A 144,179-nucleotide genomic window follows, 5' to 3' on the forward strand; every position below is an offset into this window, starting at 1 on the left:
AATCTGGGAGGAAATACAATAGCATTATATTACATGTACATATAATTGTTTTCAAAGAAATAGCTTGTGGAGACATTTCCAGCTTATTTCTGCTATCTACATTTTGAGTTTCATTCAACTCCTTAAACCTCAGTCAGTAAAACCCACATCCCTGTTTCTACAGAAGGATCAGCAGTCAAAAAGTTTGAACATTGTGATCTCTCCTGGTCGTTTGTTGAACTGCATGTTATGAGCACATTGCAAGTGTTTGTGGCCGATACGCCATGTTTAAAGATGTGTCTGCCATCTACTGGTTGGTAAAGACTCTGCCACAGAGTGCAAAAGCTGCAGGGCGAGAAAGAAAAACTACTCAATAATCACCTGTAAAATGCATCACTTTTTGCAAAGGTGGAAAAAAGTACAAAACCACAATGAAAGTATAATACACAAGTACAAGTTCCGCATTTAACTATCTATACTTGTGCTGCCTGTAACAATGTAAAATTCCCTTCTGTCGGACAGATAAAAAAAATGTTGGTTCTTATATCGGCTAAAAATATTCAGTCGTCAGATAAAAAATATAATAAGTCGTAGCTCAGTCAGTATAAGAGTAGTTTTGACTCTATGAAACCTGATGTACTTATATGATTCTGTTTTCTTCAAGTTTGTATCTTCTTGGTCGAATTCACTTATTGTAAGTCGCTTTGGATAAAAGCGTCAGCTAAATGTAATGTAATGTAAAGTAGAAAGTAGCATAAAGTGGAAATCATAATACCTCAAATTTGTAATTAAGTAATTGAACTTCCACCACTGCCTTTTTGTTGTTCAATTAAAACGTCTTAAACAAACTGAATAATAATAATAATAAAGCTTTATAGCACTTTTCATACAGCTCAAAGTGCTTGACACATCACAAGTTAAAAACAAGCAACAAGAAATTCCCCTCAGATTATTTGTTATGAACTTTAAAAGGTACATGCAGCAACATATTACATTTTATCAGGTTATTGGACACAAGGAGGTAAAAGGTATGATGATACAAATGTAATTAAATAAATAATCGTTTCTCACTGACAGGTAAGACACAAGACAACTGAGTCGATACAACAATATAAAATATAAAACCCTATAAAATCGCTAAATGAAAGGAAAAAGTTAAACACGGAAAAAGTTACTTTTAGAATCAGAATCTGCTTTATTACCAAGTTTATATATGAGCAATTTGCTTTGGTATAAGTCACATATGTCATACTCAAATGGAAAAATGTGATCATAAGAAATGACTCGGGAAAATCTGCAGATAGAGCCATAAGAAATGAATGCAGCTGATTATTTAATGTTTAATGTTGTTTTTATAGGCAATCATTTAAGCTTTGTTAGTTCCAGGTTTAAAATGTGCAGTAAGTTCATTTCAATACGTTTTGCAATAAACATTGAACCAGTCCGGCCCTCGACTAGTACCCATTTTTTTTATTTTGGCCCACTGTGTATTTGAGTTTGACCCCCCTGGTATAAGTGGTGCAGACAGAGACACAGAAAGAAGAATACCAACCAGAAAATAACCCAACAAATAATACAATTATAAAAGCTAAGGCTATTGCAAGAATACAAAATGAAGACAATATTTAGACAACATATAATTCCTCTGATATTTTCCCAGACACTCCTCAAATATTTGCAGCCATCGAAGAACAAGGCGCTGATGCCAGCGCTGATACTGCAGCGGTGCTTTTCATGTACATTTATGTGCCCTTTGTCAGCCTGGTATTAGAAAGTAAACAGTGTTTCTGCTGTGAGAATAGCGGCCGCAGACATTCCCAGTCTGGAGTTGTTTTTCTGCTGAATTCTCGACATCTAGAGGAACTGTTGGGTCTGAAGGACACAAAGAGAGCCTGCAGCTGACCTTTACTCTGACCCGGTGTATTCCCACTGCCCCAGACAGGGTCTCCACTATTTTTAATTCTAGGAACTCTTTTTTTAGGATTTTATACAAGGTTTTTTTGCTGCGTCACTGTTCCAGGCTGGAGGCTTTTTTATTTAGGTTTCATTGCTTTTTCAACAAGTGGTACAATACTGTCTGATAGATTTAGTGGGATGTTATGTAGACATAAGGCATGAGACAACCTATACATATAATTACATTTCAAATTATGTAAATGTAAAATACAAGGAAAGTAAGTCTATTTATTTCAAGGCAAAGGAGTGCTTTACAAAAATGTAAAAACCATAAGAGCATATAGGAGAAATACGCATATAACATTTAAATACATTAACAACAACAAGAGTAAGAAAGTATTGGATTGGATTTTGCTCCATTAGAATGCAATTAAACAAACATGTGTATATAAACATTAGAAGTGAAAGTAAAAAATGTGCAAAAAAAAGATCAAATAAAATAGAAATTCACTGTTTATATAAGAAAGTGTTGTAACTATAAATAAAATAGTATTACATATTAAAAATGTACATTGGAATAATAAGTAATACAGTATTTTCTCTCAGGAGTCAGTGTCCCATGTGAATCCAGAACTGAACACAATGAGTTATTTTAAAGGGGAGCTATCATGCAAAATGCACTTTTTGATGTCTGTTATACATAAATAAATATATAAAATAAATATGTGTGTCGGGGAACTCACGCAGCGTCAGAAAATAAAACCCTCTCTTTTCCTCCGTACCCAAGTCTCTAAAAACGGGGCTACAACGGAGCTGATCAGGATTTGCGTCCAATATGACGTAATAGCGAAAATGTGGACCCACGGCCCAATCAGAAACGTTGCTATCAGAAACAATGCCCGACTGTTTTGGACGTAATATGGTCGGTGTTTACATTATCATGGCTAACACTCAGAGCTAACCTGTACTGGAGAGCATGTGTGTGAAGAAGCAGGAAGTAAAAAGGAACTCACCTTGTGGTGTAACCGGCAAGAGAGAAAGCCTTTGAGCTCCAGACTGCTTCAGAGATAATCCTTGATAATCCATGATATAGCGTTTCATCACGGCAGCATTTTTTTTTTTTTAAAGCTTTATACCCAGAATCAGCACTTTTGAAACAGGAAGTGAAATAGAGGGATATGAGGCGTGGCTAGAACGGGTGATCTGTTCGGTATTTTGAGCAAAACACCTCATAGACATGTTTTTTTATATATTTGTATATATCTGAGACCCATGCTATTGCCTAAAAATAGCATGATAGGTGACCTTTAAGTAACGAACATACAGTCATTACATTAGGCGTACTCAGTAACCACATAATGTAAGTATCATATTTACTACTTGTATGTATTTGAACCCAAACCATGTCACAATACTTCAGACGGACCTTACAGTGATATTTCCTGTGGATAAGGTCACAGAAACATGATGTTCTTGAAAATGTTGTCGTGCTTTTCTTCTGTTTTTCCATGAGGCAGACTCACTTTTCATCATGTTTTACATTTGATTATATGATTTCCCTCCTAAAACAGTTCAACAGGGGACTTAAAATCAATGCTGAATGTGCACTATGTTTCCCGATTTACATTTATTATTTCTAGTATATTTATGATATACTTTGGCAGTTGTTTCCTGTAGGATTTCGCAACAGCGGCTCAGATGCATACAAGGCGGGGAGACTGAGGGATGGTTAATTCTTGTCTCATTTGTGAACTGAAAATCAATACATTTATCAAATAATGTACTTTATAACACAGCCGCAATACTTCCTGACTGACCTAACAGTCATATTCCCTGTAGCCACAGATACATGCTGTTTTTGAACATATTGTCCTTTTCTTTCTTGTGTTTTTCCACCAAGCAGACGCAGTTTTCACCACGTATCAAATGCCATTATGGGTATTTTCCAGCTAAAAGAGTTATTTGCCAATCGGCGTTGTGATCTTTCTTGAAACCTCCTCATATTGAGCTCAGAAACTGTGAAACAAACAGAGGAAACCGGCATCACTGAACCCTGAAAAGGCTGACTATAAATACGTTTGAATCTGCACAATGCATGTGCCGTTTGATTAGCTACACCCACGTCTGCAAATCTATAATTAGTCATCAGCATTATAAATAATACTTTTGTTGTGTCTCTATTTAAGATACTAATTTCCTGAGACAAATTTGATCTGAACATTACTTTGGGTTAATAAGTCGGAAAATGTGCTGATATTTATCTGTTTAACTTCAGAACTTTACAGAAAAATAGATATCTGAGTTGATGCTGCTTTAGGTAAAACTAGTAGAAGAATACCCTTTATTTATCAGGGGAAATCCTTTTATTGTTATATTAGAATATATCTTTATTGTCATCATACAAAGTACAACAACATTTCCTTGGTAACTCTCACTGTAGTAAAAAATAGAGACAATAAATAAATAAGAGTGGTAAAAGCAGAGGTAGTAGCGATGATAGTGCAACGAGATAAAATACGGTGTCAATATGCATATTTACACTTACAGTCTAAATATATATTAGTAAAATAGCCATAAGTATTTCTAAATAGTAGTGCTTGCCGTCTTTGAGCGGTAGTGTGTGTGTGTGTGTGTGTGTGTGTGTGTGTGTGTGTGTGTGTGTGTGTGTGTGTGTGTGTGTGTGTGTGTGTGTGTGTGTGTGTGTGTGGTGTGTGTGTGTGTGTGTGTGTGTGTGTGTGTGTGTGTGTGTGTGTGTGTGTGTGTGTGTGTGTGTGTGTGTGTGTGTGTGTGTGTGTGTGTGTGTGTGTGTGTGTGTGTGTGTGTGTGTGTGTGTGTGTATTTCCTGGGCTGAATCAACTGCAGTGTCTTTTCCATCTCTCCCAGCAGCGTTTCAGTGTGTGAGTGGTGTGTGTGTGTGTGTGTGTGTGTGTGTGTGTGTGTGTGTGTGTGTGTGTGTGTGTGTGTGTGTGTGTGTGTGTGTGTGTGTGTGTGTGTGTGTGTGTGTGTGTGGTGTGTGTGTGTGTGTGTGTGTGTGTGTGTGTGTGTGTGTGGTGTGTGTGTGTGTGTGTGTGTGTGTGTGTGTGTGTGTGTGTGTGTGTGTGCGTGTGCGTGTGTGTTCACAGTTGTTGTAATGTGCTCTGATGGGGCAAACAATGTCACGTAATTAGTTACAAGTAAAAGTCATGCCTTCAAAGTCTTAATTATGTAAAAGTACACAAGTATTAGTATCAACATGTACTTAAAGTACCAAAAGTAAAAGTACTCATCAAGCAGAATGGCTCAATTTAAGAATAATACATATTATATAAATGCATTAATGTGCTCTTCACTTTGATGTCGCAGGTGATAAAGAGGTGATTTTAGTTATTTTACATACTGCTTGGTAACATTGATATATAATGATTAATTTGTAGATTTATGTTTTGAATCATATTTTATTAGCACCCTAGAAGTAATGGAGTATAAAATAGCATTAATTGTAATTAAGTATAGTATCTGTTTTCCTAAAGTGACCCACCTTTAATGTATTATTAGCTTATAGCAGATAAGTACTTGCCATCAGTATAAAGTTCATACTGTAATACATTAGGGTGGAGTTAATTATACCCCAATCGACTTCTTACAGTATGTGTGTATCGTTATTGGACCTATTACCGTAATTTAGTATGTTAGTACAGTATGTATTTCATTTAATCTTTTATTCCACATTTTTGCTTACTAATCTTCTTCTATGTACATGTACAGTAGTAAAGACGACATCGTTTCCATGGTATTCCTTATTTACAAGAGTCTATTTTTACATAATAACCCTCCCCTCTTAACCCAAAGAAAACGGTGGAAAACGTGAATCAGCAAAAGCAAAGAAATGCAGGTTATATTTGGAAGCAAGGGCGAAACCACTGTCCTGATAAAAGAGCCGCCTACACTTTCCTGTTGTCACCGTGCAGGAAACAGACAGGAAAACAATGCGCTCATCACCGTGCACACAGATGCCGATTGAACACTGCCTATCACGGTTTCACTCAAACATTAGATAAGCCAATGCCAAGCAATCCTGAAAAACAGATTATGTGTGATTCATGATTATAACCCTCTTTACTGACCTTTAGAAAACCTGAACGGCAACATGTCGATCACTCTCCACTTTACAATTAGTCCTTACCAACTAATTATACAATTATCCAAGCGGAATTACAAATCTATTCATTATTTCAGTGCAAATTAAACCTTGCTATATTCCTAATGTCACTGCCTTAATGGGATGTTCGGTCAAATACCTTTTAAAAAAGCTGAAATTCATAATATTGAATTCAAAGCTTGAATTTTCCCAACAGCATAATTAGGTTTTTGCTGCAGTATTTTAGGAAGGAATTGGGATGATCTTGTTAAATATGATACATTTCTATGGATTGACAGTAAATAAGTTATCGTTAGCCCAACATTGATCTACTACACAGGTCTGTGGCTTAAGTGTTATACCTAATAAAGTCATTTAAATATATGCAATTCAACTTAAAGGTGGGGTAGGTAAGTTTCAGAAACCGGCTCGAGATACACTTTTTGTTATATTCCATGGAATGCTCTTAACATCCCGATAGCAATGAATATCTGAAGTGCTTTGACAAAAAATCCATAAAAAAATGTCATCTGTGGAAGCCGTAATACTGTAAAAAGTACCTACCTGCCTGTCAGCCTCCCATCGGGGCACAAACTTATCTCGTGCCCTCATTGGTCATGTGCGCGTTCGTGTGTGTTGGAGGAGGGGCTCTATAAGGAAGTGGCAGATTTTCTCCGGTTGTGTATTTTCAAATTCTAGCGATCTCGAGCCGGTTTCTCAAACTTACCTACCCCACCTTTAAGTAACTAGAATGAACTTTTACATTGTTATGAAATGCTCCCAGTTTAATACGAATGTCTCTAAATGACGTACCAACGCAGTCTCACGGCATTTCGTGTTATAGTCACGAAATTAATCTATTGATTCGTGTTCAACAACACGATTTCGCCATTTTTTTCGTGCCACACAGAACGATTTTAAAAGCAATGTAAATAATAACAAATTAGAAGGAAAAAAAGATGACAACAAAAAAAATGTTTTCGTGACTATAACACCAAATGCCGTGAGACATGGACGTACATGAGCTAACAACATTTTGATTAGCTATTTTGAGTTGAGAACTAATGCCTATTCCTGCGAAATTAGAGACAAAACATTACAGAGGCTTTGTTTAACAACAAACAAATTCGTTTTTAACTATATTTTGTGGTTAACTAGCTTATTCTTGTCAGCTAGCTTACTCTTGTCTCACATGTGGTCTGATTATCAATAAATAATTTTAACTATTTATTCCCCCGTATGATTGTCTGTCCTATTGACGTGTGTTTTAGTGTTATGTATTTGTTTGTATTTTTTGCACACCGGGACAGAGTTGCACTCTGAATCTCGTTATACTCTGTGTATAATGACAATAAAAGGCTTTAACTTTAACTAAATGCATAAAGTCAGTGCCACAAATTGCTGTTTTTCAGAGCTACCATAAAGTACCATACTGTCCTGCTAGGGCATTGCGTTCCAAGAATGCAGGGTTGTTGGTTGTTCCAGAGCCTTTTCTTATCAAGCTCCACTTTTGTGGAATCAGCTTCCAGTTAGTGTTCGGGCGGCAGACACCCTATCCGTTTTTAAGAGTGCGCTTAAGACCTTCCTTTTTGATAAAGCTTATAGTTAGGGCTGATTAGATTCAGCCCCTAGTTTTGCTGATATAGGCTTAGTTTGTCGGGGGACATCTTACTTCTTCCTTCTCTCTGTCTGTACCTGTGTACTCTCATGTTCCGATTAACCCAGCTTCCCCAAATGTCTTTCTTTTTGGTGTCTATATACGCTGGGATCCGGAGTCATGGATGATCCTGCGGTCCTGTGTCCTGGATCGCGAGCCCTGGATCTTGAGTCGTGGCTGTGGTCCTGGATCATCGGTCCTGGATGGATATCCTCGTGGATTCATCTTCCTATTATACACACATGCATTTCCAAACATTTGGACTACCTATGTTGCAAATGTATTATCTTTTCAATTTACACACGGCATCTATTGCACGTCTGTCCGTCCTGGGAGAGGGATCCCTCCTCTGTTGCTCTCCCTGAGGATTCTCCCATGTTCCCTTTAAACTGTGGGTTTTCTCCGGAAGTTTTTCCTTGTACGATGTGAGGGTCTAAGGACAGAGGGTGTCGTATTGTCATACTGATAATCTGTACACACTGTGAAGTCACAGACAAATGTAACATTTGTGATATTGGGCTATATAAATAAACATTGATTGATTGAGTAGCCGTCATATTTCTTGGCCACTGCTGCATAATGCTAAGACTGATCTATGAATTTATGACGGTGGCTAAATCAAAGCTAGTTAATGATTTGGTTGTCGAGTGTAGCTAACGTTAGCTGTATTTAACTAGCAAAGCGTTCTGCAATTGTGATAGAGATGACCAACATACACCAGGCAATCAATAGTACAGTAGTTTGTATTAAGTTAAGAGACCTATTTATGATTATAAGGTGTGTCTTTGTTTCACTTTTCAATCATTTGACTTTGAGCAGTGGAGGATAAAATGCACCTAAAGTCATGTGTACGCTTTCGTTGGATATGATCTCTGCAGAAACCTTACACTGAGGCTTTTTTTTTTATTTGTATCCAATCCAGCTAAAAATAAATACGAACTTTAGTGCCAAATTGGTTCCCAGCTGACAAACCGAAACACCCCGAAGAGCTCCGATAAGATGCAGCTTAAACAATGATGTTTGAAAAGACAAGAAGATAAAAAGCACTGTGTTAGTTTTGATGTTTGAAAATCTTTAAAGTATCAAACGAAGGATGCAATCTCACCGAAAATGTGATTCATCTACCCGGTTACTCTCAGTTTTATCTGTTATCTAGTTAGAAGATAGTCACAGTTAAATGGTTGTTTGACAGTGATTGACAATGTAGTGACCGACAGGATCATTTGGAAACCATAGAAGTATTATTCTTTATCAAGAGGAGCGTCTGATGGAGCAATGATTAAAACCTCGGAGCACTCTCCTAAATATCACGTTTCCATTAGGGCTGTCAGTCGATTCAAATAGTTAATCGCGATTAATCGCAAATTAATCGCACATTTTTTATCTGTTCTAAATGTACCTTAGAGGAATATTTTTCAAGTTTTTAATACTCTTATCAACATATGAGTGGACAAATATGCTTTATGCAAATGTTTATTATCATTTCAACAATGACAAATATTCTCATGAATATTAAACACAACAACCTGGACATTACACATATTCGCCTCAATTCAACCTGGAACCTCTCTCATACAATACAAATGTGTGTGTGTGGAACAACAAAGTCACTTGAATTTAAGTGTTTTACCCCGGGTGTAAATAGCATGTGCCTTTAACGAACCAGACTTTACAGCAGCTTGATATAAATCACCAAAATGTTTATCGCTTGACTGTTTTTAAATCTAATACCTGTTCAAATACAAAGCAAAACATATAACCTCAATATTGTAAAGGAGATTTTAAGACAAACAGTGCAGCTACAACTCCAACAACTAATACTACTAACATGTTATGGTTCTATGATCTCATATTTGGCATCTAGGTTTTCATCCGTGTGTTCTGGTTGAAAAAGCTGGCGAAGCTATTGGTTGAAAACAGAAACGTAATAGACTGTATAATTAAAGGCCACATTTAACTGTACACAGCCTCATACTAAAGGCCTGGTCATGGCATCGAGAGTAAATCTGAAAGAACTTTTGTGTTGGTTAAACTCTGGGTGAACTTTGAACTGAAGAATTGAATAATAGCCAGCAGTATTGACAGTGCTGACTGTTGAGGAAGGTATTGTAACTTATTAGCTTGCATAATTCACTTAATTCAACCCTGTATTAACTTGACATTAACGTTGGAATAGTTTGGAGACAGTTATGAGACATGGCAACTTATTGTTCTGGAACATTTATTTTCCCTGTTCAATTACTTTTTTTAACCAAATGGTGCACAATTGTGAACTTAATGCAGCGATGCAATTTAAGAAATGAAGTACACATTTGAGGTCCTTTCTACTACTTCTATTCCATTACATTGTTGTGTATCTAAACACACACAAACACTGGATCAAATAAATGAAACCAGCACTCACACTTTGGAAAAACATGTTTACTTTTTTTTTTTTTTTATCAATATGTTTATTGATTTTCAGCTTACAAAAAAACACATACATAGGACGAAGACATAGAGCCAAAAGCAATACATATATACACAGGAAAACTACTTTACTTTACATTAAAGAAAAATAACAACACTAAATTAAATTGGTACATACTACAAGGGCACTCTAATACATCGGCAACCATCCAGTTTTCCAGCAATAGGACCGTATTTCTACAGAGGATATCACAGTCATTTACATTTTAACATATTATAGCATATTATAGCATTATCGCATTATCCTGCCCCAGGTTTGTTCAGAAATTGAGATAGGTCGTTGTTCTTGGTATACTCTATAAAACGTCCCCAGACCTTCTGGAACAGTTCTTGTTTACTTTGTTTTAGTTTATTTATCAGTACCTCCATTTGCTGAAGTTCTTCTTCTTGCAGTATTTTTTTGTTTGCATCTCTCCAATGCTTCGGCATGTGCCAGAACATTTGCACACGGAAGGTCTCTTATACTGTGTCTCAATTCGGATACTTCCCATTATGAACACTTGCTGCAAGGTGTGAATTTCAACCGTGTAGCGCTGTCGGAAGATATGATAACCAATGTAAGCTAGCTACGTAAATCATCACATATTTCTCAGTTAAGCATAGAGATACCTGTATTAAATATAGAACACATGTTTCATTCGTATGGGAAGGGTTTACCGGTTATGCAGCCAAGATGGCGGTCTTTGAGTGTGAGAAGTTGTTGTGTCCCGTCAATTATGTTAAGTTTTGTCATGTTAGTTTAGTTTATGTTCCACTTCCTGTTTTATTTTGTACTCACCTTGTCTCATTCCAGGTACTTCCTGCTCTGGTTCCTTTTCCCGCCATCATCAGTGTCTGCCCCGCCCCTGATTGTTTCCACCTGTGCCCACTTACCTCATGTATATATTGTCCTGTCTCCCCTTGTTAGTTGTCGGTTCGTCTTGTTCATTGCTCCAAGAAGTAAGATCTAAGCCATTGTTTAATGAAAGTCAGTGTTTTGCCTTTTACCCTCCACGAGAGCGCTTTACGTTTGTCAGTTTGTTCATTCCTCTAAAAGAGTGATTTTGTTTTTTGCAAGTAAAGACTATTTTTTCTTCAAAACCTTTTTGTCTCTGGGTCGTGCATTTGAGTCCTCCAAGCTATTGAGTCAAGGTTCCTAACAGAAGTGTCCCACGTTCGACAACCAACCTTTTGAAAGTTGCATCATCCCATTACACAATTCATTTTGCCATTTTACACATTCGAACACAGTGATGCACTCAAAATAGCAAAGGTATTTACAAAAGTACGCAAATTAAGGCAGAGCCATGGTGTTTATGTGACCTATGCTAATAATAAACAAAATCAACCATAGCCACCAATGTATGATCAAGTATGGTTTTATTATATAGCACACATGCAGAGCAGATTTGGATGGTGCATCTGAATGAGACGTTCCTTATTTCATCTCTTAACAGAAAACTAAGAGGAAACATAGGAAACATTTCAGACATTGTTGCTGCTTGAAGCCCATTGTGTGGCACAGTGATTGTCATCCCATCCCCATGTCTCCCCCTCTCCTGTCACCACGAAGAAAGACGACCGTCATGCTGGGCGTCCCCGCTGATAAAAGCTAAGAATGGGAATACACCCAGGGGAGAGGGAGCATCACGGAAACTTGATAAAAAAAGGTTTGCATGAGGAAAGGTTCTTTGTTTTTAAAGGGAGATTCCTCAGACTATAATTAGTTACCGAAAGATCTGCAGAGTGTCAGATATATTTAGGCTAGAAAATAAAACAAAGGTGTCCGAAGTGAAGGAATGTGTGAGCGCGCCGTAGATTGATAAGATCGAGGTTTGGAGCGAGTGTCTGCCGTGTTTATAAGAGGATAAACATTCCCCATTGGATCAGTTTTTCCCTCACATGTACAACAATGTCATGTTATTATATAGTGTCTCGTACTGAGGTGGAATTTACCCGCATTCCTTCGTGAACCTTGTTAATGGTCTTACCTCCCACATTACTGGATCAACAACACGTCGAACCAGAAAAAAAGAAAGAATGCCGGACACATTAGAACATGTTTGGGTAGAAACGTGAATGTTAAATGATTAGCTGCTTAATTGTGTTCACTGCGGTTTGGCTCCACAAAAGAAAGGTGTCGATAAACCTCAAATCACGCCCATCCGATGCGCCGCTGCACGTTAGCTTAAACACGTCGGCCTGAGGCAGACGTGATGGTTTTGGTTAGTTGAGTTTTGTTATGGTTCACGGTGTCCTGCAACAAAAATAGGTGTGGTGAAAGTGATTTATGGGAAAACAAGCCGTAGATCAAAGAAGAGGAATTATTAACCTTTTTAATCCAGTAAAAGTGAATGCCTGGTTCACATTAAGGGAGTGTGCTTGGTGAACGTGCAGCTAAATGAACCAGGAAAGGGGTTGCTAAGTTTTTTGTTTAAAGGTCACCTATCATGCTATTTTTAGGCAATAGCATATCTCAGATATAAAAAAAATATATATAAAACATGTCTATGAAGTGTTTTGCTCAAAATACCAAACAGATCACCCGTTCTAGCCATGCCTCATATCCCTCTATTTCACTTCCTGTTTCAAAAGTGCTGATTTGGGTAAAAAGCTTTAAAAAAAAGAATTGATACAACAACAACAAAAAGGATGGGTCTGAGCTCATGCGGGACCCGGCAGCTACTGTCTAAATTAAATACTGCGGTAATGAAACGCCATATCATGGATTATCAAGGATTCTCTCTGAAGCAGTCTGGAGCTGAAAGGCTTTCTCTCTTGCCGGTTATACCACAAGGTGAGTTCCTTTTTATTTCCTGCTTCTTCACACACATGCTCTCCAGTACAGGTTAGCTCTGAGTGTTAGCGATGCTAATGTAAACACCGACCATATTACGTCCAAAACAGTCGGGCATTGTTTCCGATAGCAGCGTTTCTGATAGGGCCGTTGGTGTAAAGCCAGCCTACATTTCCGATATTACGTCATATCGGACATAAATCTGGATCAACCCCGTTTTTAGAGATTTGGGTACGGAGGAAAAGAGAGAGGGTTTTATTGTTCTGACGCTGCGTGAGTTCCCCGACACACCAGGGACACATATTTATGTATAAAAGACATCAAAAAGTGCATTTTGCATGATAGGTCCCCTTTAAATAAGATCAATAGCATGTTTTTGTGGTACTGAGTTAAAGTTAGGACGTGTTTAGTTTAGCTTAGCAGAGGTGGTTAGCTTAGACTATCTCTAAAGTAAAATAACACATCTAAAGCTGTTGTATCAATTTGTATTATTGTTTGTTGCAAACATAAAATGAAATCTGTAAATTAAACTAAAAACGTACTTTTAAGTGCTGACCCTCGGCCATATTTAGCTTTTAGGGGTTTTCCCTTTCCTTTAATGTGTTCTATAGGTTTTAGTGCATGTAAATGGTCGGCAAAGGCTACAATCCCAAAGTTCGCCTCTGAAGGGGTTTCTTTCCCTACACGCCTTAACACTCGCACTTGAATTAGCTAGCGCTCCAACACATTGTACGTGATACATCTCTAAGCGGTTGACCAATCACAACCGAGCCGGCCAGCTAACCAATCAGAGCAGACTGGGCTCTGGTTTCAGACAGAGGGTGAAAAGAGGTGCTGCAGCACAGGCAGTATGAGAACAATAAAGAGCTTTTTGAACATTACAGCATGGAAACACGTCAGAGTAGACAAAAAATACAAATATGAACCTAAATGTTTTTTAATATGTCCTCTTTAAATAACTCCAATAGACTTTATGAGAGCAGACATGTTGACAGGCCTTCAGCAGGGGAAGCCCAGGTGTGTCTGATAACAGTAACGATGGCTGCATGCCTTTCAGCTGAGCCAGTTCCAGGGAGCTGTTGCTGCGCTGCTGATTACCATCATTAATTACACCTGCTCATTCACTGCTATCACAGGAAGTCACATTGTGTGCCGAGATAAAGGACTCTAATCCTCATTAAGATGAAAAAAGTTTTCTTTTAACCCTCCTGTTGTGTTCGTCTTCCCCCCCTTACTTTGGTGTTTGCTGTCAAATTTGACCGGTCCTGTTTTAACTGCTATTACATTAACACAAAAACCATTAATCCTCACCAAATTTAATTTAACACCCTTTCAAATGGTACATATTGTATCAGAGTACTGGTATACATGAACAACTGCAGTGAATATACAAAGAATAGACACTGAACATGTATTGCGTGTGCCAGGTGTGATCCATGTGGGGGGGTGGGCACATAAGAGCGGGACATGTGTGAAATTGTTCTGTGTGTGTGTGTGTGTGTGTGTGTGTGTGTGTGTGTGTGTGTGTGTGTGTGTGTGTGTGTGTGTGTGTGTGTGTGTGTGTGTGTGTGTGTGTGTGTGTGTGTGTGTGTGTGTGTGTGTGTGTGTGTGTGTGTGTGTGTGTGTGTGTGTGTGTGTGTGTGTGTGTGTGTGTGGTCTAGCATTACTATACTTGTGGGGACCTACATCTGTTTACATAGTCACGTGTGGGGACTCACCTCCCTTATGGGGACAAATTGGAGGGGAATCATTAATTTTAGGGTGAAGACTTGGTTAAGTTAAGGGTAAGGGTTAGGCATGTGTTGGTTATGGTTAAGGTTAGGATAAGTCTCCAGGAAATGCATGTAAGTCAATGTAATGTCCCCTGAAGTGATGTATACATGGTGTGTGTGTGTGTGTGTGTGTGCGTGTGTGTGTGTGTGTGTGTGTGTGTGTGTGTGTGTGTGTGTGTGGTGTGTGTGTGTGTGTGTGTGTGTGTGTGTGTGTGTGTGTGTGTGTGTGTGTGTGTGTGTGTGTGTGTGTGTGTGTGTGTGTGTGTGTGTGTGTGTGTGTGTGTGTGTGTGTGTGTGTGTGTGTGTGTGTGTGTTATCTGATCCGGATGGTAACTAATTCCAATACTACAAGGTTGACTAAATCATCCAAAATGCAATGAAAGTGTAGATCAGCAATTGTATATGTTCAGATGTCTCCTGTGAAGGATATCATGAAGCCTTGATGCAATCGAATGTAAAACTAAAAAGTTATGATTGATGAAAGCAGTAAATCGGTCAGATTTGACCCGAAGACAACAGGAGAGTTAAAGAGATCATAAAAAAATCAGAAAGAAGTCGAGAGAACATCCTTCCTCTTTGCCAACGAATCTCAAAAGTTCCTCCTTTTTTGGTTCATCTGCAAAAGCACAAGTCACACATAGTGGTGATAAGTGGCAGGTATGACGAACACAGCAAGTTATATTTTTACCACGTTAACCCCTTAAGGACGATATCAATCAAGATGCAAAACAGTTTACCAGAAATAGAAACAATTCCCGTCAAAGCGTCCATGACAGTCTCGTCTCCTTGACCAAAGGTAACGCTCTGTACTTCAGTATTCGATGACAAAGAGCATATTTCATCAGGAATGGAGAGGTGTTATTCCACTAATCAGACAAACGTTTCAGAGTGATTCATGATCGGATGTGAAGGATGTCATCAATCAAAACTCTGAGGCTGGACGCGGTGGGAGGGGAAGATTTACTGCCCCCATGATGACTAAATAGGTGAAGAAGTACTTAATAAACAACTGAGTGGAGACCCCACGTGGAGAGAAGGGAGGGTCGACATTCTTGTCGCATGACTTCCGCGTGTTACTCAGCATGAGCAGGTAGAAATGCAAAACAAATATGTTCCTTTTTTGGTCATTCTCTGTGAAGATGACTTTACCAATTCTAGGAATGTCCTTTTGTTTGTGACACAAATGCATGACGTTGCTATTGTGGCGTATTAAAAATGCATCCTTCCGGTTCCAGTTCCAGTCCTACATTCAGAGATTTCCCGTCTCTCCTTTGGTCTACTGAGACGTGTTTAAACAATGCTTAAATAGACAGCTGTGACCTTGTGCGACTGTGAAGAGGGTTTAGTTTGTGTTCACATCATGGGAATCATAGGTGTTTGGCAAAGAGAATTGTTATTACCCTCAGTGTGTAGCTATTTCACCATGACCGGCATCTTTACACATTTTCTACTAGTTAAAAAGATACTTTTTTACTTATTTATATTTGTTCAACTCAACACCTTGCTGTACTTTAATTACTTGGCACATGTCCATCAACACACACTCAAAAACATATATATTGACATATAATTCATTTTTTCAAGAAAAACAATACATCCAAACATTTTATAGAAGTTTATGAGAAATGTACCTTTCTTCTCACTTGATTTATTACCTCAGGAAACATTTTCCTAATTAGTGTATGCACTTAATCGCTACTTTGAAGTATTTTTCAATTCTTCATTATGTTCATTTTGTACATTGTGGCACCATTTAGAGCAGGGGTGTCAAACTCAAGGCCCGGGGGCCAAATCCGGCCCGCGACTTCATTTTATGTGGCCCGCAAGAGCTTGCAAAGAATATAATACGTTTATTATACGGTTACATGCTACTTTACAGTATATCTATATATGTTCATTTTAATTAATTTCTTATTTTATAGTTATTTGTTATTTTTATTTTTTATTGATCCTTAATTGTATTAATCTGTGTGAATCTGTGCTGTCCTGTTTTTCAATCTTACCCTGTTGCTGTTAAACTACTGAATTTCCCCACGGGGATTAATAAAGCTCCATTTTATTTTACAGAAGCATGTTGCCCATAAACTGCATGTCCCATAATGCATCTCATTTTGTGACATGCACACTGAAGAGACTTGCAATTATTTGCCCTAGACTTCTGCTTTCAGACATAATTACAAAGTTATTACCCTATCCAATAAAAATCCAATGCAGAGGCAATAATATAATACATTATTTCATATATATTATGTATTTATATATGTATATTTATTAGGGCTGTGCATCTTCACTGGTCTCACGATTCGATTCGATTACGATTATCCTGTCAACGATTCGATTCGGTTCGATATCCCGGTGCATCACGGTGCATCACGATTCATACCAATGCGTTGCATCCTCAATTTTCTATATTACTGCACATGGCTTGTTTTTCATCAACGCATACATGCAGTAAATACATATGAACTCTCTTTTTATTATTTAGAAAGTGCTTCAGAAATCAATAACATAAATGTCTTGACATTAATTTATAAACCATAATAAATGAATTGTATAGGTCTAGCCTCCGTGTGTGAAGTTGTTCCATCCTCAAAAACAAAAAGCTAATGCTTCTGCAGTCTAGCTGCAGCTTCTAGCCACGGTCTTCTGTTAAGAAAGGACACTGAATGTCCTGAATGTGGCCTCACACACAGGACCTGAGTCTGAACACAGCAGACAACAGGAGGATTTACAACAGCATATAACAACTAAAATACTGCATGTGGGTGCACACTCACATTCTCTGTTTTACTGTTGCATAAATCCCATGCATGTATGAGATTAAGTTAGCTTCATTATATCTCAGTGATTAAGTGAATAATAAAGTTTCTTTCGGGTCACTGTCAGCCTGTCAGTCATTATTTTCAGGGAGGGGGCGGGGCTTGGAGGAACGGAGAGGAGACGGTGATCGCGGAAGCTTTTTTCCTCCTGCCTTCACAAACTTTACACACGTATATATCGTCTGAAAATTGCTAGAGGACATTCATACTTTGCAATCCAAGACTTAATTAAATCCACCAAAAACCTGACATGATTGTAACGCGATTCTTTTTGAAAAACATAAATCCCTGTCTGTGTCTCTGAGCCGCAGCGACACGGAGTGATTCGGAGCGGGTCCTTCTGCTTTTGGTTCTGGACTGGTGTTCTTGTGTTGGTGGATAAAGCAGACTGCTCCGTGTTCGGTGTTGCTGTGCCACTGTCACGTCTGTTCCCTGATCTCTGCGTCACCGACCGATTTGATATTAAAGTGACAGAAAAAACGTTATAGTAAAGCCGCGGCCGGAAAATCAGGAAGCAACGTTACTACTCTATAACCGATTATCTTCCGTCACTGCATCGAGACCGAATCGTCCACGTCCGCATCGCAATGCATCGTAAAAACGATTATTTTCAACACCCCTAATATTTATATAGTTACAACCGGCCCTTTGAGTGCAACCATAATGCTAATGTAGCCCACGATGAAATTGAGTTTGACACCCCTGATTTAGAGTAAAATACACAATATAGTTGATGAGTGGTGTTCAAAGTGTGGCTCCTCCTTTGTGATTAACAAGTCGCTATCTAAGTGTTCTTCAGCAGTCAGTTGTTCTAAATTACTAATTGTCTGGTCATTTCACTACCAACAAAGCTCGGTTTTAGCTCGCAAAGTTTGCATCTCAAAATATTATCTCAGTTCACTTGAATTACGGAAGCAAAGTGTGAACCAAGCTAGCATACATTAGCTGCTAATGGCACCAAGACGTCACTCTTTCCCAGCTCGTCAGAACTCAAGTCTTGATCCACATAGCTAAAGTTAAGGTAAAAAAAATGCAAGTATTCTTGTTTTGCTTCTTTGTTATTGTGCTAGGATATCATGTGCTGTCCTACAACCACGATGATGCTAACACTGATCTACTCGCGTGTCCGCCTGGTCTCAGTGGACGTGCACAACAACACTGTATCTCTGCGCCCTGTGTGTTCAGCCACATTTCATCCCGTATTCACCTGCTTTACCTGTCTGATAAAAGATGGACATCATGGTGGGTCTGAATGGCATAATTAAGATTTGGATCATCGGTGTCACACAGAGGACGGCAACTGTTTACTCAGGTTGTTTATACTGTTGCAATGTGAGCGACTATCACCTCCATACATCAGGCGTACGTGTGCCCACACACAGGGGAATGTGATGATAATCTGGATGTGAATACAGTGAAGAATGCCCTCCAGTGCAAACATGCCGCTGAGGTGAGGTGTCTTTTAAAATATATTTTATTCAGATTTTGGATTTTATTACAAAACGATACACTAAGAGTTTCTCCCTCTCTCTGGCCGTTTTGCACAACAGCTACTTATCACGGTTTAAGCAGGAGGAGGAATGTCTGGCAGTCTGTGACCATTACAGCAAGAAAAATGACAAACATGTCATTTGTGTTTCTCCGTAATGAGTCTCACCTTTGAGCCGCTGAGGAAGCATCCAGGAATGCCTGCTATTCAAAACATCTCCGTCACTGTTTATACATGACACTTGCTTGGAAAGTTACCCATTAATGCAGACAGCGTCTCAGAGCGAGCCTGCTTCCTTCCTGCTGGATCTCGCTTAGACTAGACTTTATGTTTTGGTATCAGCGGGCATGTTTCGGGCCGGCGGTGCTGATAGGCTGGTCTGTCCCCAGTCTGTACCCGAGCCACTGTGGTCCCAGCAAACAAAACCAGGAAGAGCAGGAATGTACCGAGGGGGACTTTTACTGTAATCGCAGAACACTAAGCGAAAACACAAAAACATTTGAAGTTTGGTAGTGTGTAGATGATGTCGTAACACATATCCCAATACATCTTTCAGGTTATTTGCACATGACTTTACCAGAGTCAGGGAGTTCCTTCACTTTCTTTTGCATCTTAACGAAAAAGTTAAACATACATTTGAATATATCATAAAGTTGCCCAGTATTACAATTTAGGTGAAGCCTTTCGTTTTATATTACCATCAATTTGGACATAGTTTATTCCTCTTCTAAGGATGATGAAGGTGGTTGGTTAACCACTTGTTATTTTATTACCTCCAAATGACTTCTTCGTTTCCATAGATTTCAATTATCCCCCATTTTGTTCAGGTCATAATTGATTACTGTGGTTTCTGTGACTAAAGACATATCAATCAGCCTCGGCTGTACATTGTGTTCAGACTTTCAACAGACCTTGTGTTGGTACATTGGAAGGGTTGAGTCGGTTTAAAGTCCAGTCAGAATAAGTGGGATAATTTAGTCTAGATCAATGTGGCAAACTCAAGGCCCGGGGGCCAAATCAGGCCCGTGGTGGATTTAATTTCGGCCCGCAGGATAATTTTCAATTACTATTAGGTCTGGCCCGCCGGTAGATTGCACGCACACCTTCACTCCATCCTGAGGGTCTCCTCCGCTCAGAGCCTGAGCCCAAACATTGATGACCTTGACCCCAAGATGAGACGCCAAGTATCTGAACTAGCATCAGAGCAGCAACCTGAGTTTACATGGATGCTTCCTTCTGCACTTTCTCTCTCGACAACAGGGCATGTTTGGTTTTCTCTTTGAGGGAAATAGTTTTGTTGAAGCTGTTGTTGGCCTGTGGGACAATCTGCAGATAGAGCCATAAGAAATAAATGCAACTGATTATTTAATGTTGTTTTTATAGGCAATAATTTAAGCTTTGTTAGTTCCAGGTTTAATATGTGCAATAAGTTCATTTCAATAAGTTCTGCTATAAACATTGAACCAGTCCGGCCCTCGACTAGCACCCATTTTTTTATTTTGGCCCACTGTGTATTTGAGTTTGACCCCCCTGGTCTAGATCATGGTTATTCAAAGCCTTGGAAAGCGTTCCTGGATGGTGATTGGATCGTGATTATGCTGTTTGATCTTTGGATCGACTCCAAATTAGGAAACCTGTCCTCTAGATAATTTCAGGGATGTATTGGGTAAGTTATTCATGGTGGAATATGTTTGCTCTGTATCAGGTATCTCTTGAAAAAGACTACCTGCCCGGATAAAGTTCATGCAGTTTGAGATCTTATCCCTCTCCTCAGCCCAGTACTTTTTTTTCATGCTACTGTAAATTCACAACAAGCACAATGTCCTAACCTGAAATGTTTCCAAGCAAAAACAACACCCCTGATCCCAGTGAGACTTTCACAAACAATCACAGCAACACAATCGGGATTTACCATCAGCCCACATGTCGGGAAAAGAAAAGAAATGAGGGCAACATCATCGAACGAGGACTAAAACAAAGGCAAACAATGCGAGGATTGTTTTGACAACAGCGTGATTAAGGTTGTAATCTCACTCCTCCATCCAGCCCATATCAGTTCCCTGAGCAAACAGCAGACGTGCTCCTGCTTTTCCTTTGTTTCTTTTTCCTCCCGGTTTTCTCCTGCGCTAAAGGAATTCGGTAGGAATGCAGAAAAAGCATCCTGTTTTCATTCCTCGCTCTTAGTCAGCTTTTCACACTCTGTATTCTTTATGGAAATCCTACTGACGTCAGGCTAAATGAAGAGGATGTCGCTATGGCAATGGGGATGCAGGTGCACATTATCAAGGTGTGTTTCCGCATCATTCTCCTCATTTTCTTTCCCCAACAAAAGTTTTCAATGCACACAAAAAAACACATATTAACCTGTGTTTGACTTTGAATGTTGCTAATGCTTCATTTACTGTGTAATCTGTCATTCCTTAAACATTTGTCCTGTGACCTGGAAGCCCTGCAGATAATCAGGAGTCTCCGACATCCTCTATAGTAAACACGTCGCTCTCGGAGGACAGCCTATCTAAAGTAAACATCAGTGCACGGAGCGACAAGGGGACAAACTCAACACTTCTGCAGGCTACATTATACTGGACACAAAGACGTGCTGTGTGCAGAAACGAAATACTACAGCAGGTTCACTGTGGGCCTTTTCTGTAGTTAAATATTGAGTAGACTATTACATATATTCACCTGATCAGTCTGGAGACTTGACCAGGGATTTCATCTTTATTAATAAATACATAAGTTCATACATACAACCTACAACTTAAAACATCTGTTAATACTTCAAGCCATACTGGTTTTTATATTGTCACGGTACAAAATATATATCCACATCATGATTTCATTATATTTCTCTTCCGCAATGTCATCCTACGCTCAAGCTCCAAAGTATTGGATCAGAAGCTAATGAAGTAGAACTGTACAAAGCTATTGGGAATACTTGATTTAAGTTTAGCACTGCTTACATGTATTGTCCCTGTCAATACATCATCCATGTTATACTGTAGTCTTTCAGCAGCATCATGCATTCAGAAAATGAACAATTGTAATGTCCTCATACATTGCTTTGTTTTTAAAACTAGTAAATTGGACAATAATAACTATGGATGATACAGTCATAGTAAATATCTCGGAACTATGACGCCCTTGTTAATGTGCAAATGATTTGTTGCAATCAGCAATAAAGAACATTTACATGAAAGCTTTAAAACCAAAGAAGAACAATAAACAGTTTGCAGTCTGTAGTCTTTTGCAGTTTGCATTGTTCTGCCTTTTTTTGGAAGCCTTTATTGTAAAAGTAGCATTATGTTTTTAATATCTAATTTTGCAAGACGACCACCAAATTATCTGTCCTCAGCTTCTGCATCGCTCCTCCAAAAACACGTTAGCTAACAGGTATTCAAATGTTAATGTTGGAAAGAAGTTGAGGCTATAATTTACAATGCTTGCAGCTACAGTCGGTCAACGTTGAATGTTATCTATAACGTTAACTAACACCGACACGGGTGCTGTCACAACCACAAAGCCCACTTCTCTTTACCTCGGATTGAAAAATTATCAAAAATGCAAAGTTCAGGCACTTTTTCTGAAGACTGTTCCACTCTTTCCCCAAAGTCTCCGTTACTCTGTTATGTAGCCTTTTTGCCTCTTGTATCTGTATGTTTTGAGGATTCAGAAAGCCTCGGGATATACGTGCATGCGTTTCGCTCAAGTTGAAACATTCATGCAATCACAGAGGCATGTCTTTGGGATAATCCGCGTGCCCCCCGGCTTACACACAGAAAGGACTGATTACGTGCATTATTAGTGCAAAATAACCACACGCTATATTGAAAAACAGGTAGAGACAGGAGGAGAAAGTGTTTTGCAGCCAAATTAAACAGGAATGTTTCTGTTTGCTATCCATATTGATTGTGATGGACTTAATGAACTGCCTTAATATGATGACATGTGCATTTTATGTGCATTAAATATATGCTTCATAGGTTTCGTATCTTAAGATGGCTTCCTGAAAGATGTATGACCAATAGTATATCAATAGAATAGCTCTCGAATTCATGCTCAAATCACATTTCTGCTATTACAAAACCCTGTAGTTTAATTTACAAAAACAAGTTAGATATCAATCTTTTATAATGGGAAGCTTTTCTTGTATTAAATTAGACTCGCAGGAATAATGGACATCGTTTTAATTAACCTTTAATCATTTATCAAATGTAGACGGATCTGAGCCATTTCTATTAAATATATACTTTCAAAAAAAGAAAATCTAATTTCTTCAACGTAATGGCATTTTCTAAACGTCTCAACTGGTCAGATTAATAGATCATTGATTGTTTGTTTTAAAAGATTCAATGAAATGATAAAAAAGTTATCATTTATACACTGAAATCACTGCAGCATGTCTATTTGTCCTTTCAAAGTCCATTCTTTTGTTGTGTTTGCTTAATGTATTAGTAAAATGTCTATGAACTGGTGTTACTCCCAAAGACTACAGTTAATTATTTGTTTAAGTCTAGCAAACTTTAGTTTCTTAACAATAAGCGTCCATATCGATTAAACAATGAGACTACATTTGCAGAAATCCATTGTGTAAAGTGAAAGTATCAATATCCCTTGACATAGAGTACATGACATGTATGGATTATTTCCTCCAAAAAGAAAGGGAAAGTTAGCAGTAGATCCAGTGGTGAACTTGTGCTTGTGCTTACTGGCATGTCAGTATTAGGGGCTGTAGGGTCGCCGGTTCAAGTCCCGGAACAGACCTAAAATATGGAGTGTGGACTGCTACTTGGAGAGGTCCCAGTTCACCTCCTGCCCTGCCGTGGTGCCCTTGAGCAAGGCACCAGACACCCCCCTTCCCCCCTCACTCCCATTGCTCCCCGGGCGCTGTACAATAGCTGCCCACTGCTCCTAGTACTAGACTCCTGGTACTAGGATGAGTTAAATGCAGAGAACACATGTCACTGTGTGTGCTCTGCATGTGTGACCATTAAAGAGGGTTTCATCCCTCCCAATTCTATTCAATTCTAATTATATTCTATTTAAAATGATTACAAGTGTTTGCATTGTGTAGCTGGAGAAACGGTGGGAAACAGAAATGTCATTCAAATACAAAAAGTCAAATAAATAACCATTTTGGTACGAGAAGTTTTCTTGCAAATGTTCTTTTCTTTATTTTCTCATACACAATCCAATGCATCATTCATACAAATATAAATACATCTCTGAATAAGTTAGAGAATAAATAAATAGTTCTATATACAACAAAGCATGTAACAGTAAACTTCTAAGCTGGCAAACTATCCATCGTTTGCAGCATTGAGATATTTGAGGATGGAGGTTTATATTTCCATGTGACAACGGATCTGTGCCACGGAGAAAGTGCATTCCTAACATGGTTAACTTTTGCAGTGCATAAACTCAAGTCATCATTTCCCAGTGGGTAATAACGGAGGAATTAAGTTAGCATTTGTCAGGAGAGGAAAAAAACCATTGGTGCATTTTTTGGCTAGCCGCTCGTCATTGAAACTGTTTGGCTTATCTTCAATCAAAACATTAAACAAGCGCTATGCAATAAACACTTGAGCCAACACAATGGACCCACTGTTGTTGTTATGCTAGCAGAAAGCAGACTGCTGTATAGGAGCTGACAATGGGCCTTATGTAGAGCTGTTTATGAGATAAACTCCGAAGAGATGACCTTCATTTCCCTGGGCTATGAGTGAATATGTTTCAAGTACTGCCTGATAATTAAAAAAGCAATTTGCCTTAAACTCAGGCAGGACAGCAGATCGCCGCTCTGATACAGAGGAACATGAAACTGAACCAAAGGTCAGCAATGACTTTTTAGTAAACATTGAAAAACAATTCCCGGTGATCGACATTAACTGATTTTAATAACAGCAGTGGATAAGGTGGTATTAAGATTGTTTCTTAAGTAAAATACCCAGAATCACACTGAAGAGTACTCGGTAAAAATTGTGAAGATGCCAATTATCCAAAGGCCAAATTGATGACTTCACAATGTCGTATGAGAGTAACGGTCCAAATCAAAAAATGTGCTAGACCAGTGAGACCTGTACATTTTACATTTGAGAAGTTTGAACCATGAAATGTTTTATGAATGATTACCTATAAACCTATATTACGGGTAATCTATGCAAACATCTTAATTTGTAAAGTAGTAGTAGTATTCAGCTGTCAGATAAATGTAGTGAAGTCAATAACATTTCCCTTTGAATTGTAGAATAGGAGAAGTACTTTGTTATATTCCTCCTCTGAACAATAGTCATGTCTTGATTGTTGTTTCTTGGTAGTTCCCCAAAGGGCCAGACACCAGTTTCCATGTCCTTGGCTTTAATGGATCCTTTCTTGGTATCTGCTGTTAAAAAGTTCAAAGAGAGTTCAATAAGCGACTCGAAACGTCTCCACCCAGCTTTGTTTCCTGGTGCCAGGCCTCCGAGGCTTGGTTTTTGTTGACCAAGTTCTCGATCCACTGCCTTTTTTCATTTTACCATTCCCCCTCTACATCCCAAGAGTTGGTAAGACTCTTGATGAGTTCTCGAACCGTGGGGTCTCCGGCCCATTGCGGTTGAACTTCTTCTGGTCCTCTACCTCTCTGTTGTGTTGCTCTTCAGCCAGTTTTTACTCCTCTGGGTTTCATAGACAGAAAGTATTTGACGATCACAGTGTTGGTCTCGACTCTAGATCTGCAAGAAGAACAAAAGAAAAAACATAGGTTAGCTTTGATCGCTTTAGAAATGACCGTCAAGCACAGCACTAGGGATGCAACGAAAACCAATAATCGTGTGCAAAGTTGATGTAAAATGTTCTAAAACGTGACCATATTCGAGTACCGGAGATACCGTAGAACCATTAAGGCCTTAAACGGATTTCACAGGACTATAGAAAATTGGTTTTGAAACTTTGTAAGTTCTTTGTAAGTTCGCTATCTACACAATAAAAACATTTCCATGATAATGCTACAAGAGGCAAGCTAGTTTGAGTTAGCCATAAGCAGCAGGATGAGACAACTTGCATCTATTCAGCAAACAATGTGTATTGTGTGACTTTTTAGCGATAAACTATATATAAGATGTTTTCAGAGAAATTCAGAATAGATATTAAAGTAGGAATTATGACCTGATTCACTTCCTAACAAGAACTAGTTTTGCCTACAGTAATGAACAACTGTATGTCGAAGTACATTGGATTTTGTGTTATTGGTGTCAACAAAACGTGGATTTTCACTTGTTTTAGTATTGACCTCTTAATTCCTGATATTATGACATCCCTACACAGCACAGTATGTATTTAAATCAACCTTAAATTATCGTTAATGTACCTGAAAGATGCCAGCAGCTTGTTGCTGTTTGTACTTGTAGAATCCACCAATGGTCCAACGATATTCCTCCTTGGTTTCTCTGAGCTGCGGACAGAAAACACAACAGCATTAGAAACATATCCCTGCCAATTACTTCTTGGAATTAGAGGATTCTTGTCGGGCATTATCACGCTAATAGTTTATTGATCTAGTCGAGTTTTCAGACGAATGTATCCGTAGATACCCAGGAATGCAGAGGTGTGCTTCGTAAACATCGCCTCGGATAACATCTAGAGACAGTGACTAATCTGTAATGGTGGCTTCATGACCGCAATAACTCGGAGACGCAACAAACATTTCCTTGAGTGAAAGCAGAAATTCAAGGACTATCCAGAAATAGCAGCATGGTGGTTTTCTTTCAAGGCCGTCAAAGAAATGCGGGCTATTCTCGATATTACTACTACCCCTATGTGACTTTATCACACGTTGAATCATACTTCAGATATGCTGAAGAAGACATAACCTTCTTTGGTCCTCTAAAAAAACATGTACGTGATGGTGCTTTGCTGTAGGTCTCGATCAGGGGTGTCCAAACTATGGCCCGGGGGCAAAATGCGGCTTGCGAGCCATTTTGAATCGGCCCACAGCAAATTCTAAAAATATAATGCAATATGGCTCTCAAATGAAACTTGTGCTTGTGTTTTACTTCTTAAATATAGATGAAAACAGATATTACACAGTGTTCATGTGTTAAGAAGCCCACTTTTCAAATAAATTCGGTCGGTTAAAGTTGAAACATTTTTCTAACAAATCTAAGTTGATGAGAAAAAAGCCCAATAACTTATTTTCATAACAACCTTGAAATATACCCTTCCTACTGTATATCCTCTTATTATAGGCAACCTGAGGCTTCTGTTGTAAGGAATGAGCTATCAACAAAATAAATGAAACCCCACGGAGATCTGTGATGGAGACTGTTGTTTTTCTTAAAGCATATTCAAGTATTAATCATTTATCTACATTTGATTGATTTTCTAACTTATAACTTATGAGGCAATAAACCTCCTAGTGAGCGGCCCAGCCCTTCGTATACTTTTCTGTATGTGGCCCTCGGTGAAAGAAGTTTGGACACCCCTGGTCTAGGTGAATGGAAGAAGAAGAAAAGGGAAGGGCGCTTACCTTTTTTGACAGAACCCGGAACAGGTTTTATCGGCCGAGTTGAGACATTCGCAACGCTCGGCTGAACGGCGGCGACGCGACAGGGGATTTCCAAGACCATAAGGAAGGAGTTTACTGGAAAACAGAAGAAGAGATATTTTAGGAAGGTGTGTCCGGGAATGGAAAGGTTTTTAAAATCAACCATTACTAAGAAAAATGTTCTTCACACTATCTGTGATTGTGAGTATTTTACATTATTGAAACACTCAGTGGTGGAATTCAACTAAAGACATTTATTCCACCACTTTGCCTAAATACAATTTAGTTTTTTCCATTTTAGGCTACTTTATACTTCTACTCCAGTACATCCATATAACATCTTTAGTCACTTTGCTAATGGCACATTGTCATTAATTACATTTCTAACAAGATAAAGGCCTACAGGTCGGCACAAATAAAAACAATATTGACATTTCATTGATTTGTCATGTAAGAGGACATCATATTTTCACCTTCTGCAATGTGAATATTTTTCTGAATTGAGTACTTCCACTTTATAACAATATTTTACACCTACATCATTTTACTTGGGTAACATTTAAATGCAGGACTTACTTTTAAAATAGTTTAGATTTGTACTATAATAGTTTAAAGTGTGGTATTTGTCCTTAAGTAACACTGCATATTAGCAAAGAAAAGGATAACTAGTTTATCATAAATCAAGAAGACAAGCTTGTATGGAATTTATATTTATACTTCGGATTACTACTTTTACTCAAGTAACAGATCTGAATATTTCCTACTGATTGATAACATACCTCAATAATTTAGTCATTCAATTTGTTTTGTTTGTGACTTAAGTTGTTAAATACATATCATGGAGTGACAAAGAGCATCCGTTCCCTTTGGAATTGAAGTAGAGGAGAAGTAGAAAGTAGCAAGACACTAGTCATGTTATATTTTTAATGTAACTGCAGTAATACATGTTGTACGAGGGTCCTGTGTGCAGCCTCACCTGGGCGTGTTGACCCAGATAATGTCCAGGTGGCAGAAGTAGATGCACTCTTTATCGTCCCAGCTGTTGCAGGAGCAGCGCTTGGTCCTGACGTGATGCTCTGATAGCGGGTGTCCACAACCTGGAACACACACAAAGGAGCCCGAGATTAAAAAAGTGCTGACTAATACTATGCAGGGTGACGGTGCACTTTCTTTAAACACTTTATTTATTGGTTTGTCCCACACATAACACAATAACATACAGTGTACACATGCGGGAACACTGTGCACTTTGACACAAAGACATCCAACAAGCCGGTTAACACCCACTGTTGCAGTTAAACAAATGGGATTGTGATTAATGGAGGAACATGTGTATTATGTTATGAATCAATAACCAAGTCAAACAATCATGCAACGAGTGGTTTGAAGTGGGATTGCTTTTCAATAAAAAGGTGGGTTAATGTTCTCTGGAAGGTTAAACCCAAATCTTAGATTGTGCTTTCTCTGGAGATTTGCAGAGAGTCAAAGTAGCACGTTTTTTTTTTTGTAGCATAGTCTTATACACCATAAAAATGATATCTAGTATTTTAAAATAAATTCTAAGAAATTATGATACGTATTATCGAGCCTTTATCTTAACCAGCCAAGAAAGAACTGATGATTTGTTGCATTAACAACCAAAGACAAAATGATTTCGGGTTTTTTAAACTAAGATTTGAATCAATCATTAAGTATAAAACAAATATCAACTGATTCGTTAAGTAGTACTTAAATAAATACATGTCAAATTAATTATCAAATATTTTAAAAATATATTGCAAAAATAGTTATGTAGTATTACAAAAACACCTTAAAATTCCCCTAAAGTATTAAATCATGAAAAACACTTCCATGATATTTTAAGTAAAAAAAAATCTAATTAAGTAAAATTATTACATTTAAAAGAAAAGTTCCTCACCGTCTTGCAGAGCCATGCAGATGATGAGTAAAGTCAGAGTCCTGCACATGAAGGAAGACATCCTTATCAGTGTGTGATGTCCTGATGCGAAAAAAACAGAAGCAACTAAACTCTTAAGTCTTAAAAGTCTCTGAAGTATATACACTTCTTTAAGTGTTCAGAGTCTTTAGAGCTAGTTGAGTCCGGAGAGCAGGTGCTTTGTGTTCAGGCTCCTCCAGATCATCTACTTATACTAATCACTGCAGCACCTCCTACTGCACTGTGCTCGTCACAACACATCTGTTACACAACACACACACCTGCCCTCCTCACATTCCTCAAGTGACCAGAACATGCAGTATTGTGAGCGCCCCCTACAGGCCAAGAAGGGTGAAGGAGCACATGGAGAGGACTTGCTGATTCAGAGACATGTACTGATGGTGTTCGGTGTGTTTTATGTGGATAGATGTTCACATTCTAAAGAATACTAAAATACTAATATTTAGGGTATACACCAATAGAACATTACATTACATGTCACTTGTTAAATACTTTTATACAAAGTGACTTACATACTCAATACTGTGGGCAATCCCCACCGGAGCAATTTGGGGTGAAGTGTCTCAGGGACACAACGACATGCTGACTGCAGTGGGACTTGAACTTGCTACCCCCTGATTCGAAGTCCAGCACACTACCCACTGAGCCACAGCCTCCCCTGAACATCATTAAACATTATTGTTTGTATGTCTGTGTGATAATGTGTGTCTCTCTGGGGTTGTATATTGTGTTTTTGTGTCTTTTTTATCTCTCGGAGATAATTGTTGCACCTTTTGTGTGATTTTTTTATGATTTGTAGTTATTGTAGTCGCCCAATAGTAAATGTTTTGTCTTATCGGGGATGTTTTGTGTCTGTGTTTTATTTGTGTCTCTTTCGGTCATTTGTATTAACTGTTAATATGTTACAGGAGGAATTCAAAAAACACCATGATGAACACCATTTTGCATCATGCTAACCATGTATTCACTGTAATGTTGCTACTGATTGTTTACTATAGTTGTGTGCTTGCACATATCCCCGCTGTGGGACGAAAAAAGGATTTCCGAGTGAGAAATCAAAAAAGATCCCAAAACTGGGTTTTTTGTTTAATAAAACGATTAGTTGCAACTGCCGTCTTTGGTGCAAGTATTAGTAATAACTAAACACATACGTAAAATACCTCAGTATTGTGACGGAGACAGGAGGTTGTGTGAGGTGACGTGCTTCATGTTTTTCTTTCTGTGTTTTTCCAGAGGCGCTGCAGGATGAGCGGCAGAAACGGAGCGAGGCCTGCATGTGCCGCTGATATGAGGAGGATGAAGTTGGGGTAAGCTGTCAGCACACACACACACACACACACACACACACACACACACACACACACACACACACACACACACACACACACACACACACACACACACACACACACACACACACACACACACACACACACGCACACGCACACACACACACGCCCCTGCAGGAAAGTGAGGTCATGGCACCGTCTTTACTGTCACACAAACAGAATCTCTGCGTGTAACATGCTCTGACCTTCATAAAGAGATACGCAGCCGGCTGCCACATCAGCTCTCTGTTACACGCACACACGCACGCACGCACACACACACACACACACACACACACACACACACACACACACACACACACACACACACACACACACACACACACACACACACACACACAGACACACACACACACACACACACACACACACACACACACACACACACACACACACACACTCCTACACGCACACACACACACTCACTGACATCCTGAATTTGACCACAGCCTGGCCTCCAACACAGTCATAAGTGTATAACATCTGTCATGCAACGTATTCCTCGCTCTTATCGGCTACTTAAGTTATAAGGTTATATGAATCAAATCCACAGATACAAATTAGAATAAATATAATTATAAAAGATAAGATAAAGACACTTTCATTTAAAAGATTTAAAATTCGGATAATTTTTCTAATCGATTTCTTTGTAGATCTGATTTAAAAGCTTCACAGCAATGAGCCATGAAATGCCATTGAGTTAAATATTAGAAATTATCATAAATAAACAGATAAAAATGGCTATGAAATAAATAAATAATAACTTAATACATATATAAATAAATAAATAAATAAGCCTATAAAATAAACAAACAAATATATAAATACACAAATGTAAATATATACATTTGTCAATTTAATAACATTTTTAAAAAAGGTTGGTTTCATCCTAAAAAGGAGTTTTTTTTTTAGTAATGAATAGAAGATGTATATATATATATATGTATATATTTTTTTACCTTAAATGGTTTAAGGTGTAAGACGGAAACTCTCGCAATGGTTGAGCATTTTTTCATCAGAACTCCAGCAGGAATGTAAAACATGGAAAGAAGCACCAACAGCAAAAGGAAATAACACAACTGACAACATTAAGTGTGTGTGAGTGCCTTTGTGTGAGTGTGTGGGTTAAGTGCTGGGGGAAATGCCCGAAGGATGTAACAACAGGATGGTGGCATTGCACCAACCATCTATCAAAGAGGGAAAATAACTAATCTAAAGCAAATATTTGTGTATAAGGAAACCCATTGACCTCCAGCTTTCTCCAGATTAGGCATCGCAGGAGGACTTTGCCGCCGTGATGCAAAAGAACTTTTATCTGTTTCCACTTCCTGCTGAGGGCGGCAGGAATGTGAAGCCGCACCGCGATGATGATCAACACAAAGAGGAACCATTGAGTCCTCTGTTGTTCCTCTGGGCTGAGGTTAGATGTGACACACAATCACACATTCTGGAAACAGTGGAAACAAAGGGTGCTGAGGTCAATGAGAGCACATGATAGCATGAAACAGCAAATGTATTGATTTTTCTAAAATGTTTCTCCAAATGCTATAACCTATACCTCAAAGAGATTGAAGTGAAGTGACTGCTATGTTGTATATATTGATTGTTGTGCTTTTATTTATGTCTTAACAATTATGTTGTGTTCGGGTCTCCCGTGACCCGTTTCAAGTTAAAGTTATATAACCAGGCTTCATGATATCCTCCACAACTTTATAAACACTACAAAACTGATTTGGACCATTTTAGCCAAGTCTGAAGGTCTCTAAAAAAAAAGCAATATTGTTTTGTGTGACTTGGGATCAAATGTGGCCCAATCCAGATTCATCTTTGACTTTAGACACCAAGGAACCTTATCAAAGCTTGCCTCTTTTGTTAATGTGTCATTATATTTATATGGTGTTGATCCTGTTGCTGTGGAGCGTCTCCCAAGCAGAGCGACAGTTTATTGATAAAAGGAGGAATAATCAAAGTGAATCACACCAACTGAAGCTTGCAGTCTCCTGTGTGTGTGCGTGCGTGCGTGCGTGTCATCTCCCGGATGTTATATTTTAGGAGAAAGTTGCAGCGTGAGCTAAAGTGGACTTTAGGTGGATTTCTCCTGCCACCCAGTGGTTACAGGGAGAAGCTTCAGGAGAGGAGGAAAAGGACACATCTTCAAAGCAAATTGAAGGCAGGTAGTTAAAGTATAACGATGTTAAAATGAGTGCTTTCTATTAAGTAGCATATATACATCAAATAAAATGTTACCATAGCCCAATGCTGGAAAGTACCTGATAACAATTGCTCAAATGATACTATGATATTTTTTGACATACTATAATTTTATTTGTTCTAATATTTAATAACATACTATACTATAATTTTTGTATGATTTAAAAGAAAATACTATACATGGCTTTTTTCAGGCATTCTGTACTATGACTTTTTTCGACGTACTATAATATGACTTTTTTATCGACATAATATACTATGACTTTTTTTCCACGTACTATAACGAAACGAAAATACTTGAAGTATTTGAATGGACTTTTACTTGATTTACTTTTTGTATTCATTGGATTTAAAAGTAATTTTTTAACGCTTTGAGCAACATGAAGAAAATGCCATTAATTTAAACTAGTAACGTGATAAAACTGGTTAAAGATGGCTAAATATGTTTTTCCTACCTTTCAAGGAACCATTCATTTTAAAAACATTACAGCACTGAGGCTTTTATCCAAAGCGACTTACAATAAGTGCAAAAACCATGAAGATTCTATCTCCGAACAACAAGGAAAGTGCAGATATATTCACTTCATTAAAAACCTTATAGCCAAACTGAAGAACCACACACACACACGTATCCCAGTTTTCATATAAATCTGTAAAAATGAGAAGTTTAATGGAAAACATGAAAATGACGGAGTGATTGCATCGTTTATAAAAGCAACAACACAAAAATACATGTAATCTGTTTATGAAAAGAAACTGCACCGTAGCTACCATGTACGTGAAAACAGGTTTCCCTTTTGGATATCAAATTATTTTTCAGTGCTTGATCTGATCTGACGTTAGAAAAGGAGGTGATTGTAAACCCTGCTTCTTCAAAACACAAACAAAGACAACAACAAACAAATAAAAACTGACAAATAATAATAATAATCACAGCCTTTAAGAATGACGTTTCAAACCACAATCTCGACATAAATTGCACTTCAAAATACTGGTCGGGTGGATAAATATTTGTAGTACCTTCTTATATCCATTTTGGTAATACAGTACATTTACACAGCAATAATATATCAGAGCTGCTATAAGGGGTTAATAAGAAAAACAGATTAAAACTTCTATTTTCATTCCAGCTGCTTTTGCATATAGTACAGAGTTTGCATAATAGCCTTTAAATAAATTAACACCGATGACATCAAACCAGAGGGTAAAAAAAGATTTACAAAACGTACTGCATATCTAACGTAGTGTCTATATATATTATTCATATAATTACATAACAGCGTCATTCAGAAGCGGTGCTGAAGTGCCTTTTTGTCGTGTTTTTTTACACCAGACTCTGGTTTTTAGTCTTTTTGCACTGTCCCTTTAAGACTCCGCCTCCTATAAGAGTTGTGTCTCGGAGGAAGGAGTCTCTTTTTGGCCTTTGGGGGTGTCGGGTAAACGGGTCTTTCTGCCACATGTTTGTCCACATCCGGATCTTCGTCTTTGACCCGGGTGTCGCTGCTGGCCGACGTCTCTTTAAGAGTTTCCCGTGGCTGCAGGTGAGAAAATGGCATTATTAGTGGCAGTAATATAAAGAAAAGCAATTCAAATGTACCTTGGTTGCTGATTGGCTAATGGTTACGCAAGCCAACAAATCGTTATGACATCATAAAGTGGCCAGAATCTGATCAGCTCATTTTCAGACAGGTTTTTATAGAAATGGATCAGGACAAAAAGAGAATCTCTTTCCACAGAGGGGACACGTGTTCATGTGGAAGAGACATGAAGAAGTGGATTTTACATAATAGGTGACCTTTAACTGAGCAAGTCTGATTGTATAGAGGTCTATGAGAAACTTCTAACTTGATTTATTACCTCAGTAAACATTTTCCTGATCAATGTAAGCCCTCAATCGGTCGTTTCAAGTCTTCTTCAACACAGCACGTCTTTCCGTATTGATACCCGGATGTCTTGCCTCTTCCCCGGGACTCGACGGTTGTTGAACACCTCCGCTGGTGTCTCTCTGTATTCCCACCAACACCTCTGGGTCTCGCTGCGTTTCTTCCAGAGTTTCGTGGCGCTGCAGTGGAGGAAACCCCCCCAGCCTCCAGGACGCCCCCGCCGAGGGTCTGCTCTCCAGGCTGTAGAGGGGCATGGTGGAGCGGGGCGTGATCATGTGGATCCCCCCGATGGGGATCAGGGGGGTGGGGGTCCGGCCGGGCTGCTGGGAGTGCAGGGGGAGGTGACTCAGAAGGTTATGGTTCCCTCGGGGTCGAGGGGGATGTGGGGGGGTGAGGGTCAGACCAGCCTCATCCACATCCTGCAACAAAACAAGAGGAACATTAATCACCTATTATGCAAAATCCTCTTCTCCACGTCTCTTCTACATCAACATGTGTCCCCTCTTCTTCATGTCTCTTCTACATCAACATGTGTCCCCTCTTCCTCATGTCTCTTCTACATCAACATGTGTCCCCTCTTCTTCATGTCTCTTCTACATCAACATGTGTCCCCTCTTCCTCATGTCTCTTCTACATCAACATGTGTCCCCTCTTCTTCATGTCTCTTCTACATCAACATGTGTCCCCTCTTCCTCATGTCTCTTCTACATCAACATGTGTCCCCTCTTCTTCATGTCTCTTCTACATCAACATGTGTCCCCTCTTCCTCATGTCTCTTCTACATCAACATGTGTCCCCTCTTCTTCATGTCTCTTCTACATCAACATGTGTCCCCTCTTCTTCATGTCTCTTCTACATCAACATGTGTCCCCTCTTCCTCATGTCTCTTCTACATCAACATGTGTCCCCTCTTCTTCATGTCTCTTCTACATCAACATGTGTCCCCTCTTCCTCATGTCTCTTCTACATCAACATGTGTCCCCTCTTCTCGATGTCTCTTCTACATCAACATGTGTCCCCTCTTCCTCATGTCTCTTCTACATCAACATGTGTCCCCTCTTCTTCATGTCTCTTCTACATCAACATGTGTCCCCTCTTCTTCATGTCTCTTCTACATCAACATGTGTCCCCTCTTCTTCATGTCTCTTCTACATCAACATGTGTCCCCTCTTCTTCATGTCTCTTCTACATCAACATGTGTCCCCTCTTCTTCACGTCTCTTCTACATCAACATGTGTCCCCTCTTCTTCATGTCTCTTCTACATCAACATGTGTCCCCTCTTCTTCATGTCTCTTCTACATCAACATGTGTCCCCTCTTCTTCATGTCTCTTCTACATCAACATGTGTCCCCTCTTCTTCACGTCTCTTCTACATCAACATGTGTCCCCTCTTCTTCATGTCTCTTCTACATCAACATGTGTCCCCTCTTCTTCATGTCTCTTCTACATCAACATGTGTCCCCTCTTCTTCATGTCTCTTCTACATCAACATGTGTCCCCTCTTCTTCATGTCTCTTCTACATCAACATGTGTCCCCTCTTCTCCATGTCTCTTCTACATCAACATGTGTCCCCTCTTCTCCATGTCTCTTCTACATCAACATGTGTCCCCTCTTCTTCATGTCTCTTCTACATCAACATGTGTCCCCTCTTCTACATCAACATGTGTCCCCTCTTCTCCATGTCTCTTCTACATCAACATGTGTCCCCTCTTCTTCATGTCTCTTCTACATCAACATGTGTCCCCTCTTCTACATGTCTCTTCTACATCAACATGTGTCCCCTCTTCTTCATGTCTCTTCTACATCAACATGTGTCCCCTCTTCTACATGTCTCTTCTACATCAACATGTGTCCCCTCTTCTCCATGTCTCTTCTACATCAACATGTGTCCCCTCTTCTTCATGTCTCTTCTACATCAACATGTGTCCCCTCTTCTTCATGTCTCTTCTACATCAACATGTGTCCCCTCTTCTCCATGTCTCTTCTACATCAACATGTGTCCCCTCTTCTCCACGTCTCTTCTACATCAACACGTGTCCCCTCTTCTACATGTCTCTTCTACATCAACATGTGTCCCCTCTTCTCCATGTCTCTTCTACATCAACATGTGTCCCCTCTTCTCCATGTCTCTTCTACATCAACATGTGTCCCCTCTTCTCCATGTCTCTTCTACATCAACATGTGTCCCCACTTCTTCATGTCTCTTCTACATCAACATGTGTCCCCTCTTCTCCATGTCTCTTCTACATCAACATGTGTCCCCACTTCTTCATGTCTCTTATACATCAACATGTGTCCCCTCTTCTCCATGTCTCTTCTACACAGACCCGGCAGCAGACATACGTCTCTGGGCGGGCATTTGATTTACCAGGGCGGGCCCACCCCGAAACTTACATTTCCCGGGAAATCTGAATTGCTCGAGGGGATTGTCCCACAGGAGATTTTTTTAAATACTAACATAAAATACACATTCTGGTACTCTCTTGAGAAGAAAAATAAATACATCTATTACTACACGACATATTTAAAAAAATGAATGCTATTTTAGTTTGTTGTTACTTTGTTCTGAAAGCTGAACCTGCTGCTCCTCACAGAGAGAAGAGGGAAGAGGCTGTGAATGACTTTACTTTGTGGATAAGGGTGGATAGCCCCCATTGTTCTGTGTGTCAAAATGAAAGACAGCCCACACACCTATCAATCATCAAACCGTGGGATCTTATTTCATTACGTGTTTTCTATCAACACGTAATGTTGTATCGATGTATATAGAGATGTACTACAGCAAAAGTATTCTCCGTCGGGACTTCCTGCAACAACACCACGCCGTTATTCTGATTGGCCAGGAGACATTATCAAAGATGTTCTATTGAGAAGACGATCACTACGTGACAAAAGTTTTCTAGTCTTCGGTATTTCCAGACAAGTGGCTACTGAAATCAATCTTACTAACTGCTGTCTGTGCAATTTACTCCGCGCGAGTTGGCGGGCTTTATTTTGCTTACTTTAACATAATTGTTCATGGTGGGCTAAGCCATTTCTTGGTATGGCTGTACCCAGTATACCCTGGCGCCACCACTGAACATAATAATAAAACAATTAAAATGTTGTATTCAGCCCTGATATAAACAGCGGGCCCAAATCCTGGATGGCCCGCCCATGACACCGGGTCTGCTTCTACATCAACATGTGTCCCCTCTTCTTCATGTCTCTTCTACATCAACATGTGTCCCCTCTTCTTCATGTCTCTTCTACATCAACATGTGTCCCCACTTCTTCATGTCTCTTCTACATCAACATGTGTCCCCACTTCTTCATGTCTCTTCTACATCAACATGTGTCCCCTCTTCTCCATGTCTCTTCTACATCAACATGTGTCCCCTCTTCTTCATGTCTCTTCTACATCAACATGTGTCCCCACTTCTTCATGTCTCTTCTACATCAACATGTGTCCCCACTTCTTCATGTCTCTTCTACATCAACATGTGTCCCCTCTTCTCCATGTCTCTTCTACATCAACATGTGTCCCCTCTTCTTCATGTCTCTTCTACATCAACATGTGTCCCCTCTGTGGAAAGAGACTCTGAAAGTTTCAGGAACAAAGATTCTCTCTCTTTTTGATCCATTTCTATAAAAACCTGTCTGAAAATGAGCTGATCAGATTTTGGTCACTTTGGCTTGTGTAACCATTAGCCAATCAGCAACCAGGGTAACCCCCCCCCCCCCCCCTTATCACCTGAATCTCCTCTAGAGCACCATTGAGTTCTTTGTAACCAAATGTCTCTCAGAGGGGCGTGGGGAGGGGCTCCTTGTTTTCATCTAAAGTAACAGACAGAGAATCAGCACTTTGGAAACAGGGCTGAAACAGAGGGGATTATGGGTAATGCTGCAATGATCTGTTTGGTGTTTGGAGCCAAACACTTCAGAGACATGTTTGTATATATCTGAGAGCTATAATATATGGATGAAAAACAGTATGATAGGGGACATAACACGGGGACATCAGATTATTCAAAGGGAGTTGAGTTGCAGAGACAGAAAAACCACCTGGGCTTTTCTGTTTTTTAGAAATAATGACAGAAAATATAAAGGCTGTTCATCATTCTGAGAAATTAGGATATTGATTTATCTACCGTGATTTTTAAATGAACTGACTGTGAGTAGCAGCATTGAACTAAAACTATTTATTTATTATTTAAACTAACAATTTCAACCTTTTATTTGTTCATTTACAGTAAGCCTAAAATTCCACAACTACGTTTGACAGAAAGTGAACAACCTGTTCGTCATCATTTAAATATAATTCAAAGGTTTTATTTTTCATATGCACAATAAGCACACCGTCGTTTTGGGAATTAAAATCTCAGGATCCTCCAACAATGCAAAATACAATATACTTAAAGCTCACCTATCATGCTATTTGTAGGCAATAGCATAGGTCTCAGATATATATAAATATTAAAAAAAAACATGTCTAACAGATCACCCGTTCTAGCCACGCCTCATATCCCTCTATTTCACTTCCTGTTTCAAAAGTGCTGATTCTGGGTATAAAGCTTTAAAAAACAAAACAATTGATACATAATAAAGGAGGGGTCTGAGTTCATGCGGGACCCGGCAGCTACTGCCTAAACTAAATGCTGCCGTGATGAAACGCCATATCATGGATTATCAAGGATCTGAAACAGTCTGGAGCTCAAAGGCTTTCTCTCTTGCCGGTTATACCACAAGGTGAGTTCCTTTTTACTTCCTGCTTCTTCACACACATGCTCTCCAGTACAGGTTAGCTCTGAGTGTTAGCCATGCTAATGTAAACACCGACCATATTACGTCCAAAACAGTCGGGCATTGTTTCTGATAGCAACGTTTCTGATTGGGCCGTGGGTCCACATTTCAGATATGACGTCATATCGGACACAAATCTGGATCAGCTCCGTTGTTCCCCGTTTTTAGAGATTTGGGTACGGAGGAAAAGAGAGAGGGTTTTATTTTCTGACGCTGCGTGAGTTCCCCGACACACCGGGGACACATCTTGAAACAGTGCATCAGACATAATGGCGAAAGTGAGTTGCAGGAAGAAGAAAATGATATCCATACAAAATATATAGATTAATAAATGTACAGTAGAATAAATACTGTATACTTTGATAATATATAAATATGTGGAATAAACAGATTATGCAAGGTATAAGCATTAAATGACAAACAACAGAAAATGCAACCACATCTTCTGCAGCATTTCCATCAGATTTCAACATAATATCTGCATTTATTTATTGTTTTTCATGTATTCTGAATCTGTTTTAGTCGTGTGTATAATTAACACTTGGTCAGAGCGTGGCTTTTGTTCAAACCGCCGTCTTTTCACTCACCTGCGCCGGTGTTAGTTTAGCCGACAGTTTTTACACACAGCAGCTTTGGGCTCACAAAGATAATCTTGTGTGGCTCAGTGAGTCAACACCTAGAACAAATATAGATAGGCTGGTACATACGAGGGTTATTTTAAAAGCTGCACATTTATTGCAAAAGGAAGGAAAAGGCAAATCTCTTCTTGTTTTATTATCGCTCGAAACCAGCCTGCAGCTCCTTTAAATAAAGCGCAGAGCTCCCAAATAGACGCAACATGTTTTCCCGGGGCAGCCGCTGATAAAACGAGAAGCAGGCCATCGTTAAAAACCAAAGATGGGAACCACATATCAAACAACCAGGGAGAATATCTCACTTCTCCCGAATATAATAATGAAAAAACGACTCTAAAAGTGTGGTTATGTTTCGGTGTAACTTCACCACTTCCTCTCGCACTGATATAGGTCTCAGTGGAGGAGGGGCTTATTCTCTGCAGGGTGTTTCTCACAGCTGCAAACATTTCTACACCTGTTAACTGGGTTTGTGTGGTAAGGGGACACATTTTTATACATCTCAATATTTGATGGGTACATATACAGTATGTGCATACAGTATATGTTTAAATATTAACCAGACTAGATTTCTTAATAACCTTTCAAATATACATTTTAATGCACATTTTTTATGGACTGTTAGCTATTAAAAAACTCGTTTTTTTATATAAATGCATCAGGACAAAAAGTGAGAGAATATTTGTTCCTGAAACTTTCAGAGTCTCTTTCCACAGAGAGGACACATGTTGATGTAGAGACATGAAGAAGAGGGGACATATGTTGATGTAGAAGAGACATGGAGAAGAGGGGACACATGTTGATGTAGAAGAGACATGGAGAAGAGGGGACACATGTTGATGTAGAAGAGACATGGAGAAGAGGGGACACATGTTGATGTAGAAGAGACATGAAGAAGAGGGGACACATGTTGATGTAGAAGAGACATGAAGAAGAGGGGACACATGTTGATGTAGAAGAGACATGAAGAAGAGAGGACACATGTTGATGTAGAAGAGACATGGAGAAGAGGGGACACATGTTGATGTAGAAGAGACATGAAGAAGAGGGGACACATGTTGATGTAGAAGAGACATGAAGAAGAGGGGACACATGTTGATGTAGAGACATGGAGAAGAGGGGACACATGTTGATGTAGAAGAGACATGGAGAAGAGGGGACACATGTTGATGTAGAAGAGACATGAAGAAGAGAGGACACATGTTGATGTAGAGACATGGAGAAGAGGGGACACATGTTGATGTAGAAGAGACATGAAGAAGAGAGGACACATGTTGATGTAGAGACATGGAGAAGAGGGGACACATGTTGATGTAGAGACATGGAGAAGAGGGGACACATGTTGATGTAGAAGAGACAGGAAAAAGTGGATTTTGCATAATAGGTGACCTTTAAGTGACTCACCTGTCTCGCTGTAGTCGGTCTGTCTCTCGGGGGGAGACGGGTGTGACACTGCACTGTTAGAGGAGTTAGGGTGGAGATGGAGACATGACAACTGGATGTGGAGGGGGAGGAGGGGGGAGGAGAAAGGCTCTGAGGGGGAGACGTCTCTTTAGTTCGTGCAGATTCTCCGGAGGACGTTGATGCGTCTAATCGTCTGCGGGCGAAGGCGGCCCTCATGGCGGAGGCCGAGCTCCTCCGGGGGGATTCTTTCTGTTCGAGTTTCATCTCCTGACCTCCTGGGTGAGGTTTATCTCCCTCAGAGGAGGCAGGGTGAGGGATTTCAGGTGCTTTGGAGCTGGTGTCTTCATCACGAGGGCCATCCTTGTTATCCTCATTATGTTGACTTGTATCTGGGGGAAGAGGACGATCTTCACAGCCTCCTGGGGCAAAAAGAAAAAAGTCATATCTAACACATTTTGTTTTAATTCCTCTCCATTTTTCTTGCACTTACTTTTTTAGGGAAAAAACGGAAACGTTTACTTTAATTAAATGTATTATATCAACAGATTTCACATAAATGTGTTAGTTGAAAGCAATAATATTAAGTTTAAATAAAAAAGGATCGGGGTCAATTTATTATTATTGCTTTCAACTAAGCCAATACATTTATGTGAAATCTGTTGATATAAAACATTGAATTAAAGTCAACGGTTCAGGTCTTTCTGATTTTGGATAACTGCTCTGATTCCTATTGTACTTTTACACTAAACAGGGGATCAGAAAAAGGGTAATAGTAGATCAATTAATTTGAAAACATGTGCATATAAATACAGACAAACCTGAACACAATTGGTTAGGGTTAGGGTTGAGCGAATATGTGTGGCCGTCAAGCAGGAAATGAAAACCTCAAAGTAATGGCTGAATGTTTTAGATAGTGAGCTAAGTAACAGAGAGATGGTTAAAAAGTTGAAATGCATAATTCCTGGAGACTCAAGATATATATATGTTTTTCCTCTACAGTAGAAAACCAGATGAATTAACAAAAAAGGCGCCTCGTTTCGAGTGAAAACAGCATTAGAAGTCTGAAAAACAACCTCGTAAAAATGATACCTTTATGTGTGCCGTCCGGAGAGCAAACGGTTTCTTCTCCATGTGCTTCAGACTTCAGGTGTTCGTCGCTGCTTCCTGCAATCACAACAACAACAAAAACAACAACATTTCATTTGTATTTGTTCCGTTCACGGTATGCACAACTTAATGTATAACAATTGTTAACAAAACATGTCTCTGTAAACACACCATTGAGCGAAAAGGAGCAGGGAGAAGAAAATAACCTTATATGACCCGTCCCTTTCTAAAAAAAATAAAATAAATAGAAATAGATGGTCTGTCCTTCATATTTACTCATTCACAGCATCGTAGGAAAATAAGAGAAACACAAAAACGTACTACACAAAATACTTCGTTCCCACTTGACAGTTAACGGAAAGAAACAAACCACCAACACATCACATGTGCACGGAAACGTGTGACACCCTCATCTGCGTCCAACTGGAGAAGAATGGATAATGGACGCACAGGAAATGGAAATCACAAACTAATAAATAATAACTCTTACTTTTGTCTTTGAGACAGGTGTTCGATGGGGATTGTGTGACACCGTGGCTGCATGTTGGCAGGTTGGATCCACTGTCCTCACTTTGGCACTTCTTCCCTCCACCATCACCATGCACGAGTGGATGCTTCTCATGTGATCTGCAGGTGTACGGAGAGGTTTCCCTGTCAGATGTGTATTGATGCTGCTCAATCAATAGGAGTAACAGGATCTGACAGGCCTGTAAGCAGCGTTTCACCGCCTCTGTTTATCCAGCGTACGCTATCTACACACTGAGCTGCCACACATGTACACTGAAGGGGCTCCCACTTCGCTGCAACAGAGGGGCTTTCATACGCCAAAACCAGCACAACCCCCCCACCCATCACAGCTCACACCAGTCCAAACAGCCTGGCCCAAGGTTTCAGGGCCTTTTAGCTGCAAGGAAGCCAACACAAACAGTCGGGAGAGGGAGGGAAACCCTGGCCGTGACCAGCTGCTGCTGCAAATAAGCGTAAAAAAACACCCAAAATAAAAACACATTCCTACGACAAACAATCCTTCTGATTATCATCGGCTGTTTTTGCTTCTATTTTCGGCGCAGGGTGGCTTTTACGGTCTTAATGAAAGAGAAACATTTCATTGAGGGGCGCTTATAGTTCCACTTCATGTCCAGGCTTGGCGAGTAATGGATTACATGTAACGGGATAATCAGGACACAAGAAAGAAGCCATTAAAGTTACATACAAAATCAGATTACTTTTACATTTCTATATGACATTATTCCAAATGAAGACGACGATTCCATTCTGGAATTAAAATTAGAATGTAGAAATGACGCGAGAATTCCGAAATAATTCTTAATGAACTGAAGTAAATGGGTTTTTTATTTTGCATTAATAGGGCCCAATAAGGTGACACTCGTACTCATACTTAAAGGTAAAGGGGTAGGTACATTTCAGAAACCGGCTCGAGATACACTTTTTGTTATATTCCATGGAATGCTCTTAACATCCCGATAGCAATGAATATCTGAAGTGCTTTGACAAAAAATCCATAAAAAAAAGTCATCTGTAGAAGCCGTAGTGCTGTAAAAAGTACAACCAATCCGTTTACCTGCCTGTCAGCCTTCCATCGGGGCACAAACTTATCTCGTGCCCTCATTGGTCATGCGCGCGTTCGTGTGTTGGAGGAGGGGCTCTGTGAGGAAGTGGCAGATTTTCTCCGGTTGTGTATTTTCAAATTCTAGCGATCTCGAGCCGGTTTCTCAAACTTACCTACCCCACCTTTAAGTAAAACATTGATATTTGTTTTCTCTTGTATTTATTTGCATTGCATTTGATATGGAGGTAATCCAAAAGTAACAGAAAGTAGTCAGGTTACTTTACTTTTATATTGTGATACTCAGATTAGGTTACTGATTACATATTTCTACAGATAACTAGTCATTGTAATGGAATACATTTTTTAAGTGACCCTCCCAACATCATCAGCCTTTCATGCAGCACCTTTTCCCACCTGAGATTTGAGTCTAGTTGCCCCTGCTTTTCCCCTTTCCCCAACAACCACTCCTCTGCCTCTGTTGGCTCTCTCCTCCTCAGACAGACTGAGGAGGAGAGAGCGAGGATGACTCACTCCGTGAGGAAGGCAGCGAGGAGCGTCAACATGAGTCCCAACAGGGATTTGTTCACAGACTCCCAAAGCCAGAAGAGAGTCACAGATGGCAGCGCTCTGCGGCGCAGCGTGTTTATCTCAGCCTGTCTACTTTAACCTTGCTGAACATGTATGTGAGAAAAACTGAAAAAAAGGACAGAACAGTGTGCAGATAAACACCCTTTATGTTTACATGCTGAATTGTATTATTATTATATTCATAGTCAGAGGAGGGAAGTAGTGGAGTACAAATACTGCGTTACTGTACCGAGGTACATTGTTCTAGTATCAGTACTTTACTCCACTACTTATTTCTCTGACAACTTTTTGCTTTGACTTCTTACATGTTGAATACAAATACCTGTACTTTCTACTTCTTACATGTTGAACACAAATACCTGTACTTTCTACTTCTTACATTTTGAACACAAATACCTGTACTTTCTACTTCTTACATGTTGAACACAAATACCTGTACTTTCTACTTCTTACATGTTGAACACAAATACCTGTACTTTCTACTTCTTACATGTTGAACACAAATACCTGTACTTTCTACTTCTTACATTTTGAACCCAAATACCTGTACTTTCTACTTCTACATGTTGAACACAAATACCTGTACTTTCTACTTCTTACATGTTGAACCCAAATACCTGTACTTTCTACTTCTTACATGTTGAACACAAATACCTGTACTTTCTACTTCTTACATGTTGAACACAAATACCTGTACTTTCTACTTCTTACATGTTGAACACAAATACCTGTACTTTCTACTTCTTACATGTTGAACACAAATACCTGTACTTTCTACTTCTTACATGTTGAACCCAAATACCTGTACTTTCTACTTCTTACATGTTGAACACAAATACCTGTACTTTCTACTTCTTACATGTTGAACACAAATACCTGTACTTTCTACTTCTTACATGTTGAACACAAATACCTGTACTTTCTACTTCTTACATGTTGAACACAAATACCTGTACTTTCTACTTCTTACATGTTGAACACAAATACCTGTACTTTCTACTTCTTACATGTTGAACCCAAATACCTGTACTTTCTACTTCTTACATGTTGAACACAAATACCTGTACTTTCTACTTCTTACATGTTGAACATAAATACCTGTACTTTCTACTTCTTACATGTTGAACATAAATACCTGTACTTTCTACTTCTTACATGTTGAACCAAATACCTGTACTTTCTACTTCTTACATGTTGAACACAAATACCTGTACTTTCTACTTCTTACATGTTGAACACAAATACCTGTACTTTCTACTTCTTACATGTTGAACACAAATACCTGTACTTTCTACTTCTTACATGTTGAACCAAATACCTGTACTTTCTACTTCTTACATGTTGAACACAAATACCTGTACTTTCTACTTCTTACATGTTGAACCAAATACCTGTACTTTCTACTTCTTACATGTTGAACACAAATACCTGTACTTTCTACTTCTTACATGTTGAACACAAATACCTGTACTTTCTACTTCTTACATGTTGAACACAAATACCTGTACTTTCTACTTCTTACATGTTGAACACAAATACCTGTACTTTCTACTTCTTACATGTTGAACACAAATACCTGTACTTTCTACTTCTTACATGTTGAACCCAAATACCTGTACTTTCTACTTCTTACATGTTGAACACAAATACCTGTACTTTCTACTTCTTACATGTTGAACACAAATACCTGTACTTTCTACTTCTTACATGTTGAACACAAATACCTGTACTTTCTACTTCTTACATGTTGAACCCAAATACCTGTACTTTCTACTTCTTACATGTTGAACACAAATACCTGTACTTTCTACTTCTTACATGTTGAACCCAAATACCTGTACTTTCTACTTCTTACATGTTGAACACAAATACCTGTACTTTCTACTTCTTACATGTTGAACACAAATACCTGTACTTTCTACTTCTTACATGTTGAACACAAATACCTGTACTTTCTACTTCTTACATGTTGAACACAAATACCTGTACTTTCTACTTCTTACATTTTGAACACAAATACCTGTACTTTCTACTTCTTACATGTTGAACACAAATACCTGTACTTTCTACTTCTTACATGTTGAACACAAATACCTGTACTTTCTACTTCTTACATGTTGAACCAAATACCTGTACTTTCTACTTCTTACATGTTGAACACAAATACCTGTACTTTCTACTTCTTACATGTTGAACCAAATACCTGTACTTTCTACTTCTTACATGTTGAACACAAATACCTGTACTTTCTACTTCTTACATGTTGAACACAAATACCTGTACTTTCTACTTCTTACATGTTGAACACAAATACCTGTACTTTCTACTTCTTACATGTTGAACCCAAATACCTGTACTTTCTACTTCTTACATGTTGAACCAAATACCTGTACTTTCTACTTCTTACATGTTGAACACAAATACCTGTACTTTCTACTTCTTACATGTTGAACCAAATACCTGTACTTTCTACTTCTTACATGTTGAACACAAATACCTGTACTTTCTACTTCTTACATTTTGAACACAAATACCTGTACTTTCTACTTCTTACATGTTGAACACAAATACCTGTACTTTCTACTTCTTACATGTTGAACACAAATACCTGTACTTTCTACTTCTTACATGTTGAACACAAATACCTGTACTTTCTACTTCTTACATGTTGAACACAAATACCTGTACTTTCTACTTCTTACATTTTGAACACAAATACCTGTACTTTCTACTTCTTACATGTTGAACACAAATACCTGTACTTTCTACTTCTTACATGTTGAACCCAAATACCTGTACTTTCTACTTCTTACATGTTGAACACAAATACCTGTACTTTCTACTTCTTACATGTTGAACACAAATACCTGTACTTTCTACTTCTTACATGTTGAACACAAATACCTGTACTTTCTACTTCTTACATGTTGAACACAAATACCTGTACTTTCTACTTCTTACATGTTGAACACAAATACCTGTACTTTCTACTTCTTACATGTTGAACACAAATACCTGTACTTTCTACTTCTTACATGTTGAACACAAATACCTGTACTTTCTACTTCTTACATGTTGAACACAAATACCTGTACTTTCTACTTCTTACATGTTGAACACAAATACCTGTACTTTCTACTTCTTACATGTTGAACCCAAATACCTGTACTTTCTACTTCTTACATTTTGAACACAAATACCTGTACTTTCTACTTCTTACATGTTGAACACAAATACCTGTACTTTCTACTTCTTACATGTTGAACCCAAATACCTGTACTTTCTACTTCTTACATGTTGAACACAAATACCTGTACTTTCTACTTCTTACATGTTGAACCCAAATACCTGTACTTTCTACTTCTTACATGTTGAACACAAATACCTGTACTTTCTACTTCTTACATGTTGAACACAAATACCTGTACTTTCTACTTCTTACATGTTGAACACAAATACCTGTACTTTCTACTTCTTACATGTTGAACACAAATACCTGTACTTTCTACTTCTTACATGTTGAACACAAATACCTGTACTTTCTACTTCTTACATGTTGAACACAAATACCTGTACTTTCTACTTCTTACATGTTGAACACAAATACCTGTACTTTCTACTTCTTACATGTTGAACCAAATACCTGTACTTTCTACTTCTTACATGTTAAACCAAATACCTGTACTTTCTACTTCTTACATGTTGAACACAAATACCTGTACTTTCTACTTCTTACATGTTGAACTCAAATACCTGTACTTTCTACTTCTTACATGTTGAACACAAATACCTGTACTTTCTACTTCTTACATGTTGAACACAAATACCTGTACTTTCTACTTCTTACATGTTGAACACAAATACCTGTACTTTCTACTTCTTACATGTTGAACACAAATACCTGTACTTTCTACTTCTTACATGTTGAACACAAATACCTGTACTTTCTACTTCTTACATGTTGAACACAAATACCTGTACTTTCTACTTCTTACATGTTGAACACAAATACCTGTACTTTCTACTTCTTACATGTTGAACACAAATACCTGTACTTTCTACTTCTTACATGTTGAACACAAATACCTGTACTTTCTACTTCTTACATGTTGAACACAAATACCTGTACTTTCTACTTCTTACATGTTGAACACAAATACCTGTACTTTCTACTTCTTACATGTTGAACACAAATACCTGTACTTTCTACTTCTTACATGTTGAACACAAATACCTGTACTTTCTACTTCTTACATGTTGAACACAAATACCTGTACTTTCTACTTCTTACATGTTGAACACAAATACCTGTACTTTCTACTTCTTACATGTTGAACACAAATACCTGTACTTTCTACTTCTTACATGTTGAACACAAATACCTGTACTTTCTACTTCTTACATGTTGAACACAAATACCTGTACTTTCTACTTCTTACATGTTGAACACAAATACCTGTACTTTCTACTTCTTACATGTTGAACACAAATACCTGTACTTTCTACTTCTTACATGTTGAACACAAATACCTGTACTTTCTACTTCTTACATGTTGAACACAAATACCTGTACTTTCTACTTCTTACATGTTGAACACAAATACCTGTACTTTCTACTTCTTACATGTTGAACACAAATACCTGTACTTTCTACTTCTTACATGTTGAACACAAATACCTGTACTTTCTACTTCTTACATGTTGAACACAAATACCTGTACTTTCTACTTCTTACATGTTGAACACAAATACCTGTACTTTCTACTTCTTACATGTTGAACACAAATACCTGTACTTTCTACTTCTTACATGTTGAACACAAATACCTGTACTTTCTACTTCTTACATGTTGAACACAAATACCTGTACTTTCTACTTCTTACATGTTGAACACAAATACCTGTACTTTCTACTTCTTACATGTTGAACACAAATACCTGTACTTTCTACTTCTTACATGTTGAACACAAATACCTGTACTTTCTACTTCTTACATGTTGAACACAAATACCTGTACTTTCTACTTCTTACATGTTGAACACAAATACCTGTACTTTCTACTTCTTACATGTTGAACACAAATACCTGTACTTTCTACTTCTTACATGTTGAACACAAATACCTGTACTTTCTACTTCTTACATGTTGAACACAAATACCTGTACTTTCTACTTCTTACATGTTGAACACAAATACCTGTACTTTCTACTTCTTACATGTTGAACACAAATACCTGTACTTTCTACTTCTTACATGTTGAACACAAATACCTGTACTTTCTACTTCTTACATGTTGAACACAAATACCTGTACTTTCTACTTCTTACATGTTGAACACAAATACCTGTACTTTCTACTTCTTACATGTTGAACACAAATACCTGTACTTTCTACTTCTTACATGTTGAACACAAATACCTGTACTTTCTACTTCTTACATGTTGAACACAAATACCTGTACTTTCTACTTCTTACATGTTGAACCAAATACCTGTACTTTCTACTTCTTACATGTTGAACACAAATACCTGTACTTTCTACTTCTTACATGTTGAACACAAATACCTGTACTTTCTACTTCTTACATGTTGAACACAAATACCTGTACTTTCTACTTCTTACATGTTGAACACAAATACCTGTACTTTCTACTTCTTACATGTTGAACACAAATACCTGTACTTTCTACTTCTTACATGTTGAACACAAATACCTGTACTTTCTACTTCTTACATGTTGAACACAAATACCTGTACTTTCTACTTCTTACATGTTGAACACAAATACCTGTACTTTCTACTTCTTACATGTTGAACCAAATACCTGTACTTTCTACTTCTTACATGTTGAACACAAATACCTGTACTTTCTACTTCTTACATGTTGAACACAAATACCTGTACTTTCTACTTCTTACATGTTGAACACAAATACCTGTACTTTCTACTTCTTACATGTTGAACACAAATACCTGTACTTTCTACTTCTTACATGTTGAACACAAATACCTGTACTTTCTACTTCTTACATGTTGAACACAAATACCTGTACTTTCTACTTCTTACATGTTGAACACAAATACCTGTACTTTCTACTTCTTACATGTTGAACCAAATACCTGTACTTTCTACTTCTTACATGTTGAACACAAATACCTGTACTTTCTACTTCTTACATGTTGAACACAAATACCTGTACTTTCTACTTCTTACATGTTGAACACAAATACCTGTACTTTCTACTTCTTACATGTTGAACACAAATACCTGTACTTTCTACTTCTTACATGTTGAACACAAATACCTGTACTTTCTACTTCTTACATGTTGAACACAAATACCTGTACTTTCTACTTCTTACATGTTGAACACAAATACCTGTACTTTCTACTTCTTACATGTTGAACACAAATACCTGTACTTTCTACTTCTTACATGTTGAACACAAATACCTGTACTTTCTACTTCTTACATGTTGAACACAAATACCTGTACTTTCTACTTCTTACATGTTGAACACAAATACCTGTACTTTCTACTTCTTACATGTTGAACACAAATACCTGTACTTTCTACTTCTTACATGTTGAACACAAATACCTGTACTTTCTACTTCTTACATGTTGAACCAAATACCTGTACTTTCTACTTCTTACATGTTGAACACAAATACCTGTACTTTCTACTTCTTACATGTTGAACACAAATACCTGTACTTTCTACTTCTTACATGTTGAACACAAATACCTGTACTTTCTACTTCTTACATGTTGAACACAAATACCTGTACTTTCTACTTCTTACATGTTGAACACAAATACCTGTACTTTCTACTTCTTACATGTTGAACACAAATACCTGTACTTTCTACTTCTTACATGTTGAACACAAATACCTGTACTTTCTACTTCTTACATGTTGAACACAAATACCTGTACTTTCTACTTCTTACATGTTGAACACAAATACCTGTACTTTCTACTTCTTACATGTTGAACACAAATACCTGTACTTTCTACTTCTTACATGTTGAACACAAATACCTGTACTTTCTACTTCTTACATGTTGAACCAAATACCTGTACTTTCTACTTCTTACATGTTGAACTCAAATACCTGTACTTTCTACTTCTTACATGTTGAACTCAAATACCTGTACTTTCTACTTCTTACATGTTGAACTCAAATACCTGTACTTTCTACTTCTTACATGTTGAACACAAATACCTGTACTTTCTACTTCTTACATGTTGAACACAAATACCTGTACTTTCTACTTCTTACATGTTGAACACAAATACCTGTACTTTCTACTTCTTACATGTTGAACACAAATACCTGTACTTTCTACTTCTTACATGTTGAACACAAATACCTGTACTTTCTACTTCTTACATGTTGAACACAAATACCTGTACTTTCTACTTCTCTACATGTTGAACACAAATACCTGTACTTTCTACTTCTTACATGTTGAACACAAATACCTGTACTTTCTACTTCTTACATGTTGAACACAAATACCTGTACTTTCTACTTCTTACATGTTGAACACAAATACCTGTACTTTCTACTTCTTACATGTTGAACCCAAATACCTGTACTTTCTACTTCTTACATGTTGAACACAAATACCTGTACTTTCTACTTCTTACATGTTGAACACAAATACCTGTACTTTCTACTTCTTACATGTTGAGAACAAATACCTGTACTTTCTACTTCTTACATGTTGAACACAAATACCTGTACTTTCTACTTCTTACATGTTGAACACAAATACCTGTACTTTCTACTTCTTACATGTTGAACACAAATACCTGTACTTTCTACTTCTTACATGTTGAACACAAATACCTGTACTTTCTACTTCTTACATGTTGAACACAAATACCTGTACTTTCTACTTCTTACATGTTGAACTCAAATACCTGTACTTTCTACTTCTTACATGTTGAACACAAATACCTGTACTTTCTACTTCTTACATGTTGAACACAAATACCTGTACTTTCTACTTCTTACATGTTGAACACAAATACCTGTACTTTCTACTTCTTACATGTTGAACACAAATACCTGTACTTTCTACTTCTTACATGTTGAACACAAATACCTGTACTTTCTACTTCTTACATGTTGAACACAAATACCTGTACTTTCTACTTCTTACATGTTGAACCCAAATACCTGTACTTTCTACTTCTTACATGTTGAACACAAATACCTGTACTTTCTACTTCTTACATGTTGAACCAAATACCTGTACTTTCTACTTCTTACATGTTGAACACAAATACCTGTACTTTCTACTTCTTACATGTTGAACCCAAATACCTGTACTTTCTACTTCTTACATGTTGAACACAAATACCTGTACTTTCTACTTCTTACATGTTGAACACAAATACCTGTACTTTCTACTTCTTACATGTTGAACCCAAATACCTGTACTTTCTACTTCTTACATGTTGAACACAAATACCTGTACTTTCTACTTCTTACATGTTGAACACAAATACCTGTACTTTCTACTTCTTACATGTTGAACACAAATACCTGTACTTTCTACTTCTTACATGTTGAACACAAATACCTGTACTTTCTACTTCTTACATGTTGAACACAAATACCTGTACTTTCTACTTCTTACATGTTGAACACAAATACCTGTACTTTCTACTTCTTACATGTTGAACACAAATACCTGTACTTTCTACTTCTTACATGTTGAACACAAATACCTGTACTTTCTACTTCTTACATGTTGAACCCAAATACCTGTACTTTCTACTTCTTACATGTTGAACCCAAATACCTGTACTTTCTACTTCTTACATGTTGAACACAAATACCTGTACTTTCTACTTCTTACATGTTGAACTCAAATACCTGTACTTTCTACTTCTTACATGTTGAACACAAATACCTGTACTTTCTACTTCTTACATGTTGAACACAAATACCTGTACTTTCTACTTCTTACATGTTGAACACAAATACCTGTACTTTCTACTTCTTACATGTTGAACACAAATACCTGTACTTTCTACTTCTCTACATGTTGAACACAAATACCTGTACTTTCTACTTCTTACATGTTGAACCCAAATACCTGTACTTTCTACTTCTTACATGTTGAACACAAATACCTGTACTTTCTACTTCTTACATGTTGAACCCAAATACCTGTACTTTCTACTTCTTACATGTTGAACACAAATACCTGTACTTTCTACTTCTCTCATTTTCCAAACAGCTGGTTCCTTTAGTCTGAATGTGTGTTTGGTGCGTGATCATTATTATTTAGAGTCACTGCGTGCCTATTGATTTGAACACGATCCGTGTATCCATCACTTCCTGGTCTTCTCTAAAGAAGAGGGACCAATGGAAACGTTGTCATGTTGCCGTTGTTCAGCATGGAAACATTCATTAGCTAACAATGACATTATTGTTCTATTGATATAAAGGGAGGTCAGGTACTCTTTAAAACAGCTGCTAGCTATGGGTACTTTTTACTGAAGTACATTTCAACTTCTTTACTTTGACTTGAGTAAAGAAGTTTAGTCAGTACTTCTACTTTTACCAGAGTATTTTTAAACATGAGTATCTGTACTTCTACTTGAGTAAAGGATGTGTGTACTTTTGCCATCTCTGTTCATAGTATTATTTTAACTTTAACTAATACATATAATACACAGGAAATTGTCCTAAACTATGATCCTGGGACAAAATACTTTTATATTTTAGGGCACTGAAAACATGTTGTCAATCAGTTTTTAACACAGCAATAGTCCAAGTTGTATCTGTCAATACAGCATTAAGCAGATGTATGGTTGCTTTGATTATTTGTATTTTTAAAAATACCATTTTAATATGTTGTTTTATGCAAACTTATGAGGAACAAAGAGTCCAATATTTTCTATTTGAGGACATACATCAATATTTCGTTTTGAGTGTTTGCATATCATTGGTAGATTTGTATTGTTATCGAGCCATACGTATGGTTGCTCTGGCTAATCGTATTTAAAGACACCGTTTAATATTTAATATGCTGTATTTGCAAACAGATTTAGGGTAGTGTTTAAGTGTACACTGGATTGTGAGAGGTTCAAGCTAATCAGAAAAAGCTGTTTCTGTGACTATGATATCAACAAATTAAGACTTCTGCCCATTTATAGTAAGATATATTAAAACCTGACTGTTTTCAATATGCAAAAATATAAAAACTAAAGGGGCGCTTCGTGGCAAAGACCTCCTCCAAGTACACATTCTCTGTTGTTCACAAATGTGAGAACCAATGTGGATATTTATTGGGTTCTTCTTTGGCCGATGCCGAACCTTCCAGCAATTTCTCATGAAAATCCGGCCAGTGGTTTTCCCGTAATCCTGCTACAAACAAGCCAAGCCGAAAATATAACCTCATTCAGAGGTTATAAAAGTGGGAGCCAGGAGTTTGAGTTTACTGCTTAGAAACACCTACAGTAGCCTACTGAGCATGCCACTGAGTCTAATAAACATCTTTTAGCTTGAGAGGCCTTACAGGGTATAGCAGGAATCCTGAAGTCAAATGTAAGACCTTTTAAGACCCTTTCCATACATTTTAAGACTTCATCGCCACTTTGAGTTCTAACCGGTTACCTTGGCGACACACTTTACCTCACATTGACTATATACAGTATTGATTGTCCTTCCTCCTTATCTTCAACCATTTGGACGCAGACTTGCATTTCCCCATAACGATGTTGCTTAACAACCGGCGTAAACGGAGCTTCACGCGCTATCAAGCAGTGAGCGTGCGATGTCCTGTTCAGATGACGTCAAACCCAACGGGATGCCATCAATAAACTTCACAGAATCTCACTACACACCTACGCCATGATTACATTCAGGCAGACTGTAGAATACAACCTCTTTGGACAATTTATATACTTATTGGAAACAAGCTACAAAATGTAATACCTTGGGAAATGCCGTTTAATACTTTTTAATAGCCTTAATTTTCGCTAAATTGATTTTATCAAGCCCGCGGACCCCCTGCCTTAGTCAGGGCAAGAAAATCCTCAAATCAAACCTCATTTTACCTTAATCTTAACAGTGAAATGCTGTTTGGGGGAATTCAAGCCTTGATTCAATTCGTTCACCCATTTATAATATAAAAAGGAAGATGAAATGGCAATATAAACACTGTATAAAACAACAACCAGAAGCCAATTGTAACTTTTAAAGAAATGTTATCCAAGCATGTTCTCAAAAAACAAGATTTTAAATAGTTTGTCTGTGTTTTCTGCTCAATCCCATTCAATATGGCCCCCTTGACTAACGCTATGATTTGTCTATTTAAGATGTATTTATACCATTTACCACAGTATCAACTGTTCCTCCTGGTGTCCACTTAAAAGACAAGTCCAGACATTGAAACATCACTCTCTTGACAATCAACGACCACAACAACTACTTAAAGGTGGGGTGGGTAATTTCGGAGAAACCAGCTCGAGTGCGGTAGAATTTGAAAATACACAAACTGAAAAAATCTGCCCCTTCCTCACAGAGCCCCTCCTCCAACACACACACGCGCACATGACCAATGAGGGCACGAGATAAGTTTGTGCCCCGATGGAAGGCTGACAGGCAGGTAGGCCATCCAGTTACTTTAGCCGGCTCAGATGATTTGTCGTGCTTTTTACAGCGCCGTGGCTTCTTCCACAGATGACGTGCTTGTATGTATTTATTTTCAAAGCACTTAAGATATTCATTGCTATCGGGACGTTTAGAGCATTCCATGGAATATAACAAAAAGTGTATCTCGAGCCGGTTTCTCAAACGTACCTACCCCACCTTTAATAATCTTCCTTTTTTTCTATTAGGTAGGAATTTAAAATACAGCCCCTCCGTGTGAGTGGCTGGGATGTTTGGTGTAAATGACTCTCTGCAGGCGAAGAGGAAACAATGTTGTTATTTTCTGGCTTCAGCCCCTCAACAGACGGCTCTATTGGAGCAGACAGCCAACCCTCGCCCTGTCCAACACGGTGGACAGACAACCGTTTCCACAACAAACCACAATACGTGACGCAATCCCACAACACTGTTAGTAACGAGGGATTTCATTCTGTAAATACAGACCATATGTCACCGGCAAACCTGAAGCTTCTCATGAGCTCACACTCACCCTCTCTCAGATGTCCAGACGTCAGGAGGTTGTTGACTTCTGGAGCATGACTGTACTTCCTCCTCCTCCTCCTCCTCCTCATCGTTCTTCTTCTCCTGCCCCTCTTTTCTGTTTGACTGCTGCCTCGTTTCCTCTCGGTCTCTGCAGAACGACTGGCTGTTGTACACCTACACCCGAAAGAGACATGGGCAAATTCACCAACTCTGCTCCAGCATGCCCAGGGAGAAAGAAATTGGGAATTCTCATTGAACGTTTTTTTTCAAAACAAACAAAATAATAGTTCTGGATAACTAAGCAAAGTTTAATGAATGCCTTTTGAGGATACCTTTTGGAAAAGGGAAGTTGCTGGTCAATTTCTGCCTCCATTGGTTAGATAGTTTGTGTTATGATGTGACTTTTGTGAATCCGTTTAAAACAGTAAAGTCACACAATGACAAATAAACCAAGCGATGATGGCAGTTGTAGAACAGCAACTCCTGTGGTTGGCTACAGTAGGTACAATTACAGTTTGGTAGATTTCGAGACAGAAAAAAAAAGGGCTTACAAATATTTGACAGTGGTTGATGTACAGACAGTATTGCAATCAGTGATTAGCAGTGATGTAAAGTAACTAAGTACTGCAGTAAAGTAAAATGTTTAGGTTCTTATACTCTATTATAGTATTATAATTTTCTGCTACGTTGTATTTCTGAACTACAATTCAGATGTAACTATTGTACTTTTACTCCACTACATGTATTACCTTACCCTAAGTAACTTCATAGACGTGGATACGGATAACAAATATAATTAACACTTTAGTTAAACTTTTCCCAACTGTGATAATCATATTAATACATGAATACTATATTTATAATCAAAACATATATATATATATTATTCTGAAATGGGCCAATCTGTATAATGAGTACTTTGGTACTTTAAGTATATTTTGTTGCCAATACTTGTTTTTCTTAGCTTGAGAAACATTTGTAAGGCGGAGTAACAGAGTTTTCTTACACTATGGTATATCTACTCTTACTTAAGTTCCAGTTCTGAGTACTTCTTCCACCTCTGGGGATTAGTGATGAAATTACCTCAGTTGAGCACGGTCTTCTGTTGTCCGGTTGCTCCATTGACTCTGTTGTCCTGTCTGTCATGGGGGGAGAAGGTGTAGATGGAGGGACTGAGCCTCTGCTTGCACTGCAGCAGAGAGAGCACCGTCTTGCTGGAGAGGCCAGGTGGGTTGGGGTCATAGCCGCTCGTGGACCAGGACGAATACACTGAGGGCTTCTGTTCGTCCAGAGGGGAAGGGTTTGGTTTAATGTAGTTCAAATAGCACCAGCTATTACAGGTGCCGGACTGCAGACTGGGGTATGATGTTCCCACATGTGTGATGGGAGTGTAAACACTGGATGTCTGATGTTTTAGTTCCTGATTGTACGTGTCCACTGATGCCTTGTCAACCCCTCCCACCTCCTTCCCCTCTTCTTCTTCTTTCACTCTCTTCTGCTGCTGCTTAGACTCAGGGGGGAGCTCCATGCTATTTGAGGGCGAAAGCATGCGTTTGTTCCCCCCTGAGCCCGATCCCCCCGGGCCATCGTCAGGCCACAGTTGAACGTCCGTACTTGCATACCTGTGGTTTCTATATTCAGCTGTAGGGATGCCTATATTGTGTGAATCAAAAGCATCTGGGGGTCTTGGGGGGCTGGGTTGAGAATATGTTGTGTATATGGCACATGCAAGGGTGAGGGTGTCTGTTTGGAGACGAACTGCTACTGCTGGAGATGTGACCGTCCGCACTAATTCCAGACTGGAAGATATAAGAGGGACGGACGGAGTAACTCTAACCTCTGAGTAATCCTCATGTAGAAGGGGGATCTCTAGCTTCAGTCCTGTAGACATGGGGAGGGTATCGAGCTCTGGCTGCACCTGATGCTGCATGTGAAGGGTACGGTTGTGGTGCTGGAGGCGTGGGTTGCTCTGTTGGGATGTTCGAGACCTCCTCGTTCCCGGGATCTACAGATGTGAGCTCCGTGCCGCCGGTTAACTGAATATTTTGACTTAGTTTCCACTGGAGAAGATCTCTTTGCATTGTAATCTCACTGGATTACGCAGGACTGGATCGCCTAATGACGGGAAGCAGGAGACCTGTACGTAGAAGTTGGGACTTGCTTTAGAAGTTGTTGTATGAGCTGAGGCGTTCAGGACTACGGTCTGTATTGTGCACCGCTCTTCCTCCTCCTCATCTGGATCTCTAATAGCAGTGTGTCTCACAAGGAGGCATTTCCTTCTTTCCCTCCAGCCCACTGCAGAGCGTTCAGGCGACAGGCAACTGTAGTCAAAGGACTTACTGCGAGGTCTCAGACATGAGGACACTCAGTTGGGGGTCATGAGGCGCCTGCTCTGAAGCCGAAACGCCTCATCTCTCGGTGCTGATGCACCCCGGGCACCATCAACATTTGAGCCGCTCTTGATCTCCTCAGTAGGGGTTGATCCTGCTAACTCCATGTCTGGTCTATTCGACTCTTCAAAGGACGTGGACCGACTGGATGCGTAAGATGCACTACTGTCCTGACTCGGGCTGCGAGGCAGGGATATCGAGTCGAAACTGGATTCCCCCGAGGATTGGGCGATCTCGGCTAGACGTAAGCGCTTCTTCTTTGGAGGGAGCTTTTCAATGGGGAGCTGGGCCAGAGAGGGGCTTCTTCTCTGCGGCCACTGAAACTCCTCAGGTTTCTCTGAATGTTTTGCTATGGATGAGGTCTCTGTTGAGGACGCTGTGCTCATGTTTGAATCCTCGGTGACCAGTATTTCTGGGACCAGCACACTGTGTTGGCGGACCAGCTTTCGAGTTGCTTGTTTTGTCGACGGTTCTTTCTGAGGCACCAGTTGATATTCTTCATGAGGGTCTTGATTCTCAATGCACAAAGACTCCTGTTTTTCAAATGAACTTGTATGTTGGATTACCGAACAGGTTTGTAGTGTAGGTCTTCTAGGACTCTCATAAGCTAAACTGCTTTCATCTTTACACTTCCCCGACAAGAGCGCAGGAGAGGGTAAAGACGGCGAAGAGGGATCGTCAAATTCAAAACTCTCTTCTTTCCTTCTCTTTCGCATTGCTGAAGCTCCTGCTCTGACTGCATGGTTAGTTAGCTGGGAGCATCCCATTTGACTAATGACCACCTCGTTTCTGGGATGATGTGCTAGGCATAGGCTTTGTTTGTGTTTCTTGTAACCTTCCCAGTCTTTGCAGCCGGTGCCGCAGGCCTCACACTCATACGGCTGCGGTTGGCTTAGCGTGTGGTCAGGCACAGTGGTAACGCTGTCGGGGAAAAGGGAATGAGAAACCTCACGTTCCTCTTGTGTTAGTTCGGCTCCAATAGGGATTTCAATAGCTGGCTGCCGTCTGAGCATCCCATAACGACGGGACACCGGCTGTCGTTCATCAAAAGACTGACTTAGGCGGAATTTACTGAGTCCCCCACTGGAGGCGTCGAACGAACTAGCTGCAGCTGGCATTGAGTTGCTTCTCAACAAAGGAGCGGTAGATGTCTGACCAGCTGGTTGCTCCACTTTTAGGGTCGGATGATGAAATTTCTCACATGGAACTCCCATGGTTATGGAGCCACCTTTGAAGCCCAGATCTACAGCTTTAAGACTTTGAACAAGTGTTTCTTTCAGAGCTGAACTCTTTTTAGTGTCTGAACTGTTCTTCCTGGAGAGTGAGAATCTCCTTGGTTTTACACTGTCAATTTTACTGGTGTCCACCACCGCCTCGTTGATAGTGATAAGTTTGGTGATGTGGTCAATGACCTGCTTCTTGGGCACTGTGAATGGGATGCTTTTGTCCTCCTGACCAGAGGGCTGCTGGTTATGGTGCCGAGACATCCTCTGAAGGTGTCCGAGACGTCCATACTTGCCGAGGATGATCTCTGCATAGCTTTTGGCACTTGTGTTAGGTGGACTGTCTTGTGTCTGCTCAGTACTTTCAGAGCGAGAGAAATATCCTGACTCTGTACTACCTTTACTCCCTAAAACTAGAGATGAGGTCTTTTCATCAGATGAGTCTCTTTGACCATGCTTTCCTCTACTTAGACGCAGAGCCAGTCTCTTCTTCACTGCGAAGGAGTCATCGCTGCCTCCGGTGCAATCTTTGGCCCTGTCTGTTTCATGACTCTTGATTGAGGCTACGCTGTCTCGTCTTTCTAAAAGGGTTGATGCTGATGATAATTGCCTGGTTTCATCTTCTGATTCAGTCACCGGCTCCTCTAAAGGTCTCGGCTCCCCAAGCGTCAGACCTGCCTTCACCCTGTGGGTGTGCGACTTACGGTGTTTGTACAAGTTACTCTTGGTCTTAAAAGAGAAGCCACACGGGGCGCAGGGATAGGGTCTTTCACCTGTGTGGGAACGAATATGTTTCTGTAGCACACTTGGCTTTGCACATGCACGGCCACAGTACGAACAGACATATTTGCCCGGTCTCTGAGGCTTGCGCTCTCGTTTCTGTTTTGGGGTGCCCTCCTGGCTGTCTGGTTTGGACTCGCTGGGTCCTCCTGCTGAGGAAGGCGAGCCCGGTGATGGACTAGAAGCTGTGGTTGTTTTTGTAGCCTCATGTTTGTGTTCTGGCGCCGTATCTGAGTCGACGCTCTGCCGCTGGTGCCTGAGACGCTTGCGTCCAGGATGCTGTCGTCTGGACTGTTTGGGTTGCGAGCCATGGGGCTTCGGAGAGCCAGTTTGCTGTTGTCGACGAGTCTGGGGGGGAGACTTATTCTGAGGGGGAGGAGACTCTGGTTGACAATGTTCTTGACCTCCGGACTGCTCCCCAGTCGTCAGGCGACTATGCAAGGCCTCCATAAAACGGACGGCCTCAGGTAGACGCGTGGGAAGCGTCTGCCTGCGCCAGCTTACAGAGTTCAAGCCAAGTCATTAACTGGATAATGGGTTTAAAGTGTGAATTCTATCAATTTGCATCCACTTTAGCTGACTTCATCACTTGTTTGCTTAAACTTTATTGCAGAAAGATGCCATTAGTTGCAGAAAGGCGGCATCAAGAAATGCAGCCTTGATATATCATGCGTGGAGGAAGTCCTCTGCAGTGATGACCTAAAGTTTCCCATCATGAAGCACTCAGCCTGTCTGTTCCCGCCACACAGTCTCAGTAGACTCAGCTGAATGAATTATCCTTCTGTCTTCTCAACAGGAAGATCTGTGAAAACAAACAACTCATTATATAAAATAGTGGATGCAATTTTGAGACACAGAAAACCTTCTGACGCTCTGCTTTCCAAATATAGATATTTATATTTCATGTGTTACATAATCCCTTTATGTGTCATAACGTTCAGCTTTCGCTTTCCGGCGGCTGCTGAATTATTTTAAATTAGAATAAGCTTATGTAATATTTGTGTATGAAAATACATCAGCACGCAAGCAAATAAAAACGATTATTCTGCTAACATTCAAAGAGAGTGTCCAATGACTGTGACATTTCAATAACAGCATAACGTGACATTGTCAAGGTCTTCAATGATTTGTACTCAACCGTGTATTACTCATCCAAAAAAAGAAAACAGTGGACAAATGCTTTTCTGTCAAACTCACTTTAATGAAATCAATAAATACTCCAAAACAGATTAAAAAAAGATGCACAATGAAGAGTTTTTCATTTTAACAAGGGAATAATTACGTATATATTGACAGTGTCTCAACATGCTCTAATTATTGCTGCCCGTTTGATATATTGCGTTTTCTAGCATCAGATCTACTTTCTTCAGAATAACGATCATTAGACAGTGCTCCAGAACAGTCCTGCCACATTAGATCAGATGTGGATGGCAGCATAATTTCCTCATAGCGTGTTAATCATTTTATCTATGATTTTTTAATGATTTTCCAAGTAATGGAGAGGGATTGCTTTCGGCTGTGAGTGCATTACACAAGGTGACTGGGTTGAGATACTGAAGAGATCTCCCAATGCTTTTTAGTGCCAGCAAACTGAAACGGTAAACAAGGCATCCCACGCACTGACCAGCTGGTTTCTACTCCCACGTGCAGGTGGACGCTGCTGGAGTATCTCCAAATGACTGATAACAGGTTGATAACCATCTTTGATTTTACTTGTGGGGAGAGAATACATTGTAGTATTGGACGAATATTAAACCAAAAGCAATCTGTACTTTGTAAAAGACCATTCAGATGTCATCAAACTCTTGCAGTGAGACTAAATGTAGGTCCAACAGGAGTTATAAATGGATTTAGAGCTTTTGGAGGAGAGGCAGGGACTCAGTCATCCCACAGAATTTGTTTGCCTCAGAGTTCAGACTGTGGGATTTTCAGAGCCCCCGCACTTGCAGTCACAAAACTAGCACCTAAAATAACATGCAATGCATCACATTTACAGACCCGTGTCACACTTCCAGAGTTAATTAAAGACTGCTAATTTGCACCTCTCGTTTTCTCTTCAACTCTTCTCTCCACACCAGTGCTTCTCAAAGTGTGGTCCGCGGACCACTGGTGTTCCGCGAGCGCCCCCTAGTGGTCTATGAGTATATTGGTAAAATGTCACATTTGAAAGAAATACATTTATTTAAGTTTTTCGCACTCTCGCGGGAATATCTCCGCAATGGAGCGAGCTTAAGTTTCACTTTCGATTGCATGCAATAGCCCAGATAAACACCTTCATCACACATGTTGCCACTTGTTTGTACCATTTTCAGGCGATTTGTAAAAAACGATGTGTTTTGGGATATTTGTGGAGTTAGGTGGTCCGCGAGTGTTTTTTTATTGGTTAGGTGGTCCTTGGTATGAAAAAGTTTGAGAAACACTGCTCCACACGAATCCTGTTTTCATCCGTCTTTGGAAATCAGCCGCTGTGATGTTAAGACTTTGCATCAACAGTAAATACAAAGATATTATGCCATTCTAGGCCGATTGGTATCTTGTAAAGTTAATTGATTGATTTTTCCCTCTTCAGGCAGCTATTGGTTACACTTACAGAACTTTATTGAAATCAGCTTGAAGTTAGTTAAACATGCTACAGATAGTTAATCCATGACAGTAAACAGTTAGTCATTACATTTCCCTATATCATGAAAGCATGAAATCTGCTTGTAACAACTGTTACAGTTTGCTTTAGCAGGGTACTTAAGTGGCCTGTCTTGTTGACTGGTCTTTTCTTTCTAAGTGACCTATATGGTGACTTCACTAGGAACGGAAAACCAGTCAAAAATAATGCGTCATTTCAGTGACTTGCTTTTTTACCACTGTATGTCAGTTCATACTGATGTAGGAGTTGTTCCTCTTTAACTAATGTGTTGTAGTATAAATGAAGGCTGTATAACTAATTGTCTGCAATATTTAACTATTCTGTTTGTTTGGTCCACAGATAAATGACGAATTCAAGAGAATTACCAGCCTTGAATCAACTTTTGACCATTGCACCCCAAAACTGATGGACATTTTCCCAGTATAGTTCCGATATAGTTCTGAAAATGTGCGTTCACACCAAAAAAATCCGGAACTTAGTTCATGAGAACCTTTCCACCCCCTTTTCAGTCCCTGCTAGAGAGCAGGTACTTTGTCTGATTGGCTGGGCGGATTGCAAACCACGCCCCGTAAAACTCCCAAAAAGTTTTATGAAGCCGCCATTTTATATTCCTCGCATTAGCATTATTAGCATTAGCATTAGCCCAGCACACAAACGCAGAGAGACTAACTTATGGCAACACAAAATAAAGCATGGGAGCGGTGGAGATCAGGAGGTGTCGGCGTTCTGGCGATTTACTCGGAAGGTTTCAGTAGAAGCTGCTGGGACTCCCAGCAGCTTCTACTGAAGCCAGTACCCAACTCCGGGGACTTCCGGCCGGGGACTTCGGGTGGCAGTATACGCCGTGAAGTTGTTTGCGGCCTGCCAGTAAACCCAAAGCAGAAGAAGAAGAAGTGACGTCAGAGGCTTCATTTGCCTAATCCTCCCTCAGGGACTTATTCCGGTGTGAACGCGATCTGCTCTTTAGTTCATCAGAAATCTTTAGTTCTGATTAACTAAGTACGGCAAAGTACTTGGTGGGAAAGCGACTATAGTTTTATCGAGGAGAGGAGCTACAGGAGTGAGAATCAGGCAGATCAAGGACATGCTTCTTGAGGTAGGATCAAGAGTTGTCATTGAAATGCAAGTTGTTGTTCTAAGGAAACTATTGCAAGGCTGCTTTTTTGATCACTGTAGAAACGTTCATGTTTATTGCAAACATGAATTATTGGGGTTGATCTATTTACAGTTTTCCATAATGCCATACCAACAATGGTCAACCTGACGATAAAGCCAATGCAGAACTAATCCACATTCTTTCTAGTAATGCTTGGGGCCACTATAGTAAAACAAATGTTATAGAAGTCTATGAAAATGACCCTTCTTCTTACTTGATTCAGTACCTCATTAAATCTTTTGGTCCTAATTGTTAGTTTCAAATCTTCCTCAAAACATTTTAATGTTAAATGTATAATGTATTGTCCTATTTAGGGTAACATGGATGATAAAGAGGGTACGTATTAGGGCGGGGCTACATTGGGGTTGATAACCGCTTCCACAACGTTGTTCGTATTTCTGTCTTACCCAAACTTAAACTATTTTTACAGTGTTTTCTTATTTCTTGAAAGTAAATTGTAACATTATTTTTGCCTACAAATATCTTGTCCAGCGTTCGGTCGTACTTTTCTCCACCGTCTCGTTTGACTTCATATTTCAGAAAAACCTGAAATGCCAAACTAAAGGCTTTTAAACGGTAGTCTAGAAAACCAATGGGTGATGTCACGCTAACTGAATCCAATCCTTATATACAGCCTATGAATACAAATTAATCAGAGGTTCATAGAACTAGCACACAATCAATTCCTGCTAAAGACATTAGGACATCACCAGCCTTTAGTAAGGAACGTATGATAAGTGAAAAAATATGCCCGTTATATGATCAATATGTCAGTATATAAATGTATAGTGTTTTCAGTGAACATCCACAAATCTGTAGGGGCTGCTATAGTATATAATAGCACAGAATAAAGTAATATTCTGATGTCGTTGCAGTGTGGGCATCAGTTAAAATCTGCAGAGTGAACAGGTACTGAAACCTCAAGTTGAGTAAAAAAAACAACTCTCTTATATAAACGCTTCATCCATTCACACACCACCACGCGGAAAGAGAATATTGTATAAATGGCTTTTTAAAAATCTTGTCAATTTCCTCCTCTCACACTAATGGGCACCCAGCGGTGGTTCCTATGGTAACGGCCCTAAACCATGTGGTAGCAGATGGAAGGAGAGCTGGAGGCTAAATTTATCTCCCAGCATCCTCACCCACTACAGAGGGAGGCAGGCAGGCAGGCGAAGGTGCCTCCCTCCTCGAAGCTACAGCTTTTTTTGGAGAGGAAATCAATACTTTGGGAGTCTTAAATCCGTTCCACACCGATACTCCTCCACTCTTTTTCAAGAGGAAACTAGAAAGGGAAGTGCATACACGGAGGATGACAAAGAAAACTGGACCATTCTTCTTTTTTCATGCAAGAGGAAGCTATCATTTCTATACAAATCCAGCACATTTTAAACCCTTCTTTCCACCTTTGGGTCGTATTAAACTAGACAATGGCAATACTTTATAATAATGAAGATTGTGCCGTTATCTAAAATATGGTTTGGCATTTTTTCCCATTTATAATAGATATAGTGATATCAGACTAATTATATAACATTCTTTGTTTTTCTAATATTAAATGTGGCATACGTGTTCCTGGTTTAAAGGCTGCATTTGGGTAAAAATATGTCAATCACAACAGAGCCGGCCAGCTAACCAATCAGAGCAGACTGGGCTCTGGTTTCAGACAGAGGGTGAAAAGAGGTGCTGCAGCACAGGCAGTATGAGAGAAATACAGAGCTTTTTGAACATTAAAGCCTGGAGACATGTCCCAGGAGAGACACTAACGCAGCGTCCACACGGCGGCGTGCGTTGAAGCTTGCAGGTGGGCGTGTCTGAAACTCGACCAACAACCAATCACATGAATCTCCCGCCCCGGACACACAAGCACGCGGTTTGATTGGCTAGAGCTTGTACTGGCATATGATTTGATTGGCTGACGCTTCCGCCGAAGCTTCAAAAGTTGAATATTGCTCAACTTTTGAAGCGAGCAACGCGAAGCAACACTCCCACAATGCAGTTCGGCAAAGCGTGATGTCACCCCATGCAAAGTGAATGGGCAGAAGCGCTGAAGCTTCAACGCACGCCGCCGTGTGGACGGGCCGTTAGTACTGATACGAACCTGTAAATTAGCATAACTCTTTACAAATGTAAAATATAAGCTTCTTAACAATTGATTTCTGAAAATATCTCCCAACTTCAACAATGACATTCATACCTAAGGATGTTGATGCAAAAAAAGCAGGAATTTCATTAATAATGTCATGATGAAACACAATGAAAACATCTGATCTGAACTTGTTTCCCCGCCTCGTCGACTCGTTTGAACCGAGCAACAAATGCCCTCATCTGCCGTTTTGTTTCCAGCACAATAAACCTTATAGAATCAGAAGCTTCGTCTGCGGCCCGATCGCGGCGCTCTCCGGGGACAGAGGAGAGCCCTCTGGGTGTGTGTGTGTGTGTGTGTGTGTGTGTGTGTGTGTGTGTGTGTGTGTGTGTGTGTGTGTGTGTGTGTGTGTGTGTGTGTGTGTGTGTGTGTGTGTGTGTGTGTGTGTGTGTGTGTGTGTGTGTGTGTGTGTGTGTGTGTGTGTACTAGCATTACTATACTTGTGGGGACATAAATCTGTTTACATAGTCACGTGTGGGGACTCGCCTCCCTTATGGGGACAAATTGGAGGTCGCCATAAGGGGAATCACTCATTTTAGGGTGAAGACTTGGTTAAGGTTAGGGTAAGGGTTAGGGCATTTGTTGGTTATGGTTAAGGTTAGGATAAGTCTCCAGGAAATGCATGTAAGTCAATGTAATGTCCCCTGAAGTGATGTATGTATTTTGTGCTGGTGTGTGTGTGTGTGTGTGTGTGTGTGTGTGTGTGTGTGTGTGTGTGTGTGTGTGTGTGTGTGTGTGTGTGTGTGTGTGTGTGTGTGTGTGTGTGCATGCTCCCCGGTCGACAACATGCGAAGCATAGGACGTTTGATGCACAGGGAGCTCATTCACTACCAATCTGAGCTTTAATACACACACAGCCCACGGACAACTCACTATACGCATCCTTCATTCACACACACACACACACACACACACACACACACACACACACACACACACACACACACACACACACACACACACACACACACACACACACACACACACACACACACACACACTGCAGCTTCAAACATATTCCAAACGTCTCCTCAAATGATTAATTTCTCCACCATTCACAGGACACACGATTGTAGCAGCAACAACAAAGAGAAAATCCCCTCAAATCTTGTCCCTCTCACACTCTCACACACACACACACACACACACACACACACACACACACACACACACACACACACACACACACACACACACACACACACCGTAATCACTGCAGATGACAGAGGGGACATGGTTTTGGTTACCTGGTAGCAGGTGGTGGTGTTTTGTCCTCCGATTGTGAATGACTGGATTCGGGAAAAAGAGAGAGAAAAGGATGAATGAGAGTGACGAGGGGTAATGGAGTCTCTACGTGCACTGGGCTGATAAACAGGTATCTGAGTATATTGTACGTATGAATGAACGGAGGAGGAGGGGACTCTTTCTCCCTGTTCATCTCCACCTTTTACTATCTCTCTTTCAGGTCAGAGTGAAGGAGCAGCTCCTTATTTGGAGGGTGACGTCAGCGTTGTGTTTCTTTTGGCAGCGGTGTCGGGCTGCACAGCTGGCAGAGCAGGGAGAGGTGGAGGGGCTTTCTCTTTTTTATATTTGACCGGGCAAAGAGGGCGGAGGAGTTACTTCATATTTTTTTTTTAAAACACAGCTTCGCCATTCAGGGCTCACTTCCAAGCAGAGGTGGAGAGCCGGTGCAGATGCACTTTCATACAAAACAAAGTCAAGGGTCCGGCGTTGGAAGTGGTGCAATGGATCGAAGTACATTTATTAAACAAAACAATACTTCTTTTTAACTGATTCAATATTATTACAGACAATTGGTGACCAGGTGCATTCAACTAAATTAGTTAAAATAATTGAAATATTTTATATAATAATCTCCACATATTTACGCCACTTAACTTAAAGAAATACAAATATTTAAAGGAAATCCAGTTTCATTTTGTGCTGCTTTGTTTTTTTCCACTTCGTTTTGGAAGTCATTTGTACATATTTATCCGAAAGTACTTCACAGATTCAAAGCATACATCAGCTAATAGTTAAACATTGAACTATAACTATAGGTAAAGATATCCAGCAGCGGTTTATTAAGTTGTTAAAATTAGCTTCACCTGTACCAGCTGTGATGAACACATGAATGCATCAATAATCCTGTCATTTCATATTTCTGAAATGGGGCATTATCCACAAAAAGTCATTTTACTTTGGGTACATTTTCACGCCAAATAATGCAACTTTTGCCGATACTTTTTGTAGTTTTTGTAAGATGTCGAATGCATGACTTATAACATAGTATTTTTTATCTGATTTGGGGGAAACACGTCAGAAGGATTTACTGTTTAAGAGCAGCTCTGGAAAATGTCCACACAGCGCGGCGTTCATGTTCCTGCCAGAGCTGTGTGTGTGTGTGTGCGTGTGTGTGCGTGCGTGTGTGTGCGTGCGTGTGTCATCCCTACACACTCCTACATCCCCTAATTGACTCTCTCTGCAGACATGTGGAGCATCGAGGGAATACCAGCTGCTAGGATGAAGTTCATCTGGAGAAAAAGAGTCTCTGCCTTGTGTTTAGAGAGTTCTGAAATTAAAGAATTGTACATGGAGCCCACATTAGATGCTGACCTTTGGATTAAAGCTGAATTTGTATTCTTTGAGACCTTCATCTGACCTCTAAAGCCGCTTCTTTCAAATCTGCTTATTGTTTTGTTTTTTTAAATCTACTGCACTATTTTCTTTTCTTTTTCGTTTTAACATAGATAATCCCCTCAAAGATAATGGATTATTGAATAGGTTTTTGGTTAGAAGCCTGAATTAAAGAGTCCTCTCCTGCTGATGTTCAGGTGTATATCAGTATGTAGTGTCTCCACTTTAAAGAGTGCTCTCCTGCTGATGTTCAGGTGTATATCAGTATGTAGGGTCTCTACTATAAAGAGTCCTCTCCTGCTGATGTTCAGGTGTATATCAGTATGTAGGGTCTCTACTTTAAAGAGTCCTCTCCTCCTGCTGATGTTCAGGTGTATATCAGTATGTAGGGTCTCTACTTTAAAGAGTCCTCTCCTCCTGCTGATGTTCAGGTGTATATCAGTATGTAGTGTCTCTACTTTAAAGAGTCCTCTCCTGCTGATGTTCAGGTGTATATCAGTATGTAGTGTCTCTACTTTAAAGAGTCCTCTCCTGCTGATGTTCAGGTGTATATCAGTATGTAGTGCCTCTACTTTAAAGAGTCCTCTCCTGCTGATGTTCAGGTGTATATCAGTATGTAGTGTCTCTACTTTAAAGAGTCCTCTCCTGCTGATGTTCAGGTGTATATCAGTATGTAGTGTCTCTCCTGGGACATGTCTCCATGCTTTAATGTTCAAAAAGCTCTGTCTTTTTCCCATACTGCCTGTGCTGCAGCACCTCTTTTCACCCTCTGTCTGAAACCAGAGCCCAGTCTGCTCTGATTGGTTAGCTGGCCGGCTCTGTTGAGATTGATCAACCGCTTAGAGACGTCCCACCCCTCACGTACTGTACAATGTGTTTGAGCGATGGCCAATAGAAGCATATTAAGTTTTGCAATAAAATATATTTTCATCTCCTTTCCACTTATGATAAATGACTGTTTATTGAGGCGTCGTCTGCTGAAAATAAAGGCGGTTTCTGCTTTCAACATATTTTGGTTTGTTGTCATATTATTTAAGTATGACATTCAGACTAATATTGGCTCAGTAAATCTGTCTTGTCAGCCTTTTCCTGGAGTTGACAGAGCTGCCAGTGTTGAATAATTTCACAGGAGGTGTTCCTCTCTGCAGCCTTATGAGCATCGTGCTATCAAACACATTTCCTCAACAGGAATATTCCTTTGTGTTCGGAATTGGAATTTGCTTGGTATTCATGTAATACCTCAAGCTATAATACATTAACATTAAGCAGTGGTTGAATGCAAATGATGTGCTATTTTTGAAGATGCATGCAAAGGGTTCATCTCGCTCATATCTGTTTTCTACCATTGCAGTGCAGTAATGCATTACAAAGGTTTTGTACTTCTACAAAAAGGATCTCTCTCAACATAATTCTGTAAAGTAAAGCCTTGTTTTTTTATTTGGCATCTCGTCCATTACATAATCTCTAGCAGCAGTGATCTACATCAGAGCCGACTTCAGCAGGAAGAGGTAACCTTCAGCCTCACAGAGCGCAGGAAAAGTAAAAGCCTGGGGCCGAATCGGGCTGTGAGCGCCTGCAGCTGGAGGACAAAACACGAAATGCACGTGTAGTGCTTGTTCTACTACTTATACATGAGGGCTGTTTGCTAAGGATGCATCGAGGCTTTCACATGATGTTGTGCATGTTGAATGTGGCGGTGTGTGTGAAGAAAATCCTGGAGTGACGTCACATCAGAGCAATGGATTAAAGACTAGACATTTTAAAGAGGACATGTTCTGCTCATTTTCAGCTTCATAACATTCGAATCGAAGTGTTTTAAAAATGATACAATAAAACAGCAGTGTGGACTCCAAGACTCAAAACAAAGAAATGTGACTGGAACAATAGCTAATAGATACATCTTCAAGAATATAATAACATGAAGACATATCCCTAGCTTTTATTTTGTATTGCCTTGCTGGCCTTTTGTTACGCGATTGTAATGTTGTTGTAACCAGCATGTTGTTTCCGTGTATAATGTGACACTAAAAAAGCAGTGTGGACAAAACTACACTGGGACATGTCCAGAGCCCCAGCAGAAAAGGACACCTGGGTTAGTTGTATGTTAACTTGAGAAATGTGTAATTTACATACAGTCTGAGTGACTTGCGGAACCTCCTTTAAACTGAAAGGGGACGACATTGACCGGGGAATATCTGACTTTACTCAAAAGGCAGATATAGGCGAACACGTATATTGGAGCGACCGGTTGTTGCAGCAGCAGCGGCAGCGGCAGCTTCCTGCAGAGCCTCAGAGGGAGTTTCTGGGCATGAAGCCACCTGTCAGAAGAGAGAAAGAGCCAGAGTCTCCTCAGCATCTGTCCTTCAGCAACAGACCTCAGAGTCTCTGCTGCTGCATCACATGATCTTTACCGTGTTTAACGACCTCTGAAATGCATCATCACTGTCTTATGGAAATATTTCATAGAGAATATGTCAGTGCAAGTTCAGAGTAGAGCAGCACAGATTAGAAAAGTATTTACCATCTATTTTGATCATTGTTTAAGTAGTTCTTTATGGAAAAATTATGTTTTTGCTTCTTTAATATGGAGAGGTCCTTCCATTTTCTGTTTTAAATCAAGCATTAGTATTAATAATAATAATAATAATTCCTTATATTTATTATAGCGCTTTTCCAGATGCTCAAAGCGCTTTACATATACACATTACACATATTTTGTATACATGCAATGGTCACTGTGGACAATACCCACAGGAGCAAGTTCAGGTGAAGTGTCTTAGGGCTGTCAGTCGATTAAAATAGTTAATCGCGATTAATCGCACATTTTTTATCTGTTCTAAATGTACCTTAGATGAATATTTTTCAAGTTTTTAATACTCTTATCAACATATGAGTGGACAAATATGCTTTATGCTAATGTTTATTATCATTTTAACAATGACAAATATTCTCATGAATATTAAACACAACAACCTCTGAACATTACAAATATTCGCCTCAATTCAACCTGGAACCTCTCATACAATACAAAAGTGTGTGTGTGTGTGTGTGTGTGTGTGTGTGTGTGTGTGTGTGTGTGTGTGTGTGTGTGTGTGTGTGTGTGTGTGTGTGTGTGTGTGTGTGTGTGTGTGTGTGTGTGTGTGTGTGTGTGTGTGTGTGTGTGTGTGTGTGTGTGTGTGTGTGTGTGTGTGTGTGTGTGTGAGTGAGATGGATCGTTGGAGCTATGTGCAACTCAAGGCATATGCTCGAACGGGAGCTGCCTGGACGCTGCAATCATGTTGCACCATCCGTGCTGAGTGTGCTGACTTCTCCTCCAATGTCCCGCTGTCTGGCTTCCTGCATAAAGTCAAGTGCTCGGCGCAGTTGTGTGGATAGAGCGCTCCTCTGTTTTCATTTAAACAGCTCCTTATATCCGTTAGCGCAGCTAGCTAGCACCCGATGCTAACAACAACAATAGGCGCATTCACACTGCGGTACTTTTCCCACAAAGGTTCATGCGAACTTAGTTCATGATCGCGTTCACACCAAAAAGAGCCGGTACTAAAAGTAGTTCATGCGAACCTTTTTACCCCCTCGAAAGTCCCTGCTAGAAAGCAGGGACTTTCGAGCGGCTCTTTTGTGAGAAAAGAGCTATATTCCTGATTGGCTGGGCGGATTGCAAACCACGCCCCGTAAAACTCCCACAAAAGTTTTGTGAAGCCGCCATATTATTATCCTCGCATTAGCATTATTAGCATTAGCATTAGCCCAGCGCAGAAACGCAGAGAGACTAACTTATGGCAACACAAAATAAAACATGGGAGCGGTGGAGATGAGGAGGTGTCGGCGTTCTGGCCGTTTACTCGGAAGGCTTCAGTAGAAGCTGCTGGGACTCCCAGCAGCTTCTACTGAAGCCTTCCCCAACTCCGGGGACTTCCGGCCGGGGACTTTGGGCGGCAGTATACGCCGTGAAGTGGTTTGCGGCCTGCCAGTAAACCCAAAGCAGAAGAAGAAGAAGAAGAAGAAGTGACGTCGGCGGCTTCATTTGCCTAATCCTCCCTCAGGGACTTTTTCCGGTGTGAACGCGATCTGTACTTAGTTCATATGAACCTTTGTGGGAAAAGGCAGTGTGAATGCGCCTAATGCACGTAAGGTCTCTCTCTCGCTCGCTCGGGCCACACATACACACACCCTCCCGGTCCTCCCGATGGCTAGTCTGTGCTTGCCGGTGAGCGTGGAAGTGTGGTCTGCCACAAGCGGGCGGCAGGAGAGGGGCTGTCAGCATCAGCTTGTAGATGGTATATTAAACTCGATGCGCTCTGAAAAAAAATACACATGCGTTAATCGCGTTAAAATAATTAGTGCCGTTAATTTTTGTTTGCGTTAACGCGTTATTAACGCGTTAACTTGACAGCCCTAGTTAGTATATATCCTTGGATTTTGGACTGAGTAATCGAGACATTTAAACCTCTTGATCAACAAAAATGACCTCTAAATCCTTTAAATAGTGGTTATTTTATCATTTCTTATTCCCCCCGGGGATAAATACATTTTTCTGATTCGAGACATTTTTGCTTTATGTGCCCACGAGCAACCATGTTTGCACCCTGGCTTTAAATGGACCTTGATGTCTGGATCTAGAAGTTTGATGGGTATCTTTTCAAATGTGTGTGTACAACACCAATAACCAGAACCACAGACAGACCAAACGCCCCCATCACCACCGAACAAACACCGACCAACGCGCTGCCGTCCACAAGGAGAAATAACCATCGCAGATTTAAAAAGAGTCCGCACAAGAAGAGATGTTGACAGATGTTGTGCAGAGCTCAGCTGTGGTGGGCGGTGCCGCTTCAGACCCACTACCAAACGTTCCAATAACATACTAATGCCATGTATGTACAACTGTACCATTATGGACCAAAGACGCCGGTGTGTGTACTCAAGGCGCAATAATTCAGATTTTTACTACACAGCACTGTAAGCATAATACACCGACTGGACCGCAAAGCAAGACACTCCCAACTCTACAGGCCGACATTAAAAATACATTCATATTTGTCAAGTCATTTATTATGCTTTGATTTATTTTGTTCACACTGCCAGGAAATTGAAAGCCATGAGTGTACGACCTGACTCGCGGGTTTACTTTGAAGCTTTAGAGACATTTGACTGTTTTTCAGCTTTTTGTTTTGATTTCTGTATCTTTATCCATCAGTGCAAAGCTTTGAGGATTTATTTATAATCTAAACATTTAAATCCTGCACAGATTCTCCTTTTTTGCATGTTGAATAATTGTGTTAAACCTGGTGTTTCTGAACATTCGCAGATAAAGATGATCCTCCATTGGACTCCTTCGTAGACTTCAGCGCCAAAGTGACATCACTACGTAACACTTGCGCTCCTATTGGCTAGTGCTCCAACACATTGGAGATGATAGGCTAAGGGGCGGGACATCTCTAAGAGGTTGACCAATCACAACAGAGCCGGCCAGCTAACCAATCAGAGCAGACTGGGCTCTGGTTTCAGACAGAGGGTGAAAAGAGGTGCTGCAGCACAGGCAGTATGAGAGAAATACAGAGCTTTTTGAACATTAAAGCCTGGAGACATGTCCCAGTAGAGACACTACATACTGATATACACCTGAACATCAGCAGGAGAGGACTCTTTAAAGTAGAGACACTACATACTGATATACACCTGAACATCAGCAGGAGAGGACTCTTTAAAGTAGAGACACTACATACTGATATACACCTGAACATCAGCAGGAGAGGACTCTTTAAAGTAGAGACACTACATACTGATATACACCTGAACATCAGCAGGAGAGGACTCTTTAAAGTAGAGACACTACATACTGATATACACCTGAACATCAGCAGGACAGGACTCTTTAAAGTAGAGACACTACATACTGATATACACCTGAACATCAGCAGGAGAGGACTCTTTAAAGTAGAGACACTACATACTGATATACACCTGAACATCAGCAGGAGAGGACTCTTTAAAGTAGAGACACTACATACTGATATACACCTGAACATCAGCAGGACAGGACTCTTTAAAGTAGAGACACTACATACTGATATACACCTGAACATCAGCAGGAGAGGACTCTTTAAAGTAGAGACACTACATACTGATATACAACTGAACATCAGCAGGAGAGGACTCTTTAAAGTAGAGACACTACATGCTGATATACAACTGAACATCAGCAGGAGAGGACTCTTTAAAGTAGAGACACTACATACTGATATACACCTGAACAACAGCAGGAGAGGACTCTTTAGAGTAGAGACACTACATACTGATATACACCTGAACATCAACAGGAGAGGACTCTTTAAAGTAGAGACACTACATACTGATATACACCTGAACATCAGCAGGAGAGGACTCTTTAAAGTAGAGACACTACATACTGATATACACCTGAACATCAGCAGGAGAGGACTCTTTAAAGTAGAGACACTACATACTGATATACACCTGAACATCAGCAGGAGGAGAGGACTCTTTAAAGTAGAGGCACTACATACTGATATGCACCTGAACATCAGCAGGAGGAGAGGACTCTTTAAAGTAGAGACACTAAATACTGATATACACCTGAACATCAGCAGGAGAGGACTCTTTAAAGTAGAGACACTACATACTGATATACACCTGAACATCAGCAGGAGAGGACTCTTTAAAGTAGAGACACTACATACTGATATACACCTGAACATCAGCAGGAGAGGACTCTTTAAAGTAGAGACACTACATACTGATATACACCTGAACATCAGCAGGAGAGGACTCTTTAAAGTAGAGACACTACATACTGATATACACCTGAACATCAGCAGGAGAGGACTCTTTAAAGTAGAGACACTACATACTGATATACACCTGAACATCAGCAGGAGAGGACTCTTTAAAGTAGAGACACTACATACTGATATACACCTGACAATGAGCTGAACATGGCCCCTTTAAATCCAGAGTATCTAAACACTTACTAAACCAAATGTATATCTATAGGTAACCAAGGGGCGTTACTCTATAATAAAAATGTTTATTTACGGACTTACGGAAAATAGGGTCATTCACAGAAAAAGTGGGAAACACATATTTAGAGCAGCAGCAAACCAAAGCAGGAACAAGGGCAGAGGCACAAAGAACGACAGAATGGACGGCATTGTGCAAGTGAAGAGAAAACAAGTTAAAAATATTTGGAGGAAATGCTAAATATAGGACAAATGACCAGCAATGTGCTATAATGGTCTCTACATCTAAGTTAGGCGAGGGTTTGTGGGTTCAGGGAGTCAGTGTGGGTTTCTGTAAGGACACTTCCTGAAAATGTGACACCGTTTAAATATCTTGTTAGTCTCTGTGAATCGTGTTAGACTCTGTGAATCAATGCTTATGGATTTACAAACCTAAGAGTTCAAAAAGCTTGGTGTAAGATGTCCAACTTCAGAGTGAGGTAGATGACGCGCTTTGCTAATTGTTAGGCTAACACACGCTGCTATTCACTGTGTGTTGAGTTGGTAGAGGCATCTGCAGACAGGTTGTCGTGAACCCATACAATAATATTTAGTTTTGAATATTAAACGGGTTCCTGATAGTTATTCCAAAAAGCACAAACTAGTTTTTATAGTTTCTGAATTTTGCTCTTAGATTATCTTATCTTGCATTTCACTTTAAAATGATGGTAATAAACACGAGTTTGAATGGAGCATTTAGAGCAGGGGTGTCAAACTCAAGGCCCGGGGGCCAAATCCGGCCCGCGACTTCATTTTATGTGGCCCGCAAGAGCTTGCAAAGAATATAATACGTTTATTATACGGTTACATGCTATAACAGTATATCTATATATGTTCATTTTAATTAATTTCTTATTTTATAGTTAGTTTTTTTTATCTTTGATTTATCCTAATTGTATTAATCTGTGTGGATCTGTGCTCTCCTGTTTTTCAATCTTACCCTGTTGCTGTTAAAGCACTGAATTTCCCCACGGGGATTAATAAAGTTCCATCTTATCTTATCTTATTTTACAGAAGCATGTTGCCCTTAGACTATATGTCCCACAATGCATCTCATTTTGTGACATTCTCACTGAAGAGACTTGCAATTATTTGCCCTAGACTTCTGCTTTCAGACGTAGTTATTACCCTATCCAATAATAATCCAATGCAGAGGCAATAATATAATATAATACATAATTTCATGTATATTATGCATTTATATATGTATATTTATATAGTTACAACCGGCCCTTTGAGTGCAACTATAATGCTAATGTGGCCCACGATGAAATTGAGTTTGACCCCCCTGATTTAGAGGAATATATTTGTAGGATTTGTTTAGGTGGAGACCAAAACTGAGCAAGTACTGATAATATTGCATTTAAATTGATCATGTGAACTCGACTCAAATTGAAAATAATGCTGCTAAAATCCCTGTAAATGATGTCTATTCAATATGACAGCAATTTTAAGATGTATAAGTAAACAAAGAATTCCAATGGAGACCGTTTACGTGCTCAAAAACCTACAGAACCCATTATAGGAAAACCACAAAGAGAATAATAGGGCTTCTTAAATAAGTTTCAAACCAAGTAACCACCAGAGCAGAGAGAGAGCATGAAGGGGAGGAAATCAGCTAATGGAAACCAGTGAGAAGCTGGACTCAGTCTGCATGATGTAACTGATGGATCAATACTAACTCTGTTGAGCCTGACGCGGCCGGGTTAAGCAGGATACAGACGACACATCAGGACATCCCAACCTGCATTTTTGATTCCACGTAAAACAACAAAAAAAGCCTCTTTCTCTTTTGTAGCTCCTATCCAAAAACAATGAGCTGAAGCGATCTGTTGGATGTGAAGGTGGTGTGATGTGGGGAGAGAGCAGCCGTACGCTCTCTTATTTCACCAACAGAGAATCAACAGACAGGGGAAGCCTGCCATAGGGGATCCAGAAATCTATATCGTCCACACACAGAGAGAAGATAGTGTTACTGGATGCAGCGCTAATATTGTGACATGCACTCACGATGCTAAGAAGTACAAATGGCTGCCAAAGAGCTCTACCTGTAGATACCAACCAGGCTTTTTGAACTGGACAAACCCATAAAAACAAACACACCGGCTGTTATATAATTAAATAAAAGCAAGTGGTGTCCTCCTCTCTGCAGAACATGACCTTGATGGACAATGTGAGAGTGAGGACAGGAGGAGACGTCACTGTGATGCTCTTCATCCTCAGAGGACCTTCAGCAGCGATATACAAACACTATGTATGAATGGCATTTGCAGGGGCACTATTGGATGGGCATGAATGTAAAAGGTCCTTTTTTTGGCCTGTGTGTGTGTGTGTGTGTGTGTGTGTGTGTGTGTGTGTGTGTGTGTGTGTGTGTGTGTGTGTGTGTGTGTGTGTGTGTGTGTGTGTGTGTGTGTGTGTGTGTGTGTGTGTGTGTGTGTGTGTGTGTGTGTGTGTGTGTGTGTGTGTGTGTGTGTCCACTTGGTGTTTTGTGAATGAGGGGTGCAGCTGACAGGCCTTCTGCCCGACAGGCTGCTCTCTCTGCGGGGGGGGGGGGGGGGGGGCCCTTCCACCTCGCGGAGAAACCCAAGCTGGGTCCATACGCTCGGCCCCGGGGCCTCTGACGGCATCCAAACACACACACACACACACACACACACACACACACACACACACACACACACACACACACACACACACACACACACACACACACACACACACACACACACACACATACAGACAGACTTAAAATTAATTAAAGACTGTGTATAATGACTATTTTGCACATCCCTTTCAAGATTTCAAGATGTTCTAAAGTTTATTGACATATCATTTACACAACTACGGTGTAGTTATGCAATGAATGAAAAACTTGTGTCTCCTCAACAGTGCATTACAAGACATCTATCAATATGTGTGTATACTTCCAGCAATGTTAACTATTTTTAACTGATATTATACATATGTATTATACTCTTATAAGATGTATGTAGATAGTATAAGAAATGTGCGGAAGTAAACAAATTATTTATCTTTGTATGGCACATCCTTGCTACTTATGCTTTTATCCTTTTTTTAATTCAATTTTATTTTGTTTTGTATTTGTTTTAATCTTTCTTTCTTACTTGAACTTCTTAGATTTATATAAATATGGTTATTATTATTTTGTATTGCATTTGACTGTATAAATAAAGCATTAAACAAAACAATAACAACAATACTTTGGGTATTATTCTATTATCGCCATTGTCTTGGACTATTCACATTTTTTTCTTGCACTATTTGTATCTCGAAGGTATATTGCTTTAGACTTTCCATTTTCATTATCATTCCATTTCCGCTCCCGTAGTCTTGGGCCGTTTTCCGGCGGCGAGGAAATCTGCTCGCTTACGGCACTTTTGACATTTAACTTGAGTCTGCTGCTGGGGGGATCCTAATGATGGATGAGGGCACCCTTGGGTCCCCGGCTGCATGACGAGCTGAAGCGTTGACACCCTGAATCTACGTGAGGATGCACCGCTTACACGACACATCTTAAATCACGAACACAGGGTTCTGCGCAGAGCTGTGATTTATTACCGCTGTGGTGGCTGGAAAAAAGGATGTGTTTTCCAGGTTGGAGGCAGGAGGTGTTTGATGATGTATGGCGTCGGGAGGACATTTGTTCCAATAAGAGCAATGCAACTTCAGCATTATGTACCGAACAGAGAACGGTCACTTCCTGCTTCCTGGTTAAACTGCTGTGGCCGTTCAGAATTAATGTTGAGATGAACGGGATCCAGAGATGGTTGGAGACGTACGGATTTAATTTGTTATATGTTAAACAAGACCGTGGTTTCACCAACCAGTCCATATGTGTCCAAAGAGATCCCTTAAAATTGATTCATAAAACATGAATCTGCGTCATATTTGATGAGTAATTAAAAAGCAATTTCATGAAATGTTTTAAGATTTCGATAAACTTCAGTTATTTGAGTTTTTGCCTATTATTTTAAACCAAATAAAGCTCATTATGTTTAATTGTGATCTGAGATATTGTAACGGCCATTTGTCATTAAAACTAAAAATGTATCAAATAATTGAAAAACGAACTTGCAGATAAATAAAATAATAAATAAATAGTTTAAGGTCCACCTGTGAACATGGTGGCATTTGCTAACAATGCTAACCTAGCTAGAAATGGTATGTCAGATGTGTTGTATTGGAAATCACTTCCCAGCACCAATGGGACACATCATAACAATCATTTGCGAAAAGCACCATCCTGTTGAGCATGCTATGCTAACATGGAGAGCATTAGCAAACACAACAGCCACTGGAAAGCCCCACTTAGTCAATACATTTCCTCCAAACCAACACTAAAGTCGTTTATTGCATTGAGGTTTTCTGATCGGTACAAAAACCCCTGAAGGATTCTTAAGCCTAACATCTAAATGAAAAACAAAGTGAAACCATTGTCTATATGCATTTCCTTTGTGTCTCATTAAGATCCAGATTGCATCTTGACTTGGCATGTTCTTCCTTGCGAGGCTCGCTGCTGCGAGGAGCGGACAGTGTGAGCTGGATTACTGGTGGTTTCCTGGTTGCTGCGTGGGGTCGGCGAGACACAGCGAAACCCAGCCCGAAACCAGCCCGAGCACTCACACACGCGTCCCGCCATCTCAGGCTGAGACCAATTGGTCCATTTGGGTATGGTCACCATCCCCAGGAAGACAAAAATGAGAAATATCCAACGAGGCGTTCTGGGGCAGCTAGACAGGTATTTTCTGTGTTAGAGTTTTACTCCCTACAGGGTGTACTTTGAGGGTTTGTGACTCTGCAGACCGTTTACATGCAGGAAAAGCTACATAACACAAGGGGACGGGTAATAACCAGGAAAGCATGACATGGGACCTTTAAGTGCCTAAAAATAGCAATGTGGAAAACATCAGTGAAGTGCCCTCACAGTTCACCTGCTACCAAGGACACTTTAAGGTCTGAGTACCCATCACTGACATGAGAACGAAGCTGATGAATATCCATGTTGTCTCTCTGGCTTCGCTGCTCTAGCCTGAACAGAGAGACCTTTGACAAACAAAAAGAACAGAGTTCATGCCATTTCATAAAGCCTCAGCAGGCCGTGGGACCTCAGGACAGCTCCAAGACCCCGCACACCAAATACGTGTGTATCATACCACCACTGAATGTGCCTTTAGTGGGGTTAACTTCATCTAAAGTAAAACACAGTTCTGGCTCCAGTGGAAAACTCAGTGAAAGCCATTCGGGCCTATCAGTGCCACAGACAGTCCATTATGCTGCCACTTTAGCACCCATGAAGCATCAGGATTGATAGACTCCAGCTCCACAGGGATCCATAACAAACAAACAAACAGGAACGTCGATAATGGCGTGATGATGGTTTTGTTTATGCCCGATACAGTGGAAGACACAGCAAGACAGTTGTTGCTTTTATAATGATTTTGAAACATTTCATATCCGGTCTTTTCTGGGAAATGACTCACATTTTCTGTCAGAGTCCAATAGAAAGACGCAAACAATGGTCGTTCATGGTATATATAGGTACATTGACTATACTGTGTTAAAAAGGTGGATGTCTTCTTGAAATGTGTGTATTTTCATGGTACAACTGACATAAGGAATATAGTCTGTGCTTTTAATAGACACAAGAGGTCAATGTCGTCCAGCCTGCTGCAACAACACAATGACAGCGTGGTGATTGATGCAGGTACACGGCATCAAACTGGGAACATAGAGTCGTGGATTGTTGTGTCCTTCCTGAGGTGAAGGACACCTCGGGGAGAGAAACATGATAATAAACAACCACACGCACCGGCTCTTCTACGGAGGAAAGAAATCCCCTGTCGAGGACGCGGACTGACAGGAACGACCCAAATGTGACTTCAGTACGGAGGGGGAGCCATGACGGACTGAGGGGAAACATCCAGCTAAGAGATGCTAAGACTTCACTGGAATGATCAAGAAATCACTTCACTAGGATTCATCAATCAGCCTGGTGCAGTGATGATGGGGCAAATGCTTTTTGGGGTATTTATTGACTTATTTCATGTGGTAGAATTCAAATCTCTTCAGTTTGTGTAGACCTTTTTCTCAGGATAACAACCAACAACACATTCAGGAAACCATATAGAGATGAAGGAACCGGAAGAGCACTACACCAACAATTAACGAACAATAGTTGTGCACTTATTTGATTTTAAAACACTTTTGCCCCTTTTTTCAATATGTTACCCTACTTAATTTTGTTTTGACTTTTTGGGACTAAAAAAGGATTTCTGATTCATTATTTGTAATCCTTTCCCATTATACAATTAGACAACACCAAGACAAGTGGTATATAAGGAAGAGGTGTAAGGCATTGCTCAGGCAAATAGTGATAGACCAATCAAACAGCTCTGTCATTAGGATTTGTTTACATCCCAGACCCTGTTCATACAATAGAGACTAGGTGTTAACAATAGTGGCGGAACAAAGAGCCTTCTTCAGGGTGTAGCAGGAAACAGTTTCCCCTTCAATAGAAACGTGATAATTGCACCCTAAGTGGAAGGCAAATGCATCTATAGGGCCACACAATAGTGTTAATCAATTAAGATGTTGATCCTTTATGAAAGAATGAATGTGAAATGCTCCCTGGTTCCAGATTCTTTAATGTGGATGTGTTCATTTATTATGTTTTATATCATTGGATGTCTCTTATCAAAAGAGTGATCAGTAGATTAATCAATAACGAAAATAATCATCCTCCCTCCCTCCAAGGATGACAATCCCTCACATTATTGATCAAACTCTGTAAACCCAGACAGATATAGCTCCACTTTGTGCCCAGAAATGTTGTGAGCCTTCGGAGAAATATTCTTAATCTGGCGATAAACCAATAGAGAAAATGAAAAAATGCCTATTTGTTCCAAGTGTGTTTTTTTGTTGCAGCAGAGCAATGATGCAAACTGTCCTCAGATGCCCTCTAATCCAGCAGGCAGAGTGCTGCAGAGACCGAGTGGACACTAGGTCATCTTCCTGCTCTTTATAAACACATCATAAAGCATATGTGTGTTTATTTGTGTTTAACAGTACAAAGAAGTACGAAATCCCCGGGTACGTGGGACGTTAAATCCACCAATTTAAGCTCAGATGTTATGTAATATTATTGGTGATTTGATCCTGAAGCCACAACATAAATACATCTGTTTCTCATGCATGATGTCACGTTGTAAGCAGGTTGTATGCCGAAATGACCGAGCAGCATCAGCTCTATAGTTTCGCTTTCTGTTGCATGAGGGGAAACCGTTCAACACATCGCAGTCCCAAATATGCTCCTTAACAAAACGCATGTATTAAAAAAACATGATAACGGTATTTTATGAGTATACTGAGGGTCATGTGTTAATTCGGCATGGTCCATTTATCACATGTGGACCGATTATAACAAAGATTGTATACCCAAAATAGAAGCAGCCACAGCGAATTCCCTTCAATAAATCACACATTTTAGTCAACAAATGTTTCTCAACAAGACGCATGTATTACGTATCACGATAACTGTATTTTAAAGTTATTGTATGTGTTTATTCCGCTGCTCACTGTATCACAGCTGGACCCTTTAGTACCGATTCTCACAATGGTGTTGTGCCACAAATAGACTTGAACGACAATACCGTTAAACGAATCACACATACAAGTGTAAATAAGCTTTTCGACAAGAAGGCATATTATTATTAATAGCCAGTTACTGCTACTGAAGGTATATTAGTTCGTTCGGCATCGTAAAATCAGTAATTGTTCTCACCAGGCATGCGCACTTACAGAATAATTATTAAAATATATTGGAGGTGCCAGATTTTTTGAATGGAGGCTGGTTTGCTACAGGGGCGCAGAGCTGTGATAAAACCGAGTGGGATAATCAATAACCAAAAAGCCAAATATGACCACACCTGTGCAAAAAAACAGTCTTATTTAGGATTGACAGTTACATATTCATATAGAACAACAGCAGGAGGCAATATCGATTAACAAAACACCAGAGCACCGTAGTGGCAGTGTTCATTACGTAGCACCTCATACAGAGCCATGCATGCTACAACCAGAGTCAAGGCCAGCAGCAGCAATAACACAGCCTCAGAACCTCACTTTCAAAATGAAAACTGCATCACGAAATCATAGCAATACAACCCATGCAAGTGTTTCAGAATAAATCCAATCTGTACTTTAACACCTCCTCAGCCAATTGAAAAACACCAACTGTACATGGTAGACAAATTAGCCTGTATTTTAGCTAGAGGGTTCCTTATTTATTTTTATTGTAGTTGTTTGTCCTTATTATTGAAACAAAACAAATAAGGCTTTATTATTGTTATTTTGAAAATCACCGTACTTCCGGTTACGTTAGGTGCAATTGTGGCTGACTAGCCGCATCTCGCCACCTCCTCCCTCTCACAGACAATGAATGAAGCCAGTTTTGGGGATGAATAAACCCAGGATCACTTCAGCTATCATAACACCCTTTTAGCATGGTAATAACAAAAAGAACACACACCAGATCCACGTTTAGGCTGTCAATTTCCCCCTTTATCTCACCAAATAGCGACAGGAAAAACACTCTAATCAATAATACCCCACCATGTCACACCATGTGGACATTTACAATAACATAAATCCTTAAAATACATGTTAACATTTCCATTAAGCCCTCAGTGATACATTAATGAGCTTACATTACCTGCAGGATCAACTTCTCTGCGCTGCAGCGGACAGCGTTTACAAGCTGCGTCAAGACAGCGTCATTCAGCAACGCTACACCGGAAGTGTAACGCCTTCAAAATAAAAGCGGGGCGTAGATCAGATACTTTATTGATTCCAAATTGGGACTTTTTGCGTTACAGCAGCAGGTTAAAACAAAGGCATTGTACATCATTTGAAGAAAATAGTAGAAAATAAACCCACATAAAATATAAACATCTCAAAATATAAAATAAAACTGAATTAAAAAGTAAAATATAAGTAATCCTTGTACTTTATTGAAGATTCTGCCATTCAAAGAGTATTTCTTGCAACACTGGTACTAGTCCAGTCTGTCTTCACTTGTAATTAATAAATACATACATAATAATGTGTTAAAGTAATTATTATTGAGCAGTTTTTGGGTTTTCTTCAAAGCGTCGTGTTCTTATTATTAAACGTGTAGCCTTATTTTGAAAACCGGAAATTCTATATGACATTTTAGCTTGCTTGACGCTTTTAGCATTAACACCTTACTCACCTAGGATTACCGTAAATATGCTAATGTACAATAACACTTTTAGCTGCTAATATCCGACTCAATAATTGTTTGTTTTGTATTGTATATCAGCTCACTTTTTAACTGGGAATAACGTAAGAGAGGAATCCTCTTTAACGTTGATGCTGCATATTTACAAACAGCATTTCCGGGTAAAACTTTTTTCAACGACAGACATTGAACGTAGCTACGCAGCTTTCTACTGTGAAAATACAGATAGGAGGCGTTTGGGGTCGATACAAAAACTACCTAATTCACAGCTACGTGGGAAAACATGCATACACAATGGAAAAATAAGGGTCACAATTGTATTTTCATTTATATTTATCACTTACAAATTATGTTGAATTGGTTATGCTATTTTCGTGTCATGAATAACCCAAGTATAACAGGCAGGAATGTGAATAAAAAGTCATCAATACCTATACATTTGAACTTTTAAAGATAAAATCAACTCATGTCCGGTTCTTATGGACATAAAACCTTCAATTACATAAATCTAAGCAAATTATTTAGTTGCCATTACATATAATATTTATTTAAAATATGATGAGGTTCTTCATGCACGTAATTTGGCTTTCTCAGTGTCTCTTAACCACATTGTGATATGAAATAAAATATAAAAAGGATGCAGCCCAAGTAGAACTTGAATCACAAAACACCAGCTAAATGACCTCATTATTAATGTGCTCTCATCCGAATAATTAACTCATTAATTATTCAATAACTATTCAATTCTATCATTTATTTATTTTATGATTTGAATATGTAAAACATTACCTATAAAGCCAAATGGGCAGGGCGCCTCCTATGTTGCGGATCCCGTATTCTAAATTCATACCTTTATCTCCTAGCGTTCGACTCCTTATCTGACTGATAGTCATTTGTGTGTGCATATGAGCTGTGTGTATTCACGTTTACGCCGGTGTTACTCTATTATTTATTGTATTTAAGGTTACCTGCTCTGTTCTGTACAGCACTTTGGTTAATATGGGTTGTTTTAAATGTGCTTTATAAACACATTTGATTGATTGATTGACCTCTAATATCTAATAATATCTAATAACACCTATAACACACATTGGTATTAATTAAACTGATAGTACACACTACTGTCCATCCCATTGTATGATTGAACTACTTCATGCATTTAATTGAACAGAAAACATTAAATATAATTATATTGACATGAATATATAATATATGTAAACATAATACAAAACTGATATTTAAGATGATTTCATATATATCATTAAAACGAAAACAAATATTACAATTAATAAACATATGATTGTTGAAAATGATATCTATGGTAAAACGTTCGCCGAAAAGTACAAGATACACAACCTTACCGTTTAAATAAACAGTGTAATACAGTAATCAGTGCACAGTGTATGAATAATAAATAATCATCTTATATAGTCAAATGTTGTTAAATGTGTCAGGATGAATTATCTAAGTGTCAAACGGATCACTTGTAACTTCCTGCAATACAGTTTAAATATACTTTAGAAATCTTACCTTTTTCTGCATCAACCTGTGATATGAGGCGAGTTGATCCTCGTGGAGCCTCTGAGGAACACAGAGAGCCTTCAGGTGCTGCACTCAGACTGTTTTCTACCTGTTGCCAGGTGCCTTAAAGCCTCTGGGTAGGAGGAGGGGGAGGAGGGGGGTTGGAGCTGTTGGGAAATTATGATGAAGATCCCCTAGGGCCAATGAGATCTCATAACTAACGGTCTTGTGCAATGATGATTTGTTCCCAGAATACCTGACTTTCTCCATTCCAAAAATAAAACAATTTTTGACTACAATAAAGAGTGATCTTAGTTGGATTCAAACGCTACGCTCGACGTTGCGTCCCGGGATTTGCTCCAAAAACACATTTCGGTATTGCTGAGCATCCAGATTTGTGTAACTGGTTCCCACTGCATGCTGGGTATCTCTTCAAATACTGTTACCTACTATAGGCAATAACTTAAATTAAGAAGTCAATAAATTACGATTAAAAAAAAGGCCTCAGGATGTAAGAAGCCAGAGGGTCCGTCACCAGGCTTTAAAATAAACTAAATTTAAACCGGCGGCGTCTCGTTTTTTACAGGTTATTCAACCTTTATAAATATTTTCTGCAAATTAATTCATAGTAATTCATAATTCAGGTTAAATGTTGTCATTAGATTATAAGATAAAACATCATTGTTAATTGTATTGGAACTAACACCTAAATGTCAAACTAGATCCAGATTTTAGTAAATAAAAAAGGTTGTGGTTTCAGACATCAAATAATAAATATTTTAAACGACAATATTATTTGGGAAATTTGGGATATATGTGGTTTGAAGTTAATATATTTTACTCAAGTGAAAGAGGTGCTGCAGCACAGGCAGTATGAGAGAATACAGAGCTTTTTTGAACATTAAAGCCTGGAGACATGTCCCAGTAGAGACACTACATACTGATATACACCTGAACATCAGCAGGAGAGGACTCTTTAAAGTAGAGACACTACATACTGATATACACCTGAACATCAGCAGGAGAGGACTCTTTAAAGTAGAGACACTACACTACATATACACCTGAACATCAGCAGGAGAGGACTCTTTAAAGTAGAGACACTACATACTGATATACACCTGAACATCAGCAGGAGAGGACTCTTTAAAGTAGAGACACTACATACTGATATACACCTGAACATCAGCAGGACAGGACTCTTTAAAGTAGAGACACTACATACTGATATACACCTGAACATCAGCAGGAGAGCTCTTTAAAGTAGAGACACTACATACTGATATACACCTGAACATCAGCAGGAGAGGACTCTTTAAAGTAGAGACACTACATACTGATATACACCTGAACATCAGCAGGACAGGACTCTTTAAAGTAGAGACACTACATACTGATATACACCTGAACATCAGCAGGAGAGGACTCTTTAAAGTAGAGACACTACATACTGATATACAACTGAACATCAGCAGGAGAGGACTCTTTAAAGTAGAGACACTACATGCTGATATACAACTGAACATCAGCAGGAGAGGACTCTTTAAAGTAGAGACACTACATACTGATATACACCTGAACAACAGCAGGAGAGGACTCTTTAGAGTAGAGACACTACATACTGATATACACCTGAACATCAACAGGAGAGGACTCTTTAAAGTAGAGACACTACATACTGATATACACCTGAACATCAGCAGGAGAGGACTCTTTAAAGTAGAGACACTACATACTGATATACACCTGAACATCAGCAGGAGAGGACTCTTTAAAGTAGAGACACTACATACTGATATACACCTGAACATCAGCAGGAGGAGAGGACTCTTTAAAGTAGAGGCACTACATACTGATATGCACCTGAACATCAGCAGGAGGAGAGGACTCTTTAAAGTAGAGACACTAAATACTGATATACACCTGAACATCAGCAGGAGAGGACTCTTTAAAGTAGAGACACTACATACTGATATACACCTGAACATCAGCAGGAGAGGACTCTTTAAAGTAGAGACACTACATACTGATATACACCTGAACATCAGCAGGAGAGGACTCTTTAAAGTAGAGACACTACATACTGATATCACCTGAACATCAGCAGGAGAGGACTCTTTAAAGTAGAGACACTACATACTGATATACACCTGAACATCAGCAGGAGAGGACTCTTTAAAGTAGAGACACTACACATACTGATATACACCTGAACATCAGCAGGAGAGGACTCTTTAAAGTAGAGACACTACATACTGATATACACCTGACAATGAGCTGAACATGGCCCCTTTAAATCCAGAGTATCTAAACACTTACTAAACCAAATGTATATCTATAGGTAACCAAGGGGCGTTACTCTATAATAAAAATGTTTATTTACGGACTTACGGAAAATAGGGTCATTCACAGAAAAAGTGGGCACATATTTAGAGCAGCAGCAAACCAAAGCAGGAACAAGGGCAGAGGCACAAAGAACGACAGAATGGACGGCATTGTGCAAGTGAAGAGAAAACAAGTTAAAAATATTTGGAGGAAATGCTAAATATAGGACAAATGACCAGCAATGTGCTATAATGGTCTCTACATCTAAGTTAGGCGAGGGTTTGTGGGTTCAGGGAGTCAGTGTGGGTTTCTGTAAGGACACTTCCTGAAAATGTGACACCGTTTAAATATCTTGTTAGTCTCTGTGAATCGTGTTAGACTCTGTGAATCAATGCTTATGGATTTACAAACCTAAGAGTTCAAAAAGCTTGGTGTAAGATGTCCAACTTCAGAGTGAGGTAGATGACGCGCTTTGCTAATTGTTAGGCTAACACACGCTGCTATTCACTGTGTGTTGAGTTGGTAGAGGCATCTGCAGACAGGTTGTCGTGAACCCATACAATAATATTTAGTTTTGAATATTAAACGGGTTCCTGATAGTTATTCCAAAAAGCACAAACTAGTTTTTATAGTTTCTGAATTTTGCTCTTAGATTATCTTATCTTGCATTTCACTTTAAAATGATGGTAATAAACACGAGTTTGAATGGAGCATTTAGAGCAGGGGTGTCAAACTCAAGGCCCGGGGGCCAAATCCGGCCCGCGACTTCATTTATGTGGCCCGCAAGAGCTTGCAAAGAATATAATACGTTTATTATACGGTTACATGCTATAACAGTATATCTATATATGTTCATTTTAATTAATTTCTTATTTTATAGTTAGTTTTTTTCTTTGATTTATCCTAATTGTATTAATCTGTGTGGATCTGTGCTCTCCTGTTTTTCAATCTTACCCTGTTGCTGTTAAAGCACTGAATTTCCCCACGGGGATTAATAAAGTTCCATCTTATCTTATCTTATTTTACAGAAGCATGTTGCCCTTAGACTATATGTCCCACAATGCATCTCATTTTGTGACATTCTCACTGAAGAGACTTGCAATTATTTGCCCTAGACTTCTGCTTTCAGACGTAGTTATTACCCTATCCAATAATAATCCAATGCAGAGGCAATAATATAATATAATACATAATTTCATGTATATTATGCATTTATATATGTATATTTATATAGTTACAACCGGCCCTTTGAGTGCAACTATAATGCTAATGTGGCCCACGATGAAATTGAGTTTGACCCCCTGATTTAGAGGAATATATTTGTAGGATTTGTTTAGGTGGAGACCAAAACTGAGCAAGTACTGATAATATTGCATTTAAATTGATCATGTGAACTCGACTCAAATTGAAAATAATCTGCTAAAATCCCTGTAAATGATGTCTATTCAATATGACAGCAATTTTAAGATGTATAAGTAAACAAAGAATTCCAATGGAGACCGTTTACGTGCTCAAAAACCTACAGAACCCATTATAGGAAAACCACAAAGAGAATAATAGGGCTTCTTAAATAAGTTTCAAACCAAGTAACCACCAGAGCAGAGAGAGAGCATGAAGGGGAGGAAATCAGCTAATGGAAACCAGTGAGAAGCTGGACTCAGTCTGCATGATGTAACTGATGGATCAATACTAACTCTGTTGAGCCTGACGCGGCCGGGTTAAGCAGGATACACGACACATCAGGACATCCCAACCTGCATTTTTGATTCCACGTAAAACAACAAAAAAAGCCTCTTTCTCTTTTGTAGCTCCTATCCAAAAACAATGAGCTGAAGCGATCTGTTGGATGTGAAGGTGGTGTGATGTGGGGAGAGAGCAGCCGTACGCTCTCTTATTTCACCAACAGAGAATCAACAGACAGGGGAAGCCTGCCATAGGGGATCCAGAAATCTATATCGTCCACACACAGAGAGAAGATAGTGTTACTGGATGCAGCGCTAATATTGTGACATGCACTCACGATGCTAAGAAGTACAAATGGCTGCCAAAGAGCTCTACCTGTAGATACCAACCAGGCTTTTTGAACTGGACAAACCCATAAAAACAAACACAACCGGCTGTTATATAATTAAATAAAAGCAAGTGGTGTCCTCCTCTCTGCAGAACATGACCTTGATGGACAATGTGAGAGTGAGGACAGGAGGAGACGTCACTGTGATGCTCTTCATCCTCAGAGGACCTTCAGCAGCGATATCAAACACTATGTATGAATGGCATTTGCAGGGGCACTATTGGATGGGCATGAATGTAAAAGGTCCTTTTTTTGGCCTGTGTGTGTGTGTGTGTGTGTGTGTGTGTGTGTGTGTGTGTGTGTGTGTGTGTGTGTGTGTGTGTGTGTGTGGTGTGTGTGTGTGTGTGTGTGTGTGTGTGTGTGTGTGTGTGTGGTGTGTGTGTGTGTGTGTGGTGTGTGTGTGTGTGTGTGTGTGTCCACTTGGTGTTTTGTGAATGAGGGGTGCAGCTGACAGGCCTTCTGCCCGACAGGCTGCTCTCTCTGCGGGGGGGGGGGGGGGGGGGGTGGCCCTTCCACCTCGCGGAGAAACCCCGCTGGGTCCATACGCTCGGCCCCGGGGCCTCTGACGGCATCCAACACACACACACACCACACACACACACACACACACACACACACACACACACACACACACACACACCACACACACACACACACACACACACATACAGACAGACTTAAAATTAATTAAAGACTGTGTATAATGACTATTTTGCACATCCCTTTCAAGATTTCAAGATTTCTAAAGTTTATTGACATATCATTTACACAACTACGGTGTAGTTATGCAATGAATGAAAAACTTGTGTCTCCTCAACAGTGCATTACAAGACATCTATCAATATGTGTATACTTCCAGCAATGTTAACTATTTTTAACTGATATTATACATATGTTATTACTCTTATAAGATGTATGTAGATAGTATAAGAAATGTGCGGAAGTAAACAAATTATTTATCTTTGTATGGCACATCCTTGCTACTTATGCTTTTATCCTTTTTTAATTCAATTTTATTTTTTTGTATTTGTTTTAATCTTTCTTTCTTACTTGAACTTCTTAGATTTATATAATATGGTTATTATTATTTTGTATTGCATTTGACTGTATAAATAAAGCATTAAACAAAACAATAACAACAATACTTTGGGTATTATTCTATTATCGCCATTGTCTTGGACTATTCACATTTTTTTCTTGCACTATTTGTATCTCGAAGGTATATTGCTTTAGACTTTCCATTTTCATTATCATTCCATTTCCGCTCCCGTAGTCTTGGGCCGTTTTCCGGCGGCGAGGAAATCTGCTCGCTTACGGCACTTTTGACATTTAACTTGAGTCTGCTGCTGGGGGGATCCTAATGATGGATGAGGGCACCCTTGGGTCCCCGGCTGCATGACGAGCTGAAGCGTTGACACCCTGAATCTACGTGAGGATGCACCGCTTACACGACACATCTTAAATCACGAACACAGGGTTCTGCGCAGAGCTGTGATTTATTACCGCTGTGGTGGCTGGAAAAAAGGATGTGTTTCCAGGTTGGAGGCAGGAGGTGTTTGATGATGTATGGCGTCGGGAGGACATTTGTTCCAATAAGAGCAATGCAACTTCAGCATTATGTACCGAACAGAGAACGGTCACTTCCTGCTTCCTGGTTAAACTGCTGTGGCCGTTCAGAATTAATGTTGAGATGAACGGGATCCAGAGATGGTTGGAGACGTACGGATTTAATTTGTTATATGTTAAACAAGACCGTGGTTTCACCAACCAGTCCATATGTGTCCAAAGAGATCCCTTAAAATTGATTCATAAAACATGAATCTGCGTCATATTTGATGAGTAATTAAAAAGCAATTTCATGAAATGTTTTAAGATTTCGATAAACTTCAGTTATTTGAGTTTTTGCCTATTATTTTAAACCAAAAAGCTCATTATGTTTAATTGTGATCTGAGATATTGTAACGGCCATTTGTCATTAAAACTAAAAATGTATCAAATAATTGAAAAACGAACTTGCAGATAAATAAAATAATAAATAAATAGTTTAAGGTCCACCTGTGAACATGGTGGCATTTGCTAACAATGCTAACCTAGCTAGAAATGGTATGTCAGATGTGTTGTATTGGAAATCACTTCCCAGCACCAATGGGACACATCATAACAATCATTTGCGAAAAGCACCATCCTGTTGAGCATGCTATGCTAACATGGAGAGCATTAGCAAACACAACAGCCACTGGAAAGCCCCACTTAGTCAATACATTTCCTCCAAACCAACACTAAAGTCGTTTATTGCATTGAGGTTTTCTGATCGGTACAAAAACCCCTGAAGGATTCTTAAGCCTACCATCTAAATGAAAAACAAAGTGAAACCATTGTCCTATATGCATTTCCTTTGTGTCTCATAAGATCCAGATTGCATCTTGACTTGGCATGTTCTTCCTTGCGAGGCTCGCTGCTGCGAGGAGCGGACAGTGTGAGCTGGATTACTGGTGGTTTCCTGGTTGCTGCGTGGGGTCGCGAGACACAGCGAAACCCAGCCCGAAACCAGCCCGAGCACTCACACACGCGTCCCGCCATCTTCAGGCTGAGACCAATTGGTCCATTTGGGTATGGTCACCATCCCCAGGAAGACAAAAATGAGAAATATCCAACGAGGCGTTCTGGGGCAGCTAGACAGGTATTTTCTGTGTTAGAGTTTTACTCCCTACAGGGTGTACTTTGAGGGTTTGTGACTCTGCAGACCGTTTACATGCAGGAAAAGCTACATAACACAAGGGGACGGGTAATAACAGGAAAGCATGACATGGGACCTTTAAGTGCCTAAAAATAGCAATGTGGAAAACATCAGTGAAGTGCCCTCACAGTTCACCTGCTACCAAGGACACTTTAAGGTCTGAGTACCCATCACTGACATGAGAACGAAGCTGATGAATATCCATGTTGTCTCTCTGGCTTCGCTGCTCTAGCCTGAACAGAGAGACCTTTGACAAACAAAAAGAACAGAGTTCATGCCATTTCATAAAGCCTCAGCAGGCCGTGGGACCTCAGGACAGCTCCAAGACCCCGCACACCAAATACGTGTGTATCATACCACCACTGAATGTGCCTTTAGTGGGGTTAACTTCATCTAAAGTAAAAACACAGTTCTGGCTCCAGTGGAAAACTCAGTGAAAGCCATTCGGGGCCTATCAGTGCCACAGACAGTCCATTATGCTGCCACTTTAGCACCCATGAAGCATCAGGATTGATAGACTCCAGCTCCACAGGGATCCATAACAAACAAACAAACAGGAACGTCGATAATGGCGTGATGATGGTTTTGTTTATGCCCGATACAGTGGAAGACACAGCAAGACAGTTGTTGCTTTTATAATGATTTTGAAACATTTCATATCCGGTCTTTTCTGGGAAATGACTCACATTTTCTGTCAGAGTCCAATAGAAAGACGCAAACAATGGTCGTTCATGGTATATATAGGTACATTGACTATACTGTGTTTAAAAAGGTGGATGTCTTCTTGAAATGTGTGTATTTTCATGGTACAACTGACATAAGGAATATAGTCTGTGCTTTTAATAGACACAAGAGGTCAATGTCGTCCAGCCTGCTGCAACAAACACAATGACAGCGTTGGTGATTGATGCAGGTACACGGCATCAAACTGGGAACATAGAGTCGTGGATTGTTGTGTCCTTCCTGAGGTGAAGGACACCTCGGGGAGAGAACATGATAATAACAACCACACGCACCGGCTCTTCTACGGAGGAAAGAAATCCCCTGTCGAGGACGCGGACTGACAGGAACGACCCAAATGTGACTTCAGTACGGAGGGGGAGCCATGACGGACTGAGGGGAAACATCCAGCTAAGAGATGCTAAGGACTTCACTGGAATGATCAAGAAATCACTTCACTAGGATTCATCAATCAGCCTGGTGCAGTGATGATGGGGCAAATGCTTTTTGGGGTATTTATTGACTTATTTCATTGTGGTAGAATTCAAATCTCTTCAGTTTGTGTAGACCTTTTTCTCAGGATAACAACCAACAACACATTCAGGAAACCATATAGAGATGAAGGAACCGGAAGAGCACTACACCAACAATTAACGAACAATAGTTGTGCACTTATTTGATTTTAAAACACTTTTGCCCCTTTTTTCAATATGTTACCCTACTTAATTTTGTTTTGACTTTTTGGGACTAAAAAGGATTTCTGATTCATTATTTGTAATCCTTTCCCATTATACAATTAGACAACACCAAGACAAGTGGTATATAAGGAAGAGGTGTAAGGCATTGCTCAGGCAAATAGTGATAGACCAATCAAACAGCTCTGTCATTAGGATTTGTTTACATCCCAGACCCTGTTCATACAATAGAGACTAGGTGTTAACAATAGTGGCGGAACAAAGAGCCTTCTTCAGGGTGTAGCAGGAAACAGTTTCCCCTTCAATAGAAACGTGATAATTGCACCCTAAGTGGAAGGCAAATGCATCTATAGGGCCACACAATAGTGTTAATCAATTAAGATGTTGATCCTTTATGAAAGAATGAATGTGAAATGCTCCCTGGTTCCAGATTCTTTAATGTGGATGTGTTTCATTTATTATGTTTTATATCATTGGATGTCTCTTATCAAAAGAGTGATCAGTAGATTAATCAATAACGAAAATAATCATCCTCCCTCCCTCCAAGGATGACAATCCCTCACATTATTGATCAAACTCTGTAACCCAGACAGATATAGCTCCACTTTGTGCCCAGAAATGTTGTGAGCCTTCGGAGAAATATTCTTAATCTGGCGATAAACCAATAGAGAAAATGAAAAAATGCCTATTTGTTCCAAGTGTGTTTTTTTGTTGCAGCAGAGCAATGATGCAAACTGTCCTCAGATGCCCTCTAATCCAGCAGGCAGAGTGCTGCAGAGACCGAGTGGACACTAGGTCATCTTCCTGCTCTTTATAAACACATCATAAAGCATATGTGTGTTTATTTGTGTTTAACAGTACAAAGAAGTACGAAATCCCCGGGTACGTGGGACGTTAAATCCACCAATTTAAGCTCAGATGTTATGTAATATTATTGGTGATTTGATCCTGAAGCCACAACATAAATACATCTGTTTCTCATGCATGATGTCACGTTGTAAGCAGGTTGTATGCCGAAATGACCGAGCAGCATCAGCTCTATAGTTTCGCTTTCTGTTGCATGAGGGGAAACCGTTCAACACATCGCAGTCCCAAATATGCTCCTTAACAAAACGCATGTATTAAAAAAACATGATAACGGTATTTTATGAGTATACTGAGGGTCATGTGTTAATTCGGCATGGTCCATTTATCACATGTGGACCGATTATAACAAAGATTGTATACCCAAAATAGAAGCAGCCACAGCGAATTCCCTTCAATAAATCACACATTTTAGTCAACAAAATGTTTCTCAACAAGACGCATGTATTACGTATCACGATAACTGTATTTTAAAGTTATTGTATGTGTTTATTCCGCCTGCTCACTGTATCACAGCTGGACCCTTTAGTACCGATTCTCACAATGGTGTTGTGCCACAAATAGACTTGAACGACAAATACCGTTAAACGAATCACACATACAAGTGTAAATAAGCTTTTCGACAAGAAGGCATATTATTATTAATAGCCAGTTACTGCTACTGAAGGTATATTAGTTCGTTCGGCATCGTAAAATCAGTAATTGTTCTCACCAGGCATGCGCACTTACAGAATAATTATTAAAATATATTGGAGGTGCCAGATTTTTTGAATGGAGGCTGGTTTGCTACAGGGGCGCAGAGCTGTGATAAAACCGAGTGGGATAATCAATAACCAAAAAGCCAAATATGACACACCTGTGCAAAAAAACAGTCTTATTTAGGGATTGACAGTACATATTCATATAGAACAACAGCAGGAGGCAATATCGATTAACAAAACACCAGAGCACCGTAGTGGCAGTGTTCTTACGTAGCACCTCATACAGAGCCATGCAGCTACAACCAGAGTCAAGCCAGCAGCAATAACACAGCCTCAGATACCTCACTTTCAAAATGAAACTGCATCACGAAATCATAGCAATACAACCCATGCAAGTGTTTCAGAATAAATCCAATCTGTACTTTAACACCTCCTCAGCCAATTGAAAAACACCAACTGTACATGGTAGACAAATTAGCCTGTATTTTTAGATAGAGGGTTCCTTATTTATTTTTATTGTAGTTGTTTGTCCTTATTATTGAAACAAAACAAATAAGGCTTTATTATTGTTATTTTGAAAATCACCGTACTTCCGGTTACGTTAGGTGCAATTGTGGCTGACTAGCCGCATCTCGCCACCTCCTCCCTCTCACAGACAATGAATGAAGCCAGTTTTGGGGATGAATAAACCCAGGATCACTTCAGCTATCATAACACCCTTTTAGCATGGTAATAACAAAAAGAACACACACCAGATCCACGTTTAGGCTGTCAATTTCCCCCTTTATCTCACCAAATAGCGACAGGAAAAACACTCTAATCAATAATACCCCACCATGTCACACCATGTGGACATTTACAATAACATAAATCCTTAAAATACATGTTAACATTTCCATTAAGCCCTCAGTGATACATTAATGAGCTTACATTACCTGCAGGATCAACTTCTCTGCGCTGCAGCGGACAGCGTTTACAAGCTGCGTCAAGACAGCGTCATTCAGCAACGCTACACCGGAAGTGTAACGCCTTCAAAATAAAAGCGGGGCGTAGATCAGATACTTTATTGATTCCAAATTGGGACTTTTTGCGTTACAGCAGCAGGTTAAAACAAAGGCATTGTACATCATTTGAAGAAAATAGTAGAAAATAAACCCACATAAAATATAAACATCTCAAAATATAAAATAAAACTGAATTAAAAAGTAAAATATAAGTAATCCTTGTACTTTATTGAAGATTCTGCCATTCAAAGAGTATTTCTTGCAACACTGGTACTAGTCCAGTCTGTCTTCACTTGTAATTAATAAATACATACATAATAATGTGTTAAAGTAATTATTATTGAGCAGTTTTTGGTTTTCCTTCAAAGCGTCGTGTTCTTATTATTAAGGCTAACGTGTAGCCTTATTTTGAAAACCGGAAATTCTATATGACATTTTAGCTTGCTTGACGCTTTTAGCATTAACACCTTACTCACCTAGGATTACCGTAAATATGCTAATGTACAATAACACTTTTAGCTGCTAATATCCGACTCAATAATTGTTTGTTTTGTATTGTATATCAGCTCACTTTTTAACTGGGAATAACGTAAGAGAGGAATCCTCTTTAACGTTGATGCTGCATATTTACAAACAGCATTTCCGGGTAAAACTTTTTTCAACGACAGACATTGAACGTAGCTACGCAGCTTTCTACTGTGAAAATACAGATAGGAGGCGTTTGGGGTCGATACAAAAACTACCTAATTCACAGCTACGTGGGAAAACATGCATACACAATGGAAAAATAAGGGTCACAATTGTATTTTCATTTATATTTATCACTTACAAATTATGTTGAATTGGTTATGCTATTTTCGTGTCATGAATAACCCAAGTATAACAGGCAGGAATGTGAATAAAAAGTCATCAATACCTATACATTTGAACTTTTAAAGATAAAATCAACTCATGTCCGGTTCTTATGGACATAAAACCTTCAATTACATAAATCTAGCAAATTATTTAAGTTGCCATTACATATAATATTTATTTAAAATATGATGAGGTTCTTCATGCACGTAATTTGGCTTTCTCAGTGTCTCTTAAACCACATTGTGATATGAAATAAAATATAAAAAGGATGCAGCCCAAGTAGAACTTGAATCACAAAACACCAGCTAAACATGACCTCATTATTAATGTGCTCTCATCCGAATAATTAACTCATTAATTATTCAATAACTATTCAATTCTATCATTTATTTTATTGATTTGAATATGTAAAACATTACCTATAAAGCCAAATGGGCAGGGCGCCTCCTATGTTGCGGATCCCGTATTCTAAATTCATACCTTTATCTCCTAGCGTTCGACTCCTTATCTGACTGATAGTCATTTGTGTGTGCATATGAGCTGTGTGTATTCACGTTTACGCCGGTGTTACTCTATTATTTATTGTATTTAAGGTTACCTGCTCTGTTCTGTACAGCACTTTGGTTAATATGGGTTGTTTTAAATGTGCTTTATAAACACATTTGATTGATTGATTGACCTCTAATATCTAATAATATCTAATAACACCTATAACACACATTGGTATTAATTAAACTGATAGTACACACTACTGTCCATCCCATTGTATGATTGAACTACTTCATGCATTTAATTGAACAGAAAACATTAAATATAATTATATTGACATGAATATATAATATATGTAAACATAATACAAAACTGATATTTAAGATGATTTCATATATATCATTAAAACGAAAACAAATATTACAATTAATAAACATATGATTGTTGAAAATGATATCTATGGTAAAACGTTCGCCGAAAAGTACAAGATACACAACCTTACCGTTTTAAATAAACAGTGTAATACAGTAATCAGTGCACAGTGTATGAATAATAAATAATAAACATCTTATATAGTCAAATGTTGTTAAATGTGTCAGGATGAATTATCTAAGTGTCAAACGGATCACTTGTAACTTCCTGCAATACAGTTTAAATATACTTTAGAAATCTTACCTTTTTCTGCATCAACCTGTGATATGAGGCGAGTTGATCCTCGTGGAGCCTCTGAGGAACACAGAGAGCCTTCAGGTGCTGCACTCAGACTGTTTTCTACCTGTTGCCAGGTGCCTTAAAGCCTCTGGGTAGGAGGAGGGGGAGGAGGGGGTTGGAGCTGTTGGGAAATTATGATGAAGATCCCCTAGGGCCAATGAGATCTCATAACTAACGGTCTTGTGCAATGATGATTTGTTCCCAGAATACCTGACTTTCTCCATTCCAAAAATAAAACAATTTTTGACTACAATAAAGAGTGATCTTAGTTGGATTCAAACGCTACGCTCGACGTTGCGTCCCGGGATTTGCTCCAAAAACACATTTCGGTATTGCTGAGCATCCAGATTTGTGTAACTGGTTCCCACTGCATGCTGGGTATCTCTTCAAATACTGTTACCTACTATAGGCAATAACTTAAATTAAGAAGTCAATAAATTACGATTAAAAAAAAGGCCTCAGGATGTAAGAAGCCAGAGGGTCCGTCACCAGGCTTTAAAATAAACTAAATTTAAACCGGCGGCGTCTCGTTTTTTACAGGTTATTCAACCTTTATAAATATTTTCTGCAAATTAATTCATAGTAATTCATAATTCAGGTTAAATGTTGTCATTAGATTATAAGATAAAACATCATTGTTAATTGTATTGGAACTAACACCTAAATGTCAAACTAGATCCAGATTTTAGTAAATAAAAAAAGGTTGTGGTTTCAGACATCAAATAATAAATATTTTAAACGACAATATTATTTGAGGGAAATTTGGGATATATGTGGTTTGAAGTTAATATATTTTACTCAAACACATACCTACAAATAAAAAGGGAAAGCAGTCTCTTATTCTAAAAATGATCCAGGATAAAGAGAGTAATTTGATGTGCAGCAGCGCCCTCTGCAGGACAGAAAATGGGCCTACAATCACATTAAACAGAACTTTATTGATTATAATGAAACATTTTATCGAAGAAGTCACTTTACACCAAAGACTTTAAAATGCTGCTTCTGAAAAGCTTGTGTGCAAAATATAATACCGCACAAACAGTAAAAAAGTGGACAAGCTGTGTCATTAAAAAAAAGGCATAACTTGAATAATCTTTGCATGAAATAAAACTGATTTAAAGAGAATGGTAATAAAAAGTAGAAACAACCATAACGTGAGATAAACTCTTTAAAAAGGCATCATTAAAGGTTCATTTGGTCCAGTAGAAAGGCAGGTAGTGCTCTGATGTAATCATCGTAACAGTGTGAAAATGACCCCGACTGCTCATTTGCTATTAATGGCTTCTGGTAAAAAAAATAAGCATATAACCATTATATTCTCCCTTTTTAACTGTGGAGGTACAAGTTAGGGCTCCACAATGAATCAACATGTAGGATAAAGGCTGACTATGTGTTTAAATGTAATATTAAATAAAGTGTGTGCAGCTGCAGAGATCTCCCGGCCTATACATTGTAATCTACAAACTTAACAAATCATATATTCTTGGCATATCCTCTTCACCAATCATCATTTTATAAAAACTACAAAAAAAGATCAATCCATCCAATATCCTGATTGTGATACCAGCCAAAATAATCGTTATTTTTCACCAAATTGTGCAGCCCTAACGCGAGTAAATACAATCAATTGGAAGAGAAAGCTGTGTTTGTCCAAGCGGTGCATATAGCCTGCACATGCTAACGTGCTAGCTGCTGCTGCTGCGTGTCACCGTGGTTTCAGCTGAAGTCTCGGTCGGACAGGATCACCGGGGCGATGAGCGTCCAGAGGAAGATGGCCAGGCCGAACCAGCTGGAGGCGATCTTCACCCACACCGAGGGCATGGTGCTCTTTATCGTCTCGTAGGCCGCGTCGGGCCTGGGGAACCAATCAGGGAGGAGGAGTCAGCAGTGGATCGAATGTAATCCATGCATTGTGGCTTGTTAGATGTAGCAGTCATCACATACAAAGCATTTGGTACAACTAGTTCCTGAGCAGTGTCCTTCTCATGCTGATATCCAAGAGAGGGAGGTACACAGTCACAAGGTGGAGGAGTAGAAAGCAGTCTTCAATGTTTACTTCAGATTAGCTCCACGTCAGAAATGAGCATGCTTGTCACATGTCTCTCTCCATAGAGGCTGAATCATCATGTTAATCACATAGCTATCATCTGCCTCAAACAGTCCTGATGCTCTTCTAGGTCATCACACATCCTGTCATGAACACAGCTGCAGTTGGGATACCTTTGTTATCAGTGTTGGGTGTAACGCGTTACAAAAGTAACGGAGTTACAGTAATATATTACTTTTTGCTGTAACGAAGTAATGTAACGCATTACTAATGAAATGTGGGTAATATATTACCCGTTACAATGCTCAGTAACGCAGTTACAACACATTTTAACCCGAAATTAAATGGTGTTTTGTTTTTTTAACAATGTACTAACATAGCGAGACATTCCGACACCAGACACATTGTGCGGGTAGTAGATTAGTAAACCTGGTGTTTACTCTTCAGGCTTCGCGCCGGGATCTTCAGGGCAGTTGAATGTTATGCACCCTCTATTCAAAAAAGAGAACGGAGCGAAAAATACTAACAACAAATTGTGTCAGGTGCGCGTGACCTGCTCCGCTGCGCGTGCATCATTTCCAAAGTGCTTCCACAGCAGTGACACACATCTGTGGATAATCATTTATACGAAAATGGTTAAAGCAAGCATCACTAAACGCCAGCAACACTGCATCTACTGCAGACAGTAGCAACAGGTCAGATGGGGACATCACGTTACCCTCCATGTGGACACTAGCTTACTCCCGCCTGACTCGCCGCCCTCAACCCCGGAGCAGCACTCTTCGTTGCCCGAAACACCGCCGCCCCTCTGCGGCCCGCAGGTGCCAGCCAGGATACCACGGCAACACAGAGCCTGCCCAGGTATATATAAACAAGTACCCGCCTGTACAGTGGGGTTAGGCGGTCATTTTGCAGCTCATGGTATACAAATAGACAAGGGCTAGAATATGTGAAAATAGTGCCATATTCTGCCCTGCCTGTAGAAATGTTGGGTCAAAATAATGCATACAATAGCACAGATGCCTTCACCACGAATGGCTACAAAGATATCTCATATCCCAAGTTTATCAACAAGCTGATGTTGCAGCTGAAATGATCTCCAGGTCACAAATTCAACCTCACATGATGATGTGATCCAGTTTTCAAGCACAGTACATATTCTCTTCCCAGAGTATGATGGGACCAAAGTGATGATTTAGTAGGCTACATGGTTTTAATAATACTTTTGCTTTTCAATGTTTGCCATTTCAAACCATGAGCTGGTTCAAATAATATTTGCCTTGATTTACAAAATGTTCTCGTTTGTTTTATCAGTACAGCTTTGAAGCGTTGGTGCTTTTCTTTGCCACAGTCCACTTTGGACTGTATGAGATATTTCAGGATTGCACTTTTAACTCACTTGAAATGTTCTCACTTGGTTTCAAAACATAACAAATGCCATAATCTGTTCATTGGGGACCATCAATGCTATTTCTCATTGCTGTTTCCGGCCACTATTGCTCATGTAAACCTACTACCGGTGCGCCCCCTGTAACCTCAGATTCACCCTGAGTCATGTTGTTCTGGAACCGGGCCTGTATGGCCATAAACTAAACAAACTACAGAGCCCATTCGGTGTCCTGTTAGTGTTTACTTCCTCTCTGCCTTCTTCTGGTGATTTATCTGACGTCCAGCGCTCCGTCTTTTAACCTCTTTTCCTTTCTCTTTCTTGATCCTCCTTAGCAACCTTCGTTATAGTCCTTGACAGTGGTCTGTACTGTATTAACAACGTGTCACATGTTAAGAATTTACAATCAGAATCGAGTATTCAACTAAGCCGTGTAATACAAGTTGTTAGTAGCCTTAAGGGCCTACACAGTTTTTATGCTATACCACATTAGCCTTCATTGGATGTATAATGAGCTGCACTAAACTACATTTTAGCATTTAAAATACCTAGCCATTCTTTTGCGGTTATTTTGGTGAAAGTAACTACAAAAGTAACTAAAGTAGTGTAACTCATTACATTTCAGAGACAGTAATTTTGTAATGTAACTTATTACTTTCAAAAGAGAGTAATAAGTAATATGTAATATATTACATTTTGGAAGTAACTTGCCCAACACTGTTTGTTATCATGTTACTCTCATACTGGAAGAGTACATTCTGTATTTTCCCAACATATGTAAATGTCTATGTCGGGAATATCAAGTACACAATTGTCCCGTAATCATGTTACAACCTGCCCTCTGTCTCATGTGCTTTCTCTGGGACGTAGGAAAATGTGTTGGCTATTTTTTTTCACCAGGAGTCAAATAGAGTGGTGCAGGAATGAGTCCCAATGAGTCAGCATTTTGTCACTTCCTGTCGCCTTCGTCTGGAAGTCAATGGGTTGCTAGCCTGATATACGTCAGCAAATACCCCACTGGTGACTTTAAATGAGACGACTAAACGTCATCACACCCAACATTAGCCGCCTTTAGCTTAGCGATGGTGACGGGAAGTCATGTGACCGTGCTATAGATCCTTTATAGCCTAACATTAGCCACCTTTAGCTTAGCGGTGGTGAGGTGAAGTCATGTGACCGTGCTATAGATCCTTTATAGCCTAACATTAGCCACCTTTAGCTTAGCGGTGGTGACGAGAAGTCATGTGACCGTGCTATAGATCCTTTATAGCCTAACATTAGCCACCTTTAGCTTAGCGGTGGTGACGAGAAGTCATGTGACCGTGCTGTAGTTCCTTTATAGCCTAACATTAGCCACCTTTAGCTTAGCGGTGGTGACGAGAAGTCATGTGACCGTGCTGTAGATCCTTTATAGCCTAACATTAGCCACCTTTAGCTTAGCGATGGTGACGGGAAGTCATGTGACCGTGCTGTAGTTCCTTTATAGCCTAACATTAGCCACCTTTAGCTTAGCGGTGGTGACGAGAAGTCATGTGACCGTGCTATAGATTCTTTATAGCCTAACATTAGCCACCTTTAGCTTAGCGATGGTGACGGGAAGTCATGTGACCGTGCTGTAGTTCCTTTATAGCCTAATGTTAGCTTCTTAACTCAGAAATCTTAAAGTGGTGATAATATGTGGAGATTATTATATTTTATTTTCTAAAAAGGCCAAAATCCAATGGAAAAATGACTGTTTTTGTGGAGGGAGCGATGCTTACTTTCGCTTCGACCTGCAAAGATACGTCATCACTGCACCTGCTCTATGGTTTGTATCCACAGGAAACACTAATACATTTTCTTCTTATTGAGATATAAAACATATATTGTGGCAAAAACCGTGAAATAACCAGATATCTTTTTATAAGCAGAAGGATAAATAAAGGATACTTACATGTACCAGTTGGTGAGGGTCATCATGATGTAGAGCGAGGCGAGGCAGAGGCTCAAGTGGAAGAAGGAGTAGCTGTAGCTGACCCCTTCCTCCTCGTTGTCCACGGCGCGGTGCACCCCGTCCTCCCCCGTCTCAAAACTCTCGCTCGTCAGACTCTGGACCTCCTCCGTCCGCATCAGCTTGTTCACTGCGGTGTTGTTGGAGGAGCGGACACTGAGAGAGCAAAGGATGTTGATTCAAAGGTCGCTATAGTATACTGTTTTATATGGATATATACAAAACATGTATCTGAAGTGTTTGGCTCCAAACACCAAACGGATCATTGCAGCATTACCCATAATCCCCTCTGTTTCAGCCCTGTTTCCAAAGTGCTGATTCTCTGTCTGTTACTTTAGATGAAAATAAGGAGCCCCTCCCCACGCCCCTCTGAGAGACATTTGGTTACAAAGAACTCAATGGTGCTCTAGGAGGAGATTCAGGTGATAAGGGGGGGGGGGGGTTAACTTGGTTGGTGATTGGCTAATGGTTACTCAAGCCAACACATCGTTATGACATCATAAAGTGACCAAAATCTGATCAGCTCATTTTCAGACAGGTTTTTCTAGAAATGACAACAAGAGAGAGAATCTTTTTTCCTGAAACTTTCAGTCTCTTTCCACAGAGGGGACACATGTTGATGTAGAAGAGACATGGAGAAGAGGGGACACATGTTGATGTAGAAGAGACATGAAGAAGAGGGGACACATGTTGATGTAGAAGATACATGAGGAAGAGGGGACACATGTTGATGTAGAAGAGACATGAAGAAGAGGGGACACATGTTGATGTAGAAGAGACATGAAGAAGAGTGGACACATGTTGATGTAGAAGAGACATGAAGAAGAGGGGACACATGTTGATGTAGAAGAGACATGAAGAAGAGGGGACACATGTTGATGTAGAAGAGACATGAAGAAGAGGGGACACATGTTGATGTAGAAGAGACATGAAGAAGAGGGGACACATGTTGATGTAGAAGAGACATGAAGAAGAGGGGACACATGTTGATGTAGAAGAGACATGAAGAAGAGGGGACACATGTTGATGTAGAAGAGCCATGAAGAAGAGGGGACACATGTTGATGTAGAAGAGACATGAAGAAGAGGGGACACATGTTGATGTAGAAGAGACATGAGGAAGAGGGGACACATGTTGATGTAGAAGAGACATGAAGAAGAGGGGACACATGTTGATGTAGAAGAGACATGAAGAAGAGGGGACACATGTTGATGTAGAAGAGACGTGAAGAAGAGGGGACACATGTTGATGTAGAAGAGACATGAAGAAGAGGGGACACATGTTGATGTAGAAGAGACATGAAGAAGAGGGGACACATGTTGATGTAGAAGAGACATGAAGAAGAGGGGACACATGTTGATGTAGAAGAGCCATGAAGAAGAGGGGACACATGTTGATGTAGAAGAGACATGAAGAAGAGGGGACACATGTTGATGTAGAAGAGACATGAGGAAGAGGGGACACATGTTGATGTAGAAGAGACATGAAGAAGAGGGGACACATGTTGATGTAGAAGAGACATGAAGAAGAGGGGACACATGTTGATGTAGAAGAGACGTGAAGAAGAGGGGACACATGTTGATGTAGAAGAGACATGAGGAAGAGGGGACACATGTTGATGTAGAAGAGACATGAAGAAGAGGGGACACATGTTGATGTAGAAGAGACATGAAGAAGAGGGGACACATGTTGATGTAGAAGAGACGTGAAGAAGAGGGGACACATGTTGATGTAGAAGAGACATGAGCAAGTGGATTTTGCATAATAGGTGATCTTTTACGTGAAGTAAGCAACCTGGTCTTCCTCACTGTGCATGCTGATTACTTCTTTTAATTGTTTTTTTAAAGTGTTGATTCGTGGTTCTTATTTATACTGGAGGAGGTTTGGTTGAATGGAGTTTGAATGCTTCTTTTTTTGTGCTCCCATTACCACGTGATCGAGGTGGCTTCCAGACAACACATACAAAACAAGCACTGAAAAAAACGTTTTTAGCGCTTTTACTGTTGTAATGTTTCCAAAATCTGGGTTTTAAATCCTGCAGAACGCCCCAAAAACACTATTTTAATACTTGGAACAAATAAGAAAAACAGAATAAACGTATATTTTTGCAGCGGTCTCCTTTTATAGAAATGATCCTTCATAGAAACTCTCATTTAATGTTCAAGCAACACAACAAACTGACAAAACCAACACTGCTTTTTCTCACTGATGTTTCAATCGTTGTTTTACGGACGAAAAAAGACAAATAGTGAGATTTCAGACAGTGTTGTAAGAGCATTGTAAAAATGTCTTCTTATAAAAGGCGCATTGCGACCACGTGGAGCCTACACACCACAGCATTAGAGTAACGTACCTGGCGTAGAGAGTACAGGCCAGGAAGATGACCAGCCCCACGACGCCCTGGGCGTCCCACCACTGGACGGAGCCGGGAGCCGTGGTGGGGGCCGGGCCTGGAGCTGGAGTCGCCAGAGGGTCCGTCACCAGGCTGAGCAGACTGGGGTTACAGTTACGGTCTGCAGCGGAAACACAAAGACAAATATTACAACTGCTGTCAAAGCTGCAGGCGCTGGGTGGGTGTTGCAGGAATAAGTCTTAAAACCCTGAAATTAGTCAGCATTTGATCACTTCCTGTCCCCTAGTCTGGTAGAAATTGGTAGTGTTTTTGGTTGTTAGCCTGAAATGAGGTCTGTGGTTAACACAAGGTGAAGAGATTTTTATTCTACACCATAAAATACGTCAGTAATACCCCAAAGGTGAATTTACAAACAGCGGTTTCTAACAAGTGTCTAAATGAGACGACTAAACATCATCACGCCCAACATTAGCCTCCTTTAGCTTAGCGGTGGTGACGAGAAGTCATGTGACCGCGCTGTAGTTCCTTTATAGCCCAACATTAGCCGCCTTTAGCTTAGCGGTGGTGACGAGAAGTCATGTGACCGCGCTGTAGTTCCTTTATAGCCTAACATTAGCTGCCTTTAGCTTAGCGGTGGTGACGTGAAGTCATGTGACCGTGCTATAGATCCTTTATAGCCTAACATTAGCCGCCTTTAGCTTAGCGGTGGTGACGAGAAGTCATGTGACCGCGCTGTAGTTCCTTTATAGCCTAACATTAGCTGCCTTTAGCTTAGCGGTGGTGACGTGAAGTCATGTGACCGCGCTGTAGTTCCTTTATAGCCTAACATTAGCCGCCTTTAGCTTAGCGGTGGTGACGAGAAGTCATGTGACCGTGCTGAAGATCCTTTATAGCCTAACATAAGCCACCTTTAGCTTAGCGGCGGTGACGTGAAGTCATGTGACCGTGCTGTAGATCCTTTATAGCCTAACATTAGCCGCCTTTAGCTTAGCGGTGGTGACGTGAAGTCATGTGACCGTGCCGTAGTTCCTTTATAGCCTAACGCTAGCTTTTTACTTCAGAAATCATAATGTGGTGTTAATATGTGGCCACAAAGATTATTTTCTGCAATATACCAACATATGGAAACATCCTATCGTTTTTATTCTTGCTCTTTAACTTCTGAGGTTTCCTACAGAAATAGCTCCTCGCTGCCCCGCTCTCTAACAGGCTGTGGGGACGTACTGGGGTTGTTGCTCATGGCCGACCAGGTGATGTACATGGTGTAGAGCGAGATGAAGGAGGCCTGCAGCAGGCCGGAGCTGGGCTGAGCGTCCTGTGGAGACATGAGGGAATGCATCAGAGTGCAACTAAAACAAAACTCTTCATTGTTTAAATTACTTCCTGAGATGCAGGTGAGAAAAAAGTAAATGGTGATCATTTTTACTTTCTCATTTGACTTATGAACCAGCGATGGGAAAATACTGATTGAGCTCAATCAAAGATACAGAAGTGTGCACGATACACCACTAAAATGACCACAAATGAAAAAGATAGGTCGAGCTGCTGTTCTAAGATCCAACGGGACAGAAAGCAGCCCCCCACATTTATTGTGTAATACTTTTGGTACTTCTAAAAGAGAGACAGGATCTAAAAGTGTCCTTGTTATGAAGTGACAGGCAGTCAGTGAAGTATGTAGGGGGCAGGTTATGTAAAGCCTTGTAAATCATTAAAAGCACTGAAATCAGTTATAGAGGTATGGTATTAAACACGAAGGATTAGGAACAAAATGCCATAATTGAGAGGCATTAATAGTGATATTGTTTTTAAACTAGTCTTTTATTACCTGGACTTTGGGCAAGATGGACACGACGGACACGATGATGCAGAAGATGAAGTTGAGGCTGATGAAGACTTTGTGCTCCGTGCAGTCGTCGGGTTTGGTGTAATAAACGTAGAAAACCACGACGAAGCTGAACGCCAGAGCGTAGAAGATGACGGTGATCGTGAGCAGAGCTGCGGAAAACATCAGTAAACAATCACATGAGGGCAGACTCACATAGGGTTCATCTGCTTCATGCAGTTTGACTTGTTTAACACTATTACTATCTACGCCGGGGTCCTGAGTCGTGGCTGATCGGGTCGCTGCGGTCCTGAGTCCGGGATCCTCTATCCTGAGTCCTGGATCCTCTATCCTGAGTTCTGATATGAGTCCTGGACTTCGAGTCGTGGCTGATCCTGTTGCTGTGGTCCTGCCTGACTCTCACCATACTACTTCCCTGATGGCTCCCACAGGACTGTTGACATCCTCGTGGATTCATCTTCCTAATATTCACACATGCATTTCCAAACATTTGGACTACCTATGTTGCAAATGTATTATCTCTTCGATTTACACACGGCATCTATTGCACGTCTGTCCGTCCTGGGAGATGGATCCCTCCTCTGCTGCTCTCCCTGAGGTTTCTCCCATTTTTCCCTTAAAACTGTGGGTTTTCTCCGGAAGTTTTTCCTTGTACGATGTGAGGGTCTAAGGACAGAGGGTCTAAGGATAGAGGGTCTAAGGACAGAGGGTCTAAGGACAGAGGGTGTCGTATTGTCATACTGATATTCTGTCCACACTGTGAAGACCACTGAGACAAATGTAACATTTGTGATATTGGGCTATATAAATAAACATTGATTGATTCATTGATTGATTGATTGATTGATTGATTGATTGATTGATTGATTGATTGATTGATTGATTGTTACTCGACCAATATTAATGCAATATTTGCAAATAAACATAGCTTTGTTCATGATTTGAGTGATTTATTGTTGAATTGTTTAAATTCTGATCATATGAAACCCTGCCATGTGAGAAATTGAGTGAGAATGCTATTTTCTTTTATGAAAACTGACATGAATACATTGACCTACAGGGATTGCCTCGGGCGGCGTTGGCTGATGGGGGAAATAAGGCGTATACCATCATAGGGTCAGTGGTTTGAAGCGTCTTGTGGGAAGATATCTCAAATGGCTTTAATAAGCACGTCTACGATAAGTGTTTGTCCGTCGTTTCGGAGCGTCAGCTAAATATCACGTAGTGGAATGAAAACCGTTGGAAGAACCCTCACTTGTAAACGTTTATTGGAGTTAATTTTGGATAAATACCTGCGTACCAGAACTTGGAGTTCCCTTCTTCGGCCTTCAGAAGCCAGGACTGGTTCCAGGAGTGAGCGAAGTCCACGAGGAGGATGAGCTGCACCACGATGAAGAAGAACGAGCCCACCATGCCGAAGTAATACCACACTGAGGGGGGGGGCAGAAAGAGATCAACAGGGTTTATTCATAAGGTAATTAGGCAAGGATATATCATCTACAGTGCTACACCAGAGCAGTAGAGTGTAGGTCATCATTTATCAGATCTAGTTGTAACATAACGTGATGATTTAGCCAATTAACAAAATAAACAATCTTCCCCATTTCCATTAATCACATAGAGGTTAGAGGCGGTCATTCATGCAGCATCAATGAGCTACAATGGGAGGTTGAGCTGCAACGTATGCAAATCTTAAACCTGAGTTCTTGGCAGGAAATGACCTGTTCTTTGTTTTTAACTTTATCAACACACTTTTTTTTTAATAACAAAAAAATATTTTATTTAGCAAAAGAAAAAGACGTAAACCTAAAAATTAAAGTAAAGTTTTAAATCACAGATTTTCGACAAAGAAAAGTGAGCAAAAAGTCTATTTGGGTAATCACAGACATCTAGAGTAAACATGGTTAAAAAACTCAAAGTAAAAATGTACCCGAGAATCCTTTGAAATAAAAGCTCAAGCCAACTAAAAAATGATGTTATGATGAATTAACTTCATACAACGGACATACAATAAATACAAGTTGTTCATAAATACACTACCTGTGTTAAAGATGCCGTCGGGGATGAAGAACGCTCCCACGGTGATTCCCACCAGGATCAGGAACTTGAAGAACCAGAAACTGAGACAAGAGGACAAGTTATTCCAGGTGTGTTCCTCCCCTCTGATTATAGTCTGAGTCACACACACACACACACACACACACACACACACACACACACACACACACACACACACACACACACACACACACACACACACACACGGGCGCAATTAATCGTATTTTAATCGCGATTACGATTATGGCTTGCGACGATTATGAAAACAGCATAATTGACAAAATACGATTATTTTGCTGGGTGCGCTTTCGCCCCTCCCTAAAAACCCACTCGGCCACCTGTGAGTGACATGTGTTGTGAGTGTTCAGCGCGAGCGAAGCTGTCAGAACAAGAGCAGCAACTCGTTAAAAAGAGGGGTAAAACTATTTCCACTATTTGCAAGTACTTTGCCATTACATTTCACATCGCTAAAGATATGTGCCCAGTTAGCACTGTTAGCAACCAGGGCTTTAAGCAACTTGTCAACACGTTGGACAAGCGTTACGCGATGCCGGCTCGGTATTATTTCAGCAGGTCTGCGCTGCCTGCACTATATGACAAATGCCGTGGGGAAGTTGAGAGAGATGTGGCTTCAGCTGACTACTTTGCTACCACAACAGACCTATGGTCTAGCCGAGGGGTGCCCAACCAGTCGATCGCGAGATGTGTCCAAAAATAGAACAACAATATTCTGTTTTATCGTTAATGTCCTGTAACATAATCTTCCTGTGCCAGAATAATGCACTTGAACGCATCATAGCTTTGTGATTGGCCGGCGTCACCCCATGTGTCGGGCGTGGCTGAGGGTCTTCAGTACAGGTGGCTTGTCACCTGCCTGCGCTCATCTCTGAAAACAGACCATGTAAACAGGCTGGTGTTTCTGGCAAACAATCTTTAAGAGATGACATGAGCAGCCCTACCAGCATGGTGTGACCACGGTGGCCTAAACATTTTTATTTGGTCTTAAATTGTAGTTCAACATTTATTTCCTGTTACTTCTGGACCATGACGGTTGGCCAGCCTTCAACGTTTAACTGAGTGGAATATGTTGAATATGTTTTACCAACATGTTGGCTATATGTTAAGGAGTTTTCAGTAGGTTGTGACAGTGCACTGCATCATATTTGATTTAATTTATTTTGGTCTAATTTATTTTTATTTATCATATTAATAATATATGTTTAGTATGGTTTTGGAAGTGCGCTCCAACATATTTGTTGTTCTTGTTTATTGGTAAAATATTATTTGTTTTAAAGTTCAATAAATTGTCAATGAATAATCGTCAAAATAATCATGATATCAATTATTGACCCAAATAATCGTGATTATGATTTTTGCCATAATCGCACAGCCCTAACACACACACACACACACACACACACACACACACACACACACACACACACACACACACACACACACACACACACACACACACACACACACACACACACACACACACACACACACACACACACACACACACACACACACACACACACACACACACACACACACACACACACACACTCCTTGTTGGCAGCTCTTAGTGTTGTATTATTTATCCACAGACCCATTTTGGATGGCTCCTCGAGGGTCCTTGCTGCTGCGCACTCGGAGCATGATGATGGAGAAGAGGAAGAAGAAGCAGGCCATGGCGAAGCACATGCGGTACACGGACTTGTAACCCACGACGATGTCACAGTTCACCTTGTTCTCTATGCCCGGGATAGAGGAGCCTCCGAGACAGAAACCTGGAATCTGAGGGAACAACACACGTTACTTTACTGTCCATTAAAGGTCCGCTATTATACTGCTTTTCATCAATATGTTATGGCTCTCAGATATACACACAAACATGTCTCTGAAGTGCTTGGCTCCAAACACCAAACAGATCATTGCAGCATTACCCAGAATCCCCTCTGTTTCAAAAGTGCTGATTCTCTGTCTGTTACCCCTCTGAGAGATATTTGGTTACAAAGAACTCAATGGTGCTCGAGGAGGAGATTCAGGTGATAAGGGGGGGGGGGGGGTTACCTTGGTTGCTGATTGGCTAATGGTTACACAAGACAACACATCGTTATGACATCATAAAGTGACCAAAATCAACTCATTTTCAGACAGGTTTTATAGAAATGGATCAGGACAAAAAGAGAGAGAAAAGGCAAAGGTTGTTTCTGCAATGTGTTACTTCCTGTTTTAGTAAGTTAAGTATATGAATAAAATCAGAGGTGGGAAGTAACTAAGTACATTTACTTAAGTACAATTTTTAGGTACTTGTACTTTACTTGAGTATTTCCATGTTCTGCTACTTCATACTTCTACTCCAGTCAGAGTAAATGGTGTACTTTTACTCCCCTACATGTATTTCATATATATACATTTTATTTATTGGGATAAACCCCTTGAGATGCACCATCTCGTTTTCAAGGGGGTCCCGACAATAGCAACAACTTACAGACATACATAAACAAAAAGACAAAAACATGACACATGAATCTGAGTACTTCCACTTGTACTCAAGTACAAGATCTGAGTACTTCAATCTTGTACTTGAGTTAAAGTAGAAGTACTCAGATCTTGTACTTGAGTAAATGTAGGAGTACTTCTCCCACCTCTGACTAAAACACACAAACGCACACAATTAACAAAAGTGCATTTTAAATTAACTTAAGTAGATTGTTCTTCCACTGGTGAGCAGTCTATTAAAACATCATGACGTCTATAAAGTCAAATCAGAAAACATAGTAGGAAGTGTAATTATAAAGTGACTGAAGCAGCATCCAGTAATAATGGATATTGGAGGACTTACTGCCTCCAGCTGCTCTGCAGGGTCTCTGTTGCTGGGTTACAGCCTTAAGAGACTCATTATTTCCCTTTTTGAATTGGAGATGACGTGAGGGGTGAGACTATATTAAAGAGATACTCTGGTGTTACATTAACTCACATCCTGTGACATCTGTGCGTCCCTCTGTATACTCCTGACTGTAAACCTTTGCACCTTACTTTGCACAATACTACCAGAACTAAGGCCAAGTACAGCACTCGAGTAAATGTACTTAGTTATTTTACACCACTGGCTCTAACACTTTTACCTGTTAAGCCCCAAAGCCCCTCTCTGCGGGGGCTTTTTTTTTTTTCCCACGACACTGTCTCAGGGCATCTTAATATTTAAGAACCTAGTAATGTGTTATACCAGATTAACGGGAATAATCTCAGCTAACTGACGATACAAACCATTTTTACCAAAACAAAACACAAGTCTCATAAGAAGCATCTAAATGACCCCTGAGCGAAAAATGCTAACGCACTTTGGCACAGAACTCAAGATAAAAGTACCCTTATTACTTATCGTAGCTGCACATACAAGATATCCGATTAAAGCTGAGGTTCCACACATTATTTAGGTATATATATCATCACTAAGTGATCCGAACTCGCGACAGGGGAAGCAAACTCAGACATCACAACACGTACTTTTACGGGAGATCGTCTCACCGTAGCTGTCAATCTGATCAAAAGACGTGTTCAATGGCATTAAAACGAGAAAAAATGCGGCTGAATCTGTTAATCCATATGTTGATAATGTTTCTGTAGAACTGAAATAATTATTTATAATCCATAATTATATTTTTATATAAAAATCGGAGAGTAAAAGTTAGCTGCTAATGGTAGCCACCAGAGTTATCGCAGCTTCCGGTTTTGGCTACGCGGCAGTCTCACACACACACATTACCAAATAAGGAGTATGTGGGAGTTTCCCTCGATTCCATTGGCTCTGACGGTTAGAAAGAGATCAGCAAAATCGAGCAAGGGGGGCCAGAGATATGGAAAATCCACTCAAATGACCCAAGAAGTGGGTTTTTACTGTGTTCAATCTGAATTTACTTTAAAATAAAAACATCCATATTGATTCTGACACTTCTACATCCAACTCACAGATGTAACCTTGCTTTGAGAACAAAGATTATTAATTTAAACCTTTTAGAAGGGAAGATATGGTCATTTGTTCTGGGAATGTCATTTTCGAGCCCGAAAAACAGGCTCGGGCTTAACAGGTTCACTCAGGGTTCATACACTTTTTCACCAATGATTTTCAATGACCTCTCCGTGACCTTTACCTAATTTTGACCATGACCAAAAAAAGTACTCTTTCACAGCGGTACCACTGAAAGTGGTTTATTTGAACATGGAACAGGAAAATAAGGTCTGCATATGAAACATGTCGTGCCTATCTAAAACAAATCAAATAGTTGGCTTGCTAGCTTCTACAGGCTAAAGCAACTCAAATCTCTCACCAGCAAAATACCTCAACAGTTAAATGCCATTTTACATTTCATTACAATACAGTATTTATTATCATTATAGTATTACTATTTCGGCGATTAGATAAAATATCAATTATATTTGATGCAACTTTAGTTACATTTCCATTACTTTTTCAAAACTTTGGGAAAAATATTGTTTTCCGTAACTTTTCCATTCAGGGCCTGGAATTATCATTTTGACTTTCCATGACTTTTCCAGGTTTTTAATGCCCATAAGAGCCCTGTATACTATATATATTTTTCTCACCAAGATTTGGCATATTGTTATTTTATCATTTTATATTTCTTCTAAATCGTGTGGCACAGGTTCAAACCCCACTGCAGTCAGCATGTCGTTGTGTCCCTGAAACACTTCACCCCAAATTGCTCCTGTGGGGATTGTCCACAGTGCTGACTGTATGTAAGTCGCTTTGGATAAAAGCATCTAACAAGTAACATGTAATGTAAATGTTATTTAAACAGTCTTTATAATTGTTCTATATTTTCTCTTATGTCAAACTACATACTTGTACAAAAGAAAATATTTCTGTGTACTTTTATACACCACATATATATTGATATTGATAATATGAGAAAATCAGGCAATACAAATAATTTGAATGAAAATGTATTTTATTTAAATAGTTAAAATCTGAATCAGACTACTTTATGTATCCCGGTGGAACATTTTCTTTTGACAGGTTTATTAGGATAAAACAAATTCGATTAAACTTTATAAATAATGAAAAAGTATTTTTATTAAATAGGTTGAAAAAAAATGGATACAAATATTATAAAAACATAGTATTTTAAAGTGAAATTCCCAATAAAGATAACATTAATTTAAATTCAATAATATTATTTATAGAAATGTCCAATACGGATAATTAAAAGAAAGACATAAGAAATGAATACAAAAACATTCCTATGTAATAAAATAGAATAAAGATAGTAATATAACAATGAGAAGTTAAAGCAAAAACTACATACATGTCAAATGGAATAAAATAAAACATAATGTAAGATGAATTTCTACGACTGTGTTTTTATACTATGTGAAGCACTGCTTAGCAATGAACCTGATTCTCATTAAGTCTTTTAACAGGTGCTCCTGCAGCAGTGTTAAGTAACGACCTTTTTTACATCACTAAGACGAGGCGAGCTAAAAATAGATTCTTGATAATAAAAACTAAGACGAAATGTATATTTTGTTTTCGTTGACAAGACGAGACGAGACTAAGGTGTTAATGGTGGACTATCGGACATTTTCTCCCAATTGTCCGTCTTGTCTGTCAAAATGCATCCCTGTCATTGGTTGAATTAGTTGGGATTCTGGGAATCTGCACACGCCACTCAAGTAAAGTGTTAAGAGAGTGAAATGTTGCTTTAAGCAATGTCAACACTTGATACTGTCACCTTGATTCCAATTTCAGATACCTGTATTTGCCTAACTGAATTAGTTTAAAGAGAGAAAACATTTTGACTACAAGTTGACTAGTCCTGCAGCAGCGCAGTGTGGAGCATTGACTCTGAGTTACCTGCTTCAGGTGTTCCTCCATGCCCGGCAGGATCATGATGATGGACACCAGCGTGCCGAGCAGCAGCAGGAAGGAGAAGGCCAGCCGGGTGATGGTGGAGTTAAAGGCTGACGGGCAGCAGGAGGACAGCAGGCAGGAGGCGGAGCCACACAGACACGACGCCTGCAGGGAGATGAGGCACGGTTATTCATATTATAACAACAATAATGCACACAATGTGGACAATATCTGTTTTTTTTACATTTTATTCCATTCCATTCTATTTCAATGTAAATACTGTAAATGCTCCCTCTCCTGCACGAGACATGCGGTGATTTAGGGCGGCAGGAATCAGGCCTGTGGGCAGGAATCAGGCCTCCTGCATGATTCAGATACTGAGATCAGCCATCCTTCACTAAACACGAGCGCAGCAGAGTAAACAATGCAGCCGTGACCAGATGAACCCAGTTTCCATATTTAAGACTCGTCTGGGCAACAAACAGTTCTTACAAATAACTCAGTAAGAGGAAAACGACAAAAACACCAGAACAAAACTCAGAGTTCACTCACATCGTGCCCTCATAAAGGGTCCAAAATGTCTGTGTCAAAAACTGCAATGAAACTAAATATTATTATTTTACACTTTGACTTTCAATTAACTCCAGTCCAGATTACAACTACCAAATACTTTTTGATTAGTAACCCTTTAATGCCAGTTTGTGTACATATTGTCTGATTTAAGTTTTGATTATATTTCACATCATTAATCAAAATCTGTAAAACAACTAAAGGTGCTAAAGTGGAGTAGAAGTACAAAGTAACAACACATTGAAATACTCAAGTAAAGTACAAGTACCTCAAATGTGTACTTGTGCAGTACTCGAGTAACTGTACTTTCTTATTTTACACCACGGCCTTTAAATGATAGTTTGTGTACATAATCCCACTATTGTTTACAACATGAAAAAACACATATTTGACATGACATGACATGTTACTTGTTAGACGCTTTTATCCAAAGCGACTTATATACTCAATACTGTGGACAATCCACACAGGAGCAATGTGGGGTGAAGTGTCTTGCCCAGGGACACAACGACATGCTGACTGCAGTGGGGTTTGAACCTGTGACCCCCTGATCCGAACACCAACACTCTATCCACTGTGCCACACGCCTCCCATATTTAATTGTACTACTTCTGCTTTTATTCTTTCTTCAGTCTGGGATATTTTACTGATGAGCAAGAGCATCTATTTTCAAAGACATTATACAGTAGCCATGCCAAATAGGGCAAAGTAGCTCAATCTAGTGGAAAATAGAAAGGAGGCTCTATATTTTATGACTGATGTCATACAAATGAAAGCATCTATGGAGTAATGGCTGTGGGGTCAAAGGTGTGTACTTAATGTGTTTCAATGGGGAGGTGTGTGTGTGTCTGTCTCAAAGCAAGCAAAATATGTTGTTGTAACAGCAGTATCTAAAAAGCCAGAGAAAATGAAATCCCCTTTCTATTTGGGACGTGGCAATAGCCTTGTATTTGTTAAGTTTACAATGTTATAACTTATTTTATCTTAATCATGCATTTTAGGATTGGAAGTTGGATAAGCAGCCGTTTGAGCTTTCATATAATATTGTATTTGAGGTCAAATCCTCTGACACATTTCACATGTAGGCTGCATCTATGTTGTATATTTTGAAAAGTGTCAAAGTCTAAAAAGGGATAAATACCGAAGAAAAGGGTTAAATAGAAATAGCACGAATGGTTATCGTGGGAACGACAAGGAGAGAAAAACAAAACAGTGACGCCCTAAGAGACTGAAACCCGGAAGCTGTCATCAAAAACTGTAAATGTATCTATATTATTAATTTTATTTTCATAATACACATTAAAAGCAGAATGACACTATGAGTTAGTAACCGTAAATAAAATAAACAAAGACGCAAATGTTCACACGTCTAACTCCATTCACAAATCTGGCAATTTAACACTAAATTCACGTTATTTTGCATAAAAACACATTTTAAGTTGGTAAATGTTTAACTTTACACATCGACACATGTTTGTCATCTTTAATTAGATGTTTAGGTTACTTATCTTCACCATATATCCCATGAGGGTTGCTCAGTAGCGTATGAAGCCAGAAACAGAGCGACTGTAGATTCAAAAAGTACCCGGATGTGGGCCGACAGAGCATGCGCGGTTCAGTTTCCCTTAAACCCAGTCTCCGACCTCCCGCTCTCGGCTCATTCAAATGAATGGAGATGTACAATAACACTGGATTCAGCTTTTTGTGCATTTTACACCTTTAAGACCATAATGATTTAAATAAGGGCTTTACAAGTGTTCGTGCTGGGAAGTTAATTAAGCTCCAAAAAAAGTACACGCCGATTTACAGACGTCTCTTTGCCCAATGTAAGTCAATGGAGAAAAGTATTTTTGAGCCAGAATGACGTCATGTGACATGTAGTACCACCGTTTGGCCACTAAGCCCATTAAAAAAAATCGGCTTCAACGGTCGGATAAAAGACTACATTTCTAAATAATGTAAAAGTAACTTATTTGGTACCGTGTTTTACAATGTACGCCTATTTTAACTAGAAACAGGTATTCATAGTACTTATAATGTTAAATAATATGTCTACAGATACTGGGGTAGTAACATATTTAAGACTTGTTTATATAGTTTGTCACATGACTTTCTGTAGATCTTTATCTGTTTTCCTTTCCAACGCGTACTTAAAATAGTCAAGAAACCGTAAACATACAAAGCCTACATACATCGTGTAACAACAACACAAGCGTTAAATGTTTACTTACACAACTGGCGAGGGACCCTATTGCCAAACAAGCCCCCATGTTGATTTAATCCACAAATATAGTTATATAGATGAGAAGCGTGAAATGTTGAAAAAGTTCAGGAAGAAACCGAAACTGTATAAAGTCAAGTTAGTGATGTCTAGCTTCTTTAGAGAAAACGACGGATATCCGTTAAGCCTCTTCAAAATAAAAGCATGCAGTCAGTCACGTGAAGCCTACGCATAAACTCTAAATTACATCGTGTGCATGTTGGAAGTAAATCTTGGCAGCAGATATCTATACATAACACGAATGGGTGCAATATTAGAAGTTATGTTACATTTAACACAAGTTCTAATATTACATTCGCATTATTGTATATTTCTTTGATTCTTCATATCTCAATATCATTGTGTTAAAGGTCCCCTATTAGGCTATAGGCCTACTGTTTTTCATCAATATATTATAGGTCTCAGATATATACAAACATGTCTCTGAAGTGTTTGGCTCCAAATACCAAACAGATCATTGCAGCATTACCCATAATCCCCTCTGTTTCAGCCCTGTTTCAATAGTGCTGATTCTCTGTCTGTTTCTTTAGATGAAAATAAGGATCCCTCTGAGAGATATTTGGTTAAAAAGAACACACCGGAGTACTTTTCCCCGTACTTTTCATAGTTCTGTTATGGCGCGTTTCCACTGCAGCGGGTAGCTCGCTTTAAGCGTGCCGAGCCGTGCGGGGCCCGTTTTTGGTTGCGTTTCCACTTGGCCTAGTTTTGGCCCGGGGCTACTTTTTCACCTTTTTTCTAAATCGTGGTTCTAGGGCCAGGAACAACCAGGCTGAGTCGGGCTGAGTATGCTAAACTAGAGAGAGAATCGCTGGCAAGGGGTCTACAACTACAACAACATTAACAGATTTGACCGTGATTTAATTGTAATACACGTTTAAAAATGATGCCGAAGTAAAACATACTGATACCGGTTAGTAAAAACCATGAATTAATGCTTTGACAAGTCTGCAGACAGACGGCAGGCGCAGAACCTTTTAAAATGCTTGTTTTCTAAACGGAGCTTGGCTAAGCTAACATTATATATGCTCCGACCGTCCACACTCACAACAACGGCCTATACAGACATAAATAAACCAGCGACTGTATTCGCCATGACACAGGCAGTCTGTGGTTTGTACTTGTTTAACTTTTGTCTAGTTTCTGAGCAGATATGAAGAGCTGTGAGCTCTGAGTGCTAAGAGCTAACGGCTGTGTTGTTTTTCTGGGGCTCTCATTGAAGATGACGTCACGGCTCCGCCTACACTGCGTTACTATACTAACTACCCCAGTTCCTAAACTGTAATGGAAGTGCAGCATTAAAGTGAGCCGGGCCTAATAAGGCCTAACTATACCGAGCGAGGCCGAGCTAGGCCGAGCGAGGCCTGCAGTGGAAACACGCCATTAGTACCCCTTATTTTGCGTTCACACCAAAAAGAGTACTAGTAGAGTAGTGCCGATAACTTTTACCCCCATTTCTGATTGGCTGGGCGAATTGCAAACCACGCCCTGTAAAACTCTGAAACGTTTTGTGAAGCCGCCATTGTATTTGCTGGCATTAGCATTATTAGCATTATCCCCGCGCACCAACGGAGAGAGAATAACTTATGGAAAAATGCAATGTAATGTTATGGCAACAGAAAAGAAAACATGGGAGCGGTGGAGTGATGAGGAGGTGTCAGCGTTCTGGCGATTTAATCGGAAGGCTTCAGTGGAAGCTGCTGGGAGTCCCAGCAGCTTCCACTGAAGCCTTCCGATTAAATCGCCAGTCCCCAACTCCGGGGACTTTCGGCCGGGAACTTCGGGTGGCAGTATACGCCGTGAAGTTGTTCGCGGCCTGCCAGTAAACCTAAAGCAGAAGAAGACAAAGTGATGTCAGAGGCTCATTTGCGTAATCTTCCCTCAGGGAACTTATTCAGGTGTGAACGTGATCTACTCTTAGTTCCATGGGGGCACTATGGCGCATTACCACTGCAGCGGGTAGCCCCGTCCTCAAGCGGCCAGGCCAGTTTTTGGTGGCCTTTCCATATAGCGTAGCACCGGCTAGCGGGTACTTTTTCCGGGCCCCATAAAATCGTGGTTCTATCAGGCCAGGGTCAGGGCTGAACTAGTGACGTCAACACTCTCGACTGCTGATTGGTCAGAGAGAATCGTCACAAGATCGCGCGCGAGATCATCCCTAGCGTCGCATATATATCTAGAAGCAAGCTTGCAGCATTTTTATACACAGCATTTTTGTAAACGGAGGAGCTACAAAATGGTAACGTCAAAGAAAAGCACACCGTGGTCGACCGAGGAGATGACAACGTTCCTACATCTCATTGGGGATGATAAAATCCAGCGGGAACTCGAAATGTGAAGCCGATCGCCCCGCCTGCACTGCGTTGCTACCCCAGGTCCTAAACTGTAATGGAAATGTGCCACGGCCTCGGACGGCCAGCGAGGCAGCCCGCGGCCTGAGCGAGGACGCTGGGACGCTTAAACGGGGCTACACCACTGCAGTGGAAATGTGCCATAAGTGCCGGCACTATACGGCAAAGTACTTGGTGTGAAAGCGGTTTTTATATAAATGGATCAGGACCATTGTCATTTTCTTTTTTTCTAAATTTATTTTTCTTGTTTTTCTTTATTTTTCTTACACATTTGTAATATTCTATATAAACTTGTGTATTATCGTATTTTATATTGTATTTGACTGTGTTCATAGCATTGGCCAATACACAACAGAGACACACACACACACACACACACACACACACACACACACACACACACACACACACACACACACACACACACACACACACACACACACACACACACACACACACACACACACACACACACACACACACACACACACACACACACACACACACACACACACACACACACACACACACACACACACAGAGAGAGAGAGAGAGAGACACACAAACACAACAGAGACACACAAACACATGAATTAGAACATATGTCTATATTGTTTTATTGAAGTAATGGAGAACAACAGCCCACAGGCCATTTCAAAGTAATGTCCTAAGAGCAGATAGGAATGCATACTGATTAAGTTAGCAAACAGTATTGAGGTCTGATGATGAAGGTTAGTGAGTTTAAAACCACAGGAGGTGAAATCTCCATCTGTTTGAGTCTGACCTTCAGACTGTGAATAATATGTGCAAAGATAAAGCTCCAGCACACCTTATTCTTCCTTGTCATATCCTCATAAGAAAGCAGAATGATGGTGTACACATTAATGCACCTGAATGAGCAGTTTAATCATTTGATGCTAATCACATTATAGATTAATTGCAAGAAAACCTGTTGATTGAACCCATTACAGCCTCTGCTTTCTATGGCTATTTAAGGAGGGAGTATCTACTAGACAAGTGCGTTAATTTATCATCTGTGTTATAACAATGAGATAAGGAAAGGTAAAGTAGATCGTCCTTATAATTTAGGACTGAGGACAAATTACTGAGTGATTTGATAATATCATTAAACAGGAGAAAAAACAATACAGATTTTACAATCTGAATGTGTAGAGACATGCAGTCCACCCCTTACTATAAATACAATGGTACAAACCTTTGAGCAGCAGCAGCAACACAAAACAGCCGGAGTTTCACCGGAAACTGTATCATCAGGTTTTCAAAATAAAACTAATAAAAATGACGAGCCATTCGCAATCACTGCTACAACTTCGAGATAATAATAATAATAGTAATGATAATGATAATTAAATTTCCCCATTATAAGGCTACAACATTTAAAAGATTAGTGAATTAGTGAAACTATTACATTTGACCAAAATTATTGTTGTTATTATTTATGTTATGAATATTGTATCGCATACCTTAGTGTGTTTATTCTCTTTTATCTTTCATATTTGTAATGCTTTTACTTATTTACATAATTTTCTATAATAATAATACTCAAAGAGGCTTTACAACCCAACAAACATGTAATACAAACATTCAAACAAACATACATACAAAATTAAAACACAAGATGCAATGAAACGGGAAAAGAAAAGCCTTGCAGCGGTTGTGCTTTTACTTTGAAGGCCTCCTCTTCCGGTCTGCTCCGGGCTCCGCGCTGTCGCCTGTCGCTCCTCCCTGTTCTGCCGGGAATGAGCGCTCGGAGCCCGGCTGTCCGTCTGCTGTCTGCCCGCTGAGCTCCACTATGCCGCGGGTCCAGCAGCTGTAATGAAGCCGTCTAACGAGTCCTATTCCTCGCTCTTTCTCGTCTTCGTCCCTGCAGAAGATGGTGGCTGGCGGTTAGTTCCAACTTCGGACACCGTCGGGTATTTTTTCCTCGGAGAAGCGCACTGAAATCCGAAGGTGAGTGTCCGTCAAGGCAAATATATGCACGCTGTCACCTGTTCTGCTCCACAGGTAGGACGTCAGGCTGCTGCTGGTGCAAGCGTTGAGAAACCTGCAACAGCATGCAGAGGAATACATGCTGGAAGAAAAGCGGCAGGTTATATGAGATTATTATAGGCCTGCATGCAGGAATAATGAGGCTGGAGACAGTATGCGCCCTGAAACTGACCAAGGAAAATTTAAAACAACATGTCCTGATGTGCAAACTCATCTTCCACATACATATCTGCTCAAATGTAAGACTAATAGGCCCACAAGAGGCTACCTGTCAGCTCCATACGGCCTCTCACTATTGTTTGCATCAGCTGTTCTCGTGGAAATGTCACTGGCAGCTGGATTATCTCCTGGGGGACCATAACACCTTGACATTCTGTGAATAATCATGATATTGGGCAAAAATAGTCCGAATTCAGTTGTGACAAACTAAAATTGCACATTTAAACGTTAAACATCTGTTAATACGTACCAGAAAAGCATATTTTGGGTTTTCATTTCACTCACACCCAAAAGATTGGACACATCTAAATCCCTTTGTGACCTAAAAGAGACTAAATCTATCACATATACCTGCATTAGATGATAAAACATGCAATTTAAATAATATAATATTGATATAATGTAGGTCCGATTATAAGAAACCCCTAAAGGAACTGTCCCTGGAATAAAAACAGTAAACATTTTGTGTTTAAGGAAATAATATATCTTTGTTGAATATCGTGATAATGATATTACTTCCTATAAATCAGATATTAAAGTGTATTTTCTGCTCTTTTCAGCTCCATACAGCCTTCTGCTGGTTTAATCAAAACCAAAGGGAATAATACGAAATATTATTTTATTCAACAAATTGATCACAAAGGCACTAATTTAAAAAAAAATAAAGTAACATTTTAAAGGGCAATCCTTGACTAAAAATCGTTTTTTAACTAATAATAATAATCCTTTAGTGCAATTGTCTTATTGCATGGAAGATTATACATTTAAATATATTTTGCAGCTTTAAGTTAGAGATGAGATGCTGAAAAACCTCAAAATTATAATGTATAACCCTGACTGCTTATATGATGTAATGCGACTATTATCAAACCCTTAAGTCTTGATGTAAGAAAGAGTAAACTGTGTGTGTGTGTGTGTGTGTGTGTGTGTGTGTGTGTGTGTGTGTGTGTGTGTGTGTGTGTGTGTGTGTGTGTGTGTGTGTGTGTGTGTGTGTGTGTGTTATCCTGATCCTTTGGAGAGCATCTAGTGTTCCTTGTGTGCAGAAGCCTGTGAACAAGCCTCAGTTTTTATGCCTTGATGAATGTGGAACAGAAAGCGTTTCCAAAAAAAGAGCAACATTTGAAATACTTCTAGGTCCTCTAGTATTATATAGTGAATCTTGAATGTGATGCACCATGGGAGTAAGGAAAGTGAAGTCTGATATCTTCCTTGCTATTTTTAAATCTTGGCTTTACTTCCCTGCATGCTTTCCGCTTAATTGAAGGATTTCACCGGGTGTTAATTGCTTATTCTTGAGGTCAGTTTTGGGGGTTTTCTTGATCTTGATTTAGTGTCTTGTTGCTGTTTTTGCTTTAAGATGCAGTGCACACCTGTGTATTCAGACAATTGAGTGGTGCAGGAATGAGTCCTTAAACCCGATAATTAGTCAGCATTTCCACTTCCAGACCCTTTGTATCAAAGTCAATGTTTTTTTGTATGTTGTATGTCAAGCTGAAGAGATTTAAATTCTACGACATAAAAAACGTCAGTAAATACCCCACTGGTGAATTTAAAAACGGAGGTTGATAACAAGTGTCTAAATGAGACGACTAAACGTCATCACGCCCAACATTAGCCTTCTTTAGCTTAGCGGTGGTGAGGTTTAGTCATGTGACCGTAATGTAGTTCCTGTATAGCCCAACATTAGCCGCCTTTAGCTTAGCGGTGGTGACGTGAAGTCATTTGACCGTGCTGTAGTTCCTGTATAGCCCAACATTAGCCTCCTTTAGCTTAGCGGTGGTGACGTGAAGTAATGTGACCGTGCTGTAGTTCCTGTATAGCCCAACATTAGCCTCCTTTAGCTTAGCGGTGGTGAGGTGAACTCATGTGACCGTGCTGTAGTTCCTTTATAGCCTAACATTAGCCTCCTTTAGCTTAGCGGTGGTGATGTGAAGTCATGTGACCGTGCTGTAGTTCCTGTATAGCCCAACATTAGCCTCCTTTAGTTTAGCGGTGGTGACGTGAAGTAATGTGACCGTGCTGTAGTTCCTGTATAGCCTAACGTTAGCTTTTTACTTCAAAATCATCATTATCGAAGAACTGCAATGAAGTGTATTCTTGATGAATTTAAGCTGTTTTCATGACCAATGTTCAAGAGTTTGATAGACAGATTGTTTATGCATTCGCCTGTGTGTACATATTAAATGCAGTTGTTTCCCTCTTTAAAACAAATTAAATGTATCTAGATCACACAGAAAACAAATATCACAGCTGTCTTACATTTTCAACTAATAAATCAAATATTATTTATATTCACACACATTTCCGCTTCAGTCTAAAAATATCTATATCACACATCCAGATTAATTGATGAAGCTCTCATTTTATACCCTGGCTCTTTAATTAGGAAGAGTTGGAGACAGCTGGATGGAGATAAGCTGCTCAGGAGAGGCCACTGCAGTTGAAAGAGATTGTATTGGTAAAGAACCTGTTAGCTGATAGTACTGGCAGCCTTTGTTCCTCGTAAAGATAAATGTGAGGCTGCAGGAGGCTGGAGATAAAGGGTGACACCATTGCGGCTTTCACACCAGCGCTTTTCCCTTTCTAGCTCCGAGCTAGAGCTTTTCTGGTTCAGCTCCGGTTTCCCTTTTCTGCTCCCGCTCTGTTCACACCGCCCAGAGCCCGACTGGTGCTGCTGCGTCATGACGTCACCGTTTACATCGCTGATTTGCTCCCCAACGGCGCTCACAACAACAACAACAACAACAACTGCGTCGGGTCGATGATCGTGTTGCTTTTAATCACACTAAGCCAGATGAAATTAAATAACGACTTCTCCAACCTTATGCTTTTCTCCAGGTTAATTATTTATTAATGTGTTTCTGCGGCATTTACCGACCGCTGCAGTGTTGGCTGCTCTTCCACGGGAGTTTATTCTCCCGTTAGCTCCCGGTTAGCTCACACTGCAGCGGCCGCTCTAAAGTATTCACTGTCCGACTCACACAAGCAGCTGATGCATATCCCCAGTTCCCTTAGCCTAAGTGAATGTGTGTCAGTCTGAATTGACGCTGTTTGGCATCACAACGCTGTTATGAAAATTTCTCTGGTATAAAATGGGTGATGTTACCATAGCAACCGAAGCTAAACTGACTACTTGTTGCTATCCTATTGTGGCATAAACCGTTTTCTACAGGCACATTTTACCGGCGTATTTTTATTATGATTCTGCTTGTGATAGTCGGACACGACAACCTGTGCAGCCCATGTATTGATTCCATTCGATAGCTGCTATAATACAAAACAACACGTCTGCCTCTCTCCACAATGATGGATAACAGCGAACGGATGGTCAAAGTAAGGCACAAATAAACAGAATCACACGAAGCCTGGTTAGTGCTGCCTGACTTTATAAAGTGTGTTTATAGGCACTACTGCTTGTAGGCAGGCATAACAGTCGACCCATGTTCAGGGGAGGTGGCTTTAGTTTCCTGCACGCCTCGACGTAAGAGAGACGTAAGCGACGTCGCCTCTTAGACCCGAAGCTCTTGCCTCTGGACCGACAATATTTTGGAGCTGGAAGTTAACCGGATTCCGGAGCTAAGAGGCGCCACCGCTGCGGTGTGAACAGGAAGAAACGGCACTTTTCAGGCTCCAGCTCCGAGCCGGAGCGGAAAACGCGTTGGTGTGAAAGGGGCACATAATGAGTGTGTGTGTGTGTGTGTGTGTGTGTGTGTGTGTGTGTGTGTGTGTGTGTGTGTGTGTGTGTGTGTGTGTGTGTGTGTGTGTGTGTGTGTGTGTGTGTGTGTGTGTGTGTGTGTGTGTGTGTGTGTGTGTGTGTGTGTGTGTGTGTGTGTGTGTGTGTGTGTGTGTGTGTGTGTGTGTGTGTGTGTGTGTCACCTGCCACCATGTGTTAACATGCAGTGACACAGATCCTAATTTCCAAGAAAGAGCAGGAGGAGGAAGGTGAACAGATGATAGGAATTCAGATGATTCACAAGTGCGCAAAGTCTATTTACCTTGTTTTACATTTTAAAGTTCAGCTTTGTTCAGAATCAGAATACATTTATTAGTCTCACAGTTGTTGCTAGAACAGAACCTATTATGCTTTCTTAAATAGGTTTTAGTGCATGTAAAGGGTCTGCAAAGTCTGAAATCCCTGTGTTCTCTCCAGAGGGAGCCCCCCCCCTCCCGTCTGAAACTCCATTGGACTCCTTTGTTTACTTCAGGAACATAGTGACATCACTATGTAACGCCCACACTTGTATTGGCTAGCATCTCTAAGCAGTTGACCAATCACAACAGAGCCGGACAGCTAACCAATCAGAGCGGACTGGGCTCTGGTTTCAGACAGAGGGTGAAAACAGGTGCTGCAGCACAGGCAGTATGAGAAAAATAAAGAGCTTTTTGAACATTAAAGCATGGAGACATGTCCCAGTAGAGACACTACATACTGATATACACCTGAACATCAGCAGGGGAGGACTCTTTAAAGTAGAGACACTACATACTGATATACACCTGAACATCAGCAGGAGAGGACTCTTTAAAGTAGAGGCACTACATACTGATATGAACCTGAACATCAGCAGGAGGAGAGGACTCTTTAAAGTAGAGGCACTACATACTGATATACACCTGAACATCAGCAGAATTTGGCCTCTTTAAGGCTGAATATTGTATTTTCTATCCGTCTTTTCACAGCAAGATAAACGACGTGTAGCTCGTTTCAGTTTCACCAGCCGGCACTAGATGTAATTCCCATTGATTGCCGGCCTCGCCCACTCATGATGGAAACCATAATTTGCAGGGCTAAATTCCAGTGATTCATTATTCCTCTGTATTGACCAGTGACCTATACGAGTGAAATCCAAGCTGGTGCTTCTGCAAAGCCCGGTGCCCTTTACTGTGAACTATAGCTGGCTACTTTCATCTTTCTGCCATTAAAACATGTCAGTTCATCCGCCTCCTGGGCCTGCAGGACGTATAAGACAGCGGAGATATTTTGTAGAGATGTAGAGGATGACAATAGGAACACTGTTTTCTCTGAAGCAATGTTGGACCGTACTGACCTCCACCTCTCCGTGCACATTTTCCCAGCAGCCCACTGTAGCAAGAAACAGCTTAACTGAGGGTTCGTCAAAGTCATCGCTGCTGCTGCCAGCCTCTCCATACTGATGAGATGAGGATGGGAACAGTAGGTGAGGTGGGTTGGATCCTCTGTGCAGACAACGGGTTTATTGTAATTCCCAAGGCATCCATTCAGCGACCTTTTCAGGGTCGGACCACACAATAGTATCAGCTGCTTCGTTTCCCCCCGCAATTAACGTGTGGAATTTCGTGCTCTATAAACAGGCATGGCATCGCTCCAAAAGAAAAGAAAAGAAAAACGGGTCGTCAGACATCAGAAGAACTCATTCTGTTGAGTGGCAAACTGAGAGGCTGAGAATGTGTTTAACTTGGCACCATCAAAGGTGGTTTTCACGGCAGACAGACATCATTAGCAACAAGCTAGTGGTCGAGCCTTTAGAAGCTTTAGTTTATATGTTGTCTCATTATTAATGAAGCTCTTAAGAATTTACATGGAATTTTCAGAAATGTCTTTCTTTTCATTGCAGTGGTTGTTAAAGGTCCCATGTCATGCTTTTCCGGTTATGACCCGTCCCCTTGTGTGTTATGAAGGTTTTTCTCACGGTCTGCAGAGTCACAAACCCTCAAAGTACACCCTGTAGCGAGTAAAACTCGAACACAGAAAAGACCTGTCTGCTGCCCCAGAACGCCTCGTTGGAGATTTCTCTTTTTCCATTATTTTCTTCCTGGGTATAGTGACGTATTTCGGGTATAGTGACGTAACCATACCCAAATGGACCCATTGTACCAATCCTTGGAGCTCCTCACACACACACACACTCTCAGCGGCGAGTCGTGCAACATCCCGCCAACACGGCACCCAGACCCCACGCAGCATTTTCATCTGTTTGTCATTACTGGTGTCATTTTCTGGTTGCTAACGCCATTGTAATACATAATCACTGATGTTCCGCTGTATCGGTGGTGGACTCATCAGAACAGAGTGGGCGAGCTGACCAATCAGAGCACAGTGGGCTCACAGGGAGGGGGGGCAGGAGCTCCAACAAGGCGTTTAGGACAGAGTGAATACATACTATACAGAGATGCTGTTTGAGAAACCATTGTGAGTTTGGAACATTGCACAGTATAAATCTATTCTAGTAGACCTCAACAATGGAATTATGATCAGTAGAAATGGCCATGACATGGGACCTTTAAGTAAACGCGCTGTTTGCAAACGGCTTGAGCTACTATAGGCTCATGTTTAAAAGCAACTAATTCCAGTTGAATGCAACACAGCCAAATGTCAGCTAGCAGGTTAACCTTCATTTCATTACATTACATTTAGCTGAACCTTAAAGCAACTACTATACTGCATTCAACCAAAGTTAGCAAGAGATAGCTATTTGACTTTCTCTGCCATGCTTCGCTATTAGCAAGTAGGTTTATAAGCAACTAACGCCAGATGAATGCCACTAAGCTAAGTTACAGCTAGCTGGCTAACCTTAACCTGTGATTTTATGACATTACATTTAGCTGACCTTATTTTCCAAAGCGTTTCAGTGCATTCAACCAAAGTAAGCTAGTAAAAGTGAGCTCTTAGAGAATGTTAGCAACTAGCCGTAGGACGTAGCATTTAACAGCTAACGAGGCAGATGTTTTGTCTCAATATGAATAGAGTGGTGAAGTAACTATGTAGATTTTTCAATATATGTTTGTTTTTAATATTAAAAACTTGCTCTTAGCAAATAACTTTAGCTACTATCCGCTCACGTTTAGAAGCATCCAATTCTAGATGCATGCAACGTAAATTACAAGTAGCTGGCCCACTTGATGATTGACCATTTATGTCGTTTTTGTTATGCTATCTTTCCCAATTTTGTCTGTTTCTGGCAGTTTTAAGTATGTGCTGCCTTACCTTTTCTTATTGTGGTAAGAAACTCAAGTAACAAAACAAGTAATCTAATATTAGGTGTGACTTCAATGTATCTGTTCAAGACAATTCAGAAATGTAAGTCAGATTAAATGCAAAGAAAGTCATAATTAGTTGCAGCTCTGGTTATGATGGTCTGGCGTTGGTGGGTTTTGTCCCAGAGAATGGAAGCATTTGACTGGAAATGTGTGGGGTTTCTTTAGGAAGAACTGGAGCAAATGTTTGGGAAATGGATGCAGGTCATCCTTTGTTAAGATCGGACAAATGAGTTGCCTTTGTAATCGTTTGTCAGTATGGAGGGATGGATTCCCAGGGTATCTACTGCTGTGGATGAAATCCTCTTTTCTCCTCATTGCTGAGTGCAGCTTAAATCCCAAGCACAACACAAGAGCTTGACACTTGTGCTGATGCAGGGTGGCAGTGTGTGTTTGGGGCTCATCGCATTGTGTTGTGTGTGTGTGTGTGAGTCTGTGTGTGTGTGTGTGTCTCAGTGCTAGAGGCCCTCGGTTGGTAGCCGGCGTTCAGGAGGACCACGTGCTTCGCTGTTCTCACAATGGTCTAGTTTGGGGAGCGCCTGGGGAGGAGCATGGCCTCGGTTACACTCCCTAACAACAGACTGTGTGCTGAAATATGGATGTCACAGCAACACACTGTATGGTGTCACACATGTCGGCCATGTGTGTGTTTATTCTGCTGGCAGCTACTGGTCTGTGGGCGGTGATTGGACCTCATTACTAGGCATCGAATGTCTGTCTGGATTTATATTTCTTTGATTGCATTGTTGCAGCCATTAAAATATGTTTTTATTGTACAGATATTTTTAGGGGCTGTTCAAGTACGGCTGCTTGGGTTTTGAAACCATTACATTTGTGAATCTTTTTGAAAAACAATCAGCTCTGACTAAGCTATATTTTAACGGGCCGTACACTAAAATACAGTAGAGGATAAGGGCCAGATGAGATTTTCTTTTTTGTGATCTGATTTTAATCTGACATTTCTAATTATATTTATTTTCTGAAAAATGACTCGGAACTCTATAAATTGCACAACATACAGTTAAATATACAGTATTTTATACAATACATTTTAAATAATGCATAAAATAACAATTACAAAATCTGATGAAAAAGGGAAATCATTTAAGTTAAGTCTCATCTAAAAAAGTATGAATGTTGTATGATTATTTATTCCCCAAGAAATCATTGCATACCATCTCTCCTTCATATAGTACAAGCTTTGTATGCATGCTTGTTTAAACTCTTAAGGAAAATGTAAACGCGAAAATATTGTACTTGTAGTTTCAACTTCTCCATTTACAAGAGTTTTATAGCTGTGTCTCGTCTCACTAATAAATCATCCTTTTCTACATTTGAGTCCAAGGCTGAATGATTAATAGTTTGTCTTACTCTGGTATTAAAAAGTGCTTCAGTGATTCAATGTGGCACTTCCATAAAGTTAGGGAACTCGAAATAGATGGATTAAAAAATAATAGCCTTAGATTTGGCAAAAGGAAAAACTGTCTGACTTCATTGTAACTATGGAACACTTGATCTTCTATTGGCTAGCGCTTCAACACATTGTACGTGATAGGCTAAGGGGCGGGACATCTCTAAGCGGTTGACCAATCACAAAAGAGCTGGCCAGCAAACCAATCGGAGCAGACTGGGCTGTGGTTTCAGACAGAGGGTGAAAGGAGGCAGTATAAGAAAAATAAAGAGCTTTTTGAACATTAAAGCATGGAGACATGTCAGAGTAGAGACACTAAATACTGATTGACACCTGAACATGAGCAGAATATGTCCTTTTTAAGAGATGAAAAGACATAAGGAAATTATATAGTGCAAATGACCATAATTGAGCAAGTTAAAGTGAAATATTAACATGTGAAATAGACTACAATGGGCAGTCTACTCGTTGCAGTTCAACACAGTAGCATTTACGTAATCTACAGTATACGGAAATTCTCTTTGATGCATTGATTTTTGTGTTCAGCCACAACCGGACAGAAAACAGGACATTCCTCGTCTTTTTCTGATGACTTTCCAATGAAGGCCATTTTTGTACACCCCGGATTAGTTGATAATCAGAGTTAAATCAGGACGAGGATTGTCAAAGTCGTCCCCAAATAACAGTCTGTTCCCGTCCGCCATGTTCTGTTCTTCAGATCAAACCGGAGTGCTGTCAGTCTGCCAGATATTCTCTACAGCTCTCCGTCAAGTGTGCTAATTGCTGTAAATACCCGGGTGCTCTGTTGTTGTGATTGACCCTCATGAAAGCTGCTCAATCTGTCTCTTATTTGGCAACATGAAGCGCACTCATTCCTTATAATGGCTTGTTGTTATTGCGCACTAAACACGGTTAATTACAAAGAGGGCGGTTTGCTTTTAGGGGCTTTTTGAAGGATGTGCGACGGAGGTCCTCTATGGATGTGCACCAGTGACGCTCAATTATATCAGCGAGTGGTTGTTTTTTATCGGCTGTTGTACGCAGCATCTCTGCATGGAGTGATGTGATACAAGAAGACTGCGAGGCGTTGCGTAATCGCCACCTTGTAGACAATAGAAGCAATCATCAGAAAATGTAACATGGACAGATGGAGACAGAACATTCAACGAATCAACGAACCACTTGTAGAAATGGCCAACAAATGGAAGCTAACATGATGCAGCAATTGCAAGAAAACGTGGACAATAGGGGTGAAGATCGTCTTTACCAACGGAGTTTCGTTGACATTGTTTAATACTTACACTTGGCCATACAGTACATTGGAATTATAATTTGCAAATGGCTGACGATGGACACAGTGAGGCATTGAGTTTTAAATACGTTCTGCCTCCAAAGCAAATATCTTTGTCTGTAGTTGGGGCTGTACATAATCTACTCTATCCTGTTGCATAGTATACGTGTAATAGAGTAAAGCAGAACATGGTAGGAGTATATCAAATATGTCAGGGAATAATCTCCAAGGCCCATAACTTTGACCCAGTTGATCAGTTCTGTGCTGACTGAGCACACGCACTTGCAACCTTGGCTGCTGTGCTCTCAGTGTTTTGTCTCCCTGTTGGCGTCAGCTGATAGAGGTGTTATATGATTCTATCTTGTTATGCACAATGTTCATTATTCTCTCTGAGCTAGCTAAACACACAGGTCTGGGGAGTTCTTCAGAAGTGATTGTGGCATCTCTACCGTGTGGTCAACTTGGCCCGTGACATGTCTTCTGAATTCTCCGGCCGAAGCTCCAAATAAACCGTCAGTGTTTGCCATCAAAGCTCCAGCTCTCCTCGTGTCTCTTTGAGTCCTGACTCCAATTGCTTCAGAAGTTTCCCCCACAAAATATATACAGATCTAGTTGGTAACGTTCTCTTTTTTTTAAGAAAGGTACTCTTGTCGGTGTCCAAAACTGCTGAAAACTGGCAATGTAATTGAACTTTCAAACCAGATTAAAGCCAACAGCTGATAGCCATGCTGTTTTTTACATTGCATTTCAAAAACACATGAACATGCTATGCCAACAAATGGAAGCTAACATGCTAAACCCGTCTAACTTTCCAAATGAACAAGAAAAGTAACTTATGCAGTTTACAATGAAAACAGCAGCAGATCTACTTTGAAAACGAATGGTTTCTTCTGGTTATTATTATTATTATAAATGTCACAGAGAAACAAGCGTCTCATTACGAGCCCTTGAACATCCTTTTCTTCACTGTTGCTGGCAGAGTTTATTCGCTGTGGCTCGGTTTCTTAAGGCTAACACCATGAATCAGCTAAAAATGGTCTCCTTTGCTAACGCCACGTTACTACTGTTGGTAGCCGGTGTTTAGAGTTAGCGGTAGCTTGAACTAACAGAAGATCAAACACGTTTCTTACAGTTTTGCTCATGTGTTTAGATTTGGAGAGAAGGTCACATACACGACCACCCTGCTTCCATTTGCTATATTTTTTTATTTGTTATTATAAGGCCCCATCTTGTTATATGACCTCAATAACAAGACATTTGGAAGTATGTCATGCTCAGGTCTGCATGGTTCTCTATAGGTAGAATGTTGAAATGACCCACAGTGTAATCCATAAAATGTACTTTTCCAAATTTGTGGGCAAGTCAGGTTTTTTTCTTCTCTTCAGACATAAATATCTCCACAGTGGCTAAACTGATTTTAACGATTAAAACTGCATTTAAAACGTACATTTATCTTCAGTACTTTGCCATGAACTGAAAAATGGCTAATACCATTGTCTTACGATGCTTCTTCTTTTTTCGTATAACGTTAGATGTCCAACTCGGTGTCGTGTAGCCATGCCCGCATCTCTGGTCCTAGGTCGAAGAGGCTGGCTTCCGAGGGTGCTCTATATAAGAGGCAGATGGTGATTATATGGACAGCGGTCTGCTCAGGGTCACCGCACTCGCATGCCGCACTGTCCGCCAAGCCCCACGTCTTCATCGAGGTTTTAAAGCGACCGACCCCAGTTCGTAGACGGTCTTACGATGCTAATTAATGTTGAAAATAATTGAGGCCCATAGCAACATAGAGATGACCCCCTTGTTTATCATGTTCAATTAACGGATTCCCCCAAAATGTCATCAATACCCGTATCAAAGATCCTCTGAATTACAATGTGTACTACAACGGGACACTCAAACTGAAAGCACTGGTCATGACACTGATGAGAAAACCTCTGTTCATCAGATACTTGGAGAAGAAGGTGATATTAACAATAACACACCTTTCATTTGGAGACATTTCGTTCCCTCTGGATTACATGCACAGATCTCAGGACCTTTACCATTCATCTCTCAAAGCCAATGATCTACAAAGTAAAACCCTGCTCTGATGCACTTGTGTCTGCGAGTCCTGGCTTTCTGAAACATGAAAGCAGGCAGCCGTGGAGAAAAAGAGCTGCGTGGCGGAAAGACGACGTGAGGCTCGGGATGTTTGAAGGCTGTGATCACGCTGTCTCATCACATCAGGCTTAGCGTTCCCTCCGTCTGGGTGAAGCCGCTCCGGAGAGGAATTGTTGTATTTAAACGCAGATATCAGTCGCGCTTTACTTCTAGAAACTGTGCACATGACTTTCTGTGCATATGATGATTTTTATTTTACAATATTTTACTTTTGCACCGATATATCCCTTTCTATATATTCCTATGAAAAAAATGCACCGTCTTTCAATCGGTTTAAATAGTCATATACCTGCAGCTTCAAAGCCTCAAACTACATATTGATCAAATCATCTAAAATGTATAAAATATATAAATATATATATAAAATGTTGGCCATAAGGGTTGTGCAATAGGTCGCCATTGTCAGTATGTGCGTCTGTGTGTATTGTGTGTGTTCAAAGGGTGTATGATTGATGATATGTGTATGTCTCTTAAATGTCTACTATGTTTGTATATTATGTACATGTATGCGGAACTGCTGGACGGAGCCCAGAACAAATTTCCTTACGGGGACAATAAAGTATATCGTATCGTATCTGTTCATGTGATGATATTGCCCATTTGTTGCTGCATTTTGCACATGATGGTTTTGCGCTGCATAAATCCCATAGATGCAGAATATTTCATATTGTGTTTTCTGTTATATCACTCTAATGCTAATGTTTGCTTTTAGCTGCAGCATTAATGCCCCAAACTAAACATTAAGATAATAACCAGTGTATCTGATGATATTGCCCTATTTGTGCTGCATTTTGCATTAAACATGCTAGTTTTGCACCACATCCATCCCATAAATGCTCCATTCGTCATCATCACCATTTCTCTCTTTTAATCAGATCTAAGTCCATTTCTGTTATACCTGCAGCCATGTCTCAAACTAAATAACATGTTAACAAAAGCGTCTCCAGGAGCAGAAACCAAGCAGCTCAGAGATTCCTCTCTCCTCGGCTCCCCTCCTCCACTTCAAAGCGACGGCGGTGTTTCCATGGCAGCTCACGCATGTTAAGCTTCGGGATAACAGGGAAAAAGTGGGGAGAAGTACGGGGCATAATCACAGAGTACGAGGGACTAAAAATAGCGCGGGGACTTAATCCCAGGCATTATTTATTCATCTCAAACGTCTCTGTCTGCGCCGGCTGTGTAAACATCGTTTCTTCTGCAGTTCCTCTCAGTGTCTCACTGAAGCCAGGAACACAGGGACGATGGGGGGAATAACACAAAGAACGCACGCTCTAGATGGACATATAGGGGCTGGGTTTGCTGTCTGCATTGAACATCTCTCTATGACAACGCTATAATATTTAGTGTGTGTGTGTGTGTGTGTGTGTGTGTGTGTGTGTGTGTGTGTGTGTGTGTGTGTGTGTGTGTGTGTGTGTGTGTGTGTGTGTGTGTGTGTGTGTGTGTGTGTGTGTGTGTGTGTGTGTGTGTGTGTGTGTGTGTGTGTGTGTGTGTGTGTGTGTGTGTGTGTGTGTCACAGGGAGACTGATGAGAGGCAGGATGGAGGTCAGCCTCCAGCAGGATCAGATCTATCATTGTCTCAGAGATAAAGGCTCCACTGAAACGGCTTTTTAAAGGCAGCAGGAGCTGATATTCCTGTCCTGAAGCCGCTGATATTTCAACGTCTAAAGACTTTGGCAAAAAACTAGCAATGCACGATTCGAAAAAGGTCTAATTGCAATTGTGATATGATGCACGACATTCTTTGGATAAGCAAAGGAGAGAAAAGTGAAATGTGAAATGAGGCTTAAAGACCAGGAAAAACAACACTAACAATATCACGTTAACCAACATCTAGGAGGATATGTAGTGTACATGTAATATCGCAATATGTATATATTATAGTATGATATTACCCAAATAAATCAAATGTACAAAAAAAAGGTAATTTCCCCTTTATCCCTTTCCTAAACGGATGTTCTTCTTATTATCATGACAACATATATTTAAATGAACATGGTATGAATTTTTAAAGAGGATTTGTACGAAACAAATGTGTTTTGTTAAATGTAGAAAACTGCAGTACCTTAATTCAAAAAGGTATATTAACACGTTTACAAATGTTGTGCTTCTAATTTGAATATGGCACTTTTCCATTTTGCGATTTCTATAAAATCTCAATTAATTGTGCAGCCCTAAAATAAATAAAGATATTTTGGAGTACAATTTAATAAAAATAGCCCCTGAAACATATACTGGACCTTTAATATATAGTATTTTATAATTCATTCCCTGGAAAGAGCCATACTACTTTGAGCAGAGAGACAGTGTCACTTCCAATTAGTTCTTAGTGTAGCCTGGAGAGTCTCAGAGTGAAGAGCGAGAACGATACACAGCCAGGCTGAGATAGTGTTGGATTTGAGCTTATTGCAGATCAATATAGAGAGTATATAAAGGCAGATACAAAACATCATTGCAGCAAAGAAATACAAAAGTATATTTGAGGTTAAAGAGGACATTTTATTCTCATGTTCAGGTGTATATCAGCATGTAGTGTCTCTACTTTAAAGAGTCCTCTCCTGCTGAAGTTCAGGTGTATATCAGTATGTAGTGTCTCTACTTTAAAGAGTCCTCTCCTGCTGATGTTCAGGTGTATATCAGCATGTAGTGTCTCTACTTTAAAGAGTCCTCTCCTGCTGAAGTTCAGGTGTATATCAGTATGTAGTGTCTCTACTTTAAAGAGTCCTCTCCTGCTGATGTTCAGGTGTATATCAGTATTTAGTGTCTCTACTTTAAAGAGTCCTCTCTGCTGATGTTCAGGTGTATATCAGTATGTAGTGTCTCTACTTTAAAGAGTCCTCTCCTGCTGATGTGCAGGTGTATATCAGTATGTAGTGTCTCTACTTTAAAGAGTCCTCTCCTGCTGATGTTCAGGTGTATATCAGTATGTAGTGTCTCTACTTTAAAGAGTCCTCTCCTGCTGATGTTCAGGTGTATATCAGCATGTAGTGTCTCTACTTTAAAGAGTCCTCTCCTGCTGAAGTTCAGGTGTATATCAGTATGTAGTGTCTCTACTTTAAAGAGTCCTCTCCTGCTGATGTTCAGGTGTATATCAGTATTTAGTGTCTCTACTTTAAAGAGTCCTCTCTGCTGATGTTCAGGTGTATATCAGTATGTAGTGTCTCTACTTTAAAGAGTCCTCTCCTGCTGATGTTCAGGTGTATATCAGTATGTAGTGTCTCTACTTTAAAGAGTCCTCTCCTGCTGATGTTCAGGTGTATATCAGTATGTAGTGTCTCTACTTTAAAGAGTCCTCTCCTGCTGATGTTCAGGTGTATATCAGTATGTAGTGTCTCTACTTTAAAGAGTCCTCTCCTGCTGATGTTCAGGTGTATATCAGTATGTAGTGTCTCTACTTTAAAGAGTCCTCTCCTGCTGATGTTCAGGTGTATATCAGTATGTAGTGTCTCTACTTTAAAGAGTCCTCTCCTGCTGATGTTCAGGTGTATATCAGTATGTAGTGTCTCTACTTTAAAGAGTCCTCTCCTTGGAGTTCTATCAAATTGGAGCGCAAGAGTAACATTGTGGTGTCACCATGTTCAGGAAGTAAACAAAGGAGTCCAATGGAGGCGCTCACGACGTTATGGCTCACATCATGCTCTGAAATCAAGGTTTATTACAAAACATACCTTTACAGGATTCTTGCTTTGATATAATATATTTTACATATGTCAAATTATTTAAACAATATAAGTGCTTGGGATTCCATTCATCCCAGTCATTGCAATGCTCAGTTTAATACAAAGTTAACCGTAGCATGAGAGTTTTCCCGCCCTATTTACAGAGAGTCTTTCTCAGCGCTTCTTCCTGCTTTATTGCAAAACAACACGGACCGTAAGCAGTACCGAAGGCGAGGAGAACGCAGGAAACATGCCCCATTTATTCGGACATAACAAGGGACCGTAATGGACTTGACATTTTCAAACACATGCATTTTCCACTGCCAGTGGATCCTTAAAAGCTTCTTATAAAAGCATCCACGTGTCAGGAGAAAAATCTGTTATTTATAAATCATAGTTTAGATATTGTACTGGATTGATAATGAGAGACGACATTTTGTAAAATTGAAATCAGGGAGCTGACCAGTATTTTCACATTTCTCGGTTTGTTATTTCGTGTTTTTGTTCAAATCAGCTGCTACAGTAAACCTGAGGACCACAGATGGAAATGAGCTATTAGCTATAATCTGGCATATTGCATCTCTTCTCTTTGCTGAGATTAATGTTTTTGTATGCATGGTCCTTCTATAAATAAATACAACAACAAAAAAAACAATTTAGCAAAACCAGCTGCTGCACCTGACTGCAAAACATTTAAGATGCTTGTAATGGCAATCCTTATTCCAGCGTATTTCTGGTTTATTCATTAGGTCACATGGTAAGCTATATCATGTGTGTTACTGAGTTGGGTCCCACAGAGTTAGAGAGACAATGGTCGTTCTGAATTATCAATAGATGTATTCATTTGAAGTGAACTGACACCGAGGTTAGAGGAAGTTCAGAGAAGGCCTCAGGTTGTAAAAGCAGTTGTTAGTTAACTACTAAGGATGTCATGAGATGATGACTTTTCAACATATAACAGTAGAGCTTTCAGAGAGAAAACCATGTGACGATCGTGTGGTAGGCTGCATGATAGGCTGTGTGTGTGTTCATTGCAGTGGCTATTATGCTGTCTGATTGTTGCTACTGGTGGGGGGCATTTCCGCGATTGGCTGCTGTGGTAGCAGGTGATGTTGTACTCCAAGATTATTATCGTTGTTGCGCAACTGAATAATAATCAATGATCAACTATGTCTGTGTCTGTGTTTTATTTATCTCTCTCTGTGTTAACATTAAGGTTGGTGAGCCATGGATTGCACTAACATGCTCTAATGGCCTGTGCATGGCAAAAGAGGTCATGACAAAACCTCCAAAAATCATGACTCGACTAACATTTTCCACAACTAGCATTTGAGATATTTATTTCTTGAATTGAATTGATTTATTTAAAACAAGGGACAGTGTACATTAAAGGTGGGGTATGTCATTTATTTCAGAAACATTTTTTGTTATATTCCATGGAATGCTCTTAACATCCCGATAGCAATGAATACATGAAATGCTTTGACAATAAAAAAAAAAAAAAATGTCATCTGTGGAAGCCGTGGCGCTGTAAAAAGCACGACCAATCATCTGAGCCGGCCCGGCTAAAGTAACTGGATGGCCTACCTGCCTGTCAGCCTTCCATCTGTGCACACATTTATCTCGTGTCCTCATTGGTCATGTGCGCGTTCGTGTGTGTTGGAGGAGGGGCTCTGCGAGGAAGTCTGAAGGAAGGGGCAGATTTTTTCCGGTTGTGTACTTTCAAATTCTAGCGCACTCGAGCTGGTTTCTCCATAATTACATACCTCACCTTTAAAGAGAAACCGGCTCGAGTGCGCTAGAATTTGAAAATACACAACCGGAGAAAATCTGCCACTTCCTTATAGAGGCCCTCCTCCAACACACACAAACGCGCACATGACCAATGAGGGCACGAGATAAGTTTGTGCCCCGATGGAAGGCTGACAGGCAGGTAAACGGATTGGTTGTACTTTTTACAGTATTACGGCTTCTACAGATGACTTTTTTTTATGGATTTTTTGTCAAAGCACTTCAGATATTCATTGCTATCGGGATGTTAAGAGCATTCCATGGAATATAACAAAAAGTGTATCTCGAGCCGGTTTCTGAAATGTACCTACCCCACCTTTAATCAACATATTAAAAACATGTAAATGTACTCGAATTAGCCAAAAGGCTAGTTTTCACCAATAGTCCCTTTGCCAGATGGTGATCGGCATCCTAACAGCAAGAATAAAAATACCACTACATTGTTATACAAAATAAATGTACATATTTCCAATAGACGACATCACTGAATACAGGTAAGGAGCAAGTCATGATAATAAAGAAAACATTCACAATACGCACTCACCCACACATCAGTGCTGACACTGTTGGTTATCAATGAGCCACTTTTTAACACCGTGCCTGAATGAGTAGTAGGATGAGGACTCTCTTATCGGTTGTGGTATTGAATTCCATTGCTTTGTTTTGTGTCGAAAATGTTGATTTTGTTTCACAGTTCCTGATTTTCTTGGTGTAATTTTTCAGCCGCAGAACACAGCTGTTTATATATTGGAAAAAAGCG

General features: G+C 39.9%; 4 protein-coding genes across 4 annotated transcripts in view; 1 reads left to right on the forward strand and 3 right to left on the reverse strand.

Moving 5' to 3' along the window:
* Positions 1–24,852: 24,852 nt before the first annotated feature.
* On the reverse strand, positions 24,853–29,610 carry edn2 (endothelin 2). The gene is made up of 5 exons (XM_034093855.1): positions 29,414–29,610; positions 28,472–28,592; positions 27,478–27,591; positions 26,320–26,403; positions 24,853–25,684 (listed from the first exon to the last, which is right to left on the reverse strand). The coding sequence occupies exons 1-5, from the start codon at positions 29,472–29,474 to the stop codon at positions 25,609–25,611; spliced, it is 456 nt and encodes a 151-aa protein (XP_033949746.1). The 5' UTR covers positions 29,475–29,610; the 3' UTR covers positions 24,853–25,608.
* Positions 29,611–33,672: 4,062 nt separating this feature from the next.
* hivep3a (HIVEP zinc finger 3a) lies at positions 33,673–68,855 on the reverse strand. The gene is given in 14 exon segments (XM_034093800.1): positions 33,673–34,547; positions 34,870–35,314; positions 41,716–42,134; positions 42,805–42,879; positions 43,313–43,449; positions 57,149–57,315; positions 58,225–58,290; positions 58,292–59,038; positions 59,040–59,206; positions 59,209–59,485; positions 59,487–59,543; positions 59,545–59,613; positions 59,615–62,336; positions 68,725–68,855. Coding segments are annotated over 12 exon segments (4,950 nt in total). The 5' UTR covers positions 61,985–62,336; positions 68,725–68,855; the 3' UTR covers positions 33,673–34,547; positions 34,870–34,915.
* Positions 68,856–102,024: 33,169 nt separating this feature from the next.
* serinc2 (serine incorporator 2) lies at positions 102,025–121,609 on the reverse strand. The gene is made up of 10 exons (XM_034094648.1): positions 121,467–121,609; positions 118,669–118,830; positions 114,397–114,584; positions 112,767–112,846; positions 112,019–112,156; positions 110,709–110,878; positions 110,108–110,198; positions 108,884–109,043; positions 106,474–106,686; positions 102,025–102,961 (listed from the first exon to the last, which is right to left on the reverse strand). The coding sequence occupies exons 1-10, from the start codon at positions 121,503–121,505 to the stop codon at positions 102,823–102,825; spliced, it is 1,380 nt and encodes a 459-aa protein (XP_033950539.1). The 5' UTR covers positions 121,506–121,609; the 3' UTR covers positions 102,025–102,822.
* A 3,967-nt stretch (positions 121,610–125,576) lies between these two features.
* Positions 125,577–144,179, forward strand: part of pkib (protein kinase (cAMP-dependent, catalytic) inhibitor beta) — a 28,402-nt gene continuing 9,799 nt past the window's right edge. The window contains exon 1 of the mRNA XM_034093964.2: positions 125,577–125,835. The gene's annotated coding sequence lies outside the window, so the exon portion shown is untranslated. The remainder of the gene's footprint in view (positions 125,836–144,179) is intronic.

This window comes from Pseudochaenichthys georgianus, chromosome 11 (genome assembly GCF_902827115.2).
Source record: "Pseudochaenichthys georgianus chromosome 11, fPseGeo1.2, whole genome shotgun sequence".
NCBI lineage: Eukaryota > Metazoa > Chordata > Actinopteri > Perciformes > Channichthyidae > Pseudochaenichthys > Pseudochaenichthys georgianus.

Excerpts from the sequence above, each read along its gene's own strand:
- serinc2 (XM_034094648.1), bottom strand. The coding sequence starts at position 121,505 with ATGGGGGCTTGTTTGGCAATAGGGTCCCTCGCCAGTTGT. Across the intron at positions 114,585-118,668 it reads TGGAGGAACACCTGAAGCAG|ATTCCAGGTTTCTGTCTCGG; the intron begins GTAACTCAGAGT and ends TTGTTCCCTCAG. Across the intron at positions 112,847-114,396 it reads CGAGGAGCCATCCAAAATGG|TTTCTGGTTCTTCAAGTTCC; the intron begins GTCTGTGGATAA and ends CTCTTGTCTCAG.
- edn2 (XM_034093855.1), bottom strand. The coding sequence starts at position 29,474 with ATGTCTTCCTTCATGTGCAGGACTCTGACTTTACTCATCATCTGCATG. Across the intron at positions 27,592-28,471 it reads ATCTGGGTCAACACGCCCAG|TAAACTCCTTCCTTATGGTC; the intron begins GTGAGGCTGCAC and ends TCTGTTTTCCAG. Across the intron at positions 25,685-26,319 it reads AAGCTGCTGGCATCTTTCAG|ATCTAGAGTCGAGACCAACA; the intron begins GTACATTAACGA and ends TTCTTCTTGCAG.